This window comes from Cryptomeria japonica, chromosome 7 (genome assembly GCF_030272615.1).
Source record: "Cryptomeria japonica chromosome 7, Sugi_1.0, whole genome shotgun sequence".
Classification (NCBI taxonomy): Eukaryota; Viridiplantae; Streptophyta; class Pinopsida; order Cupressales; family Cupressaceae; genus Cryptomeria; species Cryptomeria japonica.
The window spans coordinates 810,948,526-811,092,704 of NC_081411.1; the positions used below are offsets into that span (position 1 = coordinate 810,948,526).

The 144,179-nt window shown below is 36.2% G+C and overlaps 1 protein-coding gene across 1 annotated transcript; it reads left to right on the forward strand.

Annotated features, from left to right (window-relative positions):
• The first annotated feature begins 21,568 nt into the window (after window positions 1-21,568).
• LOC131067573 (uncharacterized) lies at window positions 21,569-108,190 on the forward strand. The gene is made up of 2 exons (XM_059209001.1): window positions 21,569-21,631; window positions 107,284-108,190. Exons 1-2 carry the CDS (start codon window positions 21,569-21,571, stop codon window positions 107,911-107,913), a joined length of 693 nt encoding a protein of 230 aa, XP_059064984.1. The 3' UTR covers window positions 107,914-108,190.
• The last annotated feature ends 35,989 nt before the right edge of the window (window positions 108,191-144,179 follow it).

A 144,179-nucleotide genomic window follows, 5' to 3' on the forward strand; every position in this document is an offset into this window, starting at 1 on the left:
AGAGAGAGTTAAACAAATCCAAGTCCCAACTACACTTACCAAAGTAGAAACAACAACAGTTCAAATGTAGGGACAACTCCCCATGATCCAACAAGCTAAGACCAACTAGGAGAAAGCACTAAAATATCTCAATATTAGATACTATGGAATCCTACCCAATTGAGCATCATGTCTCAAGTACAGGACATCATTTTAAAAGGGAAGATGAGGTTTGTAGGTTAAGGACCAGAATTAGAGCTGACTTAAGGCTTCTAAAAATGGTCTATGATACACAAATGAACCATTGGCTGACTCTAGGAGATATAACAATTCATGAAAATTTTATATATGTACATTGTAAATCATATCCAAAATATATCTGAATGTAATTAATATATATACCATATGAGTAGTGAATGAGACCTACATTTTGGTTATCAAGTCATAATATAATGTAAGATTATCCTGGTTCCATTCTTATGTGTTATAAATGTTTCCTTCAATTATTGATGATGATGTATGGATGGTTTATTCTATTAGGTCCCTTTTATATATGTTGATTTCTCTTATTGTGTCCTCTAGGGTATAAATTGACTACATGAGATATCTTTGGGGTTTAGATCTCTAGATTGTAGTTTTCCCATTTTTCTTGCTAAAATTGGTCATATTGAAGAAAAAGACAAGTAGAAGACGATGCATGTATGAGATTCAATTTAATTTTCAATATTTAAGGATAAGACTTTGCAAAGGGGGTGGAATATAATGTGAGGGGGGATTGATGTTATACTTTATATTAGGAATTAAAAATTAAATGTGTTTGTGCATATGCTTTATAATATAATTTCACTAGTTTATTAGAATAGAAGTCTTTATCTCACATGTGTAAGGAAGTTGTGCTAGATAGTTTAATATTGTAAACAAGAGAATGAGATAAGATATGTGCATAATATTGTGTCTATTTGGGATCTCATATTAAATATAATGTAGAGTATCTTATTCCAAAGGGACCATTGTATTATGTCTCCATACATCATGGGTTTGATCTATTACTAAGTGTATTGGTTTATTTTACATTGTCATCTAAGGTCATAATACAATGGTTTTTGAAGAGGGGGAAGATGGAAAGAGTATATAATGATCAAATACAATGAAATAAGCAATAAAATATCAAAACCATCAAAATACCATTACACCTTATATATTCTCTTTCTCCTTCAGATTGAGCTTGATGAGGTTTAACTTGCACCCTTGTCTTCACCCTGATTGGATGTGCTCCTTTGTTTGATGTAGTTGGCTCTCCAAGGTTGTGCACAAGGTGTTGGATGATGAGATGGAATGGATGGGAAATTGGCTAAGTGATAGGTGAATATAAATTTTGCTAGAGTTTGGATACTTGGATGATTTTCCATTCTCAAATTGACAACATGAACTTGGATAACTTGGAGATGTGAAATGAAGGATTCGAGTCTCCCATTTATAGAAGAAGAGGGAAGGAAATGAAGGGCTAGGATTGATCCAAGATGTAGGGTCAAGATTTCATGTGAGCTCACACATGGCCCAAGGGGAGTTGACACAACAAGTGTGGAGTCCAAGAGATATGTCATAAAGGCATTTCTTGTCTCCACACTCCTCAAGGTTCATTGGGGAGGCTTCCCAATGCAACTAGGGAAGAGAAAAGAAATAAAATATTCCTTGAGTGATGAGGAGAAGGAATTAAAAATTCTGTATTAGAATGCTCATAGGGATTGGAGGAATAGAAAGGAATTAAACATTCCTTGGGTGAAGGGATACCTAGAGGAATGTGAGATATGAAAATCTCACACTCACCTAGGAAAATGGCATTTAAGGAAGGTGGGTGAGTGAGGGGACAAGGAGTTGACATTGTGGCTTATCATGAGGATTAGCCACTAGGAACTCATTAGAGGATAGATTAGAAGAATGATTAGCTGGGATCAGGGAAAGTGGGATTTGTAGGAGGATTGACTAGGAGAGAGAATGAGTGGATAAAATTGAAAATTAGAAGAATAATGATAAGTGAGAATAGGGGTGCTTCTAGAAGAATTAATTAGGTCAATGATGGATTTGGAAAAAGTGATTTGTAGGAATCACCTGGATTAATTAATTAATTGAGATTAAATAATTAAAGCAGGGATTTAGGAAGAATTGATTTTGGGGATTTTGGAAGAGTAAGAGTAAATTGATTTATTAAATAGATCAAATAATAGACTACAGTGACAATATTAATTAAATTCAATTAATATTGAGAAAGAATAGGGATTATTATAATTAATACATTTATTATGTGAGGCAATTAAATTAATTATTAAAAATAATTAATTTAAGTGTCTACATTTTGCCCCTCTTTTATGTAGCGGCAAAATTTGGTGATGGGTTAAAGATAGAAGAAGAATAATTCCTTGATGCAAAGCACAGGTGGTGCATGCCCTGTCGAGAATTTTTTCAGAATTTTTGGAAAAAATGACAGAAAATTTTTGAAAAGAAGGAGGAAGGAGAAGAAGTGATGAATGAATGAGAAAGAAATATATAGAGGATTGGGGAAATAGAGGAAGAGATAGAAGAAGGGAGAATACAAAGGGAGTGGTCCCAAAAGGGGCCCCATATAAGCCACATTGGACCCAATGGAGGGTCATTGTCACACATAAGAATTGGAGCATTTTAGAACCTAGAAGAAGAGAAGTAGAGATGGATCGCATTCTAATACATGAGCATCACACCAAGAGGGTTTGCCAGTATGAAAGATATCAAGGCTATGGACCATCGATACATATGAATAACCTCCTCTGTGATTTTGTAGATTTAGGCTAGAATTAGGGCTTAAAATAAACTCAAAAATCTAATAGAGCGGACACACTAATCGTCGTTTTAGTGCACGTGCCCCTAGGGTAGCATGAGCACTTGTGGGTAGAAGGGATCCCTAGGAGGTTTTAGGGCGAGGAAGCATGTTTTGCGCAATCACCTGTGCTAGGGTAAATTAGGGTAAGATTGGAGAGGGGAGAAAGGGTAATGCGGCGCGAGTGCCCGCACTAGAGTCAATTAGGGTTAAATTGGGGAAGGAAAAAGGGGAGCGCTCACTCTGATTAAGTTTGGGGACCCAAAGTCAAGGTCGGTTAGCGCGTAAGACTGTGGCATAGTGTGAGTGTCACGAGTTTGGTGTGAGTGCTAAGTAAATCAGCGTGAGCGCTAGAGGAGAAGAAAATGGGAAAATTTGGTACAGAAGATAGCTTGGGGGGGGGCATCATCAAAGCCTTGAGAATAGGATATGACCAAGAATATGAGATGATAAAGTGTTTTTCTTGGATGCAGGAAGATTTAGGACCCTTGTCATCGAGGGAGAATTGGTCGACGACCATGAGACTATATTGGCAGTTGTGGTCAGATGAGGTGAAGATCCTAGCTACTGTGGGATTGCATTTCGTTGGTAGGTGGCCAAGGATTAGAGCTCACACTGTGATGATGAGAGACTTAGTAGAGAGATGGGATAGTAGGTATAACACCTTTCATCTACCTACTAGAGAGGTGACAATTACTTTACTGGATGTATGGAGGATCTTGAAGATCCCCATTCGCGACATGATCCTAGAGTACTAGTTAGATGCAACATATTTCTACCTCTGAGAGATTTGTGAGTATGATGCACTGTCGATGCTCGAAAGGAGCCAGATACATTTGGGCAGGGTGATGGAGATCAAACATATCCTTTGTTTGGTGCTTGTGATTTATGGATTTCTGAGTGGATGGATCATGCCTGATCTAGGAGGACATAGGTTTCCCATTGGATGAAGCAGATGCGTATACTACATGATTTAGGATTGTGCCAAGTATTCTTGGGGAGGGGAGTTGTGATGCTGGCATAATTGTATCATGACATGCATCTTGTAGTATACCAGGAGTATGCTAGCCTATCTGCGTGGGCGACTCTTCTTCACATATGGGCTTGGGAGCATATTGCAATTACATGACCATTAGGTGTACAAGATAGGTGATCCCAACAACCATATATAGATAGGTATAGGGGCCTCTTATATTACACATGGATAGGTGTTATTTGGTTTTGGAGGTGCATTTTTGACGAGCTCATGGAGTTCACTTGGCGACCATTTTTGGACAGTGAGACATGGAGGGGGGGGTTGGTAGCTGCACTGGGCTAGAGTGGAGATGTGGCTATTCGATCGGTCGATTTAAATTATGGAGTATTATGCCCCTTATAGGGTAGGTGGACAGTTCAGCTTAGTATAGGATATAGTGGGGGACATACCCTTATATCCCTGGACAACATGAGAGGTGAGGAGTTGGGGCCCGACAGTGAGTCCATTGGAGGGGAGGACTAGCTTTTAGTCAGCACCATATTTGGTTTGGGATGAGTGGAGGGGAGAGAGAGAGGATCCAAGGAGTACTAGAGGTTACAGGAGCTGGTGTGAGGGACATTTTCCAGTGCGTTTGACCATTCCTAGAGTTTTGGATGGTGGTGAGCTATGACCGACAGTGGATGAGGTGGTCGACGGAGAGAAGGATGCATTGAGTAACAAGGTTTTGGCAAGAGCAGGGAGGGGTGGTGGCAGACAATAGAGGGTGGTTATGGTGGTATGGAGGAGAGAGCCTAGAGTGGGACATGGAAAAGAAGCATCACCAATGATAGGGGAGGCAGTTGAGGGAAGGGATGGTGATCCAGAGGAGGCCATACCTATGGACATTCCAGAGGCACAGGTATAGGGTGCAGGGCTAGAGGTTGGGGGAGGAAAGCCACAGGCTAATTTTGATAGACTCTAGCAAGAGATAGATGCCACCTTGATGAGGCTAAACTCACTCAAGGATGAGCTACAAATTTAGAGAGATAGGAGACAAAACATGGAGGCAGAGGCTGAGCGGTTGCAGCGTGAGGTGGGAGATTTGACAAAGAGCATCCAGACAACAAGGACAAAGGTGGATGATCTAAGGATAGATACTGAGGGGTTAGAGTAGATGCTCAAGGAGGCTAGGTTAGGGACCACCATTGGCACATTATAGGATTCACTTCGAGGATAGGATGAGGAGTTGGAGGGGTTGCGAGCCAGGTTGCACAGGGCAGAGGCAGATGCTACATGCCTGTGAGGGGAGAGGGATGCATCGCGATAGATGTTGGTCCCCGTAGGGCTTGGGCAGATGTATTTGGATATGATGTAGCAGAGGAAGAGAGAAGAGAGGGAAGGTCAAGAGGCGGCTTATTATAGAGGATTATACCAGAGAGTGGTACCTATGGAGCAGCGAGAAACCTGATACACTGAGAGTGTGCGATCTCATAGGACACACAACCATCAGCCCACATAGAACCAACAAACAGGTGGATTGGTGGGTTTTAGGACACCTAGGATAGGAGGGATAGGAGGAGCCAAGGGAGGAGGTGATGAGGAGGGGGTTGGGGAGACAGGTGGTGAGAGCTAGCTCCATTTTGTTTGATGATTATAGATGTATTATGCTAACCTATTTGTGATGCAGAATGGATGCTTATATATCTATGCTTATGATGCATTACTGACATGCTCATGGATGCATGATGGATGCATGTGCATGCGTGTATGATATGTTATGGATGCAGGATGAGTGATTATGTGAGTGCACATGTTTCTGAGATGTTTTGATGCATATATATGTTGTATATGAGTATGTTTAATGTATAATGGATAAGATGATGTGAGAAAATGAATATGAAATGTAATGATAAATGTGGATGCAAATGATTAATGATTTATGAAAAATGATAAATTAGTCTAAATGAGTAATAAATGCAATCTAATTGAGTGATGAATGTAATATAAATGGAAAATGAATGATAAATGCAATGCAACCTAAATGGATAATGCAATATAAATGATTAATGCTATGCAAATAATGCAATCTAAATGAATGAATAATGCAATGCAAATGGATGATTAATGCAAGATAAATGATGACTGTAATCTAAATGATGATTGTAATCTAAATGGATAATTCCATCTAATATGAATGGATAATGTAACCTAAATGGCATAACTTAAATGAATGATACATGCAAGATGAATGTAAATGAATGAGAAATGTAATAAATGCAATGCAATCTAAGTGGTTAATGCTTATTGAAATGATTAATGGATAATGTAATTTAAGTGAGTAATGCAATGTAACCTAAATGAGTAATGGAAAATGTTTTTGTGAATATGCCAATAATAATACTGTGACCTTAGATAGAAATAGAATAATAGGAAGAAAAAATGAAGACTCCACGACTTTACTAGATGAGGGGAATTAGGAATATATGGAATGATGGGGAGAGTTGTACACAAAAGATGTGGAGAGCCAACCTAGTTTAATATTTCCCTAGGTAACCCGCACAACTGATTATAGGAACTAGGATTCTATGAGAAACCCAAGGCATGGATTGACCCATAGACAAGAAAGAATTCTCTATACACAACTATTTAAGTGTTGAAGAACATTCATACAAAGTTATGGGTATGTGCAAGGAAAACCTCAAACACACCAATACCTCATGTATACAACAAGGTAAGTGTTGATAAACACTAGTACCAGGTCCCCGGTTCATACAAGAGAGATAAAAAACATGCCAGGCCATGAAAATATGCCCCAGTATGCACCTATTGTAAACATACCCAGATATGGAAGATCCAAGTAGTCGTAGGAGAAAAGGTGCAAGTCAAAAATGAAAAATATAAGAAATCAAACAAGTCACCCATACATGACTAACTAATGTTTCTCTCCAAGAGTAGGATTAGAATGAAGGCGGGCGAGGGAAGGATTCATCCCTAGGGCAAAGGATGGGGTGTGTATGATTGACTAGGCAATTGACCTATGGATGTAGGACTAACATCAAGACTTGATGAAGCTCACATGGAGGCACAAGCTCACAAAATGGGAGATAAAACCTCAGCTGGATGGGATAAAGCTCAGTTTGACGGGGTGATCCTTATTCATGTTTTGGGAAAAGACTAATAATCATATGAGTGACTATTTTTCCAGGAGTGTGGTAGGGAGTTTGGGTGAATGTTATGGTGGGAAGTCTAGATAGCAATGATTATGGATATCAAATGGGCCAATGGTGAGGGGGATTTGACCTGATAGACGACAGATCTATATTATTTACCTTGGCTCCTAGATGCAGGTTTTCACCAAGATACTTGCCCATAGTGCCACAAAGTGCTTTTCACTAATGGACGAATTGATTTTTCTTTACTTTTTTTTTTCCCAGAAGGTGCCTGGTTACCAGGTTTTCACCATAGTGACAATCTTTTTTCTCATTTGTTTTTTTGCATTTTTCTTTATTATTATTATTATTATTATTATTTTTATTATTTTTATTATTTTGATAGTTTATGACCTTCTGAGGACTAGGCATAGAATCTCTTTAGGTGCATGATGTTCATTGTATAATCCAAGGGATCTCCTTTAGGAGTAGCCAACTGATATGCCCTTGATCCATACTTTTCTGTGATCACATATGGTCCAAGCCAATTAGGCTCAATCTTTCCTTTCTTCTATCTTTCTTGAAGATTTCTCTAATTTTCCATGAGGACAAGATCACTAACTTAAAATTCCTGGGTTCTAACCTTCTTGTGGTAACTCAAGCGTAGGCGATTCTGATATACCCAAAGATGGTTTAAGGCCTTGAGGTGCCTTTCATCCAACAGTTCTAGCTCTTGTAGTTTGGCAACTCTATATTCCTCGTTTGGGAGGATATTTTGTAGTGACACCCTTAGGGAGGGGATCTTGATCTCAAGAGGGAGAATGACTTCCAAGCCAAAGACAAGGGAATATGGGGTGGTGCCTGTGGGGGTGCAGATGGAGGTGTAGTAAGCAAATAGAACAGGATGGAGTTGGAGGTGCCAATCATGACCAGCTTCATTGACTATCTTTTTGAGGATTTTGATTAAGGTTTTGTTAGAGGCCTTAGCTTGACCATTACCTTGCAGGTGATGTGGAGTGGAGAAGTGGTGTTGGATATGAAATTTCTGACAAAGATCTTTATCATCCCAATTTTTAAATGGTTTGCCATTATCTGTGATGATAAATTTGGGGATTGCATATCGACAGATCAAGTAGTTCAGAATGAATTTAGAGATATATTTACCAGTGGTGAAGGTAAGAGGTACGACCTCCACCCACTTGGTGAAATATTCGGTGGCAGTGATAATGAATTTATGACCATTGGAGGATGTAGGGTGGATTTTTTCAATGAGATCAAGCCCCCAATGTGAGAAGGGGAAGGGTGTAATGAACGACTCTAATTCTTGTGATGGAGTGTGGATCTTGTTGCCATGTTTCTGGTAAGGGATACATTTCTTCACATAATTGTATGCATCTACTTCCATTGTAGGGCAGTAGTATCCCGTTCGCAAGATCTTTTTAGCTAAAGTGAGCCCACTTGAGTGTGCCCCATATATACCTTCGTGCACTTCACATAATAACCATTAGACCTCTTGTTTGTCTAAACACCTTAGGAGGGAACCATTGAAATGCCTTCTGAACAAGGTGTCTCCAAGGATAGTGTAATGAACACATCGACGGATGAAGGTTTTTTGTTGGGTTTTGGTAAGGTGTGGGGGAATGGTGTTGTCTCTTAGGTAAGTGAAGGTCTCTTGATACCACGGGGATTCAGGACCAATGAGTATGCACACTATTTCAGACTCTGGTAAATCATATGTTGCTATGAAGAGTTACTTGACCAAGAACTCACACTTTTGACTATGTGCCGACATCTGAAGGAGGGAGCCAATAGTGGCCATTGCATTTGCATCTCTATTGTTTGTTTGTGGAATTTTATCAAACTTGATTGATGTGAAATTATTCTTGAGGTCTTCAACCATACTATGATAGGGAAGAAGCTTGTCATCTTTTGTTTGATATTCATCATTGACTTGTTTAATGATAAGTTGGGAATCACCATAGACATGTAATTCCAATATCTTCCATTGAATAGCCAGACGTAGTCCACTAATTAGTGCTTCATATTCTGCGATGTTGTTGGTGCATGAAAAGGCTATCTTGTATGATTTTGGGATGCAATCTCCTTGAGGTGTGATCAATGGTATTCTTGCCCCCGATCCGTTTTGGGTGCAAGAACCATCAAAGTACAACTGCCATGTTGAGGATGTGGTGATAGTCATTGTAGCGTCCTAAAATTGTGACACTTGCAATTTCGACTGCATTTCGGTCTTCACAATGGCGACGCAACACGCAACCTGAATGGAGACCCCGAAACCTGATTATGACACCAAAAACTGCATTTTTCAAGCACCCTGGCCTGAACCTCCTTGCACCCTACTGTCCCAGGAGGTGGGACCAGAGCGCCCAGTGCCCTGGTCCTTCAGGACCAGGGTGCTCAGCACCCTGGTCCCCCAGGACCATGGCGCCCAGTGCCCTGGTCCCTGGGCCTATTTTGGCCCCGGTCTCCTATGGGGACTTCGGGTCTTTTCATTTGCAAATTGGAAATTAACTTTCCTGGTCGGCCTAAGGTCGGGAAAATCAGTCTATTAACCCTAATTGGCAAGTATATAAACTACATTTTCCTCTCTCATTTGGGGTAGATGGAAAAAAGGCGAAAGCAAGATTCAAACATTCAAGCATTCAAGCATTCCTTCTAAGTCTCCATTCAAGGCTAAGTGTTGCATTCAAGACAAGGATTCAACCATTGAAGAGGAGATCACTTACTACATACTACAACATACAACAAACAACAACATCTATACCTTCGCACATAAGGATACAAACATCCTTACAACAAGGTATTAGTACTTGTTTTACATTACAGACATTTACATTTTACAGCAATTTCTCGTTTCTTGGTTAATTCCAAAACCGGGGTTTGACCTAAAGGCAAACCCCTAATCCCTAACCCCCCAATCGTCTTTGCTTTTCTGTGTGTAGGTTGTAGGTATGCGGCTGAAATTGAAGATCTGGAATCCTTGTGCAGAGACGAACAGATCTCCCTTCGTTTCGCGGATTTTTCGGAGGACCGTGGCGCCGGACGCCATCGTCCCGGCAACTTTTGCTCAAATTTGCAGGATAGCGCCGTATTGACATTTTACAGCTAATTCTAGGTCCGCAGCTTCATACTATATCCCTATCTCAGTTTATAAGCGAATCTATGTCACTTTCTATGCATTCCTAGCTTAATTCTTCTATCAACATTCTTTACAAAAGAGGGTAGCCTTGCTTTCTTAACCCTTGAAACTCATTTAGCATCCAATCTTGCATTGTGTGGGATTGGATCTTGTGGGTTTCAACCCCTCTTTTGAATGTAAAGTATCCCCCTTAAGTGAAAACCATCAACCCTAGCGACCTCCCTTCTCTCTCCTCGGAGTTGGAAGAGGGGAGAGCAACTAGGGTTCGATCGCGATTTTTCGCTTTACATTTTGGTGAACCCGACGTGAACATCCTTTCTGATTATTCATGGCTAGATCTGAAAATTGGATTCCTTGATTACATTTCCATGTTCGATCTTTTGCAAATTTTAGAGGTGATTGCATAAAAACCCTAAAATTTCTTTTTAGTAATTGAACTTGTGAAATATTTAATTGTTAATGCTTACTTCAGATCTGCCCTTCTATTACAAATTATCAGTCCATATTTGTGCTTTAATTTTGAAAATTAAGTGGTTAAGTGTCAAAACCCTAATTTTTGAAACCCTCTTGATTCAACCTTTGACCGACAATTTCACTGATCAAAACATTTCCAAATCAGCTGTAACTTTGGATTCCGCAATAAAATCACAATATCTTTCATCCCTAAAAATTTGGAAAAAAGTTGCAAGGACCGTGTGCACTCCGAGCGCCATCGTCCCCGACATTTTTTTCGAAATTTCGGGAGCAAGATCTTACTGTATTTTCCTACTAAAATCCAGAATTTTGGCTAATTTTATCAAATCTAACACTTTCAAAATTATAGTCAAAGTTGGTCTTGTGATTGCTTGGTTTAAGGCTTCTAATCATTCAAAAATCATTGAAATTGAAATTTTGTGTCAAAATTGTGTTCTTACTATCCTAAATCTGAAAAGTGTGTTTGCATTCATTCAAAATTTCAGTGCTTTATTCAAATTCTTGCAATTTGTGACTTTTGAAATTAAGTGCTTAATTACAACAACTTTAATTTCCGCTTTCAAAATTGAATTTTGCGTGAAATTGAGTCAATTTTTAAATTTCAAAACTTGCATTGCTTTTGGTATTCCCTCTAAAATCATAAAATTCAAAATTTCAGTTTCCCTCTCTTTTTCAAAATTCAAATTTTTGCATTTTTCGACAATCTTGGTAGGGTTCAATTTTGAGATTGCAACTTTAATTTGGCCTATCTACAGATCGTAAAATCACTCAATTTTTTCAGATTAGCTCTAAAATCATCATACCTTTCATCCTTGCAAATTTTGAAAAAAGTTGCCGGGACCGTGTGCACTCCGAGCGCCATGGTCCCTGACATTTTTTCTGAAATTTCGGGAGACTGTCGTGATTGCATTTAACAGCCTAAATCTAGAAGATTGGCTGATTTTACTGAAAATTGCTACCTCTAAATTCAAAATCTTTTCTCGCTTTCTAGTGCATGAGTTTTACAACAATAAGCCCTACTTACACTATTCCCGTTAGACGAAGCCGTAGAATTAAGTCTTTCCGAGGTTTAACTACCGAGGAGATGGAACCTAATTTGAGTAGTCTTTTTAACGAGGATATGGGTAATTCCTCTAATCCTCCTAATGATGAAGAAGCTCTCCATGAGGTTTCTGTAGAACAACTTTCGAAATTGGATAACCAATTTGATGATTTTCACCAATGGATGTCTCATGAATATCTCGATAGTCAAGCTCTTCCTTTAACTGAGGGTCTAAAACATATGCTTCAAAGTGATAAGAATGGAATTGATATTTTGCGTGGTATTGCACACATTGTGGATTCAAATGTGATGCCTATAAAGAGTTGTGCTGAAACTTTAGGTTATACACAACCTCCTACTCAAGTCAATCATTCTATTCCTTTGACAACTCCTATTGCTAGCATACCTACCTTTACATCAAACATAATGACTACTTCTATACAAGACATTCCCCCTGTGATCACCAGTCATGGGGGCAATCCTTCCTCTTCAATTAACCCTATTCCTTCATTCAATCTGACTTCTTCATTCATTCCTTCAATGAGTGTTCCTATTACATCTTCACAAATGAACATGACGCAAGGGGGCAATTCGTTTAAACATTCCATTCCTCCTTGTAGTGTTCCTCATGTCCAATCATCTCCTATGACTAATTATCATAGGGTCCCACCACCTTACTCTTTACCTTCTTTCAATAACATAACACCTCCATCTCAATCTAACACACCTAATATGAATTCTTTGACTGAAGCGACCATTAACAATCTTGCACAAACTGTCTCTTCTTTACAACAACAAATTGCCTCTATGAATCAATCTAAGTTTAGTGTGCCCACATTTGATGTTGCGAGCCCACTTTCTCTTGACATTGTTCGAGCTATCCCTCCTAAACATGTTGAAATCCCGCATTTGGAGCTTTATAACGGTAAAGGAGATCCTCTAACACATGTTAAGACGTTTCAAACAATATGTACTGATTTTGCTTATGACCAAAGGTTGCTTGCAAAACTGTTTACTAGAACATTAAGAGACAAAGCCCTACAATGGTATTGCTCGTTGCCTTCTTATTCTATTACTTCTTTCGAACAACTTGCAAATGCTTTCATTCAACAATTTCAAAACAATATAAGTCCTAAAGTTACTTTGATTGATTTAATGCATTGTAAACAAGGTGTTAAAGAAAAAGTGACTGATTTCATTGGTAGATATAAGCATTTGTATGCTCAAATTTCTTTTCCAGTGCCTGATAATGATATTCAAAGAATCTTTATTTCTAACTTACAAAAAGATTACTTCACCTTATTTTGATAACAAAGCTTTTTGTCATTTTCATCGTCAGCCTGGGCATGATACTGAAAAATGTTTTTCTTTAAAGGGTAAAATTCAAGATTTGATTGATAATAATACTATCTCTGTTTCTGGAGTGAATGATAAAGGCAACACATCTGTAGCTCCTCCTAACCAAAATCTTCAGATTTTTACTGATCCATTACCTTCTCATACCTCTAATGCGATTGAGGCTAATGATTCTTCTCTCTCATCTGATGGTCTTGTGTCTATGACTCCGAATGTGATTAACTTTGTAGAGCAGCAAGAAAATCCTAAAGAACCTTCCATCACATTTGATTCTAGTGAAACTATCAGGGCACCTGATGGTCCTTTATACATAGTTGCAAAAGTCAAGAATACACCTTGCCGTGGAGTGCTTGCTGATCCTTCGTGCATGGTTAATGTTATTACTGAAGAATTTCTCTTTACTTTGCAATTGAATCAAGTGATCTATGACAAAACAGATGTGATTGTGAAATTATTTGATGCATTTTCTTCTCCTGCTATTGGTTCTATTACATTGCTTATTGAGGTCCATAACAAATCTCTTGATGTGAACTTTGCTATTATTCCTTCATCCGAACAATTTTGTGTGAAGCTTGGCTATCCTTGGCTATCTTCCATGAAAGCTATCACTTCTCCTATTCACAAGTGTTTGAAATTTCCCCATAATGGTGAAGTTGTTACTGTTAATCATAGTCTCTTTAAACCAGCTGAAAGAACTTCTAGTGTTCCTATTGATTACTTTTGGCCTAAACAATTCCAATCTCTTCCTTCGCGAAGTGATCATCTTTTCAAATCTTATCAAAAGTGGAAAAAAGATATGATCCTATCTCTAAGTGAACCTAGAACACCTAAACTTGACATTCCTATCGTTCTTGAGAAGGAAGTTCTTCCTTTGAAAGATAAAACTAATGTCTTTCCTCAAGAAGATTCTCAACCCATCTCTATGGATGTGACTATGTCTATACCTAATAAACCTTCTAAAAGTAGACCTATACCTCCTCGTCATGATGGACTTGGTCTTCTTCCTAAACCAAAAATTCCTCCTTTATATGGAGCAGTTCCTCCTCCTTCCTTTTATAGAGAGAAGAGACCTTCTTCTTCTCCTATTATCTAGCCTAAGAGACCACAACCTAAACACCCAAGTGATAAGGATGAGAAAATTCCTCCTCCTCAATCTTCTCCACTTCCTACTAAGACTAGACGAAATCGTTCTGCACGTGAACGCCGACGAAAGAGTCATCTTAGGGCTCAAGGAACCGCTTCTCAAACTTTGCAATCTCCAAAAACACCTTCAACAAGCATTATTCCATTTTCTCCTTAGCCGGACATTGAGCCTAAATCTCCTAAACATAAGATGCATGATGGTCTTGATCCTGTGCGAGTTAAAGATCCTATTTTTATAAATCTTGATGATGATATAGATGAAAATGTTATTCATGATGAAAATGTTACTCTTCTTGCTTCTGATAGTGAATATGAACTTGTTGATGTTGATAACCATTTATCTAATGAATTTTCTAAAGCACTTATCCTAGCTCCTAGACAAGAACAACGTGGCTTGGAACATGAACATAGCCCTTGTTTGGATCTTGTGATAGCTCCATCTGTTGTGTTGGATGTTCCTCCTCTAGCGTGTTCCCTGCCTTCCCGAAACATTGATCAACAAGATCGGGGGGTAGATGATGTGCTAGACTAGTTTCATTAGCATAGCAGATTCTCTCCTCCTCTCTTTTGTTACTTCTTCTATATGTTATTCTCATTCTTCTATTTGTTGTCCTTAGTGTTGTCTACTTGAGGACGATGCAAAGCATTGAGATCTCTTTTGGTCTCTCTCATGTTGACTCAAAAGACACATGTGTTCCCTTCTTCTAGGTGACCTTCCTTGATTGGGGAATGAAGAACAATTATGCATACATACATATGATATATATACATGACTTATCATACAGCATACTGACCCCGAGGAAAGCGAAGTCACCTTGTGCTTTGTGTTTCGTATCTATTATCCTTGGGTTTATCTCACACTTGGGGGCTAAATCTTTGTGATAACGTGCTCCTTTCCTTTCTCATTTCTTATGTGTATCACTACGTTAAAACAATCACCCCCATTGAGGCGTGTGTGATCGCTTTAACGTAGGGGGGCATACACCCTGTCTATCTCTTAAGGATACTTGAAAATTTCTTGGCGAACTTAGCTTTTCCTTGAAAATTTTTGGTATTTCTTTTACATGACTCATAGTGAGGGAACTTTACTACTGACAGTCATGGTTCTCCCTCGTGATCTTCCCTTTTACTTTGTCAATCGAAGTCGTAAGATCCTTAGTCCACTGGGGGCTTGGTGTGTCTTGCCTCCTTGACGTGGTGGAAGTCTTTTAATGTTGTTTCCTTGTACTTTACCGGAAGTATGAGCATACATACTCCCGCTAAAGTGGGGGCTAAATGTAGCATCCTAAAATTGTGACACTTGCAATTTCGACTGCATTTCGGTCTTCACGATGGCGACGCAACACGCAACCTGAATGGAGACCCCGAAACCTGATTATGACACCAAAAACTGCATTTTTCAAGCACCCTGGCCTGAACCTCCTTGCACCCTGCTGTCCCGGGAGGTGGGACCAGAGCCCCCAGCGCCCTGTTCCTTCAGGACCAGGGTGCTCAGCGCCCTGGTCCCCCAGGACCATGGCACCCAGCGCCCTGGTCCCTGGGCCTATTTTGGGCCTAGTCTCCTATGGGGTCTCGAGTCTTTTTGTTTGCAAATTGGAAATTAACTTTCCTGGTCGGCCTAAGGTCGGGAAAATCAGTCTATTAACCCTAATTGGCAAGTATATAAACTACATTTTCCTCTCTCATTTGGGGTAGATGGAAAAAAGGCGAAAGCAAGATTCAAACATTCAAGCATTCAAGCATTCAAGCATTCCTTCTAAGTCTCCATTCAAGGCTAAGTGTTGCATTCAAGACAAGGATTCAACCATTGAAGAGGAGATCACTTACTACATACTACAACATACAACAAATAACAACATCTATACCTTCGCACATAAGGATACAAACAGCCTTACAACAAGGTATTAGTACTTGTTTTACATTACAGACATTTACATTTTATAGCAATTTCTCATTTCTTGGTTAATTCCAAAACTGGGGTTTGACCTAAAGGCAAACCCCTAATCCCTAACCCCCCAATCGTCTTCGCTTTTTTGTGTGTAGGTTGCAGGTACGCGGCTGAAATTGAAGATCTAGAATCCTTGTGCAGAGACGAATAGATCTCCCTTCGTTTCGCGGATTTTTCGGAGGACCGTGGCACTGGGCGCCATCGTCCTGGCAACTTTTGCTCAAATTTGCAGGACAGCACCATATCAACATTTTACAGCTAATTCCAGGTTCGCAGCTTCATACTATATCCCTATCTCAGTTTATAAGCGAATCTATGTCACTTTCTATGCATTCCTAGCTTAATTCTTCTATCAACATTCTTTACAAAAGAGGGTAGCCTTGCTTTCTTAACCCTTGAAACTCATTTAGCATCCAATCTTGCATTGTGTGGGATTGGATCTTGTGGGTTTCAACCCCTCTTTTGAATGTAAAGTATCCCCCTTAAGTGAAAACCATCAACCCTAGCGACCTCCCTTCTCTCTCCTCGGAGTTGGAAGAGGGGAGAGCAACTAGGGTTCGATCGCGATTTTCCGCTTTACAGTCATTATGAATTCATCTGGAAATTCGGTAAGGATAGGATGATCACCTGGAAGTGGAGTGTCGACTAGTTGGTCTACTATTACCTGTCCTTTGATTACTTTTCTGTCCATATATTCAATGTCAAATTCACTTAACAACATGACCCATTTAGCAGTTCTGCCAGTGAGATAAATTTTTGACAAGAGGTATTTGAGAGGGTCAATCTTAGCAATCAGTTTTGTTTTGTTGTTAAGCATGTAGTGCCAGAGCTTTTGCTTGCTAAAGACAAGTGCTAAGCATTCTCTTTCAATGTGGGTATAATTGAGCTCATACCCTACTAGTGTACGACTAATGTAGTATATGGCATGCTCCTTTCCCTGATCATCAATCTTTGCCAATAATGCCCCCAATGCCACTGCACTAGCAGATATGTACAAAAGAAGTGGCTTTCCTGGAATAGGAGACATGATAACTGGAGGTGATGCAAGATATTCCTTAATCTTCTCAAAATCCTTTTGACATAGGCAGTCCCATTTGAATTTGGTATCCTTGCATAATAAGTGAGTAAATGGGTGACATTTGTTTGCAAGTTGTGAGATGAAGCATCTGATAGATTGGAGCTATCCTTGGAGACTACACAACTATCTAAGGGCCTTCAGGGAAGACATTTCCATGATAGCTTTCACTTTTGTAGGATCAACCTCTATGCCTCTGTAGGAAATGATAAAACCTAGCAGTTTTCATGATGTGACACCAAAGATACAATTCTTAGGATTGAGGCATAGTTTATAATTTTCCAATCTTGCAAAAGTTTTCCTTAAGATAGGGATGTGCTCATGTTTTGTCTTTGATTTTCCTAGAAGATCATCCATATAGTGCTCCATGATTTTGTGCAAGAGGTCATGGAAAATTGTTGTCATGGCACATTGATATGTAGCTCCGATGTTCTTGAGACCAAAAGGCATGACTTGGTAACAAAAGTTGCCCCATGATGTTGTGAATGCTATTTTGTGTTGATCTTCCTGTGTGATCCTAATCTGATTGTATCTAGAAAATCCATCCATAAATGATAGCATCTCATGTCCCATTGTGAGGTCTAGAATCATTTCTATGTTGGGGAGGGAAATAATCCTTAGGGAAAGCTTTGTTTAAATCTCAGAAATCAGTACAAATGTGGATGCCCCTAACAAATTTGCCGACAGGTACAATGTTGGATACCCATTTAGGGTAGTCTATTGGTTTGATGAATTATGCATCCAACATCTTTTGAAGTTCTGTTTTGACTAGGAGTCTAATATGTGGATGCATCTTGCGTAACTTCTGCTTTACTGGTTTTGCATCTGAACGAACAACAAGATTGTGAACTACCAAATCGGGATCTTGGCCTGGCATGTCAGCATATGACCAGGCGAAATTAATCTTTGTTTCTATGAGAAAATTGATGAAGTCCTGTCTCTCTTGATCTGTGAGGGACTTGGCATTGAGAACATTCTTTGGAGTGTCTTGGGTGCCCATATTGATATTATCTGTTTCCTCTATCAGTAAAGTTGACCTGTCTTGGTGAGGAGGAACAATGGTAGGGAGGTCAACTCCCTCATCCTCAAGTGCTTGATCTAGGTTTTCACTTTTGGATACACCCTTTGTTTTTATGTTTTCTTCATTCAAAGGTGCCTCGAAGATTTTTTCACCTAGGGAATCATGGTTTTTCTTTTTATTATCTTTTTTGCGACTAAGGGCATTGACTTGACTACTAAAGTATCCTTTTTCATGTAACTGAATCCCACGAACTCTGTTGTAGTCTTCCAAATTGCGCATAGTCAGCAGAGTCATGAGAGCATTGTCATTGGTGTAGACGTCTACAAAAGGTTTTTCTCATTGGCCCTGGTCTATAAATTTAGGATGGACAAGTTGTAGCTCATGCAGAATGGGAGGGGTTATGAGAGTGATGGTGTTGACATGGGTGTCAAAGAAGATGTCATATTTGTATTCAAAAGACATTTTATGGAACTCTTCTTCATCAGAGTCTTTGACATCCAAAGAAGGACTTGAAGGGGCACCACTGGTAGTGATCTTAGGCAGTGGGGTATAACCCAAGCCCCCATTATTTGTATGAGATGGGATTTATTGGTACTTTTATTCCCTTCTCTCTGGCTCCTAGGCTATGTCCTTTGTAATCCATCTTCTCTACTATAGCTGATGCTTTTGGATACATTTTATTAGGTATTTTTTCTGGGTCTTCATCTTCTTCCTGGTACAACCATGAAGACACATGTGTCTCAAGATTCTCCTCATCAAGTTGGCCCCATTTCTGAAAGGTGGTATCTTTACATTGTATAACATGGTTTTGATCTTTTTTTATTTCTTTTAGCTTGCCAAATGACTTGGGAGACAAGGGGATATTTCTTATTAATAAGACATCCTCGAGTTTGTATTCTCTGCAACCATTATCCAGGATCTTTGTTTTGGGATTTTCTTGGGATGAGGGGGAGGTGACGTTTGATGCGTCAGATGGAGGAATTGGAGAGGGTCTATTTAATGCGAAATGATATGGATTCTTCCCCTCTAAAATTTTGCAATATTGGAAGGGTTGGGGATAACCTTTGATAGTAATCTCTCTACCATTGTAGGGGAACTTGAGGCATTGATGACAGGTGGAAGGAAAGTCTTGTAAGGAATGAATCCATGCCTGCAAACGAGGATGATATTATAGGGGAGATCAAGATCCATGACTTGGCAATAAGTCTCAATTGTAATAGGGCCCACTTGAAGAGGTAAGGTGATCATTCCATTAGAAACCTTTTCTGCATCATCATATGCTTTTATTGTGATTCTTCTATCTACTAGGTTCTTAGAAAGCCCCAATTGTTTTATTAATTTATATGTACATAGATTGAATCCAAATCTACCATCTATCAAGATACATTTAACCTTGTGCTTTTGGATAAGGGCTTCGATGTGCAAAGTTTTATTATGGTCTTCATCTGCAAGAGCAACATTGGAAGTGAACACAAGGTGTTGTTGGGCAGCAAGGTTTTCAATGAGAGCTTGAAATTGTGTAGCATTGATATTATCGGGAACACGAGACTCAAGGAGGGCTTGTTCCAAAATATCCTTGTGGATAGGGGAAGTCTTGAGAAGTTCTGGGATGGAGATCTGCACAAGGAACTTCCCAAGATGGTCAAGGAGGTCATATCGACGGGTGGAGGACATGGGGAGGGGGTTTGGTGGGGGAGGGGCTCCTCCTTGGATAGTTACTCTCCCATGAAGGGTAGTTACATTGCAGTAATTTTGAGAAGAGGGAGGTGTAGCTCCTTGAATGACTATCTGAGAGGGATTAGGCTGACTTTCTGGCTAGGATGGGGCAAGGCCACCTTGGATAGTAATCCTGGGTCTATTTTGGGGTGGGGGATGGTTAGATCCTTGTATAGTTATGACATTAACATGAGTTTCTACAGGCTTGATGCAACCTACTAAGGAGTCAAAACCTATTATGTGGTTGGTATAATCATAGTTCATAGCGTTAGGTGATGATCCTTTACCTTTATCATGTTTTGGGAAGGGTTCCTTGTACAATTTGAGCTTTTCATTATTGTTACCAGGTTTTGAAGTTGCTACCTCAATATCACCCCTATCAGTGAGATATTGTATGTAGATTTTTAGCTTATACACTTTCTTGTATCATGCCCATTGATACGATGATATTCACAATATTCATTCTTATTATACCACCTAGGTTTGGGTTGATTAGGATCAAATGGGTGAGTTATCAAAAAGACTACCGCACCTTCTTGGACAAGCTTCTGGAACACAACCTTAATGGGCTCGGCAAGAGAAGTGAAGTCTCTTGGAGTCCTCTTGTTAGATTGGGGTGGTCTCCCCTGAACTGAGACATTGTTATGAGGATTTTGAGATTGATTTTAATTATTTTGATTTTTGAATTGGTTATTGGTGGTGGCAGGATTTGGAGGAGCAGCCACAGTCTGGACTTGTTTTGCATCAGTCACACCATCATTGACTACGTTCTTGTTTTTGAACCAAAATTTTGGTTTATCATTATGTAAGAGGAAGAATTTTGACTTTATTTTTGATAATGTTTTAAGGTTCCTTCCTTTAACATGACACATTCAAGGGCTAGGCCCTTGTCAGTCAATTTTTGGAAAAAAATTATACATTGAGATGTCAAGGGTCTTGATAGTTTGGGCACCAGATTCTTTTGAAATAATATGATTTGGTGTTGTTCTGGCATTTCCCACTGGAGTTTCTTGATGAGATGTTGCCATCTTTGCAAGAAGTTAGTGAAAGTCTCTCCAGGCCTTTGTTTTGTGTTACAAAGGTCCATCATTGAAACATCATTAACAATCAAGTAGGCATAGTCAGCCACAAAATTTTCTACTACTTCTAGGAAGTGATAGAACCTCGAGGTAAGGAGTTGAACCATGCAAGAGAATCTCCTGTGAGACTCTTAGGGAAGAGCCTTCAAAGGTATAAGTCATTATAGGAGATTTCTTGACATAAGATGTGAAAATCGTGATCATGGTCTCGGGGGTCCCCTTTGCCTTCATACTTTGTGAACTTAGGCATCTCAAACCCTGATGGGTATGGTGCAATTGTCATAGATGGGTCATAAGGACAAGGACAAAATTCCTCAAACGAGTAGGGTTTTCTTTTGTTAGTCTCTTCCTTCATGTTTTTGATAATGTTTTTCATGTCCTAGATTTCCCTGATGATGTCTTGTTGTGGATTTTGGACATGATGGATTGTGTTTGCCTCTAGAATTGGATGATTCATGGAAGATGGGCCAACACCAATAACATACTGATATAATGAAGAAGTGGGGATGTGAGATGTGATGACTGATGTCATGGGGACTTGAGTGACAATTGGTTGCGACCCACAAATTGTTGTGAAAGGAGGAAGCAAAGCTCAAATGAAGTTAGCGACATTGTTGAGAGGAATGGAGGATTGTGGAATAGAAACATATGGTCAGGTAGAAGAAGATGGCATAGAAGCATGTTGGGTAATAGACAAGATTGGATTGGATATTGCCATAGATGCGAAGAAGCCAAAATGGAGACCATGGGGACAAATGTTGTAGGTGCTATTGATTGGGGTTGGATGATGGGCTGGGGTGTAATTGATTAAGGTTGAAGAACGGGTCTGATGATATGAGTAGGAGAAAGGTCTCCTTGTGGTTGTTGATCAAATATGGATCTATCAAAATCACAGGGAAGGTGAGATCCATTTTCAATAAGAGTCTTTAGAAGAGCACTAGGATTATGTCAGATAAATTTCTCCATCATTTATTGATTATAAGAGTCTTCTAGAAATGTTCTCACTTTCAGAGAGAGTTCACATTGATCAACCATATTAGGGTCCTCTTGTGGTTGATTTTGGGTGATGGGTTGCACACTTTGTGTAAGATCTTGTGTAGAGTCTTGATATAGGACACTAATGTTCGGCATGCCATATTATTGTTCGACCATCTTTTTCTTTTGGGATTGAGTTGTGACCATACAATAATAGCTTTATAAAGATTGATTAGAGGAAAAAGATTTGATGAAAGGATTTAGAAAAAAATTTGGATTTTGGATTTGATTGATTGATAGAGTCTTTGGATTAGGACACGGGTTTGATTAATATTACACCTTAGTCCTTGAATGAAGATTTTAGGTGGGGGATGTTGATGAAACCACAAGCAAGGTAAGAACCAAGTTGGGTAAGATTTAGACCTTAGAATAATGATCAAAGTATTTCTTCTACTAAGGATTGACTAATGATCCTAAGCAAAATAAAGATGTGAGATAAGAGTCTTGATATACTTAAAGGATGGGGCGAAGGTACTTGGTGATGATTCTTCTTCAAGAAGAAAAGCCAAATGATTGATTTATTAAAGATGAGGTCTAAATAAAACTTCACAATGCATAAAACCTTAACGTGAGGTTAATTGGATTAAAGGATGATTTATTGAAGATGGTTGATTGAGGATTGATTTGATTAAAGATGATTGATTGAAAATTGGTTCATGTGCTAAGTCCTTAGGAAAGATTGAGGGCGGTTGATCAAAGAGAGGTGGTAGTGATGATTATAATAAATTTTATGAATAGACTATTCTTGGCATGAACATGACTCAAAAGATGATCGGTTCGGGTGGCAAGTTGTATGAAGGGATGCGACCACCCTGATTCTAACTATAGTTGGTATTAAAAGACCAGCCTGAACCTTGATGGAGGGCACAAACTCTTAATTCATCACTAGCATCAAACTCATTTCCATGACCATGGATGTAATCATGGTAATGGTGCAAAAGGGTCCTATATTTAAGCAAGAGTTTGTGATTGGTGTACCAAAACTTCCAACATCTAATGAGTTGTTCTTGTGTGAGATTATTCTTCTTGATTGGTTGGTAGATTGAATTCTTGGGATGCATATACAATTTGGGCTTATAAAACATGAGGTGGGCGAAGTTCTGACGTAGTTTGGACTTGTTTGGAAGACTTGAGTTTTTTATGGCTTGGACTTGATTAATGTTGGTTCAATTTTTTTGTATGACTAGGACATGATTTGGGTATGAATTGAATATGACATGGAGATGATTAGGGGTTATGACTTGGAATAGACTTGATTTTGATGATAATGACTAGGATGTTGACTAATGGGTAAGTGCACAAAGATGGTGGTCAGAAAGGGGGGTATAAGTGGACATTTTTTTTCTTCTGAAATTAGGTGAACCTGAACTTGGAGGCAAAATTTGAAAGTCATCCATTCAATATATGAAGATAATTGGATAAGGTACTCAGAATCTAGTTTCCAAAATACTAATTTTTTTCAAAATTGGATAAGATAAAGGGGGTCAAATCCTTCATGCACGAAAAATAGACCTTGATTTTTTTCTGAAAAACATAACATAGTGTCTGACGTGCGCATCAAAAAAGTCAGTTAGATATAGTATTTTGACAAATCCTTTGGCAGAACGATAGTTAAGAGTGAGCAATAGAATATGTGTATTTTTTTGTACTTTTTTGTTGAGTATTTTTTTTAATGATGTTTTCCAATTGAGCACATCTTGGAAATTAGGTACATGTTCATGCGCAAAGCATAACTTGCACTAAACAAATTGAAAAATACATTTTTTTTTAAAATTGTAAAGAATAAAGTTCACTACAATAACATATAAAGTTTTAAAATTTGGATAAGTATATCAAAAGTTACTAAAAAAATGGCGCACCTATGTCTGTGAGAACTATGGAGACACTGGTAAAATAAATTCAATAATAATATGTTATTGTTCAAATTTTTAAAAAATTATATGTCTAGAAAGCTCAGAAGATGGGTGAAAATATGTTGGAAATTTTAGAAATACCCACTTGATGAAGTGTAAACCTGATGATGACAAAGTCGAGAAACCAAGTTGAGAAAATAAAACATGCCAAAAAGGAGGAAATGGAGGGAAATCAAACTTCCAAACCGTAGCATTATCATCCAGGCCTATTTCCAAGCCTAAATAGTCAAAATCGTGTACGGGGTACCTATGGTATAAAAAGTGCGTACGAGGTACTTATGGTGTAAGAAGTGCGTATGCTTAATCTTAACTATAAACAACACGTACACACTATGTTTACTATAAACAACACGCACACGCTATGTTTACTATAAACATGTACGTGCTACATTTGTTTAAATTTTGGGTGTGTGTATAATATTTATATATATGTATATAATAATATATAATGTATTAAGTATATATACACACATATAAGTGTATTGTATCCCCCTCTCAAGCGCATACAAGGTGCCTCTCTCTCTCTCTCTCTCTCTCTCTCTCTCCGTCTCCCTCTCTCCCCTTCTCCCTTTCTCCAAACCCCATCCCTCTCTCTCTCTCCCTCTCTTCCCTTCTCCCTTCCTCCATACCCCATCCCTCTCTCTCTTCTTCTCTCCCTCCTTCCCTCCATACCCCACTGCAACTGTGTCTGCACTTGTATAGAAGTAAGTGAATTTTATTCTTGTCTGCAACTTCCTCTTTGATTTTTATCATGTATGCTCTTCAAAGAAAATTGACTGATGGATTTGTTTGTATATATTGAATAGGAGGAAGAAGGGTCTGAAATTGAACCATGGGTGCATTACTGTGACAAAAAAGGAAACCTACAATAATATTCTTCTTGAATGTGTTTTTATTGAGAAGAGAAGATGTGGAAAATAGTGTCAACAAAGAAAAATGATGAGTTAGACTACCTGCAATATGTTTTTTAGAAAGGAAACAACTGGTAGGAAGAGAAAGAGGGAGAGTAACATAGATGATGTTATAGAGAATGATAGTGGTGGGTATGCGAGAGTTCCCATGCTATTACAAAATGCCTGTAACCTAAAGAAATTAAAGTTTGTTGTAAGCATGGCAATGGTGGTAAGTGATAATCATCACTTGTCAAAAGTCCTGGAGGGTTGCATACCCATGAAATAAATCAAGTTTGTAATTCCTATAGTCACAATCGAGATCAGTCCTATAACCTTGCAAATTTAATAGCATTATATGTGATAGAAAGGTAGTACTCTTAGGGTTAGGTCAAGCTCTTACACTTGATTTTTAGCAAAGCTTCGTTATTTGTTCGCTTGGAGTATCTCTTATGCTAACAATGGTCTAACTTAGCTATATCAAAACTAAACTATCGATGTTCAATTGTATGATGTTCTATTCATAACTTTAAATATTATATCATTTTATTAGCCCACCACATGGCCCCTTAGGTGTCATTAGAGGTCATATTGTTTCCTAATAGGTCATATGGTGTCCTATGACCCCTTAGGACACCATATTACCCCTTAAGACATCATACGATCCATAATGACACCATATGGTGTCCCAAGGGGTCATATGATGCCATATGACCCCTTAGGACACCATACGACCCATAACAACACCATATGGTGTCCTAAAGGGTCATATGGTGTTCTATGACCCCTTAGGACACTATTTGGTGTCTTTATAGGTCCTATGGTGTGCTAAGGGATCATATAGTGTCCTATGACCCCTTAGGACACCCTATAACCCCTTAGATGTTGTTAGGGGTCATATTGTGTTCTAAGGGTCATATGGTGTCCTATGACTGCTTACGACACCATATGGTGTCATTGTGTGTCTTATGGTTTTCTATGACCCCTGGGACACCTTATGACCCCTTAGGACATCATATGGTGTCCTAAGGAGTCATATGGTATCCAAAGACCCCTTAGGACTCCACATGGTGTCGTTATGGGTCATATGGTGTCCTAAAAGGTCATATAGTATTCTATGACCCCTTGGGACATCATTTGGTGTCATTATGGGTTATATGGTGTCCTAAGGGTTCATATGGTTTCCTATCACCCCTTAGGACTCCATATGACATCTTATGTGTCATTATGGGTCATACGGTGTCCTATTACCCCTTAAGACACATGCATGGATCCCTAGAATACCATATGACCCCTAAGAATACCATTTGACCCTAGAGAGGGAATGGGAGGGAGATACACCTAAGAGAGGAGGAGAGTGAGATAAAGAGATAAAGAATAAGAGGGAGAGACAAGAGATAAATGAGAGAAAGAGAGATGGAGAGAGAGAGAGAGAGAAGGGGGAGGGGAGAGAGATGGAGAGAGAGGGAAATAGAGGGAGAGATAGAGATAGAGAGTGACATAGAGAAGGGGACTCAAAGAGAGAGAGAGAGAGAGAGAGAGAGAGAGAGAGAGAGAGAGAGAGAGCGCTAAAAGGTGGAGGGTGGAAAGGTGAGAGATAGAGAGGGTCTAAGTGAGAGGGAGGAAGGGATGGAAGGATATTACAAGACTAGAGAGAGAGGTGTAGAGAGAGGGAGAGATTGCGATACATAGATAGATACTGAGAGGGAGAGATGACATAAATGAGAGAAAGAGAGATGGAGAGAGAGAGAGGGGGAGACAAAGATAGAGAAAGGGAAAGGGAGGGGGAGAGAGAGAGGGAAATATCCCCTTTCCTTCACATTTTCTCTACTACCAAAAGCGCGTACGAGGTACTGAACATATTAGTTCACTGCCATGCCATAACATTTTTGAGGAGTAGGAGCATGTACGCAGTACTTATTACTTGTAAGAACGTATGAGGTATTGAGCCTATTAGTTCGCTGCCCTGCCATAACATTTTTAAGGCTTAGGAGTGCATACACGCTACTTATTAGTTCAGAGTGGAAAAAAAATATCGTTAGGCTTGCCAAAATTTTATGGACTAACAACATGCACACAGTTATTTATATAGCATGTATGGGGTACTTAGACATAGTTTTATTTGCCCAAGAGCCTCAACGGTCTCAAAATAAGTTTTTGAGGTCATTGAAGGCCCCAGTGCAACTGTGTCTGCACTTCTATCACTATTTTATAGATAGAAGTAAGTGAATTTTTTGTTTTTGCATTATTTCAAATGATTGAATTGTTGTTCTTATTAGTTTTGTCAATACTATTGTGATTGTTTAAAGTTTTGATTCAAAAAAATAATGATAAGATGCATATTTATGGTTATTTGTTTGTTTATGAATTTTTGTTTACATATATATGTAATATGGTTCTATTTAGGACAACCGATATCAACCATGGGAAAGAGCAAGCGAGGAACGATGGAACAACGAGAGGCTGAAAAGGAAAGACAAAGGCAACGTATGAAGAAATTACGTGACATATGTTGGTATTTGGGTATGGTTTTGTCATTGACGTCAACACCTACTAAACCTTATCAACTCTGGCACTTTGGAGAATCAGCAACATTCACCGACAAGAAAATGACTCATGCGTAGTCACCGGTATCTGGTACACCGGCATGATATAATATTCACCGACACTTGGAATGGCATGGAGAACACTTGGTTATGTCAAAAACATTGTTTGGACACTTTGTGTTTAAAAATTGTTCATTGGCATATTTGTGATTGCATATTTGCTGTTACTGGCAAATAGGTCTAGGTTATACATTGACAGGTTTATCTTTTCCAGATCAGCACGATACACTATGGAGATATTTTATTATTGTTGTAAATACATCAAGATGACATGTTGAATCGGTTATTGCATCGGATATTATTTTAATTGTAAATTGATTTTATTGTAATATCCTTTAGAGCTGACCTACTAAAATTGGTCTTAGGTTATGGTATAAATGTAAGATCTTATTTGTAAGATCGGATGTGGAATGTGAAAAAGAATTGTGTGAAGGTATATGTGAGAATAAGTAGAGCTATACAGATAGACATCATTTGAAGGTTGAAGGAGGTTTTTGTGAAGACAATCAGAACTACACTGGTACTAAATCCAGCATAGAAAGATGCTGATTTGAGAAGTACATCCTTATTGGATTTAACCATCCAATTGTAGTCAGTGTGACTCCTATTTTGTGTTTGAGCAGTGAGCTCTAGGCGCTTGGCCTTTTTGCATGTGCAAACCCCATTTATATACACTTACTATCTACAGTAGTATCATCTGATTGTGGGTAAGGTTTCCCACTATTGTTTTTCCCCTTATAGGGTTTCCATGTACAAATATTGCTGTTATATGTTGTGGATGACTTTGTCCTTCTGTTTCATGCATTAATCCTTACCGGTATTGCAATTAACTAATAAAACTGTCTACCGGTATAATAGATTGGTTTATCGATATTAAGCATTAAGTTGGTTAAACTATTTTTGGTTTGAATTTATTTGACAACTGATTCACACACCACCCCCCCCCCCCCCCCCCCTCTCAGTTGTCTCTAGGACCTAACAACAAAAGAACAATGGGAGAAGAAGGTATGTCATCCTCAACATCTCAATTCGATTTACCAAATGAACATAATGCACCTAATGCAATTGAAGAAGAGACATTTGATTTACCGCATGAACCTAATGCAATTGAAGAAGATACCAAATTGAATAATCAATTAAATAATGAACATACACCTTCTCTATTTTATGAATTGAATGTATATAATGCACCGATGTTAACACCTCCTAGAATCATTCGTAGGAAACCAAAGTATCTAATTGACATTGATGAGAATATATTGAAGCCAATGCTTGATAAAATGAATGAACAAACTTGTTGGATAATGGTTAAAAGAATATGGCAAAACTATTTTGAAAACTTAAATCAAACCGTAAGATGTCAATTAATTATTCAAATGATTGAAAATTTGAATTTTAGAGAGACAATGAAAATTCTAGGCCTAAGATAACCTAAAAGTAACAGTGAAAGAACTATTGTGAGAAATCTATTTGATGCATATCAAGCTACTGGTTCAAAATCACATACTAAAGATTCTACTGCTACTCGACATTTCATTACATCAACCATAATGAGCAAGAAAATAAAAAAAGATCATTTGATAAGAAAAACAAGTAAGTCATTAAATGTTAGTAGAATAACATTAAGTAAAGCATTAAAGATGCGAGAAAAAATAGAGGAACCTAACAATAATTCTCTTTGGGCATTCTCGGCTAGAATACCATGCAAAGACAAGGTTGTTGTTGATGCACTAAGAACATTAATTGAAATTTTTGGCATGACAACACAAGAGTTTCGCCTAACCAAATAGATGTTGTTAGATGGAGAATCAGGTCTACAAATCGTGAGCCACATGCCAAACACTATTTGGATATGACTCAAACTAAATTTTATGAAAGATTCCTTGAAAAGTTTGAGATGCATGAGAGGAGCATGCCTAGCATAAACCTACACACGCAGATGCACTCGTGATGTTGGTTTGTGTACACGACGAACCAAATCAATTCTATCCAATCTTGCAACTTTTCATTTCATGCAACTGATGGTTTTTGCAGCAAGCAAAAAAATGCTACCAATTCAAAATGGCTCTGAGTTGTTAAAAACTAAGATAGGCCATTGTAGAGGAGCCTCACATGACCCCATAGGTTCAAACAAATTCATCATGTGTCCTGGATTAGAAGGAACAGTCTGTCAAAATTTGACAATTTTTTGGACTCAGGGCACTTGAGAGATCGTGTCGGTAAGGTTTGACTCTCGACGTTCCGACGCTATGGGATGCATGAGAGGAGCTTGCCTAGCATAAACTTGCCCACCTAGATGTGCTTGTAATGTCATTTTGTGCACATGACAACCAAAATTTGACCATTGCGAGAATGAGGATGCTCTCGCACCAGACACATATTGTTGTTTATATTCATATTGTTGAGTTTTATTGTTTATATTCATATTGTTGATTACATAGGAAAATATTTATTTAAATTTATAAAAGGGCAGCCACCAAATACAGTGAGTACACAATAATGAACTAAATACAAGGAGTTTTGTAGGGTTAATTCAACATTTTAGAAACTTTATCAAATCATATTCCACGATTGCAATGTATCTATTATAATTTTTTTTTGTTTATATTCTTATTGTTGATTACATAGGAAAATGATAAATTAACTTTATAAAAGGACAACCATGAAATATAATGAATATATATATATATTGTAGACACCTAAAATTGTCATGTCTAATTAAATAAATATTTTATTTATTTAATTATCTAAGCCTAATTCTTCTATTAATTAAATAAATCCTTATTTATTTAATTAATTCATTTATCCTCTTCTAGCCTTATTTCTCATTTAAATAAATACATTTATTTATTTAAATTATCCTTTTCCTAAATTAAATAAATATTTTATTTATTTAATTGTCCTACTTCTTCTATTAATTAAATAAATCTTTATTTATTTAATTAATTCATTAGCTTTTTCTACCCATGACACATGTCATTCATCCCTTAATTCATACACTACCTACCTCTTTCATTATTTTGGTATTTCTTATACCTACCCTCTAATCCTAGCCGACCTCTCTTTTTACACCTCTCAATCTTAACCCTCCATTTCATATTGTGTCTTCTATTTAAGGAGATGCTTTCTTCATTGTCAAACCCTAATGACTCATGCTAATGATCTTTTATGCAATTGACTACACTACGATCCTACTTGCAACCACATTCCGTTCTTTGTTGAGCTCTTGTGCATATAAAAATCTGAGAGCAAATATATCAAGCAAGATCAATGGAGATAGGAAGAATGGAGATCAAAACCCTATTGGACATGTGATGGTATAATCTTTGTGATTTTGAGTTATTTGCATTGTCTTAGGTTATCTTCATATGTTATGGTGGATCTTTGTTCATTGTTAGGCTAGGGTTTAGTGGTTGGATTCATTTTAGCCTTTCAATATTGTTATTATTGTTATCTTTTGCCCATGGTCTATCTTATAGCCTACCCTAGCCCTCGCCCTCATTTCCCGAGTCAGTATTCTTCTTCTTGTGACTTTGTCACTTTATTCGGTCAACCCATTCTATCCCGTCTTTCTTATCGAGAGATTGTCTGCAATCTTTTCAGACATTTTCATCCAATCTCTCGAGGGGGCATATCATTCCCATTCTGGGGCAACTCTGTATCAGTTCATCTTATCTTCTTTGAAACAACGCGACAAGCCGCATTGTCTCAAAGAGGGGCAAAATGTAGACACCTAAAATTGTCATGTCTAATTAAATAAATATTTTATTTATTTAATTATCTAAGCCTAATTCTTCTATTAATTAAATAAATCCTTATTTATTTAATTAATTCATTTATCCTCTTCTAGCCTTATTTCTCATTTAAATAAATACATTTATTTATTTAAATTATCCTTTTCCTAAATTAAATAAATATTTTATTTATTTAATTGTCCTACTTCTTCTATTAATTAAATAAATCTTTATTTATTTAATTAATTCATTAGCTTTTTCTACCCATGACACATGTCATTCATCTCTTAATTCATACACTACCTACCTCTTTCATTATTTTGGTATTTCTTATACCTACCCTCTAATCCTAGCCGACCTCTCTTTTTACACCTCTCAATCTTAACCCTCCATTTCATATTGCGTCTTCTATTTAAGGAGATGCTTTCTTCATTGTCAAACCCTAATGACTCATGCTAATGATCTTTTATGCAATTGACTACACTACGATCCTACTTGCAACCACATTCCGTTCTTTGTTGAGCTCTTGTGCATATAAAAATCTGAGAGCAAATATATCAAGCAAGATCAATGGAGATAGGAAGAATGGAGATCAAAACCCTATTGGACATGTGATGGTATAATCTTTGTGATTTTGAGTTATTTGCATTGTCTTAGGTTATCTTCATATGTTATGGTGGATCTTTGTTCATTGTTAGGCTAGGGTTTAGTGGTTGGATTCATTTTAGCCTTTCAATATTGTTATTATTGTTATCCATTTTCACCATGAACATATATATATATATATATATATATATATATATATATATATATATATATATATATATATATATATATATATATATATATATATATATATATATATATATATATATATATATATATATATATATATATATATATATATATATATATATATATATATATATATATATATATAAGTCTACCAAGTCAATACAAGTATTACACAAAATGTGGCATATTCCATGTCCAAATCGATATACAATAAAAATGTAAAATATATCTACATGTATTGGTCATTCTATGACCAAAACTAACACTATATGATCCTCAACTTGTGGTAGATCATCAGAATCAAACCTCTTCGATGCAGTATGTGGCTCTGTAGATGGCTACAAAACCACAATTCAAAAGCCAAGTTAGAATTCTTTTGTAGAAAATAGTTCACAATTAATAACATAACTATGCATTTAACTATAATTCCTTTTCAATTGAAATTTAGATTACCTCATCGACTGATCTAGGAGCTAATGTCTTCACTCTCCTCTCCTTGTCACTCTTAGGAGTTTTCTTGAAGACATACTTAAAAGGATCCACGTTATGCCCATATCGCGAAGGGGTCTATTGTAGATTAAATGTACAATTAATACAATGTAGTAACATTAATATATCAAAAACACTTAAAAGCTATAATAAAGAGAACAATGATGTACCCGTGCCTCAGATGCTTCTCTAATGGACTGAGGATGGCTCACCATCAATGGAGAAACTATCGCTATTACCTATTAAAAAAAATGATCAAAGATTAAATACAATTAATATAATGATAAGTATTGTAGGTTAAAAAGAATTAATGTAATATATCAAACAAAAGTGTACCAGATCCTGAGATGCTTCTCCAGTGCACGGAGGAAGGCTCACCATTGATGAAATAACTATGGATATTTCCTGTATGAAAAAATATAAGATTATAATATATCACAAGTTCACATGTACGTGTGCATATAGTTATGAAATCAAGAAAATAAAGTAGAGATACATACCTTTGCCCTCTCTTTATCCATGGGTGAATCAGGTGCATTCAACAAATCCACATAGCTCAATGGTTGTTGTACATGTAAAATAGGCAAAAAACACTAATCAATCTATAAACCCCAACTAATACTTGATTTCAACATTTTCAGACAATTGTACAATTAAAAATATGTTCAATTACCTTCTTCCCACATTTTGGCATCTTCGAGGAATTCTTTTTCTTAGGAAAAGGCCTAGATGCGGAGGGGTACCCTAAAATAACAAAATTAAGATGAGATATTAGTACAGATAATATATTAAACATAATTTAAAAAAAATAAAATGAAATGACTTTCATATTCCATGAAAACAATACATAAAAAGGGTTGCACAAAATATGATACCGTATAGCCTTGTAGGCCAAAATCGATCGCTGAGAGCATGATGTCATCAATTTGGGACATTTGGTCCCCTTCCAACACCTACAAATCGAAAATGGGACCAAGCATTAAAGATAGGTAGTATATCTTCTTATATTTTTGAATTCAAAGTGTACTATTTTATTTTAACATGTTACAAAACTTATACCTTAGGCATCAAAGTTGTAGCTGTTGTAATGAAAAATTGATGTATAAATAAAAATTAATTTATGTAATTACAAATTTAAAGTGACTAATAAATAAAATGCTATTAATTCACACCTGTGTCTATCGCTAATGGGCAAACACCATGTCCATCAACCTATCTGTCAGTGCAATATCCTCAGCCGTGCGGGCTTGACATCTACTCCCGTAAATCCTGCATGGATGAGATGTGGATCTATTTGTACTGACAACATCATCTATCCCCGAGCATATCCTCAAGAATTTGACACACATATGCTGAATGGGCTCTCTATTGCCACCTGGAGCAACTAATGGCTCATCATCCAGTATAATAGGGTTTGCTAATGACGTCCCATGCTGGATGATGGCACCAGTCAATGCTATGGCTGCCTAAAGAGTCTGTAGCTCCATCAACTCTTTCAACTTTACTGGGATAGCCTAATGCACCTTGGGTTTGGGTGCTAGGGGGAAATGACTCTCCGGGGCTACTCGCCTATGGGCTCTAGGTCTATCTTGGGTAGATCCGCCACCTCTACCATGGAACTCTCATGTCAAAATAGTTTGGCCACACATTGAGCACAAACTCATAGTATAATTTTCTCAAAAAATATAAAGGCATCTCATAATTATTACAAGGTGGATCATCAAAGACCATCCACTACCTTTGCCAAAAAAAATTCTTCATCTGCACATTAGTACACCAATGTATGGGAAACCTCTTTGCATTAAGAGGTAATGACCGACCAATTTTAGGATCAACAAAAAGGGCACATATTTGTTGTTTACTAATATTTTTGTTTTTCACTCCCTTGTATGATAACCCATCATCATAGTATTAACGTCACCTATCCCTAAAGTTTCCCCATTTTGTGATTTGTGTGGAAACAACTATGGCACCACTAGCTAGTGTTTCTAGATAAGTGGCAAGGGATTTATGATACTCAAGTTCAGATGTTTTCAATTTATCAATTAGTCTATTGATTTTAGACATATTTTACCCTAACCAATTAATTAATTACTCCCATGTTTCAGGTGTGCAGTCAAAAGGAGGAATTGGGGGTGTACCTTGTGGGTTTTCAAGAGGTGCATTTTGTTGTTCTTGTTTTCGATTATCAGAATCTAGTTTTTGAAACAAAAAATAAAAAAAACTTAATCAAAATTAATGAAATTAAATTAAAAATGTAAAACAAATTGAACAAATGGGAAAGAAAGACAAAAATTAACAAAAACTAACCTTGATCCATAGTGTCTGGAGGATCAATGAGGTACCCCGTTCGCAGTTTGGTGGAGAAAATGGGGAAGAAACGTGCCTGTCACGAGAAAATAAGACCCAATTTTTAATTTTTTTTTTTGACAGGTATTGCGTACGTGGTCCTTTAGGGCTTATTAGTGTGTATGCTCTCATTTTCTTAAAAGTAGTGCGTACTCACTCATTTTACTAAAGGTAGCATGTACATGCTCATTTTCCTAAAAGCAGCGCATAAACGTTCATTTTCTAGGCTCGGGAACAACAGACCTCAGTGTGTACGTGGTGATTTTAAATTTTATCTTCGCGTACACGCTGCTTGTTTTTCCATGTTTTTTTTGGTTGGTGTCAACTTTTCTGACCACCATCTTTGTGCACATACCCTAATTCTACTCTTGGTAAGAAGACAAAGCAAACACATTGGCTATTAATTCAAATAAGCACATCAAGCATATAAAGCTACCCTAGGATGTTGGCTAAGGAAAAAAACCTTTGCTTGCTGACTCAGGTACACACCCAATAGCTAATTAGAATACAACCACTGGGTCTCACGCAATGGATTCCCAACACCGTATTAGTCAACTGTAAACACTATGGGGCATGATATGGCAAGTCTCTTGGTGGAGTTACTATCTCCCTTGCACAAATATTATCCACCTTTCGAAGGTAAATGAGGTGGTCTCTAATGCTAGAGTTCTTAATAAGGATTTTCGTTCGAAGAATACTCCTTGTAGTCATGCAAGCCCGATTGAGGCCTATATCCCTACAAAGTACCAAGAAATATGTAATCACACAAGCATGATTGAGACCTAAAGGCCCTGCAAAATGCCCAATATGAGAGTGAAATCTCAAATAGCTCCATCCTCTAGAATTTTCATTCCAAGAGGCCTATTTATTATAGTGAGTTGGAATGCTTTGGTTTTAGTCGTACTCACTTGGGTCGTTCCCCTCTCACCAATGCCTGTGCGAATGTGCTAGGAAAATCGGGAGGGCAGGCCCGCTAAAGGTATGCACACATTCAAACTAGGAAATATTAGAGGGTTTGGATTTTTTATTGTCTAGATAGACAAGAGCATACTTTCCTACCTCCACACTTTTCCCAAACAAGATCAAACACTTTGTTCTTTTACCCCTAGTTAAATCTAAGTGCCTAGAAAAAGATTAAGCAAGCACAAGGTTTGGTTGAATTTCCTTAGGCAACCTGCAAAAAATCAGATTAGTAGTTTTGTTTTATGTCTTGGACAATCGAATAAACCTGAAAAAATCACAAAAATGTGATTAATAGAGTCAGGTCTGTAGAAACAGTGCTCGCGCTATTATACAGATACTTGCGTTGAAGTGCCTGCATAGGCGCAGAAATGCCTGCGTACGTGCTACAGAGGGGTAGACAATAAAAAAAGAAAAAATACAGAAATGTACATAAAATCTAAAACTGTCGAATATACCTTCGTGGTTGCGTTATTCTATTTTTGGTCGCACTGAAATACGTGCACTCACACTGAAACAAGTTAGTAAAGAAAACAAAACATAAATCCAAAAAATTAAAAATTTGAAAATAGGTGGGAATTATATCAGAGCGCTTGCGCTGAACCAATATTTCTAAAATGAAAATGGTGATTAGACAAAACTAACTAATTTTTTTTTTTGTTTTTTTAACTTTTTTCTGGTTTTGTGTGTTTTTTTACTACTAATTAAGGAATGAAACATAAAATATGCAAAAGCACCAATAAAAAAACAAGTATAAAAATGCCAATGTCAGATGCGTTGTTCTAGTAACACTTGCACTGTTCTGGGATCCTGCAAAAAGGGTGGGTTGATATTCAAATTTTATATCACCAACATTGAAGTGCGTGCAAACATGTCAAAGTAGAAAACACTCGTGTTGGTCCTATGGCAGTTCCGCTAATTTGTAGTCGCTTGCACTGTTCTGATACCTATGACCAAAAACTCATAAAAACTCCAAAAAATATTAAATTCTAGGGATGTGGGTCCCACCGGGCATGCCAAAATGAAGAGGGGGAAATATGGAAAGAAGATATAATGATCAAATACATTGAAATAAGCAAAAAAAAATCAAAAAATTAAAAGACCATTATACCTTATATCTTCTCCTTCTCCTTCGAATTGAGCTTGATGAGGTTGAACTTGAGCCCTTGTCTTCAACCTGATTGGATGTGCTCCTTTGTTTGATGTAGTTGGCTCTCCAAGATTGTGCACAAGGTATTGGATGATGAGATGGAATGGATGGGAAATTGGCTAAGTGATAGGCAAATGGAAATTTTGCTAGAGTTTGGATACTTGGATGATTTTCTAGGCTCAAATTGACAACATGAACTTGGATAACTTGTAGATGTGAAATGAGGGATTGGAGTCTCCAATTTATAGAAGAAGAGGGGAGGAAATGAAGGGATAGGATTGATCTGAGATGGAGGGTCAAGATTCTATGTGAGCCCCCACATGGCCCAAGGGGAGTTGACAAGACAGGTGTGGAGTCCAAGAGATATTCCATAAAGGCTTTTCTTGTCTCCACACTCCTCAAGGTTCATTGGGAAGGCTTCCCAATGAACCTAGGGAAGAGAAAAGGAATTAAATATTTCCAAGTGATGAGGAGAAGGAATTTAAAATTCCTTAAAAGAATGCTCATATGAATTGGAGGAATAGAAAGGAATTAAAAATTCCTTGGGTGAATGGATACCTAGAGGAATGTGAAAATCTCACATTCACTTAGGAAAAGGGCATTTAAGGAAGGTTGGTGAGTGAGGGGACAAGGAGTTGACTTTGTGGCTAATCATGAGGATTAGCCACTAGGAACTCATTAGAGGATAGATTAGAATAATGATTAGGTGGGATTAGGGCAAGTGGGATTTGTAGGAGGACTTGACTAGGAGAGAGAATGAGTGGAGGGAATTAAAAATTAGAAGAATAATGATAAGTGAGATTAGGGATGCTTCTAGAAGAATTAATTAGGTCAATGATGGATTAGAAAAAAGGTGATTTGTAGGAATCACATGGATTAATTAATTAATTGAGATTAATTAATTAAAGGGGGGATTTAGAAAGAATTGATATTGGGGATTTTGGAAGAATAAGAGTAAATTGATTTATTAAATAAATCAATTACTGGACTATAGTGACAATATTAATTAAATTCAATTAATATTGAGAAACAATAGGGATTATCATAATTAATAATTTAATTATATGAGGCAATTAAATTAATTAAATTAAAAAAATTAATTTAAGTGTCTACAATTTTTTAGCTAAGCATTTCCTAGAAAATCTATCTTAGATAAACGTATTAAATCTCATAAATATATTTTTTAAAATTAACTAATCTTAAGTAGACCAATTAAATCAGATTTCATAATTACTTGTGTATTCTCTTAACTTAGGTAGATGAGTTACGACGAGATTAGTGGATGACAATATTGATCAATGAGATGAACTTACTTACCCCTAGCTCCAATTATATGATAACTTAATAGAGAAATTAGGGCATGGAAAATAGGTTTAGTTGTATGAGGAGAGGTTTTGATACAAAAGATAGCAAAGTGAAGATGTATATTCCAAATCAATATTAAATGAAGAGGGTACACAATAATTTGAAGAGAAAAAGATATTTTCTTCATCTATACATAAGTGATAAGACAAACATGATGAATTAAACCCTTACACAGATCAATTACCTAGGTAATTTATCTACATATTGTTCAATAAGATAGCACCATCTATGCAGTTATAGTTACTAGCAAAAAATATTATGAGTGCATAGTGTTAGTGTAAATAGATTCATTATATAGCTAGTTAAAGATAATCACCTTTCTAGGATTTCCATATTCAAACCGAGATTAATTTTACTTAGTCTATTTCATAATTTTCTCTCACTTCATATGATTGAGACAAATGTCCTCACTTTGTGAAAAACCTAGTGCATTTACATTTGACACTTTCTCACACACTTTTAAAGTGATCTCACAAGTGTTGCACCTTTGGTGGGCTAAATAGAGTTTTACTCCTATCTTATCACCTCCTCAACCTTGCCTATATTTGCATGATTGATCATTATTTTAGACCCTTTAGATTATATGATAGGTTATCCTATTATGTTTGTCATTTCACTAATGGAAGTTGTATACACCTAAAAAATGGTAGGAAGATAATTAATTAAATAAACAATTATTTAATTAATCCCCCTTCCTAATTTAATTGAATTCATTAGGCAATTTGATTAAATTCTCCCTTTCATCTACATATTAATAAATCTAAGGAATTATTTAATAGGTTCATTTCAATAATTCCCTTTGATTGATTAATTAAAATCCTCCCCCCATCTTCAATCAATTCTTCTAATCCTCTAATTAAAACAAATCAATTTATGAGTTGTTGAGAACTAATTAGTCTTTTCCTATTATTTGAAATTTTAAATTCAAATTATCCACATGCCTCCTAACTCCTAACCATCCCTCTAACCTATCTCATTCCACCTAACCTTGGGTTTTCCTAACCCTATCCTATCTTGCACATTCTAACCTCCTTATCCTAACCTCCTCTGGTGTGGATATTTTCTTCTTGAGACACATGGCACTTTGGACAAATGTCTCCTCTCTTGGACACTTGCCCTTTTATGAGAAAAGCTCCTTGAAACTTCTCACCACAGAGATGGAAAGTGTCTCTTCCTCCAACCTCTTCTTCAACCTCCTCCAATTTCACCCCTGATATCTTCAGACTCAATCTTGACCATTGATTCCTGCCACCTCACCCCTCGCCTTGGAAATCCTATAAATATCCCCCATTTTGGAGCAATAAGGATCCCATCTCATATCAATTTATGCATGGTTACTATAGGCATATCCATTCTAGCATATCATTTGAGCATTGTTATTATAGGCAATTGCATCTTAAATCTAGTTTAATTTGATCATTTTTCTAGCATAATTGTTGAATCATGTAGCTTAATCAATCTCTTTTCTAGCTTAATTGCATCATCATCATAGCTTAATCATGCATATCATTAGCTTAATTAGTCTCTTGGATCAATCTACCATAATCAATCTCATCTTTGCATATCATTATCATTTTAAATCCTCCATTGAGGTGTAGTCAAGTCACTGGGATTGCTTATCGAGATCTGAGAGCAAATCCATACTCACATCTATTAGGAGGTGATAGGTCGCTTTGTCATGGTTCATCTTTGTTTTCTTATTATTTGCTAAGCATGCTTGTAATGATCTATTGAGTGTTTTGTGTTGTAGCTGCAAGTATCGCACATCACAGGCATGACATTTTGGTACCCACCATGGGGCCAAAAATCTCATTTTTGGCCTCTCAAGCATCATCAAATCTTCATTTCTAGCCGGGTTGGAATCAGAATATCATACGAGTCCCTTTTCAGTGTCGTATGAGCTACTTTGTGCACTGAAATGATAATTCTTCCTAACTTGTACAAGCTTTTAAGGAGACTAAATTTTCATACGAGCTCCATTTTGCACTCGTACTGTCCCAGAAGGATACTCGTAAGGTCAGGTAAATTGTGTCATACGAAATTCTGCTTCTATGTTTTCAAAGAAAATTGCATTTTAGGGTTTTCATGCTTCAACTTGATTATTATTAATGCTAACTGTGGTCTGTTTGTGAGTTTTTCGGTAGCCTAACGTGTTTTTGCAGGATGATTGTCGAAGATTACACTTGTCAAAGCTTCATTTCACCAAATCACATCATGACTACTAATGCATCTATTTTGCAGGTTGCCTAGGAGGACTCAACTAAACTCTATGTCTTCTTTAAATTTTCTAGGTACACTTATTTTTGCTAATGGAAATGAACAATCATGTTTTATGTGTTTTGATGATAGGCGAGTATGCTCTCACCTTTCTTAGGTGATCAGAAAGCTCGACTCATCCTTTTCTTTCATTAGTGCATATCTTTAGTGGGTCTACCCTCCCGAGGAGATAATAACTCTTAGGCATTAAGGCCGATGAGAGGGGAACGACCCAAGTGGGAATGGCTAACGCAAAGTACTCCAACCCACTATAAAATAAATGTTATTTGATGAAAATCAAGTCAACAACAGTGCTCAGGAATAGCTCTCCTCCATACCTTCGGGTATATCAAACCTTGGTTTTCAAGGTTGGGAGACCTCTTAATTGAGTATTATACCTTGAGTCGCCGAATGGATCACTTACTAGTTCCGGTTAAATTAGAAGCTACCTGATTAGCCTCCGAAAGGGTGATAATATTTGTGCAAGAGAGATAGTAACTCTCCCAAGACACTTGCCATATCGTGCCCCCATTAGCATTTGGAGTCCAATAATACGGCGTTGAGAATCCATTATGTGAGAATCAACAATCGTATTCTGATTACCTATTGGGTGTGTACCTAAGCTTGCAAGCAAAGGTTTTCTCTCTAAGCCAACTTCCTTAGGTAGCATAATGTGCTTGAGATCAATTATCATATCATGTGTTTGTTTTGTCTTCATCCCTAAAATAGAAAATCAAACATTTAAAACTAGAAAACATAAGCCAAACATCAAACTTCAATGATAAAAAATATAGCCAAACAACATTTTTTACCTCTATTATGTCTTGAGTCGTATGAGATTGTGTTTTGCCATATGAGCCTTCTTGTTTGTCGTATGTTCTAGAAAGTTTTGTCATATGGTTTAGAAAGTTTTGTCGTATGAGGTCTTTGGTTTATTGTTTTGCTCAGTAAGTTTTGTCGTACGAGTCCTCTATTTTATCATTTTTCTCAGTAAATGTTTTCTTACGAGGCCTCTGGTTTATCATTTTTCTCAGTGGGAATTGTCGTACAAGCTTCTGCATTGTCATATGAAATTCCTGATTTGTCACATGGGCTTGTATATATTGTTGTCTGAGGTTGCTTAAACTATCATACAAATTTATGTCTCTGTTGGTCCAAAATGATCTTCTTGCGCATCTTTTTTGGGTCTATCCTATTTGCTCGGTCAATTTGCAGTGATCATAAACACCTGTCATTTATCATTTTATGCTTGGATTGTCTTCTTGGTTCTCTTGGTCAAGTTATCATCTGTCAAATTAGATTCTAAAGCTAAACACCTCAATATTTTCAAGTACTCACCCTCAACAAGTTCAAGATCTAAACATCTCAAAGTGCATCATCACCCTCTTTGATAAACTGATCACCGAAAAAATAGTTTCTCATCAGGATCTATCATCCTTTATCATGAAACTACAACATTTGGTCAGGATAATCTTGTCCCAGACCGTAGGATATATCGTTCCTATTGGACTTGGTTTTTATCAAATCATCATCATTGCACTCCAAAACCGAAGATCGAAAAACTTGCAAACTTTTAAACACTTGAACCATCTTTTCATGTCATATCACTCTATCAAATTTACATTGATAGTTGATCACTTATCAAAACAACTTTTAGACAATTGAATCCTAGCACAATATCTAACACACGTGTATGCTCATTTTAACTAGAGCTCAGAGACGAAAGATCGTTGAGATGGAAATTGAAACATTGGAAATAACTGAAGAACATAGAACCATGGAACACGAAGATGAAATACAAGTTGAAGAAGAAATAATAGAACAACATGTGAGAGACATAAAAAAAGATCCCCAATTCGATAAATTTATGGATAAAATATTGGAGGGAGACAAAGAAAAATACTTCCTAATGTTAGCAAGAATTGGTGCTACACTCCCCCAAGATTTTGATTTGAACAAATTGACACAAAAGAAAAGTGACCCTCCTAGTAATGAACAATATGAAGATATTTTTGGTCTTAAAATGAATGACACATCAATTCCTAGTAACACTAGAACCAATGAAGAAACTTACATTCCCAAAAGAGATGAAGTAGACATTCTAAATACCGTTCAACCAAATGAAGCTACAAGAAGGACTAGAGACGACACAAGAAGAGATCCAGATCCTCCTAGAATACAAAATCACGGTTATGCAAGAACAAATCATGTTTAAAATCCTATCACAACTCTCACGCAACAACTACAAACAATGCAAACAAAAATTCAAGATATACAAAGAGGAAATGTTAGAAGATACTCACTTCAAGAAATTTGTCCTTATCCATTCGACATAAATATAAACATGATACCATTTCCTATAGGTGTTGAAACTCCTAGATATGAAAAATATGATGGAAGCACTGACCCTCAAGATCATATATGAGAATTTTGCACAATGAGTATGGAGTCTGCACATGAGGATACCTACTTAATGAGATTATTTCCAAAAAGCTTAACTGGACTAGCTATGGAATGGTTCTCCAAACTTCCACCTAGAATCAGATCTTTCTCAGAATTGGTGGCTAAGTTTGTTTCACAATACTCTTACAACATACAACATGAAGTAACAATTCTAGACCTATGTAATGCCAAACAAAAGAGTGGAGAACTTTTCATGACATTTTTACAATGATGGAGACGGTTAGCTTCACGATACCCTTGTATAGTGCCAGAGTATGAAAAAATGGACATATTCATCGACAACCTAAATTATCAAATGAGTTATCATCTAAAAATTCAAGGAAATCAAAGTTTCAGAAAGATGATTGATAATGGAATTAGAATGGAGGAGGCCATGATAAAGAAAGGTGAGTTGAAAATATACAAAGATGAAGTTCATCCTCCTGACAACACTAATTAAAACAATCACAATGATAAGCCAAAGTTTTGGAATAGAAATCATAATATCGTCAATGATGGAATAGTGGATAACAACAATGTGAAACCAAAGCAACCGGTTTTTTATTTATCCCATCACTCAGCAGCGGCTCAACAAAACAATCATCACCAAAAAGCCACTATCAAAAATTTCTTTCAAAGGCAATTCACAAAGATTGGTGAACCCCTTGGGTAAGCACTAAAGACACTTCTTGCAAACAAATTTATTACTTTACCAGAAGAAAGGAACTATGAACCTCAAGTAAAACCATCTTGGTGGAATGATAACCATTATTGTGATTTCGATCGAAACAAGGGACATCACACATATAATTGTTAGCGGTTGAAACATGTCATCCAAGATTTGATTGATAATAGAGTAATAACAATGGATGGACATACAACAAACAAATCTCATATAGCTTTTAAAACTATGGTTCCAAACTATGAGAAGGGTGAATCATCAACAACAAATAATGGTAAGGGTAAAGCGAAGGTAAACTACACTCATACATATGATAATGTGGTAAATGTGATTGTAGTTAAAGAAAAGAAAAATCAAGAACCCGCTCATGCTATCAAAAGAAGAAAAGATAAATTTGTTTTTCCGGGTCCTACAACAAACACATCATCCACTACCAAACAATACAATCTAGTGGATCAATTACGGAAAACACCCTCCCAAATATCCATCTTCAAACTTTTAGATATTTCACCTGCACACAAAGAAATTCTTGAGCGAGAATTAGTAGGTACAATAGTGTCTAAAGATCTGGATATAGATCAATTCCAAACCATGGTGGAACACCTCACAACTCCTCACTGCTTATCCTTCACTGAAGAAGACAACATGTCCCTACAACATCCCCATAATGCTCCCTTGCATATCGAAGTCATCATTCATAAGACGCGAGTTAAACACGTCCTAATAGATGGAGGAGCTGGTTTAAATATTTTCTCTTTGAGTCTAGTCCATGCTTTAGGTTATTCAGAAGATGCAGTTGATCCCCGAAAAAATATCACCATAAAAGCCTATGATGAAGAAGAGCGTTCTTCTAAAGGAATTGTGATGTTAACCATCAGAGTGGGAACTTTGCAAAAAGACATAGCAAGCCAAGTTCTAGACTTAGACTTACCATACAATATACTCTTAGGAGGGTCATGGATACATGAAATACAAGCTGTGCCATCAACATATCATCAATGCTTAAAGTTTCCCTACAATGGGTAGTAAATCACAATCTCAGCAGATTCAAATCAATTTCAATTTTGTAGTAATCTCAAACCAACTCAAGAAGTCATTGTTCCTCATAATAGAGAGGCATCATCTTCAAACACACAATCTAAAGAAAAATCATTTGCCTCAATTTTGTCAAGTATGGAAAAACAAATGCAGCTAAGAGATCGAGGGAATGGAGAATATTCAATATCACAATTACCACTTTCTCCTAAATCCTTTGCAAAACCATCAAACTCTAAACAACAACCAATTGTAAAATATCTTTCGATATTTGATGGAGCATTTGTTAGTGGTCAAACCTTATCAGAGGAAATAAAAGACAAAGATGTGCTATAGTGGCTATACAAGGATGAAGAAGTTTAACAAAAGATCAACAATGTCCGCATACCTACAAAAATGTACGGAAAAGGATTTAACATTCTCAGAAAGATGGGATACATTGGAATGGGTCCTATAGGGAAAAGAAAAGAAGGTATATCAGAACCTATCCAACCTTACACTCAACAAGCTACAGATAAAATAGGCTTAGGGTATGGACAATTCACTCTACCATAAGACACATCTTTTAGCCAACAACAAGAGGAATATGAAAACAGACAAGAACAACTGGCAATTGAAAGAGAAGAGACATCAGCTAAGCAGCAAACACAAGCAAACATGAAATGGGGAAAGAAGCAAGCTTCAAATCAACAGGAAAAACAAACTAAAATCACCTCTCAAGCAACATTAACTCTTAATCAAAATAAGCATGAACCTACTACTAATCAAGGAGAGCTCATAGAAAGGTTGACATAACTCAATCTTAGTCCCAAAGAGGTTGAATATGAAAGAAGAAAAGATATAACAAGAAAAGCTGAAGAAACAAATCAAATACTATATGAAAAAATCTGTAGATTGTAGGCTGCAAGTGATACAAATTTTAATGAATGGGAATGGGATTCCTATCACTTTGAAGAATCAGCTAAAGAAAATTTCTTTGAAGAAGATGTAGGAGTCTATGTAGTTCACACGTATGCAAGGAAAACGTTAGGAACTAGTTCACTTGAAACAAAATCACATTCAGATGACTTGGACTTAATCGAGGATGATCAGGAACTTCTTGTGCGAGGTCATTTTGATGAGGGTACCATTCTAGACATTGAAATACATATCAAAAACTTTGACATATCTATCATGACCCTGGATACCCTCGAAACATCCCAACCTGAGGACCCCCTACCTCTAATCCATGCCGAACTTATTGATTGGGAAAATGAAGGGCATACTCCCATTGATACCTTTCCAAATGACCATGCCATATCTATATATCTTAATACAATCTAACCCCCAACAACTCTCACCAGGAATTTCAGCAACGCATCTTCTAGGTGAGTGGGTGCCAAATCTCCTAGTCGCAAAAAGGAAAATAAAGAAAACAATATCAGGTCTAATGCTGAAAACCATTTCTTGGCAACATTAGATCAGTAAAAAGTAAAAAGAAAGGACACATCTAACAGTGAAAACCTCCTCGAGGTATCCGAAGATGGGAGATTTGGCACTTTACCTGCACACTATCAAGAAAGGTCATCTATTTTGATCAAACCAACAGAGGTAGTTAACATTGGGACAATGGAGCAACCAAAGATCCTGCATCCAACCACTTCTCTATTAGAAGAAGAAATGAAATAATGTATAGAATTTATGAAACAACAACAAATCAATTTCGCTTGGTCATATGCAGACATGCCAGGGTTGGATCTAGAGCTTATTATGCATCACTTGAATGTTAGTCCCCAAGATAAACTAGTCAAACAAATGTTAATGAAAATGCATCCACATATCGCTCTCCTCGTCAAAGAAGAACTAAATAAATTCTTGGATGTAGGATTCATCAGACCTGTAGCAAATCCTCAATGGGTATCCAACATCATTCCTATTTCAAAACCAGATAAAAGAATCAAAATATGCACAGACTTCAGAGATCTTAATAAAGCATGTCCAAAGGATGACTTTCCTTTGCCTAACATTAATATAATTCTAGATTTAACTGCTGGACACTCCATGTTTTCTCTAATGGATAGTTTCTCCAGATACAATCAACTTAAAATAACACCTGAAGATCAAGAAAAGATGGCTTTCACATGCCCGTGGGGTACTTTTTGCTGGAACGCCACGCCTTTTGGACTAAAGAATGTAGGTGCTACATATCAGAGAGCTATGACATCAATATTCCATGAAATGATGCATACATTCATGGAAGACTATGTCGATGACATCTTAGCAAAATCATACAACAGAGAAGACCATATAGGAATACTAGAAAATGTCTTTGATAGGTTAGAACAATATAAGCTACGACTCAATCCCAAGAAATGTGCCTTTGGTGTCACTTCAGGAAAGCTATTGGGATACATTGTTTCAGCTAGAGGTATCGAAGTAGATCCAGCTAAGGTAAAAGCAATCATGGAGATGGCATCTGCCAAGAATATAAGTCAACTGAGATTACTCCAAGGAAGACTCCAATCAATCAGAAGGTTTGTTTCTTAACTAGCAGATAAATGCCAACCATTTACTCATCTATCGCATAAAAATGTTCATTTTAAATGGGACCATCAATGTGAGGACGCGTTCAACAAGATCAAGACATATCTCATGCAACCACCTATCCTAATGTCAAAAATTCTAGGAAAGCCATTATTACTCTATGTATCGACCATCGAAGCATCATTAGGAGTTTTGCTTGCACAACAGGATAATGAAGAAAAATAACGAGGCATCTACTACATCAATAGAACATTAGTGGGATATGAGATCAACTATTCTCCAACAAAAAAAGCATTCTTGGAGGTAGTTTTTGCTTCTCAAAAATTAAGACACTATCTACTATCTCACTCCATCAAGTTGATAGCTAAAATTGATCCATTAAAGTATTTACTCTGCAAGGCAACATTAACAGGATGATTAGCAAAATGGATCATGATCCTGAGTGAGTTTGATATTGAGTATGTTGACAAAAAAGCTATAAAAGGACAAGTCATTGCAGATCAACTAGCCGAGGCACTAGTTTAGGATAATCATCCTTTACAGATTGAGTTTCCTGATGCTGATATCCTAACAGCCACAACAAAAACATGACAATAATACTTTGATGGTTCATATACACAATATGGATCAGGAGCAGTTATTCTATATATCACACTACAAGGTCAGACAATCCCAAAAGCATACAAATTAAGCTTTCCATGCACCAACAAAATAGAAGAGTATGAAGCTTTGGTAACAAGTATCAAAATGGCTATAGAATGGAACATTACACAACTTCAAGTGTTTGGGGACTCTCAGCTCATCATCAATCAAATCGATGACTATTATCAAACAAAGGACGAAAATTTGATGCCTTATAAAAAGATGGTTGATGATATCAAGAAATACTTTATAGAAATAAATTTCTAGCATATTCTAAGGAATGACAACAAAGAAGCAGATGCCATGGCTACACTTGCTTCTCTCCTTCAGACACAGGAAAATCAACAATTATGAATTCATGGTAGAAAAGTTGTTTTACCCTGGTCATAATTGTCTTGATTCCCAAACTATCTGTCACCTTGTTGGGCATGATTCCTCCCGCTACGGCAAAACTTACACATACTTGAAAGATAATATCCTCCCTCCTAGCTTATCAAAAAATCAAAAATGAAATTTTATTCGCCAATCCTTCCATTATACTCTCATCGCAGATACCCTATTTAAATGAGGTTTAGACTGTACTCTTTTAAGATGTCTTGAACAAGAAGAATCTGAGAAGGCCTTACATGAAGTCCATAATGGTATTTGTGGCACTCATTCAAGTGGTCTTACCCTTTCAAAAAAACTCATATGCTTGGGCTATTATTGGCCAACTGTGGAACGAGATTCTTTTTAGATAGCTAGAACATGCAAACAATGTCAGATCCATGGGAATTTGATTCATGCACCAGCACAAGAATGTTGGGAAAAATGGTGTCTCAACCTTGCATTTATGTGAGGTTACTATTTATAGTAAGTTTTTATTTGAGCACGAAATGGTGCGAAACTCTCCCTGAAGCTTCTGGTTGGCTAGATAAGCATTCCGGTAAAGTTGCGTCGCAAGGTCACAGCTAGTTTTGAAGATATTAAAGTTTTCGTCTTGGAGGGGTGCAATAAAATGTTTAAACTTAATTTTGGGCACTTTAGAGGCTCCGAAACGCCCTGAAAAGTTGCCGTAACCGGCAAAGCTGGTTACGAGGTGATAGAGCACTTCGCGAGCTTTCCAGCGCTTCAAACGGTTCGTCAATCGGACACCCGGTTCTCAAGTTATGGCCTCCGGAAGTTTGTACTCCTGAAATAGGAAAAATAATTTGTATCGGATACATAAATGAGCTATAAAAGGGAGCGACACGTGTTGATGTGTGCTTTAACATGTCATAGAAGGGAGATAAGGTCGGCTACACCTTATTGGGTGGTTTTAGCCCATGGTTTTGTAATACCGTTTGATGGTTTCTTGTATTGTATCTCCTATTTATGAGGTGTGTGAGATAGAGGTTGGGTGTAAGAGTCTTATGGCTATTGAGTTGCCTCTGAATCTCTGTTTAGTGCTACTCCTGCGAAGAGCTTGCTCTGCAAGTATTTTGTAATCTGTTTTTGATTGCTGAATAAAATATTGAGCTGCTTTTGGAGGGTGGGGTTTTTCTCCCGAAAGGGTTTTCCCCACGTAAATCACTATGTCGTGGTATGAATGCTATTATATCTATTTCTATTTTCTGTAACTGTTGTAATGATCTGAAAAAGTTTTGCATTACCCTCCTCTCAAGGTTAGTGTAGGAAGTTGTTTCCGCTACTTAACTTCCTTACAAGTGGTATCAGAGCCTGATCACCTTTGGTTTCAATTGTGGGCAGTTGGGTTTTTTGAACTAATCCAGATTTGAGTGGGAGCTTGTGCAGAAGACACTTTTTGATCTTGTTGCAGGAATATTCAGATGGCGAGTTCGTCAGGGAGAATAGAGGTGGAGAAATTTAATGGAAGTAATTTTGAGATGTGGAAGCTGAAGATGGAAGATCTGCTAATAGATCGAGATCTTTGGGATGCTGTTGATGCGAATGTCCAAAGGCCCTCAGATCCTACTGCGGCAGCTCAGTATGATGTTATGGACCGAAAAGCCAAGGGTCTAATCAGACTGTGCCTGGCAGACTCTGTTCTAATCAATGTCCATGAAGAGAACTCTGCAAAGAAGCTATGGACTAAGCTTGGTGAGATGTATCAAGTGAAATCTTTATTAAATCAAATTTTCTTAAGAAAGAAATTGTATTCCTTGAAGATGGAAGAGGGTGGACGAATTGCAGACCACCTAGAAGCATTCAATATGATTGTGGCTCAATTAGTATCCGTCGGTGTTAAGATGGATGAGGAGGAGAAATGTCAGATCTTGCTTTGTTCTTTGCCTGATTCGTGGGATTCTCTTGTTATGGCTATCGGTAGTACTTCTGTTGTTTTGAAATCTGAAGACGTGGTGGGTGCCCTACTCGGTGAAGAGATGCGAAGGAAGGTATCCATCAGTTCAAAGGAAGCCCTAACCGTTCGTGGAAGACCTAAGGAGAAAGGCAAGAAGAATGAGAAGCGCGGCAAGTCCAAATCCAAAGGGAGATCGAAATCTCCTGGAAAGTCCAAAGTCATTTGCTGGAATTGCGGTAAACCGGGTCATATCCGTAAGGACTGCAAAGAAGAAAAGAAGAAGAAAAAGAAAAAGTTTGATTCTGATTCTGAGTCCGACAAGGAAGATGGCGATGCATTTATTGCGGCTTTGGCGACTCATGCAGGTAATGATGCCTGGCTAATTGACTCAGGTGCATCTTTTCATATGACTTCCAATAGAGATTGGTTTTCTGAATATGAAGGATTTAATGGAGGTAAGGTGTACCTGGGTGATGATTCACATCTAGACATTGTTGGTCGAGGTAAAGTTAGAATCAGGTTTTCTGATGGTAGAATAAAAAGGATTAATGGTGTGTTGCATATCCCTGGATTAAAACGAAACCTGTTATCTGTGAGCAAACTAATAGATGCAGGTGTGCAGGTAGTCTTTTCTGAAGCAGGATGTAAGATGATTAAGGGTGCTATGGTAGTTGCTAGAGGTGTCAGGTTTGGCACTTTGTATAAGCTTGAAGCATACACTATTGAGTGTAATAGCACTTCTGTAAAAAGTAAATCTGCGGATACTTCACTGGAAGATTTGAAGGTTTCACCTTCAGCAGATGGAAATGGTTTTTGGGTACCTAAGGGTGCTCTTTCGTCTGAAGCAAAGTTACCTGCAGAGAAGACTATGTTATGGCACCAGAGACTTGGCCACATTGGAGAAAAGGGTCTAAGGACCTTGAAAAATAAAAACCTTGTTGAAGGTTTGAATGATTGTAATCTTGACTTTGATTTCTGTGAGCATTGCATTTATGGAAAACAAAACCGCGTTCAGTTTTACTCGAGTTCTCATAAAACTTGTGGTGTTTTGGATCTTATCCATTCTGATGTGTTTGGTCCAGTAGATGTCTCTTCGATTGGAAAATCCACATATTATGTTTCATTTATTGATGATTTTAGTAGAAGGACATGGGTATATTTTCTAAAGAGTAAATCTGAAGTTTTTAGTCGTTTTAAAGAATTTAAAGCAATGGTTGAGTTGCAGACTGGAAAGAAAATAAAATGTTTGAGAACTGATAATGGCGGTGAGTTTTGCTCTAATGATTTTGATAGATTCTGTAAAGACTGTGGAATTAACAGGCAGAAGACAACTCCGTATTCTCCATAGCAGAATGGAGTTGCAGAAAGAATGAACAGGACACTGATGGAAAAGGCTAGGAGTATGTTGAGTGGTGCTGGTCTCGAACAAAAGTTTTGGGCTGAAGCTGTTGCCACTGCTTGCTACCTGATTAACAGGTCTCCTACATCAGCTCTTGTTGACAAAACGCCTATGGAAGCATGGTCAGGTCACAAGCCTTCATTGAGACATCTTAGAGTTTTTGGTTGCGAGGCATATGCACATGTGCCAAAGGAGAAGCGAACAAAGTTGGAGAACAAGGCTGTGAAATGTATCTTCATCGGGTATAGTTATGGTGTGAAAGGATACAAGCTTTGGGACCCTGTTGCACAAAAGGTAATTCACAGTAGAAGTGTTATTTTTAGAGAAATTAAGTCTCCTTCTGTTACATTGCAGCCAGAACAGACTAAAAAAGAAGATGTGATTCAACTTCCTTCTACACCTGAAAGAGTTGAATCAAGACCCCTAGATAGGCAAGAATTTGAGGAGAGCTCATCTAGCTCTGAATCTTCAGAAGAGGAGGAAGAACCTCCAACTCAGCTTGTTCGAAGGTCTACAAGACATAGACAACCACCTGAAAGGTATTCACCTGATGATTGGAGATGTATTTTTGCTCTGAATACTAGTGTGGATGAACCAAAATCTGTAGAAGAGGCATTAGGTATGAATGATGCAGAATCCTGGAAGATTGCTATGGAGGAAGAAATGGCAGCGTTGAAAAAGAATGATACATGGGATCTTGTACCATTGCCTGAAGGACGAAAACCTGTTGGTTGTAAATGGGTGTTCAAGAAAAAGATTGGTTCAGATGGAAGCATTGAGAAGTATAAAGCAAGGTTGGTTGCAAAAGGCTACTCTCAGGTTGAGGGTGTTGATTACGGTGAGATATTTTCTCCTGTTGCAAAAATGACGTCCATTAGATTTTTGCTTTCTATTGCTACTGCTTATGATTTAGAGGTTGAGCAAATGGATGTGAAAACTGCTTTCCTTCATGGTGATTTGGAGGAAGATATTTATATGACACAGCCGGAGCACTATGTGGTGAAAGGCAAAAGTAATTTGGTCTGTAAATTGAAGAAATCTTTGTATGGCCTCAAACAAAGTCCTAGGATGTGGTACCAGAAATTTGATACATATGTGTTGAGTTTGGGATTTGAACGTTCTAAATCAGATCACTGTGTTTATTATAAATCTTATGGTGATCATTTCTTATTCATTGCATTGTATGTTGATGATATGTTATTCATTGGCAAAGGGAAAGGTATGATTTTAGAACTGAAGTCTCAGCTCGCTGCTAAATTTGAAATGAAAGATCTTGGTGCAACAAAGCACATTCTTGGGATGGAAATTAGAAGAGATAGGGCAAACAGAAAGCTATGGCTAGGCCAGAGTAAGTATGTGAATTCAGTGTTACAGAGGTTCAACATGCAGAATTGTAGACCATTGAGTGTTCCTTTTACAGTTGGAATGAAACTATCTGTTTCAGATTGTCCTACATCCCCATTAGAGATGGAAGACATGAGCAGAGTGCCTTACCAGAGTGCAGTTGGAAGCTTGATGTATGCTATGGTCTCTACTAGACCAGATATTGCCCAAGCAGTGGGAGTACTTTCTAGATATATGTCTAATCCTGGTAGAGTTCATTGGGATGCACTCAAAAGAGTCTTCAGATATTTGAAGGGTACTTTAGAGTATTCTTTGTGTTATCATGGTAATTCAGTTGGAGACATGACTTCCCTTGATATCCATGGTTATGTGGATTCAGATTGGGCATGTGATATTGATAGCAGAAGATCCACCAGTGCTTATGTGTTTACTTTGTTTGGTGGTGCAATTAGTTGGATGAGTAAGCGACAGGCTGTGGTTGCTTTATCCACTACTGAAGCAGAGTATATGGCAGCTACTCATGCTTATAAAGAGGCCATTTGGCTTAAGAGACTGTGTTCAGATATTGGAATAAAACAAGGTACAGTGACAATTTACTGTGACAGTCAGAGTGCAATTAGCCTAGCTAAGAACCCGACATTTCATGCCCGGACCAAACATATTGATGTTCAGTATCATTTTGTTAGAGATATGGTCGAAGATGGTAGGGTGAAGCTGGTTAAGGTGGACACTTTGATGAATGTTGCAGATGCTTTAACTAAGGCTGTGAGCACAGAGAAGTTCAGATGGTGTTCAGAGTCTATGGGCCTTATGGCCCCTAGCAATTGATTCATTGTGTTGACATTCCCTTCCGCTCATGCAAGGTGTTCGACAAGTGGGAGATTTGTTGGGAAAAATGGTGTCTCAACCTTGCATTTATGTGAGGTTACTATTTATAGTAAGTTTTTATTTGAGCACGAAATGGTGCGAAACTCTCCCTGAAGCTTCTGGTTGGCTAGATAAGCATTCCGGTAAAGTTGCGTCGCAAGGTCACAGCTAGTTTTGAAGATATTAAAGTTTTCGTCTTGGAGGGGTGCAATAAAATGTTTAAACTTAATTTTGGGCACTTTAGAGGCTCCGAAACGCCTTGAAAAGTTTCCGTAACCGGCAAAGCTGGTTACGAGGTGATAGAGCACTTCGCGAGCTTTCCGGCGCTTCAAACGGTTCGTCAATCGGACACCCGGTTCTCAAGTTATGGCCTCCGGAAGTTTGTACTCCTGAAATAGGAAAAATAATTTGTATCGGATACATAAATGAGCTATAAAAGGGAGCGACACGTGTTGATGTGTGCTTTAACATGTCATAGAAGGGAGATAAGGTCGGCTACACCTTATTGGGTGGTTTTAGCCCATGGTTTTGTAATACCGTTTGATGGTTTCTTGTATTGTATCTCCTATTTATGAGGTGTGTGAGATAGAGGTTGGGTGTAAGAGTCTTATGGCTATTGAGTTGCCTCTGAATCTCTGTTTAGTGCTACTCCTGCGAAGAGCTTGCTCTGCAAGTATTTTGTAATCTGTTTTTGATTGCTGAATAAAATATTGAGCTGCTTTTGGAGGGTGGGGTTTTTCTCCCGAAAGGGTTTTCCCCACGTAAATCACTGTGTTGTGGTATGAATGCTATTATATCTATTTCTATTTTCTGTAACTGTTGTAATGATCTGAAAATTTTTTGCATTACCCTCCTCTCAAGGTTAGTGTAGGAAGTTGTTTCCGCTACTTAACTTCCTTACAAAGAACTTCACACTTTGGCTACAAATTCATCCAAATTCATCCTTGTAGCTACAAAATATTTCACAAAATGGATTGAGGCAGTACCTCTCACAAATATCACAGGAAAACAAATTCCTGCATTTATCTTGAACTAAATCATCTATCGCTATGGAATACCCATGACCATTATCACTGATAATGGACAACCTTTCAAGAGTCAAGATGTACAAGAGCCATTTGAGAAATTCAAGATCCAACACAGATTTTCCACACACTACTATCCACAAGGGAATGGACAAGAAGAAGCATCAAACAAAAATATTTTAAAAATCCTCAAAAAGACAGTGAATGATGCTGGAAGAGATTGACATATGCAATTAAATCCTGCTCTATGGGCCTACTGTACCATTATCCGCACACCAATAGGTGCCACACCTTTATCTCTTGTTTATGGATTAGAAGCAATACTGCCAATAGAAGTAGAGATACCTTATCTATGAGTATCATTAAAAGGTCTTATTCTAGATGAAGAACAGTGAGTATCTAGACCGCAGGAGTTAGAATTGACCCATGAACGAAGACAAAATGCCTTTGATAATTTAAAGGTATATTAGCAAAGTATGTGCCAAAGTTATAATCATAGGGTAAAACCATGAGTCTTTCAAGTTGGGGAACTAGTACTAAAAGAAAATCCATGCAATCAAGCAGATCGAGAAAAGGAAGGAAAGGTCGAACCAAACTGGTTAGGTTCGTTTGTGATCACAACACTATTTGGGTCAGGAGAATACCAAATATCAACATAGGATAAAGGTCAGCTCAAAGAACCCATCAATAGCATGCATCTGAAGAAATCATATGTCTAAAAAGCAAAAAAATCCAAAAAAAGTGAAAAAGTAGAAAATCCAAAAAAAAAAAGTGAAAAAGCAAAAAATCCCCCCAAAAGTGAAAAAACAGAAAATCCCCCAAAAATCAAATATGAGAAAAAGTGTAATAAAAACAGATGGTGAAAACTAGGCAAACAGGCGCCATCTGTTAGCTAGCTCTTCCATATATTAGTTCATGCATCCTTCCGCTTGCATTCATTCAATGTTGTTCATATCCATAATAAAGCCTTGTCCATACGCATGCATCCTGGGTGGCTTCTCGCCATGGTTTGGATCATTGGGTATATCATAATGAATTTGTTTCTAGGCTTGGGGCAAAATCCTGCACCTAGCTGGGGGATTTTTTTTTTTATCATTTTGAGCTTAATCAAACAGGTAGAACAACAGTTAGACAACTCTTATCAATCAAAAACTAAGACACATCCAACATTGAACATGAGATCAAAATATCAACCATCAAACTATCACAAAATCAATATAAGCACATGGATGATATCTTTTGGATAATTATTTTAACATGATTATTCAATTTTTCTATCTTAATTTTTGCTATCATGATTTCTGAGTGACTCCAGGATGTCTTTGACTAGAGAAACAAGGAAGGAACATGATATTTTTCTTGTCTGTTGTCTGTAAATTAATCATTAATATGTGCAAATTTGTCTCGGGACATGATCATCGGAGTATCATTGAAGACATTTTTGATTTGTGTATTGAAATGATTAATACTACCTATTTTACACAAGCAACACTCAGGTCATCTTGGTTAAATTATACCTCGATGCTTGTGCTAACTTGCCATATCAAAATCCAAGAAAGTCATGCTGAGTTCATCATGCTTTAATTATACCATCGATGTTTGCACTTACTTTCCACATTTAAAAATCTTAATGATGACAAAATGCAATAACCCAGTGACTGATCCGGTCATCGCATTGCATTTCATTCTTGCATGGGTTCCCACATGCTCATTTTATCCAAGGTTAAATCTATCACAGGAATCATCAAGGTATCATTATAAGTGTATACACAATCAAACTGATGACTTATCTCTATCCAGATATTATTGACTCAATGAAAATCTTATACTATTTTCCCCTCAACAAAACTAACATAAGCTTACCTAAATTTCCTGCAACTTGATATCAACAAACTGTCAGTTCTTTACCCAATCAATATCATCAATTCTATCAATCGATCACATCTCATCTATTATATCATGTCTTATATAGGATGTATCTTTCCTAAAACCAGACGTTTTGATCATGTCTTATACAGGATATATCGTTCCTAAAACTAGACGCTTTGATCGTCTTTGTCTTATACAGGAGGTGTCATTCTTTAAACCAGACCGAATCTTGATCTTATCAATCTAATCAGTCAATCTTTATCAATAATCAAGAACCAGATCACCGTGATCGTAGAACTCACATTTTCATCAACCACAGTTGCAGAAATCAAATCATTTCTAATCGAGATATCATTTTTGCAAAAATACAAACACTCCAAAGGTCAATTATCTCAATTGATCTCCCAAGGGGGCATCATCGTATCAAAATTTATCAATCAATAGTTGGGGCATCCTATCGAACCAATATCATCATCAAAATGAGATTATCCTCTGAATCAATGTGTCATCACATCTTGCTTCAAAGAGGGGCAAAATGTATACACCTAAAAATGGTCTGAAGATAATTAATTAAATAAACAATTATTTAATTAATCCCCCTTCCTAATTTAATTGAATTCATTAGACAATTTGATTAAATTCTCCCTATCATCTACATATTAATAAATCTAAGGATTTATTTAATAGGTTCATTTCAATAATCCCCTTTGATTAATTAATTCAAATTAATTAATCCTCCCCCCATCTTCAATCAATTCTTCTAATCCTCTAATTAATTAAAACAAATCAATTTATGAGTTGTTGAGAATTAATGTCTTTTCTTATTCTTTGAATTTTTAAATTCAAATTGTCCACATGCCTCCTAACTCCTAACCATCCCTCTAACCTATCTCATTCCACCTAACCTTGGGTTTGCCTAACCCTATCCTATCTTGCACATTCTAACCTCTTTATCCTAACCTCCTATGGTGTGGATATTTTCTTCTTGAGACACATGGCACTTTGGCTACATTTCTCCTCTCTTGGACACTTGCCCTTTTATGAGAAAAGCTCCTTGACACTTGTCACCACAAAGATGACAAGTGTCTCTTCCTCCAACCTCTTCTTCAACCTCCTCCAATTTCACCCTTGATATCTTCAGACTCAATCTCGACCATTGATTCTTTCCACCTCACCCCTGGCCTTGGAAATCCTATAAATATCCCCCATTTTGGAGCAATAAGGATTCCATCTCATATCAATTTATGCATGGTTACTATAGGCATTTTCCATTCTAGCATATCATTTGAGCATTGTTATTATAGGCAATTGCATCTTAAATCTAGTTTAATTTGATCATTTTTCTAGCATAATTGTCGAATCATGTAGTTTAATCAATCTCTTTTCTCTCTTAATTGCATCATCATCATATCTTAATCATGCTTATCATTAGCTTAATTAGTCTCTTGGATCAATCTAGCATAATCAATCTCATCTTTTCATATCATTATCATTTCAAATCCTCCATCTAGGTGTAGTTAAGTAACTGGGATTGCTTATCCAGATCTGAGAGAAAATCCATACTCGCATCTCTTAGGAGGTGATAGGTCGCTTTGTCATGGTTCATCTTTGTTTTCTTGTGTTTGATAACCATGCTTGTAATGATCTATTGAGTGTTTTGTGTTGTAGCTATAGGTATCACACATCACAGGCATGATAGAAGTTAGTTTTATTCTTTCATATTCTTGGCTTTCTCCAACATGGTATTAGAGCCATGTATACGTGTTCCTTCCTATATCAATGTGATTCTTACGTAAATCCCTGTCAATAGAGTGCCATAGAGAAAAAAAGACAGCACCATCATGTTCAAAAGGTTTAGGAAATGAAAAAACACCTTTCATTTCATCATTTCATAATTTTTATTTTCTGCAAATTTTTTTCTTATAGGAAAAAGTTGTAAAACATTTTAGCAGAGGGCCAATTTTCCCTCTTCTCATCTACTATTTTGATTAGAATTGCAAAAAATTTGGCCTATTCAGCCTATTTGGATGCATTTTAGCTATGTTTTGCAAAGACTTTGGCAGTTTTTACTTATTCTTGCAAGCAATTTGTGGCCTTCATTAGCCTTCTAGCTGGTTTTGTTGCATTGATTGGAATATATTTCTTCTCCATTTTCTGGTGCCACAACCTCCACTACTAAATGCCCAAGCAAAAATTTTGGAAGATGTGTAGTATAATGGATATTGAGTCTCTTATGTCAAACATAGGATGTGCCCACTTCTAAATTTTGGAAGCACCATCAAAAACCTCCATATCTCACTTTTGACACCAATTTGTAATATGATTTGTAGACAACAAAAGGTTATAGCAATTTACATTGTATGCAATGGCCTTCATAATTTGCCTTGGTGCCTACATCTCCCTAATTCATTTTCTCTAGTTTATTGGATTTTAATACCTTATAATTAAATTTTCTTCTATGAAGAAGCTAAATGAACTATTATCCAACGTATTCCATGCAACCTTTATCTTTTTTGTCATTGTTTAAATTTTCTTTCTATCATTTATCAAATGAGAGTGTATGATACCATCTTGTAGATTTGATTATACGATTGAGGATATTCATCTTCTATTTGATGTGAGCTTCAATGAAGTTACATAATCATTGGATCTTTCTCTTGTCCTACCTACATTAGCTTCTAACCTGACAAATTTTGCAAATATTCACGAGTTTAATTTGACTCAATTATTATTTATAATAGTATTATATTCACATCAATTTAGATATCACCGTCTATCTATGGTCCTCATTCCTGAATCTTCTATGTTAGATGAAGCATCATATAAACATTTCTCACCTCACATCATTGTATTGGTGATTAGTGAGCTTTCATCATGGGAAATATTTTAGTCTATATTTCATGTGCATAATTCAGAGGCTTTTATAGTACTTTAGTTTCTTCCTAAGTGGAGAAATGTTTCTCATTGATTGTGGATCAACTTTAGCATCTAGTGTTGAGTATCCATCAACACTATATGCATAATACTGAGGAGAGGCTACATGGTTTTTCTTCTCCTATCAGGTTTGGGACATGAACAGTTTCCTCACATGAAATTTATTACTTCATACTTTTGGAGGGGGGGGGGATCACACGATCCCTTAATTATCTCCTATAGTAATAAAAATACTTTTGATTTTGTTATAATTAGTCCTTGGGGGTTCATCATGAGTCTTTCTATCACTTCTCTTATTCACAATTGTACATTTCATTCATAATTTCTCTTTTGAAGAGGATTTTCGTTCCCAACAGGTTTTCTCCTTTATCACCATATTATGATAGATTTGTACATTAGTACCTAATATGGTGTAGTAGTTGGGACTCATCATCTTGCATATATTACTCCCTAATTTACACTTAAGGGGGTGCATTAGTGTAAAAAAATTCATTATGTACTTAGTTAGCTAATCACCTTTCTAGGACTGACTTATTCACATCTAGCTTAATTTTGTTTAGGCTATTTCACGATTTTGTCTTACTACATAAGATTGAGACATGTGTTCCTACTTTGTGAGACACTTAGTGCATTTAAATTTGACACTTAGTCACACACTTGTCAAGTGAGTTCACAAGTGTTGTGCCTTTGGATGGATAGATGGAGTTTCACTCCTACCTTCTCATCTCCTTGAGTCCTTACCTAAATATATGAAAAGTTGATCATTGTTTATTTTACACTCTTTGTATTATATTATATATTAGCCTATTGTGTTTATTGTTTCACTAGTGGAATTTATTTTATTCATTTAGATTCTTGTATTTCTCCAAAGCATAGACAATTTAATCTGTTGGAATCCAAGAACATTGAGGAGGGGGGGGGGGGGGGGTGAATCAATGTTCTACCAGAATCTTCAATTTTAACCTTATTATAACATGCATTCACCAAACGATTTATCGGTACACATATAATTGAAATAGGTAAAGAAATCAATGCACCAATCACACAAATTAACACCATAAGATAGAGAATTTATACGTGGAAAACCTCAAAGAGGAAAAACTATAGTGGGAGTTGTGACCCACAATATCAATCCATTGGCCATATGAAAAGATATTACATAATATGGGGACCTACACATGTAGGAAGGCTTACAACCTAGAGCACACTATTCAACACAAAGGAGTCTCACTGAATACAGTCACATTGAATAAGAAAACATAAGATTGAACTCATCAATGCATCTGTTATGCCTGATAGAGTTCTGGTTTAAGCTCTGACTGTTCCGGTTCTGAAAAACCTTAAACCCCTACCAGAATAACCTCTTACATAAATGTCCTCATATACACATGATCTTTGCATTACTCACAACATCAACATTCCTTATTACAATCATTTCCATCATATCCTCACATATCCTAACATATCACAAAATGATCTAATCAACTGACCTATATACCCTTACAATCCTTCATGACTCATGTCGGCTTACATAAATATTATAAAATGATTACATAGCCGATAGCTAGATCTCCCAATGATGTTGGCCTCTAATGTCGGTACCCATAGAATCCTTTGTACTAGTGAAGATACCTACCGGTGTCAATGAAGTGTCTGTCGGTGAAGAACCAAACCAAGGAATGAAGCTGGAACATGTTTCCATCAATGAAAAAATATGAAACCAATCAAATGAGTGTCAATTGACAATAATCTCCCTCTTTGGGATTGATGGCAACACTCATGAAAAATGATAATGGTTTCCATCTGCTAGTTTCACCTTGAGACTTCTCCCCCTAAGCTGAATGTACAAATACTCCATATCTCCTGATGTCAAGAATATATTTTTCACCTATACCTCCCCCTTTGACATCAATGCCAAAAAAAAACCAAAAAATGAGATGAAGAATGAAATTTTGTACAAAGAATGTGTCCCAAAACACTTTACTGAAGCTAAATATACTTGAAAATTTCTGGATAGGCTTTCTCCAAAAGTTCTAGATAAGTGTCCCAAATGGATTTGAATGTGCCGGAAATAGATACAAGTCCATTAAGAATCTGAGCATAGGACTCTTTCTCCTTAAGCTCTGTCGGTGTGGGCTTACCAACCACATCAATGCATTCCTTCTTATGTACACTCAAGAAATCCAACTAGGTACTCACCAATCCTCTGAGCCCTTTAGCTCTCCTTATGATTTTTTCCATACTGGATAAATCTTTTCCAATGTCTGTAACATCTTCCAGAACCTCTTCTCAGGGCTTAAGCAATATTTTCATGAATTTTTCCTACCCCTAAGGCATCTGCCTTAGTTACTAGATGAGCTTCCTGCCGATGCAAGAGCAACTTCCTCTACTGATTGAGTAACTAGAGCACTTCCATCTACTAATTGATCATCTGACTTCCTGACCCATTTCTTGATATGATCTTGCAGGATTTCATTGACCTTTTCTGTCCCTTTATCATTTGATCTATCATTGTTAATCGGTGGATTTTTGCTTCTACAGAACTTAGCTATGTGTCCAATCTTGTTGCATGCAAAGGATGTAACATTGTTCTTTTGAATTTCTTTGCTATAACCAGCTTATAATTGCTTGACTTTCATTGATTAGCCATATGTCCAATTTTTCCACATGCATGCCACTTAACATTCATTCTGCAATGTTCTATCTTATGACCATACTTATTGCATTTAGAACATTGACCAAGAGTAGAATTATAGTTTTGATTTTCTTTATTTCTACATTGCCTAGCCATGTGACCAAATTTATTACAAATAAAGCATCTACCATTTGTAGTACCAAGGCTTTGACCTTGTTCAAATCCAAGTCCATTGGAATCTCCATTTTGTCTTTGTCTTTTCAATAATTCATCGAGCTGTACTGAACTAACCTTGAATTTGTCCTTGTACTCACTTGCTATAGTTAGATCATCTCTTAGAATTATCATTTGTGTTTCAAGTTCTTGTTCATTGCTTTGGGATTGCACTAATTCTATTCTCATCATATCATTTTCATGAGCCAACTGAATGCATTCTTCATATTTGTCTTTCAAAGATCTCTCAAGATTTTTCTTCATTCATCTCCGGTCTTTAATCTCCTTTGACATCCTCATAGTTAGGGCTTTCATTTCATTCCTCATGACTATATTCTCCTGTCTCAGCTTCTGACATTTTTCATTAAGGGCATCTTTCTCTTCACTATCCTGATTTTGTAGAAGTTCCTTCCTCCTAGCTTGAATAGATGACAACCTCTCTTGTAGGATAATAATGAATTCCTTGGCAGAATTCAATTCATCTGGTAACTTCAAGTTCCTCATCCTTTCAACATCATAATCTTCAAGTGCTACCTCAAGTTTCTTCTCCATACTCATAATCATGGATTCCGGATTCATGATCTCCCTCAAACTGTTAGACTTCCTTCGAGGCACAAGGCTCTAATACCAATTGTTGGAATCCAAGAACACTAAGAGGGGGGGTGGTCAATCAGTGTTCTGTCAAAATGTTCAATTTTAACCTTATTATAACATGCATTCGCCAAACGGTATACTGACACACATATAATTGAAAGAAGTAAAGCAAGCAATGAACCAATCACACAAATTAACACCATAACACAAAGAATTTATATGTGGAAAAATTCAAAGAGGAAAAAACACGGTGGGATTTGTGACCCACAGTATCAATCCACTAGCCATATGAAAAGATATTACATAATATGGGGGCTTGCACATGTAAGAAGGCTTACAGCCTAGAGCACACTGCTCAACACAAAGGAGTTTCACTGACTACAGTCACTTTGAATAAGAAAACATAAGACTGAACTCATTTAATGCATCTGCTATGCTTGATAGAGTTCTGATTTAAGCTTTGACTGTTCTGGTTCTGAAAACCCTAAACCCTAACTGGAATAACCTCTTACATAAATATTCTCATATACATGATTGTTCACATTACTCACAATATCAACATTCATTGTTACAATCATTTCCATCATATCCTCACATATCCTAACATATCACAAAATGATCTAATCAACTGACCTATATACCCTTACGATCCTTCATGACTCGTCGGCTTACATAAATACTACAAAATGATTATACATGTCAGCTCTATACGTAAATATCAAAATGAATTGCCGATAGCTGGATCTCCCAATGATGTCGACCTCCAATGCCGGTACCTATAGAATCCTTCCTACCGATGAAGATATTTGTCGGTGCCGGTGAAGTGTTTGTCGGTGAAGAACCAAACCAAGGAATGAAGCCGAAACATGTTGCCATCAATGAGAACATATGAAACCAATCAATTGAGTGTCAATTTCCAACATAGTCAAGTATATTTAATTGAAAATATACAAGGCCCTAATGTTTACAGTTTGGAAAATTAATTTCTTACAATAAATATATAAAATTCTGTTAATTAAACTTGAGCTAATTTTTGTATTTAATTTATTAAATAATTTAAATTAATTATTAAAAATTCATTTTTTAGTGTGCTAAATATTATGGTGTTGCTTATATTTTTACCTTAGAATCTATGAATTAACTATATTCTTTATTTGTTTAGTGAACTATCATAGGAAAATTAATCTTCGCACTTGTGAAAGTGAATTGACATATACAATGGAGCATGTACTCATGGAGTAGATCTAGGAGAAATATGATGACTAGAGTTTTCTTGCCTTTGTGTATTCAATGTGACTCTACAGAAATTGTATTTACAAACATTATTTTCTAATTTGGTAAGGGCAATTTTTTTGTCAATAATGCTCTTTTTTGGTATAGTATAATACCTTTATCTAAGAATGATTAAAAGTAGAAAACAACCATGTAGTATGTGTTGAAAGATAGTACATGTGAATAATGTAATTATAATGCTCAATTATGTCACTATGATTCTCTCATGACCATTATAGATGTATCTTAGATGCTCTTATGAATTAAGTTTATTCCTTAAATATGCTGCCCTACCATGTGATTTGAAACACTTCACACTTTAGTCAACCCCTAACAAGTAGTAAGGGAGGGGAAACAAGGGCCCAATTTAGGAAATTCAAAGTTAAAAGTTTATAGTTAAAATTTGTGCTAATAGAAATGGATTAGCTCAATTATTGATGTGCAACACTGATAAATTTAAATAATAGAGATGCAACATTAAATGATCTACATCTTAAAAAGAAATAACGATAAAGATAAAATATACCATCTCACATGCATAGTAACACATATTAATAAACAACCTAATCACCATAAATCGAACTAGATAAAATATTTTATGTAACTCTATTTCATTGAGGTTAACCAGGTGAGATAATTAGGTGAGATGAAAAGACTGATTACATAGGTAAGCACTTTACATGGCACTAGAGTTTGATTTTGCAATGATGTTCAAATTGTATTTCGTTTGTCACTTCTCACATGAAAGGGAAAGGGAAAATTGCATGTAGGAGCACACTTGTTGATGCATATTTACCTATCATTTCGCATTATCGTTCTGTAATATTCATATAATATTCCAATGTTGCATCACATTGTTTGCATTGTTCACATTGAACAAGAGCGTAGATGCCAAAATAATATTAAAGAATAGATGCCCACCCTTCAACTTAGGTGACAAGATGATAATCAAACAAATGATTCAATCCAATCGGGCTTCTTAATTTATATTTTGCTATATTATAATGCATGTCATCGTCCAACTATATTTTGAGACATGTGATAAGCACGAAGAAATTTCTGGCATCTAAGTTTTAGGAGTATTGATTAAGTTTTAGAAAAAAACAAGAAATTGAAATGTATCTTTTCATAGATGATTTACAATATATGAAATTATCTCCTGTTTCATGCAGAAAAACTCTGAAGTGACAGATATTTGTACAATACGTGTTGGTATTAAACAATCTGATCGATTAAACTGAGACCAAGAGCATTCTCGATTTCACAAATATCTCTTTGACTACTAACAAAAAGAATTCACAATAACATTGGTGCTCACTGTATCAAAACATAGAAGTTTTAGTCTAAATCAAGGCGTGGTTGAAGTAGATTTATTTTACAAAATTGACGGAAATAATTGATGTGGGAACCAGTTTTTTAGCTACATGAGATGAGATTAAGAAAGAATATTTATAGATGGCCCGGTCAAAAATATCAGGCAACTATGCTGCTGTCTTTTCCCATGATGATAGAACAGAAGTGCCTGCATACAGTTGGCTAGAAGTTGACAGGGTTTCACGCCTATCCTCCTTTTCAACCATCCACAGATAGTATGACGTCAATTATAGACTTGAGTTTCTGAAAATAATATCTTTAAAAGAAAAAGAAAACCTGACACGATAAGTCATTCGCTCATTCTGGTGGTAAGCAACTATTCTAAGTAATTTTAGCTGTTGCTTGGAGGATTTGTTCTCTTTGTTTCACACTCATTTTTGGTTCCCTCCTAAATGTAATGTCTTCATGTTTAATTTTTTATTATTGTGATGGTAAAATTTATGTCTTTTATTTTTTTCCTTTGTTTTGGAAAGATTTTGGTTCGTTTCTTCCTAACACAATGACTTTTAAATAATGTATTTTCAAATAATGTATTTTTACATAGAACCATTGATAATCTAAATTTAAGATAAAATTGAATGTGTTTTATAGACTTGTATTTAATGCAAAGTATTGAGTTTATAAGTTTCTCTATAATTAGATCGAAATCGACAAATATTTGTACAAGACGTATTGCTATTAAACAATCTGATCGATTAAACTGAGACCAAGAGCATGCTCGATTTCACAAATATAACAAAGACTTTTTGACAATAACCAAAAAAATTCTTAGAAAATTTTCCAATCTCGTGATTGATAATAACATTGGTGTTCACTGTATCAAAACATGGAATTCTCAGTCAAAATCAACGCGTGGGTGAAGTTGATTTATTTTCCAAAATTGACGGAAATAATTGATGTGGGAACCAGTTTTTTAGCTACATAAGATGAGATTAAGAAATAATATTTATAGATGGGCCAGTCAAAAATATCAGGCAACTATGTTGGTGTCTTTTCTCTTGATGATAGAACAGAAGGGCCTGCATACAGGTTGGCTGGAAGTTGACAGGGTTTCACGCCTATCCTCCTTTTCAACCATCCACAAATAGTATGACGTCAATTATAGACTTGAGTTCCAGAAATAATGTCTTCATTTCATTTGTTCTCTTTATTTCACACTCACTTTTGGTACTCTTTCAAACCTTAATGTCTTCATGTTTAATTTTTCATTTTGTAAAATTTATTTTTCTTTAATTTATTTTGTTTTTAAATTGATGTTCTGGATTTTATTACGAGTCTATTCTTTTGGTTAGTTTATTGATTGTTTATCAATTTTTTTGAATTGAACATCAATGATCTTGTATTTAAATATAAGTGTTAGGTCATTAGTTTTCTATCAAAAAGATTAAGGATCCTATCACTATTGTGATAGCGGAAATTTTATGTCTTGCACTTTTCCTCTTTATTTTGGAAACAGTTTGGTTTGTTTCTCCCTAATATTAGAGTATAAAACAATGTATTTCTACACATAACATCTCTTGTTTTCACCCTTTTATGATTTTATGATATTCCAAATCTATGATGAAATTGAATATGCTCGCTTGACCTATGTTTGATGCAAAGTGTTTAGTTAATGAATTTCTATATAATGTGATTTATTCTAATAATTAGTTGATTATAGGTAGTTATATGATTATACCATTTTCTAGTAGTACTATTGATGTATGTGTGCAAGCTTATATTCTCTGATAGGTAAAAGTACTAGGAAGGAGAAGTATGTCTTAGTGCTTAAGTGTTCTAAAATAATCTAATTATGTGAATAATCAAATAATAAATTAAATTAAATAAAAATAAATGAACTAGTAGCTTAATTTATTTAACTATATAAATATGATTATATTTACTTGGGTAAATGCACAAAGTTGCGTCCAATCCCACGGAAGTCTGCGGGTTGGGAAAAGAGACCGCTAGAAATGGGTGCCCGAGCCATTGAAAAATGGGCGCTCGAAGCTAAACGAGTTCGAGCGCCCGAAGCTAAACGGGCGCCCGTTTCTGGAATGTATTTTTTTAAAAAAAAACAAACCATTTTCCATCATTTTCACTGTTTGCAAAACAGGTAAATGTTTCAGAGGAGCACGGGTACCCATTTTTTTCATCCTAGTTGACCCCCCAGACCATTTTTTACCTCCTTCCAGGTACGTAGTTTTATTTATTTTATTATTTTTCATAAAAAATGTTAATTTATTGTTATTATTTTTCAATAAAAAAATGTTAACTTATTGTTATTATTTTTCATAAAAAAAATGTTAACTTATTGTTATTTTTTAATTTTAGTGTTTTAAAGTTTGAATTTTTTTTTTTATTTCATTTTATTTCATGTTTAAAATAGTTTTTAGTTTTTAAATATTGCTAAAAACATGAATAGTAAAAACTGTAGGAAAAAAACAAAAAACAAAAACGTAAACGAACAATAAACATTTGACACAAAAAACATACAATAAACCCTAAACAGAAAAAAAAACACTAAACCCTAGATAGAAAAAAATGAACAATAAACCCTAGAAAATAAACGAACAACAAACCCTAAAAAATTAACAAACAATAAACCCCCCTTCTCTCTCACACACACACGTACATGTTACCATCTCTGTCATTACGCCCTCTCTCTCTCTCTCAATCTCTCATTATCCCCTCTCTCTCTCTCTCACACACACATTACCCCCTCTCTCTATCTCTCACACACAGAGGCACACATTACCCCCCTCTCTCTCTTTCACACGTTACCCTCTCTCTATCATCACGTACTCTCTATCTCTCAAATTATCTATTCTCTCTCTAACTCGTTGTATCTCAAATTACCTACTCTCTCTCTCTCTCTCTCATGCATAAAAGTTTGAATGTTTAAATTTATATTTCTAAATGTTGTATTTAATGATAGGATTCTTTTGTAAAAGTTAGATGTTTAATTTATGTTTAAATTGAACTTTAAAATGATAATGAATATGAATGTGTTTTTTTGTGTGTGTGAAAAATAGGGTTCTTAAATTTGATAATACTCTATCACTATTAATCCTCACTACTTCCTAAGTTAGCCCAATCTCTAAAGATATACTATATATTTAAAAACATGATAACATGTCCTTTTTCTTATTTTTTCTCTTTGCTTTATCCTTTTATCTTCCTCTAATAACCAATGCCTCCTTTTTATAGTAAATACCCCCCTAATAAGAGAGATAAAATGAGAATACAAAACTCCCCATAAAGAAGTAGGTCACATGCTAATGATGAAAGATTGAAGAAAAAACATGATCCATTACTTGCAAACAACATTTTTTTTCCTTTAGGAAGAAATAAATACATTGGTGACTGGAAATGTCATTATAATAAGTTGGGTAAATACAAAATTCAAATCTAAATAGACTTTTGTCTCTAAAAACTTTGCGAATATTCACATGTTGGAACAAAATGATGATAAAGAATCTTGTGAGGATCGAAGTAGAATGAACGCCAAAGATAATATGATGGGTTGCCAATGATGGCATATCTATCAAGAAAGAGGATATCAATATCCTCACAATAATATTTAACATATGTATTCTAAACTGCCCAAACAAGGATAATATATTCAAAAGATATGAATCCCAAGTGGTCATGTTTAGAAGGTGATTAATGCCATGCTAGACTAAATCAATTGGGTTTATGGAATTGGTGACAATAATCTAAAATAATAAAAAATATTTAAGATGGATATTAGGTCTTGATAGGATGAGTACTTGAAGAATGAGACAAGCCTCTAAATTGTCAAAATATGCAAGACCTATGATATAATAAATTTCCTCTTAAGTATCACCATCGAAGGGTATGTGATCTTCATCTACAAAGGGAATGAAACAATCTACAATAGGATATTCTAGGAATGGAGAGATATGAGGGTCTCCATGGATCTCCTAAAGTCTATTCCAAAGTGTGTGGGGGAAATCAATATCCAATGCAATACACATAGAATCATTATCTTGATACTAGATCAAATCACTCCTACGTGGTCAATGATGTTACACCAAGATTATATAGTTTCTAGTGTTTCTAGTTTAGGTATGAGTCCATACATAAAAGGAAAATGATTACACAACCTAAAACTTATCAAGATATCATTTTACAAAAGAATCATAGTTATCCCTTTCTAATTTTACCACAAAAGGATGAATAGAGAAACCTATGATACCTCCTCAAATAAAAAATTAAAAGATCAATTAAATCAATACATATAAAACATATCAAACAAATTCATCTCATGTAAGACAGTCATTTTCAAGTGCCAAGATGTCCAAGTAAATGACTAGAATGTGAAATCACAAAAAATAAAATATAAAATACAAGGGAATATTCTAGAAAATAATTGTGTGATCTATGAAGATTTATGAACCACATTTTCAATGCCACATGAAGCATGAAAAATTATGCTCTCTATCAAAAGTTACGAGGCTTTAAATTTACATAGCTTAATTTAAGTTAAGAGGACAATAAATCACACTACTGGCAGATTTAATAAAAATAAGAATAAAATATAGATCAATATTGGAATCACATTTTGTGGGTTGCGACTTTGAACAAGAAAGTACCAATATAAAATTGAATATAAAAAAAATAGAGTTTTTTTTTGTTTTAACTCCTCCAAGAGTAGAGAACCTACTATTTATTCAAGCTTCAACTTAGTGTAGTACTACTAGTTGCGATCACTAAATCATCCCATGATTCTAGCAAAGAACACAACAAAGTAGTGCATGTATTGACAAGTTCATAGATATAACTTATGACTTTAATGAATTTAGTTAAAACCAAAAGAGAGTAGTTGAATCAAATCCTATCAAGTTGAAAATATAAAGTGGTAGCCTAATTGACAATAATGGTTAAATATTGAAAGGGTACTAAATTGTAATTCCATGGAAGTTACCTTCTTTGAAAAGATGAACTACACAACCATTAAACTATGATTAGAAGCCTCTCATGAAAAGATGGTCAACTATTATGGGTCCTAAAGTACAACTATCATAGGTATTGTAATCATCCATCTCTCTATAACAAACAAACAAATGCACCATGATGGCCCAAAATGCCAACTAAAAAAAAATCTTAATCGAGAATGAGCCCTCAGTGGAGTCTAGAGGAGATGATTATTCATTATCTAAATCAGTGGAATCATTTTATTCATTATCTATTCTCTCTCTCTCTCTCATGATTATTTTTAATATTTTGATGGAACTTATACTAATGCATCTTTAGATGTTAAAAAGTATTGTTTGAGTTGCATGGGAATTATGATGTTTTATTGTGTAGAATATTTCTTATACTTTGATTTAAGTGGATAATATTTCTTAAATGATGCTTATTATTAAAATAGACCCACCTATTAATAATATTATAGATCTATGTGAGTTTCCTTTTTTAATATTTAAGTTGGTAAATTGTATTTAATTATAAGTTTTTTTGGAAGGTGAAGTGTAAATTAAATAGTAATTGTAAATTTTCATGTTTGTATATATATGCAGATTATTTTCACAGAATGGATGAGTTTGAGATAGACGAGCTATTAGGTCTAGTGCCACCTCCACCTCTACCCCCTCCACCTCCACCTCCACCTCCACTCGATCAGTTGAGGCAGACCATTAGGATGAATATTGATTATTTGATTAGAGATATCCATACCATTAGACGTGAGCCTCATCCACCTCCGTAGTTGTTATGTCTTACAGATAGTATGTAAGGGATTGTACAGTCTATACAGGCTTTAGATAGCGAGTTGGATAGCTATCATAGTTGGTGGGAGGGATTGAATGCATTTTACGTTGATGGCCTAACATACAAACAAGTTAATGAATTAAAAATAACAAAAATGGATTTGAAACAATATTTTGTGAACGCTAAGACAGGTGAAGAGATAGATCCGAAGAAGCCATGGATCTCAATTCGATGGTGTAGGCACCCAAACATAGCTAGACACTTTTGGGAGTGGTGGTGGATGGTCTCGATGTATTTTTTGATGAAATTATGGGCTGAATTTGAATTGGGTAAAAAACCCAATTACTTTGATATTAGATCATTTCAGGGGGTCAGGAGAGGCATGCCGCAGGATAGGCCGGAAGCCAAATTGAGCGACAGGGTTAGAAACCATGTGCGTGATGATCCATTGGTTCCTCTTCCATCACCAATTGTTCCAGCACTTGCCCATCATCGAGCAGTGGGTTCTGCTCTTGGCTCATTGAGTGCCTTGTCAGGCAATTTGGTACAGTAGTTGTGTGACGTGAGGACTACCCCTAGCTTAGTACATGTTTTCACAAGTTGCGGGGATGTATGTACGACTCCATAGAGTGAGGCTGCCCCTAGAGGAGATGATGATTTTGATGATGCTGATGCTGCCCATGGTGGTTATGATGATGTCGAGGAGGCTGCACATGCTGATGCCATCTCTTCATATGTTGATCTCTTATTGGTAGACGATGATCAACCTACATAGGTACAAATTTATTTATATAATTTACAATGCAATATTAAATTCCTTATATATACACATATGAACCATAACATGAGTCAATTTTTTCTGAACATAGGATGGATCATACCATGTCATTGAGGAACCGACATCATGTTACCTCGATACCTAAAGATGTTGGTGCCCCATTTACGGTATGCACTTTCATCTAGATACATTGTACATATTGATATGTACATTTAAAATAAACAATAATTTTTTTAATGTAATGATGTGTATGATATGTTTTTTCAATTTTGCAGGCTACTTCGTGTAGCACCGAGGTGGGTAGTTCTTCATGTGACCCGTGGACCACTGAGGCTCAACCTCATATACCACTAGTATGTTTTTCATCCATTAATTTGAAGTGTTTATATGCTTACTAGTTTATGTACAACTTTGATTCATGTTCATTATTTTTTGCAATTGTAGGCTTTTGGATTGTTTGATGGTGCATCACATGTACGCCTTCTCCCATCAATTACTTTGCCTGCATCAAATGTATGCTTTTCTGTGATAAAATTGTAGTCTATATATATACTTTATAATTTATGTATATATACAAGTTTGATTCATGCTTTATATATGTTGTTCAGCTCGATACCACTCCCAGTATTGGTATGGCTATGGGATTGAGCCAGATGCAACCGTTGACACTGTCATTTGCAGTGATGATTAGAAAAATAATTTCTAATTTGTTTATACTATGTACCTGGCTTTTATAGGGATTATCAAAATTGATGTACAATGTTTTTTTTTGTAGGACTTGACTACAACCACTTTTCTTGCTCATGATAGTGGATCTCCACGTACCAGTGAGGGCATTGTAGAGCACGGTCATATGTAATTTATTTTAAATTTTTAGTATTTAATTACTTTATAAGTGAATTATGCAAGTAACTTCTTCTCATGTTAAATCTTCTTCTTGTGTAAAATCTTTTAATAATGTACAGGAGGGTGGAGACACTGATACTACACAGGAGGGTGGAGACATTGATATTTTACGCATAGGATGGTGCATCTCAGGACCATGTGCTGTAGGATGATTCATCTCAACCACCTTCACTTGGAGTGAAGAGGATTGCAAATGAGATGCACGCGAGTTCTTAGATTATATATTTTAGATCATGTCATGTTATTGTATTATGGACTTTTTATGATGACACTTGTTATGTTATTCTGGGACTTGTTATTATGTGATTATATATAGGACTTGTTGTTATGTGATTATATATAGGACTTTTTATTATGTCATTTCATTGCTATTATGATATCAGGTCGTGTTATGTGATTTGGCGCACTCTAGTGATTATATATGTGATGTTGTTTTGTTATTATGTTATTTAAACTTGTTTTAATGTCATTTCCTTATTATTTTTTTTCAAGACTTGTTATTATGTCATCAGGAATTGTTATGTGATTATATATAGGATTTTTTATTATGTCATTTCATTGCTATTATGATATCAAGTCTTGTTATGTGATTTCATGCCCTCTAGTGATTATATATATGTGATGTTGTTTTGTGATTTGGTGCCCTCTAGTGATTATATATGATCTATTTATGACTTTATATTTTAACATTGTGATTGATCATCTTATATTGCAACAATTTATAATTCAATAAAATAATTATCACAATTTACAATAACATCCTATTCTTAAAATAATAATAATATCAAGAACTTACAATTAATCTATAAAGAGATTACGATAAAATAAATATATCATAAGAAAATAGAATGATTGTAACACAATTACAATGTGCACAAAATAGCATTAAGAAGAAGATAACTAATACAATATTATATATGAAACCAAAATTGTATCAAATGTAGACAAATACAATTTTAAAGGGACAAAGAAAAACAATTATCATGCTTAAATATAAAAGAGTTCACACAAGTAACACAAACTTACATGCATATAAATTTGATTCAACCTAATGTACCATCTGCATCCTCTCTCTTTTGCAATGCATCTATGATTGCCTCATGCTCTTCTATTGAAAGTGTCCACAATACCTTATTAGAAGGTCTACCTTTGTATCTTTCTAATTTGATGTTTGTTGCCACCACCAAATGAAAATAGTGTATAATCTTCTTTTCTGATTGGTAGTTTTCATAAGCTGGTAAGCCATTCCTTCTTGTTAAGTATTTGCGTAGCCATGTGCCAACTACCAAAATAGACCCAACTAGATACTGAAAACCATCATCATCTACTTGATCACATATCAACTTTTTCTTAGGTTCTACACATCTAGCTAGCCAATACTCAACTTGCTCATCATTATCCTCAGGTGCAACAACAACATACACATGTCCTAGAAAACAAATTTAAGTACATGTAGAAATAAAACTTGTTAGAATTTATAACTCAAATACAATCATAAATTATATGACAATACATATAAATTATATAATTTAAAGTTATAAACAAGAAATTGAATTAAATTTCCAGTTTGTATGAGGTCTGAAATGATCATAATCTTCTTATGCAAATGCATGATCTGGGTCTTCATTTCTTCTAACATCTTGATATTGTGTCTCACTAGGTGTTAAGGACTTGTGTTGCCATTCTTCGACCCATTTCGTATTCTCGCATTCTTCCCATTCACCTGCAACACAAAATTGGCAAAAACATGCAAGCTCTCTAGTCCATATAGTCCAAGTGTTAGAATTAGAACTCTTAAATGAATGCCATCTAGCTGACCCATTGATTGTGTCATAATCATATCTTGGAAGGATATTCTCCTCTTTAAATAGCCAGAAGAAATGTCTAATTATAGAGTTCTGACTTGATCCTGTAGATAAAGTTGCACTACACCAATCCACAATTGCACTTGCATTTTTAAATTTAGCCTTTTCCTCAAATTTGAGTTGCTCTCTAGAAAGGGATCTCTTAACACATGCACTGACACCATGATGTTCTCCTTTCCCATGTCCAGCCTCAAAAAAACTCCACATGTGTTTGATATTAGTTTTCTTATGAATCCTACTCAACCAATAAAACATTCTAGCATTCTTGAATTGCCCTGTGCAATTATCAGACCATATTAGATGTTGTGTCATCTGAATTTCTCTCTCCCATAAATTCTAAAAAAAGGTCTTGAAGCAATACTGGACAAACTCAGATGAGTGTAATTTATTATCTCCCATATAGAAATGGTACTCTCAAAATTTTGTGATCCTCTTCTGTACTATCTATTGCATGCCTATAGACAATATGGACAAAAATCGATACTTGCACTAAATTGTAGTATTGTGATTGGACCTCATCTTGTGGTGCAAGCGTGTAGTTCTCTGCAAAGTCAACAACTAAAAGTATACTTCCAACAAGAAATGTATCCTTACATATTCGAAACTGACCATCAAGCCATCTAGCATTTTGAGTGTGTTTAACATATTTAGGTACAATGTTACTCTTAAATTCATTAATAAATGCATGAACACTAACTTTTTCAGTGATTAGATCACATCATCTTCCAACCTTTCCATCCTTCAGTGGATACTCAACAGTTTTAAATCTCTTAACATCAACTAATTGTTGTCCAAAATCATTTGAAATATTTTCATGCAAACATTCATCCAACAATGCAAGATTGCCACATATATCACATAAACCGGAAACACATGCATTGAAAAGAAAATTTTTCTCATTTAGTGGGTTGTAAAACAAACTTGATATAAACTCCTTTATAGTTTCAGGTGGTATATTTATACCACATTCTTGGAACATTCCATTAATATGCATGGTAACACGTATATATCGAAATACATCATAATGGTAGTGAAATTGAACATGAGTTTCGCAACAACATGTGACTCTTTCCTTGTTAATTCGAACATACCAAGGTTTACACTTTTCAAAAGACCTTTGACAAATGCTAATAGTCAACACCTTATCTTCCAAATTTTTTTTGTACAATTTAGTTTGAGTCATGTCCAATAGGTATTTTGGATGTGGATCATGAATTTTTGACCCAACTCTTAATTTAAGAACATCTCTAACATTAGGTGATACTCTCGTATTATCGTGCCAGAATTTTTTGATCAAATTTTTGACTTCACCAGTAAGTTTCATATCAGGCCTTGGTAGTCTACCACTAAAAGTCCACAATTTGTTTGCCAGATCACTTTCAAAATTAACTCTTCTTTTTATAGCTCTTGAAAAAGTTTTACGATGAATATTAAGATATCCACTTATGTTACTCATCATTCTTTTATTAGAAGTTGTTTGGCTTACTAAATCTGTTGTTATTGCCCGTCGTGCTACATTTTTATCTTTAGAACGACTTTTTTTTCCGATTGTATCAAAGATGCTAGCAACAGTCGATACAACTTGTTTTAAAGACCCGTCCTTCTTCTTGGGTTTGACATAAAAGCCTAACTTCTTCATCACTTTTCACATTTTAGTCATTTTAATTAGTTGTACCATTAATTGACATTGAAACCCAAATTTCTTATTATAAAAAAATGTCTAAACAATCTATTTGCATGTGTCCTAATCTGTCTCCATGAAACCAAGCCAAGAAGGTTGTCTAGTACATCACTTTTAATTTCAAAATTTTCATTCATTTGATTATGATTCAAACATGTTTCATTTTCAATTGGTGTTTCCATGTCTACATACACATTATTGGTTTTAGTTGCAGGTGGATTTTCAATTTCATTTGGAGTTACAAATTTGGTTTCAATTTTAGTTTCAAGTTGAGATCTAGTTTGATTTGGGGTTTCAATTTGGATTTCATTTTTAGTTTCAACTTGAGTTCTAATTTCATTTGGGGTTTGATTTTCAATTGGCGTTTAATTTAATAAGTAACCTGCTTCTACTAAATCACCAATTTCTTCATGAGAAAAAACATAGGGCTGTGAAGACACACATGTATCCAATAATGGATTAGAAGATGCACCTGAATTAAATGGTTCTATTGTGTTTCCTTTGTCAGCATTTATGGTCTCATTGATGTTCTCCTCTTCTAAAATGATTGTGGAACTTGAAGCTCCTTGTCTCATTCTTGATCTTCTCTCTCATTGATGTATTGCCTCCTTCTCCCTATTTGCTGCAATCTCCTCAGTTGTCAGAACCTTCCTTTGCCTCTTCCTATGTTGATTTTGATCCCATGGCTATAGCAAATTTTGAATTCAAATCGATCTTCTTACCAAATCGACAATAAGGCAAAAAAAGAGAATGATTAATCAACACATTCTCTTTGTAGATCATACCTATCAGGCAATGATTGAAAAATCATTCATTCATTGGGATTTGTGCTTATGGGCCAGATTCTGGCACAACAGATCTTTTCAGAAACAAGCACCCGTTATTTAATGAAATGGGTTCCTATTTTATAATCGAGTGCTCGTTTTACTTTCAATGGTACAAAGCGAAATGGGCGCCCTTTTTTGAATTTAGAAAACGGGCGCTCGTTTATTAAAATTAGGGGCGGGAAACAACCCTTCGCATTTTTTTTTACTTCGGGATAGGCTTGGTCCCACCAAGCCTATGCTTGGACCTCCAAAAAAATGACTAAGGTAAAATGATAGTAGATTTCTACCTTGGCCGAATTTTTTGAGAGCCTTTTTGATTGAATTTTTTGACGAAATGAAAACCCATTAGAGTTTTTCGGTGTCCTAATTTCAGAAATGTAAATTTCATAGTGATAAGATTATTTTTACTATTTTTGTATTACTTATTAATCAAAAGTGGAACCTAAACCTAAAATACCAAGGTTCACTAAAAATTTAATAACTTTTTTGTTTTTAAGGATTTTAGAAAAATAAATTATATGACATCGATCTATATACAATTCTTTTGAATATTACTTTTTTTTAAAAAAAATATGAAATTTTCATCAAATTATGGTGGCCATACACCTGATGTTTTGAAAATATACTTTATTGTTAGTTAAAAATTAATATAAAATAAACAAAAATATTCTCATCAATAGTTGGTGTCTTAGGTATCATTTCCCAGAAGGATTTGCAAAAATTCATTTATTTGCATCAAAAAAGGGTGGTCGTACACGTGTGGTATGGTCCTGAAATATGCCTACTAAAAATGGATTTATAGCATGTGGGTATTAAAATAAATTACATATTTGAAAAGTAGACTCCGAGCACTACATTTTCTATTACTAAAGTTTTTTGAGATTCAATCTCTAAGTGCATCAAATTTTGACATCAATTGACAGAAAATTTGAAAAATAGAGAAAACACTTCCACTTTTTGCCCAAAAGTGGGACTCAACTTCTTGCAGCCACCCATTTGATAATGAATTCTTTATGTTAACTAAAAAAATAGACAAGACACTAATTTTTTTGTAATGTATGTGTAGAGAAGGGGATTTTCTACCCTCAAGATGACGAGCTCTCAAAAAGAAAATAGCTCTCAACTACCTCAAACGACACATCTCAAGTGAACTAAAGATAACGTGCTTGAATGGAAAATTTGAACTCTACTAAACTACTAACTAAAATTGGAAAGTTGAATATCTTGAGTATACAAAATGCTAAATGATTGGATACATCATTGTGCTATCACTTATTACATTATCTCAATTAGAAATTTTGGTCTATGGAGATGAAATGGCTAATCACATGTTTATGATGGTCATATTGGAGAAAAGAAACATGGATTTGCTTCAATTTGGTTCTCAATCTTTAAAGATAAAAATTCCCAAAGGGGATGTAATATAATGTGTGTGGGGGTTTGATGTTATAATTTATTGGGAGGTAAAAATTAAATGTGGTTGTGCATATGTTTTGTAAATAATCCAAATAGTTTTTTACAATAAAATTATTTATCTCACATGTGTAAGGAAGTTGTAGTAGATTGTTTTATATTGTAGACAAGAGAGCCATATGAGATATGTGAATAATATTGTGTATTGGGGATGTCATATGTAATATAGTGGGGATCAACTTCTTCCAAACATAGCATTATATTATGATTTCCTAGATCAAGTATTTGAATTGTAACTAAATATATTGAGGTGTTATTATTTTTCATGCAAGTTCATAATATAATAATTTTAGCTAAAGATTGCTTAAGAAATTTGTCTTAGACAAAAACATAAAACCTTAGCAAAGTCTTTTAACTTCAACGATACTAAGTTGAATAATAAAATCACATTTCATAATTGGTTAAGTGTATTGTTTTAACTTAGGTGAAGGTGGTAAGATTACATTGGTAGACAATAATATTGGTTAATGAGATCAAAATAGCTATCCCTAGCTCCACTTATGTGATATCTTTATGGATAAATTAGGGAGTGGAAAATATGTGTAGCTCTACAAGGAGATGCCTTGATATGAAAGATAGGAAAAGTGAACATGTATAATCCATATGAATAGTAAATGAAGAGGGTAGACAAGAATCTAAAGAGATGTCATGAGAAGGCTTAAATATGTTCCTATTATCCAGAGACATGATGCTAAGAGAAGAAAAAATGAGAAATAAAACTATGTGCTTGATTTATAAATAAGTGATAAAATAAACATGATGAATTAAACTCTTGTAAATGCATACTATTTAGGTAATGTCATACCATAATATTCAATAAGATAACATCTCTTATGTACTTATAATTACTAGACAAAAATAGTATGAGTGGATAGATGATTTGCTCAATTATATTAATAAAAAAATATACAAGGCCCTAATGTTTAACATATTAGCGAACAAATTTCTAATAATGGGTGTAGCATCTTCCATTAATGAAAGTCGCACTAATTATTGCATTTAATGCATTTAGTATTGTAGACACCTAATAATAACAATTCCAGATTTGCCTCCATATGAGGCAAAGGTCATACCAAATTGGTGGAATGACGATGAATACTATGAATATCACAAAAGCAAAGGGAATAAAATAGGAAATTGTCATCGTTTGAAGAACATTATACAAGATCTTATTGATAGAGGAGATATTGAGATCGAGGGACACTCATCTAACCAAGAACATGAAATGTTTAAAGAACCATTCCAAAAATATGACAAGGGAAAAGCCAAAGCCACAGATGACTAGACCAACTATACTAGAGAATCCTATAACTATGATTCAACTGTCAATCACATTTCGATGGAAAATTATGTCTCTACCATTATCATCAAGGACAAAACGCCTGAAAATTCTACCCAAAGACCCAAGGTTGTCCTAAAAGACATTGGATCTTCTTCCAAACTTACCTCTGAATGTAATGTTACAACTCATCGAGGTAAATTCACTTTGCAAGGTGCTCCGGCTAAAAACATTGCTTCCTCAATAACCAAACTTGAGTATGACCTTGTAGAATAGTTAGGGAAGACACCCGCGCTTATCTCAATCTTTGAGCTCTTACGCATATCCTCCGTACATAAGGCCATTCTTGACAAAACTTTGAGAGACACTTATGTCCCCACTAATCTGAACGTGGACCAGTTTCAAGCCATGGTGGGATACCTTTCTGTTCCACATTCTCTTACATTCATTGAAGCTGACAACACCTCTGTAAGCCAACCACATAATGCACCTTTACATATTGAAGCTTCCTACACAAACATCAAATAAGATGAGTCCTGATAGATAGAGGAGCAAGTCTGAACATTTGTACATTGAACATAATAATACAATTGGGATATTCAGACAATGATGTGAACGCTATAAACAAAATTACCATCAAGGTATATGATGATGAAGAGCGCTTATCCAAGGGCATAGTCACTTTACCTCTCAGAGTTGGGCTAGTGATGAAGGATGTGGTTTGTCAAGTCCTTGATTTAGATCTTGCATACAACATACTTTTGGGACGTCCATGGATTCATGAAATGAGAGTCGTTCCTTCTACATATCATTGATGTATCAAGTTCCCACACGATGGAGTTAAAGTGACTATCAAAGCTGACCCAAATCCATTCATATTTTGCAATAATATGTGACCTAGATCAGAAATAACAATACCAGTCAATCAAGAGGTTGTTCCTTCCTCAGCATATATTGATCCAAAATCCTTGAAAGCTTCTACATCAAAGCAAGGAGAGATCAAAGAAAAGTTCAAGATTAAAGACATGAGATGTGGTGAGTATATCTTTCATGTTGATCAACTCCCACTATCTCCTAAGGTATTCAGTCAACACAAACAACCTACAAGCAATTTGCAATGCCAAGGAATTGGGTGTGAACCACCTAGTGTTGTGGCTATTAAGTCTGAATGTAAATCTCCCCTAGTGGTGCAAGCAACTCTTGAAATCAATATTCCTAAGAGTGATTCCAATGACGAATCCATTGAGCATATCGCCAGCCCTCTTTAGAACTCACATAGCTTTACCATATCATCCACTCATTCCATTTCCACTCTACTTCTAGACTTGGATCAACAAGAATCACAAAATCCCTTACTAATTGGGGATCAAAAATCAAGCTTTGAAAGGAAATATCCAAAAGTAAAAATTAAAGAAAAGTCCTTTAGTCTAAATCAAAATCAAAAGCTATTGGACTCTGCAAAAATCAAAGTCAAGGATAAAAATCATATGAAGAAAAAAGAACAAGAGTTGATCTTAGCTAATATCAAAATAACTGGGGGCAAAAGTTCTACAATTTCAAGTCAAAAAGAACACTTGTTGATCCCAAGTCTCCATCATGCTATCCTACTTTCACTTCTTTTTGCAATCATAAGCCTTCATAAGTCATCCACTTGTTCCATACATCCGTCCCCTTTTGGAGATACATCATGGACCTTTAATGGAACTTACTTGAGGGAATTTGTTATCAGGGATGCCCAAAATTCTTTAGGTGACACGCATATGGGCCTACGTAGTTCACACACTAGTAATTATATCTTAGTTCCTTTATCAAGGAAGACAGTCACTCGAGCTACACATCATTCAAACAAGGAATGTCACAGCTACAATCATAAGGTAAAGCCTCACACATTTGAGGTAGGTGACTTAGTTCTCAAAGAAAATCCTAAGAATCAGCAAGACAGAGAGAAGAAGGGCAAGTTCAAACCAAATTGGCTTGGTCCTTACATCATTATAGTAGCCTATGGATCTGATGCATATCAACTTTCAACTCCAGATGGTGAACCTTTGGAGGATCCTATCAATAGCATGCACCTTCACAGGTTTTACACATAGCTCTTTAGAATATCCTAATATCAAAAAATCAAAAAGATCAAAAAAAATAAATCATAAACATAAAAAACCGTTACTTGGTGAAAACTTGGCAAATAGGCACCTTGTGACACAATTTTTTTTTGAAAAATCTAAAGAAAAACATTTTCATCCAAAGGTGAAAACCACTTCGGTGGCACCCTAGGAAAGTACCATGGTGAAAACTGGGACATTGGCAACATGTGTAGAGACATTGCTCCTCCCTCCTTCAGGATTCACTTTCATCCTTCACTTTGCACACACTCATAGCCTATCCATCCATAATAAACTTACCCATTCCCATCATGGCTTGTTATTCATCTACCTAAGACTGGTTATCCATTCATAATAAACCTTCCTTTTCATCCCTTTCCATCCATAATAAATCTGCTCCTATCTGTGGCTAAGGAAAATCCTACATCTAGTGATGGGTGTGGAACTAGGAACATCACATGTTCTCAAGAGTACAATTTCTTCTAGTTTTCTTCAGTCTATCCGCACACAATCTGCAATAAAGCAACATTTGCATTGCAAATCCACAATAAAAGTTTTGTCTTCTTCGCAATAAAGTATTAGTTTCATGGATTCAGTCAGTTCCAGATGAGACACAATGGCAACAATGGGCTTCAACAAATCAAACTCTTTCAAACTGACTCAGACAACATTATGGTTCAGTGCTATCTATCCTTTTGTGAAAGTGAACATTGTGACCAGAATCAAATAAACTTATACAAGTGACAAGAGATACTAAACTTGAGGACTACAGTGGATGTTGGTGTCGGGTCTTGGTTTTCTTTTGATTTTTATCTTTTTGGTGACATGTCTTTTAGCTTTTCTGGGATGTCTCTGACTAGAGATTTTATCTCTAGGATATCTTTGACTAGAAAGGCGAGGAGGTGGTATCGTCACCTATTTTTGTTTGCTGTCTATGGATTGTCTCTTAGTAATTCTTTGACTTGTCCAAGGATATGAGGACACTATGAGTCTAGTATGAAGTGGGGCATTCCTTGTTTGCTACTGTCTTATCTCCATGCAACTAGGTACAATGACTTTTTGGGTCGAACATATACCTCGATTGTCATAACCTACTTGCCATAATAAAGCTCAATGATGATAACGCATAAGAAGCTCTTTCACTTTCATATCTTCTATCTTTCATCCCCCTTTCTTGATTGATCTCTATCATCCTTCCCAAGTCTGTGTAGCCTACTATCACATGACTGATTATAATGACACGTAAAAAATGTTTGCATTTCATGTAGTTTTCACCTGCATTATCACATGTTAGCATTTCATACATACATAAAAATATCACAATTGCATCACATCCTGCACACAACACGTATTAGCACATTTTACATTCTCATCATGTAAATAGTTATTTGCATTATCATATTCATCTGAATTTCATACATTCACATTTACATCATGCATAACATATAAAAACATACAAGAAAAAAAATATTGCATTTCATCATGTACATATTTGCATCCATATCATAAGCATCACATAAGAAACATGCAACATATAGAAACAAGCATCATATAGAAGTATCACATAGATACACATGCATGTAGCTGCTGCAAGGATGAATCATCTCATATATATATCAAAATCATAAGTGTCATGATACAATGATGTCAAAATCATATGGCTACAATCACCTGAAGGTGTCTACATCATCATATAAAATGGTTCAAAAACTGATACATAGGGAGCCCTCTAAAACTATGATGAACTCCCTCCCTCAAAGCTAGATGGCCTCAATGGAGTCTGACCCCTGGAAGTCCCTACCCCAGGATCATCTCTCCTACCCCCTCTATCTGGTGGTGGTGGAGGACCCATGACCTCACCGCTAGATGTCTGTCTCCTGTCTCTCCCTCTAGAGGTCGTCACAGTCCACGGTGGTCTCTAGAAGCTCCTATCCTGCTACTTTGGTGGCACCGCTCCATAGTATAGGTCTCTCCAATAGCTTATCTCCTCCCCTACCCACAGAACATAGGCGTATCCTACCCCTGTGTCCTTTGTTTCCTGCCTCCCTGCCCTCAGTGCTGTCTCAGCCTTTGTACAACATTGAATAGCCTGATCCCTCTCCCACTCAGTGTCCCTCAGCTGTCTCCTAAGTCTATCCGTATCCCTTACAGATCTACCTTGAGGATAGTAGCTCATCCTCCTCCTCTTCTCCCTCCTCCCTCTACTCCTGTGGCTGCTCCTATAAGTGTCTTGCCCTCATCTCCAGTCTTGGATCCTAAAACTCTTGTCTGAGTGCATCCATGTCTCCCTCTCGATTGTAAGGAACCAACTCCCCATCAATTGATATCCTCAGTATCCTATACACATCCTCCAAGGTGACTATCATCTCACCCATCGACAAATGAAACGTACAAGTCTCTGAGTGCCATCTCTCAGCGAGCACAATCAGCAATCCCATGTTCACCCGAAACACAGGCACATACAGAATATATCGTAGGCCCATAGCATCAATCGCTGCTCTGTCCTCGACCGTTAGCTCTGGTCGTAAAATCTGAGTTGATGGGAATCTCTCTCGTGACTCCAACATCGGTAGGTCCTCCTGTAGTCAAGCAAATCAACTGTGCCAATCCTAGTGGTACTCCCTGTTCATCACAAAGTTCTGCTTTTTATCCTAGTGGTACTCCCTATTCATCACAAAGTACTGCTTTCTATCCTTGTGGCATTCCTTGTTCATCACAAAGTGCTACTTTCTATCCTAGTAGCATTCCTTGTTTATCACAAAGTGCTTCTTTGATCCTATCTTTTAGGGCACCTACTTGAGTGTATCCTCTTGAGTAGCTTATCCAATTGACAACGTATGTTCTATCACAAAATTGTCAATTTCAGCCTAATCCAATTGGCAACGTATGTTCTATCATAGAATTGTCAATGTCTTTAGTACTCCCTGTTCATCACAAAGTGCCTCAATCTATCCTATCCTAGGGTCTCTACTTGAGTGTATCCTCTTGAGTAGCTTATCCAATCAACAACCTATGTTCTATCACAGAATCATCAATCTTAGCCCTATCTGCTACCCTAGTCTTCCCTAGAGGACCTACTTGAGTGTATCCTCTCAGCAGCTTATCCAATTGATAGTGTATGTTTAACCTTTTCTACCTATGACACGTGTCATTCATCTCTTAATTCATACACTACCTACCCTCTCATTATTTTATTATTTCCTCTACCTACCCTCTAATCCTAGCCGACCATTTATCTTTTACACCTCTTAATCTTATCCCTCCATTTCTTATATTGTCTTCTATATAAGGGGATTCTTCCTTCATTATCAACTCTAATCAATTCTAATCGATCTTTGAAGCCTCCTAGCCCTGACTACTCTATGCATTTGAACTTTCATATGTGATCAAGCCTACTTGCAACCACATTTCTGTTCTTTGTTGAGATATTGTGCACACATAAAATTTGAGAGCAAATATATCAAACAAGATCAATGGAGATAGGAAGAATGGAAATTCAAACCCTATTGGATATGTGATGGTATAATCCTTGTGATTTCATTTGATTTGCATTGTCTTAGGTAATCTTCATATGTTATGGTGGATCTTTGTTGTTGTTAGGCTAGGGTTTTGTGGTTGAATTCATTCAGTCTTTCAATATTATTGTTATCCACTTTCACCATAAACAAGTATTTTAAATAAAAAATAAAAAATCGATCTCCGAAAGTGCTAGATATTGGGGTGCTGCTTAGATTTTCGCCTTAGAATCCATAAACTAACCATATTCTTTCTTGGTTTGGTGAACTATCATAGAAAAAATAATATTTTCACTTGTAGAAATGAATTGATACATAGAATTGAACATGTACTCATGGCATAGAACTAGGAGAAATTCAACAAGAAGAATTTTCTTACCTTTTTAATGCAAATATAGAGAAATGGTGCTTACGGATACTATTCTCTAATTTGTTAAGGGTCATCTTTTCATAATGATACCCTTTCATGGTATAGTATAATAGCTTTAGAACAATGATTAAAGGTAACAAGCAATCATCTAGTTTGTGAAAAAATGTAATATATGTAAATTGTACAATTATTTAATGCTTGATTATGCTATTATGATTCTCTCATGACCATTATAGCTACATCTATGATATTTTGAATGAATTAAGTTTAGTTTTTGAATACACCACCCTACCATGTAGTTTGAAACACTTCACATTTTGGGTATTGAATTAAGTTTGAGAAAAAGACAACACAAAGAGTCTAAGAGAAGTTCAAGACATGTTTCTATTAATCAATCTGATCGATTTAAACAGAGAACAAGAGCATGTTCAATTTCACAAATATACCAAAAACTTTTTAATTACCAAATGAAAAAATAAAAGAAAAATTTCCATTCTCGTGATTGAAAAAAACATTAGATTTCACTGTATTGAACAGAAGTCTAAGTCAAAATCAAGGCGTGGGTGAAGTTCATTTTCTTTTCAAAAGTGACGGAAATAATTGATGGGGTAACCGAATTTTTAGCTTACATAAGATGAGATTAAGAAAAAATATTTATAGATGGCCCAGTCCAAAATATCAGGTAGCTAAATTGGTGTCTTTTCCCATTCTGTAGTGCTTTTGTTTCTGTGAAAATTTGTACGTCTCTATATGTACTTCTATGCCTATGTTCTACAAAACTACACATTTTCCTTGGAAAAGTTTTTTTTTTCCTCATAAATAACACCTTTGTTGCATATTAATATGCATCTATATATAATTTAGTGCTTATGCTTTAGCTTTAAGTTTGTAAGGTTTTGAGGTAGGGCTTTGAGCTAATTTGTTTGCTTGGTTCACTAACAAAGTGATGCAACTATTAATGCTTGTCAAATATTTGGTTGATGTAAAATGTTGATGGATTAATGAAAGTTTTATTGGTTCAAGATTTTTTTCCATTAATCTATGTATTAAATTTAGTTTAATTGGTTAATGAACTTGTTTCAAATGTGTGGAATCTTTTGTGGATGTATGCTCACTTCTTACACTTTGTTACTCAAATACAACTAGTTTTATGTGTATGGTCTCCACTTGTGCTTCATGCAAACTTGTGTAATTAAAAATACCTAGCTTAGTCTATCCCTATTAGGAGGTCTACTTGGGGATTTTGTAACCTCAAGATTGACCTCAACCATATTTTTTAGCTGGGTATATAAAGAAGGAGAATGAAACTTTGATGCAAGAGCATCACCGGTTCATAGCAATCTTGCATCAACCAAAAATCTTTTCCTTTCTGTTTTTCTTTTTGTTTGCAGTTTTTGCATTTCTTTCTATGTGTACCAATTTTGGCTCACCGGATCCTATGGAGTTGGATTCGACTTGAAGACTTGATCATCTTTCTTATTTCCAAACTGCATCGCATTTCGATCATTTTCTGGCAAGATATCGCTATCGGTTTCCTTGACAATTTCCTATTACCATTTGACAGTTTCTTGTTACTGGTTTCCTGGACCTATTTTGGTGATCTATTGTAACCCCTTCCAAAGCTTGCGAAGCCTTGGGTGTTGATTTTGATGTTTCTTGGTGTGTGGCCGACCTTTTCCCGCGATCTACACTTCATCCTTTGGATTTTTTGGAGGAATATATTGGCAGAGGCTGACCTTGTTAGTTTTACATGTCAGGTCTTGTTCTTTGGGTTTTGATCCCTTTTTGGGCCGACTCGATCCCCTTGGATCATATATATAATTGTAACTATGCATTAGAATGTATCTATCGAAGAATCAAGTAGCTAGACTGAGTGTAGAAGATAATCTTAAGGTTGAATATCCCAGTTGTGACCTATTCTATATTTTGAGCATGTTCTAGGAGGCCTGTGAGCCGGTTATGCGATAACCCAGTTGTTACCGGTTGGTTGTAATCAATTTTCATGTTATAATACAATTGGTTTTGCATTGCCTCCATCATATCTTTGTGTTTCCATTGTGTTACTCTTGTTGACCGGTCCGAATTGATCTTTTTGAGGTCCTTCCTAACCAGTGACTGCTTCAAGTGGTATTAGAATGAGTTTTCATTCTGGAGGTTGCGTGTTCTGTGATTTTTGTTGTAGGGTGGTAGACTGTGGATCCGACCTGTAGCTGTAGAGGACTAGCATAAATGATGGTGTGCAAAGGAGCTAGTAATGGTGGAGTGCATGGAAATGCAAACCCTGCTGTGATGAAAATGTTACGAGGGATAGCAACCCGGTTGGAAGCTGTGGAGACAACCCAGAGAAGAGGCTGACACATTGAAGATGTGAGTGAAGATGAAGGAGAATAAGCCTCAATAGAACAAGTAAACCCATCGACAGTTGATCCAGATGAAGAAAGGTTTTTGAGGGTTTTGAGTAGGGTGAATACTAAACCTCATTTTACCCCACCAGAATATGATGGAAAGTTGGATTCAGATGAATTGATGGATTGGATCTCAGAGATGGTGAAATATTTTGATTTTAAAAACATTTCAGAAGAAAGGAAGGTGAAATATGCCTATACCGGGTTGAAAGGTCATGCATCTCTTTGGTGGGAGCATTTGCAAGTTGATAGACAAAGAAGAGGTAAAGAGAAGATCAAGTCATGGGATCACATGATTGCTAAGTTGAAATGAAAATTTATGCCAACTGATTATCAAGTGAATCTATTCCAGAAGTTGTAGAATTTGAGACAGAAGGAATCTAGTATGAAGGAGTATACCAAAGCATTTTACAAGTTGAATATCAAATCCGAACATGTTGATGATGAAGTTGAACAAGTTGCAAGATATTTGAATGGATTGTAGGTGTCTATACAAGATGAACTTAGTTTGATCAAATTAGAGAGTGTTGAAGAGGCTTACCAGTATGCCCTTAAGGTAGAAGAGAAGCTAAACAAAAGACATGAGTAGAGGCAAAGAGGCAAAGGTGGAAGGTTTACCAAAGGAAGATTTCAAGGAGGAAGAGGATATATCGGAGGTAGAGGAACCTGTACAGATAAGAACAAGGACACTTGGAAGTAAGCAAAGAAAGTGTTTCATACTGGAAAGATGATAGAAATTTCTACCAAAGGAGAGAAACGGATGGCTACCAGAATGAGAATTTTGGAAAACAAGACAAGAGAACTTTAAGAGGAACTTGCTATAAGTATGGAGGAGATGGAAATAATTCTTTTGAGTGTAAGAAGATAGAGGATATGGGAAGAGAAGAAATGGTGTCTAGAAAACCCCACCGGATCAGACAATAAACCAGAAGATGGAGAACTATTGATGATGAGGAGAGCTCTGTGTCATACTGGGAGAGATGAAGAGCCCTTATAGAGGAAGAATTTGTTCAAGGCTAGATTTAAGGTATCTGATAAGTGTTGTAAAGTTTTTATTGATAGTGGTAGTTTAGATAATCTTGTTTTAGAAGAGATGGTGAATAAGTTGAATTTGAAGAGATTGAAACACCCTAAACCTTATCAGATAGCATGGATTCAAGATGAACATAATTTGTTAGTAAGTGAGCTATGTTTGGTGAAATTGAAAATTGGGAATTATCTGTTGGTATTTTGGTAATGTTTTGTCATTGATGTCAACACCTACTGAAACATTAGCACTTTGGAGATCCAACAACATTCACCGGCAAACAAGTAACTATTGCACAGTTACTGGTATATGGTTCACCGATAGGATATAATGATCACCGACACTTGGAATGATATGGAAGACACTTGGTAATGTCGAAGACATCGTGTGGACACTTTGTTTTGAAGAATTAATCATTGGTATATTCATATTTGCATATTTGATTTTACTGGCAAATAGGTCCAGGGTTATCTAGGGTTACACCGATAGGTTTATCTTTTCTAGATCAGCATGGCACGCTATGGAGATGATTTATTATTGTTGTAAATGCATTAAGCCAACATATTCAATCGGTTATTGCATCGGATATTATATTTTTTGTAAATTGTTTTTATTGTAATATCTTGTAGAGCTGACCTACTAAAATTTGTCTTAGGTTATGGTATAAATGTAAGATCTTATTTGTAAGATCGAATGTGGAATGCGAAGAAGAGTTGTGAGAAGGTATATGCGAGATTAAGCAAAGGTATACATGAAGACATCATTTGAAGGTGAAGCTAGGTTTATGTAGAAGCATATCAGCATTACACCGGTACTGAATCCAGCATATGAAGATGCTATTTTGTATAGTACATTCTTATTGGATTTAACCATCCAACTATAGTCAGTGTGACTCCCATTTTTTGATTGAGCAGTGAGCTCTAGGCTGTTGGCCTTTCTGCATGTGCAGACCCCATTTATGTACACTTACTATTTGCAGTAGTATCATCTGATTGTGGGTAAGGTTTTCCACTATTTTTTTTCCCCTTACAAGGTTTCCACGCACAAATATTGGTATTATGTGTTGCGGATGACTTTATGTTTATGTTTCATGCATTAATATTTACAGGTATAGCAATTTACTGTTAACACTATCTACCGGCATACTTAACTAGTTTACCAGTATTAAGCATTAAGTTGGTTATATGGTTTTTGGTTTGAATTTATTAGACAACTGATTCACCCCCCCCCCCCTCCCAGTTGTCTCCGGGACCTGACAATTGGTATCAGAGCTAAGTCCTCTTTTGTAGAAGTTTAACAACTTGAGGAGATCCAATGTCTACTAATTATTTCAGGAAGGATAGTCCTAAACATGATTGAACCAACTATGGGATATGAAAGATCAGGATGGAGACACATTTGAATTGCATTGGTAAAGACATCTGGGAAGTTACAAACAATGGTTATACTGCTGCTGTAGCTGGCCAGACTACTCCAACTACCTTAGCTAAAGATGAGGAGAATGATTGCAAAGTAAGAGAAGCACTTTTGAGCACATTATCGGATCAACAAATCATGGGATTATCAGATAGGTCTACTACTAAAGCTATTTGGGATCATTTGGAAGCACTAAATGAAGGAGATTCCACAGTCAAGATTGCAAAACTTGAAAGCTTCTGAGTAGGGTATGAACATCTTAAAATGGAAGAAGATGAAAGAATTTATGCTTTTATGGAAAGAGTAAATGAAATTGTTTTGGGTATTAAATGTTGTGGAGGAAACCTGAGTGAGGATGAAATTGTTCAAAAATCTTAAGAGGATTGCCACTGGCATATAAAGTGAAGGTTACTGCTATAAATGAGTTGAGAACAATGCCTAATACATCAGTAACTAGGGATACATTGATTGGAAAACTTTCAGCCTTTGAAATTGAGGAATTTGGTCCTGTTGCTACTATAAAGACAGATTTGGAATTTAAGGAATCAACATCATCTGCTCTATCATTTGACAAATCAGACTGGAAAGTCTTTTATGCAAGAGAACTTGAAGAAACTAGGAAGGAGAATGAAGAGCTTGAAGAACTTGAAGCACTATTTGCAAGGAAAATGCCAAACAGTTGAAGTAAGTATGAAGGTAAAGCACCCTTTAAATGTTTCAACTACAATAAAATTGGTCATATGGCTTCGAGATGCCCTAATAGACATGCTAAACTAAGAGAAGAAGCTAGAAGAACATACAAGCCTAATCCTGAATATCAGAGATACAGATTTAAGAAGAACAAAGACAAATCTTGTTACATTGCTGATGAAGGTGTGACTAATGATTCTGATGAGGATCTAGTAGACAATGGATGAGTTTTTGTTGCTATAATAGAAGATCAACCGACACCTACTGCTCAATCGGTAGAACAAGCCCTAGCAACTAAAGTTGAAGTAAAGGATGAATGGATCATTGACTCAGGATGCTCACATCATATGATAGGAGACAAAGGTAAATTCTTGAACTTTCAAGAATACAATGGAGGTTTAGTAAGATTTGGAGATGACAAAGCCTATCCAATCAAAGGTAAGGGTTCAATATCTCTTGATGGTAAGAATAACACTGACAATGTCTACTATGTTGAAGGATTAAAGCATAATATTTTAAGTGTTGGTCAATTAGTTGAGAAGGGATTTCAGTTACAATTTAAAAATGGAAAATGCAAAATCATGAATAGAACTAGTTTGGAAATTTCAACCGGTAATCAGACTAGAGGTAATATCTTTCATTTGAATAATAGTTAAAAAGCATGCTTGATTGCACATATAGATGAAAGTTGGTTATGGCATAAGAGACTATGTCATGTAAACTTTGATTGCATGGTAAAAATCAGTACTTCTAAGGCAGTTAGAGATCTACCTAAAATTGTGAAACCTTAGAATACAATTTGTAGGGAATGTCAATTTGGAAAACAAGTTAGAGTTAGTTTCAAACGTATTCCAGAAAAATCCAATAATGCTCTTGATTTGATTCACACTGATTTATGTGTTCCAGCTAGAACTAAAAGCTTACAAGGTAATAGATATTTCATGCTAATTATTGATGACTATTCTAGAATGTGTTGGGTTACTTTTCTCAAAGAAAAATCAGAAGCACTTGGAAAGTTCAAACTATTCAAAGAAATGGTTGAAAGTGAAACCGGTAAGAAAATCAAATGTTTAACATCAGATAAAGAGGAGAATTCACATCTAAGGACTTTAATACATTCTGTGAAGTGAATGGAATCAGAAGACAATTATCAGCACCTCGGACACCATAGCAGAATGGAGTTGTTGAAAGGAAAAATATAACTATCTTGGATGCAGCAAGAAGTATGTTATCTGAAGAAAATCTACCACATGTGTATTGGAGAGAAGCAATTAGCACTGCTATCTATACATTCAACAAAGTTCACATCAAAGGTGAAACCGGTAAGACCCCTCATGAACTATGGTTTGGTAATACTCCTACTCTTAAGTATTTCAGAATTTTTGGAAGTAAATGTTATATTAGAAGAGATGAGTATATTGGCAAATTTGATCCTCGAAGAGATGAAGGAATATGTCTTGGTTATTCATCTAAGAGCAAGGCATATAGATGTTTTAATAAGAGATTGCAGAAAATTATTGAGAGTACAAATGTAAAGATTGATGAACAATTCAGAGGAACTTCAAGGTATATAGACTTTGAACCAGCAATAGAAATTGTGACAAATGAACCTACACTAAATCCACCGGTACAGAATGAAGATCCAGTTACCCCGGTACCATCAGAGGATTCCACAGTAATTGAAGAACAACAACAAACTAAGACACCCCGGTATGTAAGATTGAATCATTCTGAAGATCAGATAATTGGAAACAAATTTAAAGGAGTTATGACAAGAGGAAGATTGGCAAATGAAGAGGTATGTCTTATTTCTCAAATTCAACCATCATCTATCAATGAGGCATGTGAAGTTAAATTTTGGATTAAAGCTATGGAAGAAGAATTAGGACAAATTGAGAAAAATAATACTTGGACATTAGTTCCCCGACCTAAATATAAAAATGTAATTGGAACCAAATGGGTATTTAGAAACAAACTTAATGAAGATGGTAAGGTTGTCAGAAATAAAGCAAGACTAGTGTGTAAGGGATATTATCAGAAAGAAGGAGTTGATTACAACGAAACATTTGCACCGATAGTTAGAATTGAGGTAGTCGGATTATTCTTGGCTTTTGCAGCTCACAAGGACAACAAAGTTTATCAAATGGATATTAAATGTGCAGTTTTGAATGGAGATCTTGAATAGGAAGTATATATTGAACAACCTGATGGATTTTCTTTGACAGATGAAAATGATATGGTTTGCAGGTTAAGAAAAGATCTGTATGGATTAAAACAAGCCCCAAGAGCTTGGTATGCAAGGTTGGATAAGTATCTTTTAAAGATTGGTTTTTGTAAAGGAAATGCAGACAATAATTTATATTACAAAATAACTAATGATGAAATCTTGATTATAGAAGTATTCATTGATGATATAATCTTTGGAGGAGAAGATGGATTATGTAAGGAATTTTCTATTAAAATGTAGCAAGAATTTGAAATGTCTATGATTGGAGAAATAAAATTCTTTTTAGGATTGCAGATTTCATAGACTGATAAAGGTATATTTTTGAGTCAATCCAAGTACTTGAAAGAATTACTAAAGAAATTTGGGATGGAGAACTCTAAACCGGTAAGCACACCTATGACTACAAAAGACAAATTATCTCAAAGGGATGAATCTACACCTGTTAATCCAACTAGATATAAATCTATGATAGGAGGTTTACTGTATTTGACACAAACGAGGCCTGATATTATGAATGCAGTATGTATTGTTTCTATATTTCAAAGTAATCCTAGGGAAAATCATGAATCAACAGTAAAAAGGATTTTTCGGTACTTACAAGGCACAACAAATCTTAGATTATGGTATCCTAGAGATGAAAATTTTGATCTATGTGCATACACAGATGTAAATTGGGTAGGAGATGTGGATGATAGAAAAAGAACCACTGGAGGAGCATTCTTTCTTGGAAAGAGATTAGTTTCTTGGTTGAGTAAGAAATAGAGTTGTACATCTTTATCAACAGTAGAATCAATATATGTTGCAGCAGCAACTAACTGTACACAGGTACTATGGCGTAAGCAAATGTTGAAAGACAAAGGTAAAATGCAAAGAACCTATTACTATATATTGTGATAACACTGCAGCAATTGATATATCTAAGAATTCGGTATTACATTCCAGAACAAAACATGTTTCTATCAAACTGAATTTTCTAAAGGAAAAAGTTGAAGAAAAGGAGATAAAATTGGTTTATGTGAATACTAAAGAACAACTTGCAGATATTTTCACAAAACCTTTGCCTAAGGAGACTTTTGAATATCTCAGAGATCAGCTTGGAGTCATACCACCACTGGTAGAGACATAGACAATTGATGATTGTCATCAACCAGCAGAATTGAAAGACAAATCTTTTACTGCGGTCTTTGATGAGGAAGCTACTTCTTAGGGGGAGTAGTTGGTATATTGAATTGATTGGTATTTTGTATATGAACTTGATTTTTGTAACTTTGGCATTTGATGTCAAAGGGGGAGAGATATCTATGGAAAAACACATTATCTTTTGAGGAGAGATTGGTATTGAAAATAAATTTTTGGATAAACACATGTTGTTCCCAAGGGGAGAAATTGTTGTTTAAAGAAGACTGTTGGTTTTTGAGGCATTTCTATTTTGACACTTTGATGGTTTTTCCATCTTGTGTTGCCATCAATGCCAAACGGGGAGATTGTTGGTATTTTGGTATGGCTTTGTCATTGATGTCAACACCTACTGAAACATTAGCACTTTGGAGATCCAACAACATTCACCGGCAAACAAGTAACTATTGCACAGTTACTGGTATATGGTTCACTGGCAGGATATAATCATCACCGACACTTGGAATGATATGGAAGACACTTGGTAATGTTGAAGACATTGTGTGGACACTTTGTTTTGAAGAATTAATCATTGGTATATTCATATTTGCATATTTTCTTTTATCGGTAAATAGGTCCAGGGTTATCTAGGGTTACACCGGCAGGTTTATCTTTTCCAGATCAGCATGGCATGCTATGGAGATGATTTATTATTGTTGCAAATGCATTAAGCCAACATATTCAATCGGTTATTGCATCAGATATTATATTTTTTGCAAAATGATTTTATTGTAATATCTTGTAGAGCTGACCTACTAAAATTGGTCTTAGGTTATGGTATAAATGTAAGATCGAATGTGGAATGAGAAGAAGAGTTGTGAGAAGGTATATGCGAGATTAAGTAGAGGTATACATGAAGACATCATTTGAAGGTGAAACTAGGTTTTTGTAGAAGCATATCAACATTATACCGATACTGAATCTAGGATATGAAGATGCTATTTTGTACAATACATTCTTATTGGATTTAACCATCCAACTGTAGTCAGTGTGACTCCCATTTTGTGATTGAGTAATGAGCTCTAGGCTATTGGCCTTTCTGCATGTACAGACCCCATTTATGTACACTTACTATCTGTTGTAGTATCATCTGATTGTGGGTAATATGTTTCCCACCGTGGTTTTTCCCCTTACAGGATTTCCACGTACAAATATTGGTGTTATGTGTTGTGGATGACTTTATGTTTATGTTTCATGCATTAATCTTTACCGGTATAGCAATTTACTATTAACACTATCTACCGGCATACTTAACTGGTTTACCGATATTAAGCATTAAGTTGGTTAAATGGTTTTTGGTTTGAATTTATTAGACAAATGATTCACCCCCACCCCCCCCTCTCAGTTGTCTATCCTCCAAAGCTGTGAACCACCAATGAAGGATCAACAAGATAAGAACATTTCTTTGCAAAACCCTAGGCAAAACTGTGAAATCTAGACCACTTCCAGAAAATTGTAGGTTTCTCCCTTGTCCTGGTGAATTAAGGCCTCAAACTTGATTCATATGAAAAGTTATTGTCCACTCTAACATATCCCACTAGTTTCCTAATTCCAAAATGATTGTAGAGTATGGTACCTTGATTAGAACTGCAAAATTTTTGGAAATTCTCAAAATTCTATTGCTTCAATGATGCCAAAAATGTTTACAAAACTTTCTCTCCTCCCAATGATGATTGGGAATGAAATTTTATACCTTACTCAATGGCTATCAACCATGTTTTTAATTGAGGTGACCATTGGAAGGAAGTTTCTATTTGCAACCAAAAGTTGTCATTAAAAGTTGTCAAGTTTGAGCAACTTTTGACACATGTTAAATCCACCTACCTAGAGTGGTTTCAACATGTCTTATGTCTTTCTAGGACATATCAAGCACATAAACACCTAAAATACTAAAATACTCAAATAACTACCCCTAGTCCCATATGCCCATGGTGGCTTATCTATTTGCCAAATCCATGACATTGGGTGACAAGGTGGGGTTTATTACAAAAATCAAACAAACAAGACTACCCTATTATATAGATTGAAAGGTCACATTCCCATGTATGAACTTTAGGCCTTTATTTCTCTTATCATCTTATTCATGAGGTTCTCCTGCACCAGCACCGGATCACACCGATAGAAAATTTAGAACTGAATAGACAAGTGAAGGAGCTGTTGAAGAATTGTTTGATTAGGGAAAGTTTGAGCCCTTGTGCAGTACCAAAAATATTAGCACCTAAGAAGAATTGAGAGTGGAGAATGTGTATTGATTCTAGAGTAATAAACAAGATCATAGTGAAATACCAGTTTCCTTTTCCTAGGATGAATGATATAATGGACTATTTGAGTGGAGCCAAATGCTTTACAAAGATAGATTTGAAGAGTGGATATCATCAGATTAGGATCAGAGAGGGAGATGAGTGGAAGACAACATTCAAGACAAATGAAGGACCGTATGAATGGTTGGTGATGCCTTTTGGGTTATCTACTGCACCAAGTACTTTCATGAGGCTAATGAATGAGGTATTAAAGAAATTCTTGGGTAAATTTGTTAAATTGTGTATTTAGATGATATTCTAATTTTTAGCAAGACAACAAAGGAGCATTTGTTGCATTTGAGACAAGTTTTGCAGAGATTGAGAGAAGAAAAGTTGCTGATAAATATTCAGAAGTGTACTTTCATGAAGGATGAGTTAGTCTATTTGGGATTTGTGATATCTGAGGATGGTTTGAAGATGGACCCTGAGAAAGTAAAAGCAATTTTTGATTGGCCTACATTAGAAAGAATTGGAGAGGTAAGATCATTTAATGGATTGGGTAGTTTTTACTAGAAGTTCATCAAAAATTTTACTTCAGTTTGTAACCCTATGACTGAGACCACAAGGGGAGATCAGAAGTAATTCAAGTGGACCACCGGAGCAAACAAAAGTTTTGAACTATTGAAGTAGAAAGTGACTGAGCAGTCCGTGTTAGCTTTACTGGATTTCAGTAAAGTATTTCAAGTGGATTGTGATGCAAGTGGAACAACAATAGGAGCAACCTTGAGTCAGGAAGGGAGAACAGTAGCTTATTTCATTGAGAAATTTAATGATATCCGTATGAGATATTCAGTGTATGATCAAGAGTTTTATGCCATAGTTCAAGCCTTGAAGAAATGGAGACATTACTTGTTGCCTAAGGAGTTTGTGTTGTATACAGATCATCAAGCTTTGTAGTATTTGAATAGTCAGATTAAGCTGAATCAGAAACATATGAGATAGGTAGAATTATTCAAGATTTACACCTTTGTGTTGAAGCATAGAAGTAGAAAATATTATAAATTTGTTGATGGATTGAGTAGGAGAAGGAATTTGCTGACAGAGATGAGAGTGACAGTATTAGGATTTGAAGAATTGAAGACTTTGTATGATGATGACCTGGATTTTGCAGAACCTTGGCAAGCATGTAGAGAACCGGTTATGGTAGATAGAAGCAAGTGGTTGGATTACTTCATTCAGGATGAGATGTTATTCAGAGGAGTTCAGTTGTGCATACCTAATATTTCTATGAGGGATAATTTGATAAAGGAGAAACACAATGGAGTAATAGCTAGACATTTGGGTATTGACAAAACAATAGCATTGGTGAGTGAGCAGTACTTTTTGCCCCAGATTCATAAGAATGTTAAGAGATATGTGCAAATTTGTAGAGTTTGCCAAGTTACAAAGGGTAGTAGTCAGAATGTAGGATTGTATAAACCTTTGACAATACCAGTAAGACCTTATGAGGATATAAGAATGGATTTTATACTTGGATTGCCTAAAACACTGAGAGGGAATGATTCTATATTTGTGGTAGTGGATAGATTCTCGAAGATGGCTCATTTCATACCTTATAAGAAGACATCAGATGCATTACATGTAGCAGACCTATTTTTCAAGGAGGTAGTGAGATTGCATGGATTATCTAAGAGCATTGTTTCTATTAGAGACACTAAGTTTGTTGGCTATTTTTGGAGAATAATTTGGAAGAAGATGAAGACAAATTTGAAGTTCAGTTCTAGTTTTCATCCATAGATTGATGGACAAACAAAAGTAGTTAATCGGAGCTTGGGAAATTTGTTGAGATGTTTAGTTGGAGATAAAACCAGAAGTTGGGATTTGATTATTGCACAAGGAGGGTTTGCCTACAACAATTCAGTAAATAGGAGTACCGAAAGAACACCTTTTGAGATTGTTACTGGAGTGCATCCTAGAGGTATATTAGAATTAAGAGATATTATCAGTGAAGACCAAAGAAGTTTAGAAGAAGAAGAATTTGCAAATCACATGACAGCTTTGCATATTCAGGTTAAGAAATACTTGCAGGACATGAACCTCAAGTATAAAGAGAAGGAAAATGAGAAGAGGAGACATAAGGAATTTTAAGTTGGCGATGAAGTGATGGTATATCAGAGAAAAGAGAGATTCTCGGTTGGAACTTATAACAAATAGCAGATGAAAATGTTTGGACCTTATAGGGTTTTTAGGAAGTTCAGTACCGGAAATGTATATGAAGTGGAGTTATTGGATAGTATGAGTATTTCACCTGTGTTTAACATTGCACATCTTCATGAGTATCATGAACCAAAATTCAGTAAGGATAATATTGTAGATTAGGAGAAATAGTTGCCCCTAAAGGAACCCGATCAGATTGAAGATATTTTGGATAGTAGGATTGGGCAAAGTACCCAAAGAAATAAATATAAAGAGTATCTTGTGAAGTGGAAGGACAGACCAGTTGAAGATTCATCTTGGATTTCTTAGGCAGAGGTGGACTGCCTTGGTTTTTCTTTGACCCCAGCAAAGTGAGAGACTCAATTTTTCAATAACCCCAAATGTCTGATGCAGAAGAAACCCCAATTCATAGCAATATTGCATCAAACAAAAATATTTTCCTTTTTGTTTTTCTTTTTGTTTGTAGTTTCAATATTTCTTTCTGTGTGTACGAGTTTTGGCTCACTGGATCCTATGGAGTTGGATTCTACTTAAAGACTTGATCATCTTTCTTATTTCCAAATCGCATCGCATTTGGATCATTTTTTGGCAAGGTATCGGTATCAGTTTCCTTGACAACTTCTTGTTACTGGTTGACAGTTTCTTTTTACCAATTGCTTGGACATATTTTGGTGATCTACCAGAACCCCTTCTGAAGCTTGTGGAGCCTTGTCCATTGATTTTGATGTTCCTTGGCATGTGGCCGACCTTTTCCCATGATCTACACTTCATCCTTTGGATTTTCCAGAGGAATCTCTTGGCGGAGGCTGATCTTTTTGGTTTTACATGTTAGGTCTTGTTCTTTGGGTTTTGATCCCTTTTTGGGATGACCGAATCCCCTTGGATCATATATATAATTGTAATTGTGAATTAGAATGTATCAACCAAAGAATCAAGTAGCTCGACTGAGCGTAGAAGATAGATCTTAAGATTGAAGGTCCCGGTTGTGACCTATTTTGTATTTTGAGCATGTTCTAGCAGGCCTATGAGCTGGTTATGTTGTAACCCGGTTGTTACCGGTTGGTTGTAATCAATTTTCATGTTATAATACAATTTGTTCTGCATTGCCTCCATCATATCTTTATGTTTCTGTTGTGTTACTCTTGCTGACTAGTCTAGATTGATCTCTTTGAAGTCCCTCCTGACTGGTGTCTTCTTCAAACTTTATCTCAAAGTGTGACTAGCATCATTCAAGGGCAAGGTGCAGGACCTCTATCCACTAAGACTAGCTAGTGATGAGAGTAGGGGAGATCTTGTAATCTCAAGCTCTTACAAATGAGTTCATTATTCATGGATACCACCAAGAACCTTGTTTTATAATCCTTTAAGAGAATCGACCATTATTTCAAGTGGTGCATATCCATTTTAGAGCTACTTCATACCTCCCCCATGCATAAAGACATCTTGCAAAAATTTGTGTAAGAGTGCAATTTTCCTACTAACATTAAAGAAAATTGATTTCAAGCCATGATAAATCATTATCTTCATCCCAATCTCTTATGTTTACCTCACAAGATCAACTTTTTGACCCATCTCACAACTTAGCCTTTCATAAAAAGCCTCCATTCATAAAAGTAAAGTTAAATACATCATTGGCAATTGTGTAGCTAGAATTAACATTTGTAACTTGAATCTTGTAAAAAAATTAGAATACTCTAATTATGTTGTATATCCTAAGAGTAAGGTTATTATTTAATCCTCTCATGAATCCAAGTTTGACTTTAAACGTACCATTAATCTACCCATTCAAGTTGGACCCATCATTATGGAAATTACCTGCCAAATCTTAGACCTTGATCTCCCATATAACATTTTCCTTGGCTATCCATGGATTCATATTATGAAAACCATCCCATCTACTTAAAACCACTACATCAAGTTCCCTTATAATGTTGTTACTATCCTTGTTAATCACCAATCATTCAAATATTGTAAGATATTAGAAAAAAATCCTTCATAACAATACCCTACTAATATTGAAGCATCTTCTTTCATCATTTTTATCCTACCACATTAAAATATCCATCCGCTTCATCCATTTCTCTCATATTTCTAGAGATTATGGCTTAGATCATAGGATGTGGTAAGTATTCCCTATATGTTGATCAATTTCCACTATCCCCTAAGACAGTCAATCAAGTTAAATATTTGGTTCCACCCTCTAAAGCTACAATAAGTGTACCTACCCCTTTCTATCATTAGGGAATTATGATAAATAAGCTATTGAAGAGGATACCTCATCATGGCTTTACAGGGAAGAAGATGAAGAACACATGTGAAAGGTACAAATGAGATGTTGTCCCAAAGTTCATGATATCAATAAACATATGGGCTGTCAAAGAAAAGGTCATTTTTTACATGAAACATGAATGGTAGAGCTCTTATAAAAAATAGATAATCCACAATGTCAAGGGCTTGGGTATGAACCACATAATGTTGTGTCTACTAAGTCTAGATTCAAATCTCTTATAGTTGTGTAAGTAGCTTTTGATATTAATAGTACTGATAGGGGCATCTACAAAGAATCTATGAAATACATCATTGACCTTTTTAATGATTCCCATACCTTTACCATATGCTCCACTCCTTCCACTTCCACCCATTTCATAGACTTAGGTCAAAAAGAAACTAAAATTCCCTATCAAATGAAGATAGAAAATCAAGCTTCCAAGTGAAAAATCTAAAAGTAAGAATGAGAGAAAAATCCTCTAGTCAAAATCAAAATCAAAGTCTATGGAACTCTACAAAAATAAAGCCAAAGATACAAATATTATGAATAAAATTAAAAAATTGACTTCCTTTAATACAAAAATAATTTGGGGCATATATACAAACTCTAAAAATTATAAGTCAAAAAATAAACATATTGATCTTAAGTCTCTATCTCATTATCCCACTTTCACTTCTTTCCTTGTAAAATTATATCTCACATTCATCCATTCCATACATCCATTTTCCTTGGTGACTTATCATTCTAATAGACCATCAATGAAACTTACTCGAAGTGCTTTGATTCCAAAGTTACCAAATCTTCTTTAGATGACACATATACCAGCTTATGTAGTTCATACATTTGTAATTATACCAAGTAGTTTCCTCATTAGGAAGGACAACAAATGAACTAGATTTGTTGGAACATACAATGTACCATTCAAAAAAGAATCATTCACCACATGCTACTTGGATCTCAACATCATTTGAGGTATATTCCACTTGTTGAAAATAAAATAAAATAAAGGAACATAAAAGTAATAAAGATACATAGTTCATCCTATGGTGAAAACCAATTTGATGGTGCCTCAAGGATAAGTACCATAGTGAAAACCTGATTTTAGACACCATGTGAAGTAATTATTTTTTGTGATATGTTATGATTTACATCCATCCTTGTATTTTGTATAAAATCCATTTCAAGCATTCAACCATAATAAATTTTCATCCATTCATCTATCCATCCATAATAAAGCTCCGATAATGGTTCTAATTGACCATTACTTAATTTCATCCATTAATTCCATTCCCCTACCAATCCATCATGTCACCATGTTCTTCTTATCTACCTTCCACAACTTGTGTTGGATATAGGGGCTACAACTATGTTATGTTAGTAATTATATCTCATTCTTTCTTAGTCTTCCACATATTGGTCTTCAACCATCAACTAAGTCCCCATCCTTCCACTTCATCTTATTCCATAATTAAAAAACGCATTATCCCACCACAACTTTCCATTTCATCTCCATCTCGCTCACCATGCATAATAAAAATTTGGGTTCCTTAGAATTTACCTTAAATAAAACAAACATATTATGCAAACATTGTACGTTCCTAACATCAAGCTTAAACCTAGCTAGTTAAATAATACAATACAATTGTATCCTTTGCCAATCTCTTGGTTATCTATAACATCACTATCCTTGCCTAGGAACTGACTAACTTTCACAAGCTGGAATCAATGTCCTTACCAAATCGACATTTATTTAGGACTATCCAACCAATAGTGAGCCCATCATTATTCATCATCCTCTCTTTGGAAAAAGATATCATGCCTACAAGGCATGATTTTCAACAAGTCTTTGTTTTTTTAATATTTTACTTTACCTTTTTGACCTATGATTATACCTTCTTGAGGCCATCTTGATCTTTTCATATATTGGTGTGTTTTGATTGGTGTATAATTGTTTATCATATTTATCTTAAATATAATTATTTTATGATAAATTAAAATTAATTTTTATTTGTAATTATATAAAAAAGATAAAAAAATTAAAATAATTTTTTTGACTTAATGAAAATTAATCCTTAAAAAATAAGATGATGATGAGTAGAATAAACTAAAAAACAAGATAGAATATCCTAATAAAAGAAAATAACATTAAAGTATATTCTTTTCAATAGAAGATAGTAATAAAAGAGAGATTTTAAATTAAAAATATAATTATTCTACAATAAAAAAAATATAATAAGATCAATAATAAAAAAATTAATAAGACAAATAATTATAAATTAAATTAATTCTAATAACTCTTAATTACTATAAGAAATTTCATAAAAAAGACAAATAATTAAATAGATTCTAAAGTTGAAAAATTAATTCTTAAAAGAAGAAGAAGAGCTACTAATTATTTCTTTTTTAATAATTTTTTTATTTTTATTTTTAAAACTTAAAAAATAGAATATCCTAATAAAAGAAGAAAATATTAAAAGATATTCTAATCAAACAAAGAAAATAGTAAAAGATAGATTGTTCTTTTTATCTACATTCTTTTTCTAATTAATAATGTAAAAATACATATTTTTAAATTTTTGAGTATAAATTTTTTTTTCAATTAATATAAATATAAGCATATGATTGAGATTATTTCAATTGTCTTGCATCCTTCTCTTCAATTTTAAACCATTGCTTTTAAAAAGTAGGTTGCATATTTTATATAAGAAATGCCTTCAACATGATAAAAAATAAAATCTTAGATAATTAAAAAAGATAGATAATACTAATATGAAATTAAATGCAATAAGTCCCCTTTTAACTTGCTAATAAAGTTAATCTTCCGTTCTACATCATTAGGTTTGATTTTTTTAACTAGATATAAAGTAGAATCAACATCATTGCACATGACTAAATCTATTAGGAGCCCTAAAGCACGTAGCTCATAGTATTTTACCAACTGACACTACCACGACTAATGAATAAGATTTTTGTTTTTACAAATCCTAAGAGTAGAGATGTTCATGCTTAATATAGCAAATCATAATAAAGGGTTTACCATAAGTGGTCAGGGTTCTTTTGGAGTTTGGCTCCTTCAAATAAGTTCTTTATAATGATATTATAGGTTTGAGTTTTAGTATAACTGATGATAATAATGGTATGTTTCTTATTTTGTTCAAATTTTAATGAATTAAATCTGAATATAATCTTTGATCAAATAGAAATTCTTTTATTTTGAGCTCTAAATCAAACAAATCTTATATTCATAATTCAATAATTACAAAACTATCTAGATCTGATATAAAATCCTCACATGCCAAAAAGAAATAATTCTAATATACCGTCCCCTACTTTTTAGCCACAAAATACATATTTATAATTACAACATAGCATTATTAATTTTATTTGTTTCAACTCATCTGCACTACTCTATTTATAGTTTATATTCTTCAAATTATACTTTTACACCTCATCTCAACTAAAAATAAATATATAACTTACATTTAGTAAGAAAAATATTCCATCAACCATTAAAGTTGAAGACATTGATTGGACTTTGTTTTAAGTTCGTTGAATTGAGATTTCTGTGCCAGGCTGTGCTACAGTTCGTATACCATAAAATGTGATAAACAGTATATGAGCGTGCGCATATTAAGATGCTTCACTTGCTGATTTTTGTTTTATATGGCCACCATCGTCCTCTGCCCATTTCTCCATAAATATTATTGAGAACAATGATTCTTGGGTCCCCATTAGGTTCAGCTTTATTTGATAGAAACATTTGATCTAGAGCTTTAGGTCGACTATTTGGATCCGGGTCCTCTCAAGATATACTCTAGCAGTGGTTGCAATCGGATACAGTAGTGAAACAATTGAGCGTTTGATTTGTCCTAGACTAGATTCAATATTACAATTTAACATTGGTTAACTAAAAAGCAAAAGAAGCGCAATATTTTGGAGACATTGGTTAACATCTGATTGTAAGAGATCGACAATCCACGCCAAAACCAGCCAACCCTGTATCGTTTGGTCCACGTCTCATTCTCTGTCTAGTCTACTATGTCACTAAATACGAATAACGTCGGCCATTCACTAGAATAGGGCACCTGGAGTGATACCATGAATGACATAAAAGCTGTAGTTATCCAAGATAACTTCAGTTGTCCTATTGTATCCACAACACTATTTTTTAGAAGTCATTTCAATGGTTAAGTTAAAACTGAAATTTTAAAAAATTTCACTCTCTAATCTTAATCATTAAATTATCATATCATTTTTCTTTTTCTAAATTATTTTATGTCAAATTCGGAATTGTTTAGCTATTCTATATGGGTGCACAAGTCATTGATTGAAATCTCATCAGTTAAGAGTGTAGGCTTGAGGGTTGTCCTTTTGATATCGAGGCTTTGCATTCAGCAAGATGTGATCTCTGGTGAGCTCATTGAGAACCATTCAATTTCACCAATCATTAAGCTACCGTCTCTATCTATCTGGCTTATTTTCAATGGATAAGTTAAACTTAAACGTAAAATTTTTCTATATGTACTTAGATGCTCAATCATCAAACTACAAACTTTCTCTATCTTTTTATGGAGAGTTTTTATATCAAACTCAGAATTGTTTAGTTATCCAATGTGGGACCATGACACATAGGTTGAAACCTCTTTGTCTAAGAATGAAGGATAGAGGAATATCCATTCCAACAAAATCGGCAGGACACAATCATGACTCAATCTCTTATGATGTTGGACCTTACACTCATCTAGACCTTATCCTTGTTGTGATCATTCAGAACCATTCAACTTCACCAATCATTAAATTACCAAGAACCTATTCAACTTCACGAATCATTAAATTACCAAGAACCTATTCAGCTTCACCAATCATTAAATTACCAGCTCAATCTACCACTTTCTAGAATCTATGCCGCTTATTTCTCTAATATCATAGATGGATTGATAAAAACAATAAGAATTTTTTTTTAGGTGACTGAGGCTAATAGGTACCGCTTGTGCTTAAGAATAATAGCATCTTTTTTGAGGATAAACTAGGCAGCCATGGAGCCTCCTTAGTGGAAACAATCATGTGACTAAACAGAGGTTTGAATATACCCCAATTATTGATGAGCCCCACAGGGGCCGACAATCCAGAGGCGTCATATACCAATAATTTGTACCTCGACAGCTCACAAAAAGCCCAGTTGCCCAATTTGCAAGGGCCCATTCTCAAGAAGACCGGAATTAGAATAAGGAGGAAAACAGACAGCTTCTTATGGGCCCATCGTTAAGTTCCACCACAACTTGAGAGCTGTCAAACACTACCATTGAAACAGCAAAGCATTTCCTGGTTACTGAGGTAGTCCATCTAAGCCCACTATAAATATCGCCTCCTCCATTCTCATTTCTCCACGCCCATTTCTTTCATAGTATTATAGTTCTTATATCATTTTCTGTTTAACTTTGTTGTTATCCTCTCTGTTAGAACTGGCTACACTCATTTCTTTCATAGTATCATAGTTCTTATTACATTTTTCTGTTCAACTTCGTTGTCATCGTCTCTGTTAGAACTGGCTACACCCATTTCTTTCATAGTATCATAGTTCTTATTACATTTTTCCGTTCAACTCTGTTGCTATCCTCTCTGTTAGAACTGGCTAGGCGTAACTATAATTCCATTACAACCCTGGAGGAAGAGGAGAACAGGCGTGTGGTTGAGCAACTTTATGTTGCACTGGGAAGTGGGGATAGCGAGACGGTGGGGAGGATATTGGCGGCGGACTTGGAGTGGTGGTTCCACGGCCCGCCATCCTGTGATCACATGATGCGCTTGCTCACCGGTGCTTCAGGTCACAAGCACTTTTCCTTCAACCCTAAATCCATAACGGCTGCGGGGAACAAAGTGTTTGTTGAAGGGCATGAGAATGAATCGGCATATTGGGTGCACGTATGGACTTTGAAAGATAACATTGTCACACAGCTCCGCGAGTTCTTTAACACTTCTCTCGTTGCCAGGGAATTCACTCCTCATTCTTCTTCTTTGCCGCGTAGGGAGATGGTCGCTTGTAATTTGCTTGTGTGGGAGAGTGAGATTCCCATATCTCAGGGAAATTCCATGCCTGGTCTTGTGCTTGCCATTTGAATATGTCCCCTCCAATGCCCTCATATTTCCCCTTCTTTGTATATGGTTTTCTTTTTATTGGACTGTTATCTGTGAAATACAGGGAGATATAAGCCAAACTCTGTGCTAATGGTTGCTATAAGTGAAGCAGCTTTTAGCCATTCCTCAGTCGTTATATAGAATCTAGGACATAAAATTGACAAATTATGAATGAACTTTCAAAAGTTATTTGCAATCAGGACTTGTACTTATTTACCTAATATTGAAGTGTGTATATCAACACTGTTCAAAGTGATAAGTAGAGAGTGCTTCTTTGTAAAATTGTGTAATAGCTGTGAATTTTGATGTTAGAAAGTGATATAAGTTTATCATATAGCACTTAACTTATAACATTAGATTCTGAAAATACTGTCTGTTACTGTGGAAACTCCTTGATTACTTAATACTACTATGTAATATATTAGGAAATGAGATTCCTCATTTACGTATAATTATAACATGTCACTTTCAGCTGGATAGTAGGGAACAGCTGACATCTGTTTTATATGCCAGGGATCAAAGGTAATATTAGTTTTTAAGTAATCTTTCAAATATTGGTGGGACAAAATATAAGCTAATATTCAGTGAGATATAAGATAATTTAATGTGAGGGATGATATTTCTGTGATAATGATTGACAGTGTTTGTGGATTACAGAAACTGTATACTTGAAATGTTGATATTATAATTTATTATATAATTATATAATTTTTTATTTTAGTAATAAATCAAGGAGTTTAAAATAGTAATATTAAAAATATTTTCGGTTTGTAAATCAACGGATGATAATCTGTTTTTAAATTCTTGTTCATGTCAAGTCTCTAATTTATATTATAGCTTAAACTTTGCAATGATAAGGAGCATAGTTAGATGAGAGTGCTTTTTTATTAAGAGTCAAATAAGTTTTGAGGGGACCCGAAACCCCTACAATAGGTTTTGAAGGGACTTGATGTTGATAGCAGGGCAACAACAATGTAGAAAAACTGAGGTGAGGGGTGGGGGAGGGGAGGTGAATCAGTTTTCACCAAACTCAATCAAATTAATCTTAACTTTAGATCTGATTAAGAACATCAATAGCAAAGATAAACACCACATCAACAACACACATAACACATGGATTTTTGACTTGGAAAACCCGGTTAAGGGAAAAACCACAGTGGGAACCTACCCACAATATGATGATACTCTGCAGTACTATGTGTAAATATTACAATGGGGAATGCACATGCATTCAAGCACACTGCCTAGAGCTCATTGCTAAAAAACAAGGAGGTCTACAACCTTGAGGAAGACTCACTGCCTTACAAAGATCAGACAAAAATCCGGATTACATGAACTAAAAGAATAGCATCTCCAAATGCTTGATTAGAGTTCTGGTTAAGCACATTGTTTGCACAACAAATCTTCTCTTCTCTTCCACACTTCTGAATGATAGATTCTCTTGTTTGATCATACAGTACACTCATACAATCGCACACTCTCGCAAACACACAACTTATGTGATTACAATGCTTATTTATACAAGTCATCAACCTTAACCTTAATGTTGACTCAACACATAAGACCTAATTACAAAATTACATTACACGATACATAAATCCATAACCATACCAATACAATGTTGGAAAGGACATAGCATGGACCCAAATGAAATCCTTGAACATGATACACTATCATATAATTACTAAGATCATCCACAACACGCTACACCATCAAATATATCACATAACACAAAGAATATCACCGGAACAATAAAATATTCAATAACGCACACCACGATCAACGTGGACCATCAAAACGCATAGCACACGATCAAATAACATCCACAAGCAATGTGAATTCCACCGTAATCACCACAATAACTCGAATAAGAAGATTCAACTTTATTACATCATTAGAGCTCAAGAACACCTACTGACAAATTGAAAGACATGCTTACGAAGTTCCAAATCATGAACCATTCGATCAAAGGACACACATGAATGTCCCAAACACTCTCCAAAATCCACAACTCAAGATATAATCAGTCTGGAGCAATATGGATCAAATACCATAATTCTACAGCACAAAACACTAAAATACCAGTCCACATACGAGACCTCATAACTCGACTAGATCAACTCATAGCATCATGAAACTCATACTGAATCAACTAGAGATAAGTATCTTGAAACCCAATAAACCATATCAACACATCTACAACAAATCACCAAAATAACTCTTTGCAACAAACCAATTCTTTGCAACACAAGAATATGTTAAGATCAATGACAAGAACACATCCCAACAAATCTAATATCCAACAATCTCTTCCTTTGGCATTGATGGTAACATATGAATGTGAAAAACAATCAATGCAAAGAAAGAAATCAACAAGGTCGATAATCTTCCCCACTAGAGCAACAACACCCACTCATCAATCTGAATAACATAATAAGACAATGAAGTCCACCGGATCGAGCAACTCAATGCATCTAGTTCCCAGTAGGAGAGGCAATCACCCCAAAATTCTCTCCTAGATATACAAATGTTTCTATAGCAAAAGACTTAGTGAAGATATCTGCAGTCTGTTCCTTTTAAGAGACATACTCCAATCTGACTTCCTTATCACTAACTTTCTCTCTCAGATAATGAAACTTGATTGATATGTGCTTTGTCTTAGAATGCAATACTGGATTCTTAGAAATATTGATAGCACTAGAATTATCACAATATATGACAATAGGCTTATTATAAACAACTCTAATATCCTTCAACATCTACTTCATCCAAATAGCATGAGTACAGTTGCTAGAAGCAACAATGTATTAAGCTTCTACAGTAGATAAAGAAATAGCATCTTGTTTCTTACTTGCCCAAGAAACCAACTTCTTTCCCAAAAAGAATGCTCCACCGACAGTACTCTTTTGGTCATCAACATCACTTGCCCAATCAACATCGGTATAAGCATTTAAAGTGAAATCATCATTCTTTGGATACCATAGACCATAATCAACCATTCCCTTCAAATATTTGAATATCCTCTTCACAACAATAACATGACTTTCCTTAGGATCAACCTAGAATCTTGCAACAAGACATACAACATTCATAATGTCAGGTCTAGTTTGAGTCAAATAAATTACTCCACCAATCATAGATCTATACAAGGTTTGGCTAGCCTTCAGAGATTCATCATATTTTGTCATCTTATATCTAGTCACCATAGGAGTTCCAACATGTTTGGAATCATCTAACACAAACTTTTTTAGCAATTCCTTCACATACTTAGATTGAGATATGAAAATGCCTTTGTCAATCTCGGTAATTTGCAATCCCCAAAAAAATTCCGTCTCACCTATCATAGACATCTCAAATTCTTTTTGCATATCATCAGCAAATTTATTACTCAAATCATCATCTCCTCCAAAAATAATATCATCAACAAAGCCTTCAACAATCAAAATGTTATCATTATCAATTTTGAAGTGCAAATTACTATCAATAATACCTTTACAGAATCCCAATTTCATCAAATATCTATTCAATCTAGCATACCAGGCTCTAGGGGCTTGTTACAGTCCATACAATGTTTACTTCAATTTGCATACTGTGTCTTCTTCATTAGTAAATGAAAATCCATCTGATTGCTCAATGTAGACTTCCTCTTTCAATTCACCATTAAAAAAGGCTAACTTCACTTCCATTTGATATACCTTGAATTTTTTATGAGAATCATATGCAAGAAATAATCTAACAACTTCAATTCTAGCTCAGAGCAAAAGCTTCCTCAAAATGAATACCTTCCATTTGTGAATATCCCTTACATACCAATCTTGCTTTATTTCTAACAACTTGTCCATCTTCATTCAACTTATTTCAAAACACCCATTTAGTACCAGTTACATTCTTGTCTTTAGGTCTCAGAATAAGTTCCCATGTTTTGTTCTTCTCAATCCGATCTAACTCTTCTTCCACAACTTTTACCCAATTCTCATCTTTACAAGATTCAACAACATCTTTCAGGTCAATCTTAGAAATAAAACATGTCTCTTCAGCAACAATCCTTCTCCTAGTCATCACTCCTTTATTCTTATCACCAATAATCTAGTTTTCTGAATGATTTAATCTTACATACCTTAGGGTATTCTTATTATTCTAATTTTTAGGCTCTTGAACTTCTTCACCTACAACAACATTAGTATTTACTATTTCTATCTCTACCAGATCACTCTGCTTCATGCTCAAACTGTGCACTTGGTTTGTAGTAATATCCTAATAATTAGACTCATATTCACATGCTCTGATTTACTTCTCATGATTCTCATCTACCTTCACATTTGCACTTTCCACTATCTTAGTCTCTTGTTGTAACACTGGTAGGCTTTTCTCTTAGTAGAATATCCCAAAAAGATTCCTTCATCACATCTTGTATGAAATTTACCTATATCCTCATCTCTTTTGATATAACATTTGCTTTCAAAGATTCATAAATATCCAACTGTAGGAATATGACCAAGTCATAGTTCATTAGGAGTCTTATCAGAATCACCTTTTATATGCACCTGGTTGAATGTGTATACAACAATGCTAACAACTTCTCTGCAGTAGATATGCAAAATATTTCCTTCAATCAACATAGTTCTAGCAACATCCAAAACTGTTATGTTCTTCCTTTCAACAAAAAGAATTAAACTCATCGGAGGTGAGTTATCCTCCTCTATCAGACCTTAGATACTTCAGCTTCAATACGGTCTCTGTCTCCACTCTAGCTTATATTTTGAACTTCTCTAGTGCTTCAAATTTCTCCCTTAGAAAAGTGACCCATATCATTCTAGAATAGTCATCAATCAGCAACATAAAGTATTTGTCTCCCTGTAGGTTTCTCACTTTACAAGGTCCACATAAATCAGTATGCACAAGATCTAGCAACCCATTAGATGTATACAGTTTTCTCTTGAATGAAATTCTTGTTTTCTTTCCCAATTGACATTCTTTACATACCAGATTAGTAGGCTTCACAATCTTAGACAAATCTCTAATAGTTTGAGTAAAACTCATCTTAATCATGCAGTCAAAGTTAACATGACACATTCTCCTATGCCAAAACCAACTCTCATCAATCTGAACAATCAAACAACTTTTCTCACCAGCATTAAGATGAAAGATATTACCTTTAGTCTTAGAACCCGATGCAATCTCTATACTGGAGCTATTCAAAATCTTACATTTCCCATTCTTAAAATTCAAATCACATCCCTTATCCACCATCTAGCCAACACTCAAAATATTATGCTTCAAATCTTTAACATATTTAACATCATTAGTATTATACTTACCATAAAGAGAAATAGAACCTCTACCATGGATTACACAAGATTTGTTGTCTCCAAATCTCACTATACTACCATCATACTTCTCGATATTCACAAATTTACCTTTATCACCTGTCATATGATTTGGACAACCACTATCAATCACCCACTCATCTTTCTCATCAATATTAGTAGCCAAATCTTTCTCTTCAACAATACAACTTGTAGAATCAGTAGATATCGGATCATCTTCCTTGATAGCAATGAACACAAGTTCATCTTCTGAATTCTCTTTCATAGACTCCTCATCAGTCACAGCTTCATCAACGACATAATAACACTTTTTCTGATATCTGTACTTCCGGTTAGGCTTGTAAGGCTTATCATATTTGACACTTTCTCAGCTCTTTTAGGACACCTAGAAGAAAAATGATCAATCTTATTGCATGGAAAACATTTCAAAGGTAGCTTCCCTTAATACTTACTGACTCCCTTAAGCAATCTTCTAGCAATAAGTGCTTCAAGCTCTTCTAGCTCTCTTTGTTGTTCTTCCATCTCTCTCATTTCTCTTTCATATTTGGAAACCCTAGTTGAACTTTCTCCTAGATCATACTTCTGCTTCCCAGATACAGTAGCTTTAAATGCAATCTCAGTCTTTCCATATGATTCTCCAAGTTCGCTCAATTCAAAAGTAACAAACTTACCAACTAGCATATCTCTTGTCACAGTTGTCATAGTCCAGATCTCATCAATAGAAACAACTTTATGTTTATAAGCAGAGGAAAAGATCTGAATAATTTATCCACAATCCCATCTTCTTCAAGGATTCCACCGACACATTTGAGGTTTAGAACAAGATCATTCACTTTAGCCATAAAGGATAAAATATTCTCATTTTTTTCCCATCTTCAGCATCTCATACTTTCCTTTCAAGCTCTGCAACTTAGCAACTTTCACACATTTATCTCCTTCATACAAGGTTTCAAGCTTCACCAACATCTCATGTGAAGTTTATAATCCCATCACATTAGTCATCTCTACATTAGTCAGGGCACTCAACAATGCTTCCTTAGCTCTTATATTACTTTCAATATCCTTGATCTTAGCTATGGTAATAAGACCATTCAGAGGAACAATGTATGCATTCTTTGTGACCTTCCAATAATCTTCTCCAAGGCAATTTAAGTGCACTTACATCTGGTGCTTCCATATAGAGTAATTAGTTCCATCAAATCTCAGACTTTCCTTCTTGAAAACAACAATTTTCATTTCGGATCTCTCCAAGTGGTCAACCTCCTTCTAGAGGATCTAGCTCTGATACCAATTGTTGATAACAAGGCAAAAACAATGCAAGAAAACTAAGAGGGGGTGGGTGAATCAATTTTCACCAAACTCAACCAAATTAACCTTAAATTTAGATATGATTAAGAACAACAATAGCAAAGATAAACACCACATCAACAACACACATAACACATGGATTTTTGATGTGGAAAACTCAGTTAAGAGAAAAACCATGGTGGGAACCTACCAACAATATGATGATACTTTGCAGTAGTATGTGTGTATGGTGAAAAGTGAATAGTGAAAAAAAACAATATTGAAAGACTACCAAGGATTCAACCAAAAAACCCTACCCTAACAATTAAAGCAATCCACCATACACAAATGAAGATACCTAAGACCATGAAAATCAAAAAATAAATCAAAATATACCATTCACATGTCTAGTAGGGTTTCAATCTCTATTGATCTTGTTTGATATATTTGCTCTCAAATTTTATGTGTGCACAAGAGCTCAACAAAGAACAAAAATGTGGTTGATAGATTTCTCGCAAGAAGACTTGATTGCATTGTTAGGGCTGATAATGAAGAAAGCATCCTCTTATATACAAGACACTGTAAGAAATGAAGGGATAAGATTAAGAGGAGTAAAGATTAATGGCCAACTAGGATTAAAGGGTAGGTAGAGGAAATAACTAAATGATAAAGGGGGTAGGTAAGAGAATAATTAAGAGATGAATGACATGTGTCATAGGTAGAAAAGGATAATGAATTAATTAAATAAATAAAGCTTTATTTAATTAATAGAAGAAGTGATATTTATTTAATTTAGGAAAATGATAATTTAAATAAATAAAATTATTTATTTAAATGAGGAAAGGCTTAGAAAAGGATTAATGAATTAATTAAATAAATAAATATTTATTTATTTAATAGAAGACATAGGATAAAATAAATAAATAAATAAAAATATTTATTTAATTAGACATGACAATTTTAGGTGTCTACATTTTGCCCATCTTTGAGACAATGCAGCTAGTCGCATTGGCTCAAAGAAGATAAGATAAACTGATACAAAGTTGCTCCAAGATGGGAATGATATGCCCCCTTGAGAGATTGGATGAAAATGACTAAAAGGATTGTAGACAATCTGTCGATAAGAAAGAAAGGCTAGAAATGACTGACAAGATAGGGTGACAAGGTTACGCAGGAAAAAGAAACTGACTCAAGAAGAAACAAGGGTTAGGTATCCTATAAGATAGGGCCATAAGGAAAACAACTTCATTTGCATCCACACACCTAAGAGATCAAAGTGTAGAGAGAGATCTTAGAGCAGTTAGTGACGATGGATAGAGTTCACAGGTTCGATCGAGTCCAGTGATATTAGAGACTAGACGACATGGGTGAGCCGGTAAGTACCTCAAAGCTACTTTGTATGTTTTTACATTTATTGTTGTCATTAATGCATTTTAGAGTAGATAAATAAAAAATGCAAAATAAGTGTTTTCACTAAAAACGCATCTAGGTTGGTGTCAGACACGTCTGTGATGGATAATCATGTTTAGGTCAGGTTTGCTCACGTTTGTGAATGTAATCACGTCTCTATTAAGTACTAACGCGTCTATGTATGGAAAACATGTTTGTGTCATGATGACATGTTCGTGTAGGGCATTGGCATGTCTGTGTTGTTTAGGTGTATCTAGGGCAAGAAATCATGTTTAGGTTGATAAAAACCATGTCTACGTTGTAAAAATGTGTTTGTATCTAAGGGGGCACAAGTCGATAGTTCTGCGATGAACATATGCTATCGGTTGGATAAGCTGCTGAGAGGATACACTCAGGTAGGTGCCACAAATAAGACAAAAATGAGAGATACGCTAGAAGTGATAATTTTGTGATGAACATACGTTGCCAATTGGATAAGCTGCTGAGAGGATTCACTCAAGTAGGGACTCTAGATATAATCAAGTCAAATCTGATGAACATATACACTAAGATGTAGTGCCATGTGATAGACATAATCACTAGGATAAGAGTAGAGCTATGTGATAGACATGAGTACCACTAGGATTGACATGATTGGTTTGATTGGATGCAGGAGTACTTTCCCTAGATAAAGTCACGAGAGAGATTCCCTGTGACATAGAGGTTGTGACCAGAGTTGACCTATGAGGAGCGAGTAGCTGTCGAGGGTATGGGATTGAGAAATATCATGTATCTGCATGAGATTCAGGTGAACAGGGGACTACTGACTGTTCTAGCAAAGAGATGGCACTCAGAGACTTGTTCATTTCATTTGTCGATTGGTGAGATGTCAGTCACATTAGAGGATGTCTACAGGATTCTGAGGATACCGATCCATGGCGAGCTGGTGCCGTATGACAGAGAGGGAGACATGGATGAACTGAGATGAGTCTTTGGAGACCTGGCGATGGAGATGAGATTAGGTCATGTCAGCTGGGACATCAGCTAGCTACTGGACGCAAACTGCTGGTAGTAGTCAGAGGGGTGATTAGTGGCTACCTATGTCCAAATAGGGTGACACAGGCTATGACTATTCGCTGGGGGTAGAATCTGGAGACATTGCTGACACAACATACTAGATATGCATGGGGTCCATGTATAGTTGCATATTTGTATCATGAGCTTCATCAATTTGTGTATCTCAGTGGTTGTGGGGTTACTTTATTGTAGGTGTGGTGTTATGAGCATATTGTAGTGACGAGACCAGTGCACTTTAGAGGGAGAGGACATGGATAGTCCTTTGCACACTTGTACAACATGATCACTTCCCAGCCATGAATTGGGAAGGTGGACTATTAGAGATGGGAGATAGATGACATATATAGTGTCATATAGAAACCCTATTTGGATTGCGAGGATTGGGAGGAGGATGCCACAAAGCTACCATATGTGTGTTCAAGAGTAGATACTTGATCGAGTGGACATCTTATATCTTGGATAGGCATTTGATTGACAGGGTATGTAGATAGTTTGGATGACAGCAGAGGATTCCTCAGGGTTCAAGGGAGTTCGCGCGAACAGTGCGGGATCAGGCTCACTAAGGGACATTTTTGTCTTATGATGTTGTAGTGATACTGTTTGAGAAGATGGTTTTGATGACTTGGGATCTACTGAGGGATGTTGTTGATGGAGGCACAAATATAGAGTATAATGAATATTTTGCAGCACATCCAATACCTAGGTTGACAGATCCAGATGAGCCTATGGTGACACATGATGATGAGGAGGAGGACGATGATGACATGGGTGGTGGGAGACAGAGGAGGTAGAGGAGAGGAAAAACAAGGAGGGTGGTGAGGGGTAGATGTGGACATAGGGATGCTAGGGAGAGTGATCCTAGAGAGAGGGTTGAGGAGAGATAGGAGCAATAGGCAGGGAGACCACCGAGACCACCGAGGGGTAGAGGAGGATAGGTATTACAGGTTGGTGAATATGGGGATAAGTACCAAGGAGAGATGCACTAGGACATGCACATGGATAGGCTGGACTAGAGAGAGGTGCCCAAGGTGGAGATGATGAGGAGGATGAGTTGCTAGCACTGCGAGAGATTGCAGAAGGACAGGCTGACGAGATCAAGGATCTCAAGAGAGACGTCACTTGATTGAGGCGACAATTAGTAGATATGTAGAGGGAGAGGGACCAGGCCATCCAATGATACACTAAGGCTGAGGAGGCACTGAGGGCAAGCAGGAGAGCATCCAAGGATACAGGGGCTGACTATGCATATGTCCTATGGGTAGGGGATGAGATAGCCTACTCGAGAGACCTATACTATGCAGTTGTTCCTCTAGAGCTAAGGGATAGGAGTTGCAGGAGAGCCTCCAAGACTACTACCATAGGGGGAGGGGATAGAAGATAGGCATCCAGTGACAGAGTTATGGGTCCACCTGCACCACCAAGAGGAGGAGGTAGAGGGGGTGATACTGGAGTAGGGACTTCGAGAGCTCAAATTCCTTCGAGGCTAGCTGGCTCCAAGGGAGGCTCTTCATCATAGCTCTCTTGGATCCTATTTTGTATCAATTTTTGTATAATGATGTAGACACATTTGGGTGATTTTTGTAGCCCTATATGATATTGAAATCATTGTATCATGACACATATTATTTTGATATATATTATATATATGAGATGATCCATCCTTACGGTAGCTATATGCATGTGCTCCTATGTGTTTCATATATATATTGATGATGATGTAGTTTATGTATGCATGTTCCTATAATGATTCTATGATGCTTATGATGATCATTATGATGGTTATGATCTTATATGATGATCTTATGTTATGAATGCAAATATGTATATGATGATATGCAATATGTTTTTGTTCTAATATGTTTTTATAATGAGAATGCAAATGTGGATGTACTATATGGTTATGATTAGATGCATGATGAAATGTATGATAATGATATGATATGATTATTTATAGGATGCAAATGTATAATGTGTATATGATATATTAATTAGTGGTGTGAGAAGGATGTGATGCAACTATGATATCTATATGCATGTATGAAATGAGATATGCTAACATGTGATGATACAGGTGTAAACTACATGAAATGTCGATAGTTCTGGCGTGTCATTATACTCAGTCATGTGATAGTAGGCTATACAGACACAGGAAAGGACGATGGAGGTCAATTAAGAAAGGGGGATGACAAATAGGTTATGACAATCTAGATATAGGTTCGACCTAGAAAGTCATTGTAAACAATGTCCCAGTTCACACTAGATCAGTTAGTTGCAAACAAGGAATGCCCCAGTTCACACTAGACTCACAATGTCCTCATATCCTTGGGCAACTCATAGCATTACTAAGAGACAATCCACAGACAACAAAGTAATAGGTGAATATATCCCATCCTCACCTTTCTAGGCAAAGACATCCTAGAGATAGAATCTCTAGTTAGAGCCATCTTGGAAAAGATAAAAGACATGTCACCAAAAGATAAAATAAAAAGAAAACCAAGACTTGACACCAACACACAATGAAATATTCAAGTTATTTGTGTTTCTTGCCACATATGTTAACATGTTTGATTTGGTCACAATGTTGTCATCTTGAGAAAGGACATATTATACTAAAAAACCATGTTGTTTCTAGAGTCTACTGAAAGATTTGATTTGTTGAAAGCCCACTGTTGATTGTGTCTCATCTGAAACTAACTCAATCCATGAAACTGATACTTTATTCCGAAGAAGAATGAAACTTTATTGTGGATTGGCAATGAAAATGATCTTTTGTTGTGGACTGTGTGCGAAAAGAAGGAGGAATGAAAAGACGATGCTCCTTGAAACATGTGATGCTTAGGGTACCCCTTCCATCACTAGATTTAGGATTTTTGCCCCAGTTATAGATTGGGCCCGATTTATTATGGAAGGAAAGGGGTCAAAGAGAGGATTTATTATGAATGGCTAACCAATCTTAGGTAAATCAATAATAAGCCTTGATGGGAATGGGTAAGTTTATTATGGATGGATAGGCTGTGAGTGTGTGCAAGGTGAAAGGATGAGATTGAATCTCGAAGGAGGGAGGAGAAATGTCTCTACACATAGTGCCAGTAACCCGGTTTTCACCATGGTACTTGCCTAGGGTGCCACCAAAGTAGTTTTCACCGCTGGACGAATTTATTTCTCTTTAATTTTTTCTATTTTTTCATTTTTTGTGTCACAAGGTGCCTGTTTGCCAGGTTTTCACCAAGTAACATTTTTTTTATTTTTCTGATTTTTTTGTATTTTTGTATTTTTTTTTATATTAGGATATTCTAAAGAGTTATGTGTAAAACCTGCGAAGGTGCATGCTATTAATCGGATCTTCCAAAGGTTCTGCATCTAGTGTTGGGAGCTAGTATGCACTTGATCCATAAACTACTGTGATGACAAAAAGGACCAAGCCAATTGGGCTCAAATTTTTGTTTCTTTTCTCGGTCTTGTTGATTTCTAGGATTCTCTCTCAATACTAAGTCACCCACCTCAAATGTGTGAGGCTTTACCTTGTGATTGTAGCTATGACTCATTCTTTGTCGATAATCCTTAAGATGATTAAATTTTTTTTTTCATCGTTCATCCAATAGTTCTAGTTCCTCTAAGCAAAAGACCTTGTAGTATTCGTCACTGATTATATCATGTAAAGAGACTTGTAAAGATGGTAACTCAACCTCAATAGGCAAGATAACTTCAACACCATAGACAAGTGAATAAGGGGTAGCTCCTATAGGTGTGCAATAAGCCTAGTGCAGGGTTAAGTTGGATGTGTCATTTTCGGCCAACATCATCGATTGACTTTTTGAGGATTTTGAGAATGGTTTTATTAGATGCCTCAGTTGGACCATTACCTTGGGGATAGTATGGAGTGGAGAAGTGGTGGTTAATATGGAACTGATCACAAAGTTCATGAACATCCTGAATCTTGAAGGATGTCCACTTTTCAGTGATGATAGGAAGAGGGACACCATAGCGACAGATAATGTAGCTAAGGATGAATGTATAAATATGTTTTCTAGTGACTTGGGTGAGAGGAACGACTTCAATCCATTTTGTGAAATATTTTGTAGTTCTGATAATCAATTTATGACCATTGGAAGGAGGGTGAATCTTTCCTATGAGATCAATTCCGCACTGACAAAAATACTAAGGAGTCATGATTGGTTGAAGTTTTTGAGCTGACACATGAATAAGGTCTCCATGAATCTGACATTGTTTACATTTCTTGAAAACCTGATATGAATATTTTTCCATTTTGGGCCAGTAGTATCGAGTCTTGATGAGTTTCTTGGCTAAGGTCGGACCATGAGAATGGGCACCACATATACCTTCATGAACATCTCATAATACAATCTAAGCTTCGTCCCTTTCTAAACATCTAAGAAGAGTGCCATCTAGACCTCGACAGTAAAGGGTATCGACTAAAATGATATAGCGGGAAGATTGGTGGATGAATGTATGATGATGATTGTTGGATAGGTTAGGAGGAAGGGTATGGTTGTGAAGGTATGTAAAAATGATACTGTACCAAGGGGAATCGGGACCAACGACACATATCATCTCGGTAGGAGTGATCTCATACGAGGGGACCTAAAGGTTGTGTACCAAGAACTCATAGCAGGTTTCATTCTGTGGTAGATAAATCAATGAAGCAATTGTAGCCATGGCATCTATAGCTTGATTATTTTATCTTGGGATCTTCTCAAAGATTATCTATGTGAAGTATTGTTTGAAATCCTCTACCATTTTCTTATAAGGCAATAATTTTTCATCTTTTGTTTGGTAGTCATCATTTGCTTGACGAATTACAAGTTGAGAGTGGTGCAGGAGCACCTCATCAACAAGATATTCATGACCCTAAGGATGAAGACTAGGATCATTAGGGTGTCTTAAGAGTGTCTTGTGTTTCATGTATGCAAATAAACCCCACTATGTAAGCCCATGTCACCAATTAGGCAATTTGAGAAGCCAATTGGAATAATGTGGTAAAAAGGGGTAATAGATGGTCGAGATTTGTGTTTGATAGGATTTAGACATTTTTTATGTGTGTTTGGTTGGTCCATGTATGTGGATCCCAACCTTAGAGAGTATGACAACTTTTTGTAAATCGGTTGGGGGAAGCCTTTCAACGGCTCCAACCTACTCCAAATTTGGTGGGAAATCATTGGAGAGTTGTATAAGCCTCGTTGGAATGACTCCCAAGGTTGTTGATGTTGGAGTTGGAGTTTGAGAATCAATAATACACAAAATACTACAATTTTCCCAGAAATTTTGTGTTTGTAGGAGTTGTACGTGTCTGTACGAATTGATTGGAACCCCACCATCCATGGAGTAGATAGGTAAATGAAATAGATTTCTTTTGGTGGTGGTTTGAGGTCTTAACTATTATGGAGTAGGGATAACCCCCCATTCTTCTGACTGTAAGCCAGAAAATGAGGGTTTGGAGAGGGTTTTGAACAAAAATGGCCTTATCTTGCACTCCAGTCCATTAGAAGACCCTTCCTTTGGAGGGATGAAAGATAAGCCTCTTTAATTTAGTATTTTCATGGTTTGGAGTAGGGGAAACTTTGTTGTGTGGAGAAAAGAGCAAGATTAGGTAGGCATCCCTATGTGACTACCTAGGACAAGTTTTAGGACAGTTATCATAAGTTGTCATGGCGGTGGATTCTAGGCATGTAACCCTATATTTAGAGGTATCTAACTACCCCCCACATTCTCATAGAGTTGAGTTTCCATTTGGTGTACTAGTAAAGGTATTTTGTTTGGAAAATAGGGCTAATTGCCCCTTTTAGGTCTCTTAGCCTCTAAAGGGAGCAGACCTTGTAATTGTAGTTCTGACCAATCCATTTTGGGGATTAGTATAAATTCCAAAAGGGTGTATGAAATTATGATTTTTCTATATGTTTATCTTGAGTATTTTGAAGATAAGATCCATTCTATCATCAAATAGGGCTACAAGCTGAGGGGGTAGGTTTACAAAGGAGGTATAAGGAATTGGTGCCCTAAACGAAAACCAGTATTTGAAAGAGTCCTTAGATGACATGTGTTGGCTAAATTCAAAATCCCAAGGATTAGAGGTCACCAGTAAAGCATGTTTGAGGAGTTGAAGCCTTTTACTCATCTTGAGTAGGCCTAAGCTTAGTGAATGTGTGTAGTTTCATCCAAGGTGTAGAGTCCTTTGCAGGACCCTTGTGTGTAGTTAGGGGGTCACTAGCCTAACCTTGTTTGGGCTTGTCATTAGGAGTTTGGGTAGGCCTTTGCATAAAGTGGTATCAGAGAAAAGGAGTTTCCTTTGGAAGAGAAGGAGAAGACAAGATGTCGGAAGAAGAAGGATCCCATGAGGCACATTCAAGAATGACCAATGCAGAATTGGATGTCTTGGTGAAGAAGTAGATGGTAGTGAGTAGATTAGTCAGGGTTGAGAATCAGTCATTGAGAAATGAGATGGACCGTTTGAAGGATAGACTAGAGAGGGGAGAGAGAGACTCTGGAGAAGAAGGGGATGAAGAGGAGATCCCTATGTAGGAAGAGCTAGAGGTACCTGCAGACAAGAAACCCCCGATGAGTGTCCTCAAGTCCATGGAGAGAAGAACGATGGATGTGAAGATGGACCTACTAGTATTTGCAGGCAAGATGGAGCTTGATACAGTGATGGAGTGGATAGACTCGGACAATTTTTTTGAAAGTGAAGACATACCAACCACCAAATGGTGAATATGGCCCAATCCAAAATGAAAGGGGCTGCACTAACCTAGTGGAATTTCATCCAAGATGAGAGGGTGAAAGAGGGAAAGAGAAGAGTAGCTACATGGAAGAAGATGATGGCTTTGGTGAAAGAATCCTATGTCCCAATGGATTACAATATCCAATTGCATAGGAGGAGACATAATTTGAAACAAAAGGAGATGGACGTGAGTTCCTATACCAAGGAGTTCATGAATTTGTGTGTGAGGACTAAGGTGAAAGAGAGTGAAGATGAGAAGGTAGCAAGGTATCTCAATGAATTTGAAATTTACAATCCAATAAGACTTGAATCTCCACACCATAGAGACAGTCTAAAAGTGTTTTCAATTGGCACTCAAGGTGGAGGAGAAGTTGAAGAGAAGGCAGGATCAAAATGGCAGAGGTAAAGGGAGACAACAGATAGGAGGAAGATGCCCTTTCAGAGGTAGAGGAAATTGTTTTGGATACCAGGGAGACTCTAACCAAGAAGGCAATAGAGGAGAGAGCAGTTACAACCAAGGAGGGGGTTACAATCTAAGAGGAAGCTTTAGGGGTAGGAGACCACCCTCTAGAGGAAGATCCCAAGGCAGAGGACTTCCTAGATGTTACAACTACAATCAAGAAGGGCACATTCCTGATAGCTATGGCTATCCTGAAAGAGGAGAGGTTGTTGGAAAATGCACACTCCGATGAGATATTGTAGGTGATTGAAGGTTTTTGTCAATGATGGCAACCTTACAATCCTATGACACCGGCAAGGCAATTTACCAACACTACCAAGGTTAGACTCTACACCGGCACATAGACCACCAGTACTGGTAGTGAAAGGAAGCATACCGGCATAGAAGCTGACATGAATTGTGTTTATAATATATTTTGTTAATTATTGTAAAATCATTGTAAGCTGACTTGGCAAGTTGTAAAATGACTCATATATATAAGAGTTCATTGTAGAACATTGTAAAACAATAATAGAAATAGATGGAAGGAAATATATAAGCAAAATAAGGCAGACCTATTATGTGAATTATAGGTTAAGGGTTTATGTATGAAGCAGAGCTATAAACCGGTACTGAATCTAGCATAGTAGATTCTATTTTGAAGCAGTACAAGACATTGGATTTATATAATCCATTTTATAAGTTAGTGAGACTTCCCATTTTGTAATTGAGCAGTGAGCTCTAGGCACTTGGCCTTCCTGCATGTGCAGGCCCCTATTGTAGCAGTAATATTCTCTTATTGGCCAGTAACTGAATATTGTGGGTCACAAATCCCACCAAGGTTTTTCCCACACTGGGTTTCCTCGTTAAACTACTATGTTATGGTGTATTTTTCATGTGGTTGCTATTATTTCTGTTTATTGCATTACTTTCTATTTACTGGTATACAATATTGATATGCTCTACATGTTTTAAGTTAAGAAAATCTTATAACTAGTTAGATACTAATTCACCCCCCCCTCTCAATATCTTTGGGAATCCTAACAATTGGTATCAGAGCTTGGTCCTCTATTTTCAGAAGCCTAACAGCTTGAGGAAGATCTTGACACCAGTAGAGATGGAAAACTTGATGAAGCAATTAGAAGTAGCTCTCTCAGACTATGATGCAGAAAAGTTGAAAAATATCAAACTTGAAGATGACCTAAAGGTTGAACAGGATATTATTCAAGCACTTCAAGAAAATCTTACCATTGCAAGAAATAAGAGAAGAGAACTTTGTGAAAAGATGCAAAATGAGAATGATGAAAAGGAAACTCTTAGTGATCTAATGAATATGCTGAAACAAGAAAACATGACAACAAAGAATGAGATGCTGGATATGACTATGAGATTTTGTAAAGAAATTGAAGATAGGAAGAAGAATGAAGAAGATTTGACTAGAAGACTAAGTGATGCTGCAAATGAAAATACAAGACTTAGTTATGAAAATGATATGTTCAAGACAGATCTGATGCATGCACAAAATATCTCAAATGAACTCATGAGACAGAAAGGTATCTTGGAAAGAGAACTGGATACTGCAAATCAGCACAAAGAAAAATTCAAGAAAAGCTCAGAAGAACTTGGTGACTTGTTGAAGAATCAGAAACCTAATGGTGACACTAATGGTCTTGGCTTTGAAGCTGGTGAAAGCTCCGGTACTGCAAACACACAGGATCAAGACAAACCGGTAAGATAACCTACTGCTTATAAATTTAATGGCAAATTCTTTAACTGTAACAAGTATGGTCATAGAGGAAATCAATGTAGATTTAGAAATTATCAAAATACTAATACACCCACCAGTCAATGTTCAAAATGCAACAAAGTTGGTCATAATTCAGAAAATTGTAGAATGAATGTAAGATGTTATGTTTGTAGAAGATTTGGACACTTATCTAATCAATGTAGAACACAAACCCGCATAGGTTATGGAAACGCTATTCAGAAAAATAATGTGACTTGTTATGCCTATAACAAGATTAAACATATTGCAAAATTTTGTAGGAGCAAGTCCTCACCGGTAAATAACAAAGGTCCTAGTTTGAAAGGTAAAGAAAAGGTTGAAGAAGTAAAGCAGGAATTCTCAAAACAATGGATCAAGAAATCAAATCTAAATGGTGATAGGAACACTCCTCCACTGGCAAAACAGAGTAACACTCCACCGGCAGAACAGAGTAACACTCCACCGATAGGAGACTCTTCATCTAACTGAAGAAAATTCTTTGAGGGTTTGGCAATCAAATGTGAAACATGCTATAATTCCCTCGGTTAATGGTAAGAAGTTGAAATTACTTCTAGACCAGAAGATAAATTAAGTAATTACTTAACCGACAAGCATTAAATGTGGTGGTTGGCCAAAATAACATTATAAATCAGTGTTTTGGCTCCAATTTCATTTCACCAAGCATTCAAACGTTTGAAGAGAGCGGAAATTCCTAAGCAAAGGCATTTCGAGCAAAGAAGTGAAGCAATTCAGCAAGCAATCTTTCCTAAGGTAGATAAAGGTATTTATAATCATGGCTTCTTCATCTGTTCTTGAATTCATAGCAAACCCTACTATAGTCAAAGTGATTAAACACCCTAGACCCGTATTTCAATTAGTTCCCAAAATTGCTAAGAAGGATGATAATGTTGGTGCATTTTCTCAAATCCCCAAAGGAGTAGTTTTTGCTGAAGACCCTAGAATGTACATACATTGTCACATAGAAGAATTAGGTGATGAGGAAATCAAGAACATGTATAAATCAGTAATTTGTGACGATTCTAGTAATGTTAAACCTGAACACAAGATAGTGGAAACCCTAGGTTTCACTGAAATTCTCAGTATTCCAGATTTCCCTAAGGATGTTATAAGGATAGTTCTAAGCAAGGTTCATGGTGAATTCTTTTGGTTGGACTTAGTTCAAAAATTTACAAAAGAGGCAGTAAAAGCTGTGACAGGGTTACCTTCCACTGGTAACAGGCCTGATAAAACAAAGAAGGTCTCAAATGACCTAGTGATTAACCTAACAGGTGCAACATCTGATAAGAGATCTTTAAGAGTAAATGATGTAACCGACATCAATGTCAAATTCATTAGCATGATTTTAGGCTACAAAACCACACATGCAAGCAAGTTAAATTCAGTCTCTGGCCTATGCATAAAGAGTGCCTATGATATGATTAATGATAATGCAAAAATAGATGTGTGTGAATGGTTGAAAGATGAACTTATTGACAATCTTGGAAAGGTAAAGAAAGACAAAAAGGGGACATTTAGATTTGGAAACCTACTTGTCTGTTTAATGCTACACATAACAAAACAAGTGCTCGGTATCGAAAATAAAAATCTTGGTTTTGATATACCGGTAGGAAAACAATTGTTTGATTTACTAAATAACATGGGTGAAAACAGAGAAAATAATATAAATGAGTACTTTCAGGCATTGAAGGCCCAGATGAAAACTAGAGTCAGATTATCACAAACAGTTGTAAATAAGTATAAGGATGAAATATGCTTTGTTATTAAGAAGGATGAGATTTGGATGGAGGCAATTACCCCAAGAACCATTTGGGTTACTGAAATGGGTTATGAAACTGATGACCACATAATTGAAACATATGCAAAAGCCCTCCTGGAAGCACCCAAGGAACCTAAAGAAGAGGTATTTGGTAGTGCTGAGACTATTGAAAATCAAATCCAATCAAAGAAAAGGGTAAAGAAGGTGGAAGCAAGAGTTAGAAGAGGATCTAGTCAAGCTAAATCTATCAAAGAAGATGTACTTAAACAAACTGGTATTACTAAAGATAAGTTAGAAGCACTACAGCTAGAAACTCACCTTTCACCAGTTGCAGCTTCTTTAGAAAGTGATATGCCAGCTACATTTAAAAGAGTTCTGAGAAAAAGGGAACCTTCACCGGTATCTACACCTTCTCATAGAAGAACTAGACAGAAAAAATAGATACTAAGGCCCCTGGCTATAAAAGTAACTCCAAAGAAGAAGTTAACACCCAAGAAGAAGACTTAACAAACCATTGCTCCAATTGACAAACTTCTAGATGAAATAACAGAGGATGGAAAGCTGAAAAACATCAATAAATTATATGATTCATTATCAGCTGATGACAAAGAAAAAGTTAAAAATAGTGTAATTCTACACTTGGACATTTACAAGAAATTTTTAATGCAAGTTGTAGATGAATTACCGATAGAACTATTTAAAAGACTTGAAGCTAGAAGGCAAGTTGTTGTAGAGCTTGATAAGAAAATAAGTTGAAAAACTACTTGTTGTTTATCCAGTCAACTCACCAAATGAGATAGATAAACCGATCTCAGAGGCTAATTGGTCAGTATTTTCAACTGCACACTGACATGTAGCACTTATGGTTGGTAGAGTGAATGAGGTTGCAGAGGAAACAACTAATGCATGGGACATATTCCTTTTATAAAAGGAAAAGTAGGAAGAATATCGAAATCCTAAACCCATCAAAGTATATCAAAGTATATCAAAAGGATAAGGATAAGGGAAAAGGTAAGGTTGGTGGACCACCTAGCATAAAAATAATAGATAACTTATCCCCACCGCCTCTTGATACTCCATTGGTAGTTACCACTTGTAAAGCGGAAAAATCAAACCCTAGTCGTTCTCCCCTCCCCAACTCCGAGCAGAGAGAAGGGAGAGTCACTAGGGTTGATGGTTTTCACTTAGGGGAGACTTTACATTCAAAAGAGGGGTTGAAACCCACAAGATCCAATCCCACGCAATGCAAGATTGGATTCTATATGAGTTTCAAGGGTTGTGATAGCAAGGATACCCTCTTTTGTAAAGAATGTAGATAGAAAGATTGAACTAGGAATGCATAGAAAGTGAGAAAGATTCGCTTATAAACTGGGTTAGGGATATGATATGAAGCTGCGGACCTGGAATTAGCAGTAAAATGTCGAGACGGTGCTGTCCTGCAAATTTGAGCAAAAGTTGACGGGACGATGGCGCCCGGCGTGCACACGGTCCTCCGAAAAATCCGCGAAACGAAGGGGGATCTGTTCGTCTCTGCACAAGGATTCCAGATCTTCAATTTCAGCCGCGTACCTGCAACCTACACACAGAAAAGCGAAGACGATTGGGGGGTTAGGGATGAGGGGTTTGCCTTTAGGTCAAACCCCGGTTTTGGAATTAACCAAGAAATGAGAAATGCTGTAAATGTAATGTAAAACAAGTACTAATACCTTGTTGTAAGGATGTTTGTATCCTTATATGCGAAGGTATAGATGTTGTTGTATGTTGTATGTTGTATGTTGTATGTTGTAATATGTGTTCTCCTCTTCAATGGTTGAATCCTTGTCTTGAATGCAACACTTAGCCTTGAATGGAGACTTAGAATGATCAATTGCTTGAAGGAATGCTTGAATGCTTGAATGCTTGAATGTTTGAATAGAGTTTCCACGTCTTGTACACATATGTCCTTCCCCTTTTTGACCTCCTCAAATGGGAGAGGAAATGTAGTTTATATACTTGCCAATTAGGGTTAAAAGACTGATTTTCCCGACCTTAGGCCGACCAGGAAATGTTATTTTCCAATTTGCAAACAAAAAGGCCCGAAGTCCCATAGGAGACCGGGCCCAAAATAGGGCCAGGGACCAGGGCGCTGGGCGCTCTGGTCCCACCTCCCGGGACAGCAGGGTGCAAGGAGGGATCAGGCAGGGTGCTGGAAAAATGCAGTTTTTGATGTCATGAGCAAGTTTCGGGGTCTCCATTCAGGTTCAGTGTTGCGTCGCCAACGTGAAGATCCAAATGCGATTTAAATTGCAAGTGTCGCAATTTTAGGACGCTACATTTAGCCCCCACTTTAGCGGGAGTATAAGCGTATGCTCATACTTCCGGTAAAGTACAAGGAAACAATATTGAAAAACTTTCACCACGTCAAGGAGGCAAGATACACCAAGCCCCTAGTGGACTAAGGATCTTACGACTTCGATTGACAAAGTAAAAGGGAAGATCACGAGGGAGAACCATGACTGTCAGTAGTAAGGTTCCCTCACTACGAGTCATGCAAGAAAGATATCAAAAATTTTCAAGGCAAAGCTAAATTTGTCAAGAAATTTTCAAGTATCTTGAAAAGATATGAACGGGATGTATGCCCCCCTACGTTAAAGTGATCGCACATGCCTCACCGGGGGTGATTGCTTTAAGGTAGTGATACATATAAGAATGAGAAAGGAGCACGTTATCACAAGGATTTAGCCCCCAAGTGTGAGATAAGCCCAAGGATAATAGACACAAAACACAAAGCACAAGGTGACTTCGCTTTCCTCGGGGTCAGTATGCTGTATGATAATTCATGTATATCATATGTATGTATGCATAATTGTTCTTCATTCCCCAATCAAGGAAGGTCACCTAGAAGAAGGGAACACATGTGTCTTTTGAGTCAACATGAGAGAGACCAAAAGAGATCTCAATGTTTTGCATCGTCCTCAAGTAGACAACACTAAGGACAACAAATAGAAGAATGAGAATAACATATAGAAGAAGTAACAAAAGAGAGGGGGAGAGAATCTGCTATGCTAATGAAACTAGTCTAGCACGTCATCTACCCCCCGATCTTGCTGATCAATGTTTCGGGAAGGTAGGGAACACGCTAGAGGAGGAACATCCAACACAGCAGATGGAGCTATCACAAGATCCAAACAAGGGTATGTTCATATCCCAAGCCACGGTGTTCTTGTCTAGGAGCTAGGATAAGTGCTTTAGAAAATTCATTAGATAAATGGTTATCAATATCAACAAGTTCATATTCACTATCAGAATGAACGGGAGAAATAGCATTTTCATCATGAATAACATTTTCATCTAAATCATCATCAAGATTTATAAAACTAGGATCTTTAACTCGCACAGGATCAAGACCATCATGCATCTTATGTTTAGGAGATTTGGGCTCAATCGTCGGCTGAGGAGAAAATGGAATAATGCTTGTTGAAGGTGTTTTTGGGGATTGCAAAGTTTGAGAGGCAACTGCCTGAGCTCTAAGACGACGCTTTCGTCGGCGTTCACGTGCAGAACGATTTCGTCTAGTCTTAGTAGGAAGTTGAGAAGATTGAGGAGGAATGTTCTCATCCTTATCACTTGGGTGTTTAGGTTGTGGTCTCTTAGGTTGAATAATAGGAGAAGAGGAAGGTCTCTTCTCTCCATAAGAGGAAGGAGGAGGAACTGCTCCATATAAGGGAGGAATATTTGGTTTAGGAAGGAGACCAAGTCCATCATGACGAGGAGGTATAGGTCTACTCTTAGGAGGTTTATTAGATATAGGCATAGTCACATCCATAGGAATGGGTTGGGAATTGTCTTGAGGAAAGACATTGGTTTTATCTTTCAAAGGAAGAACTTCCTTCTCAAGAATGATAGGAATGTCAAGTTTGGGTGTTCTAGGTTCACTTAGAGATAGGATCATATCTTTTTTCCACTTTTGATAAGATTTGAAAAGATGATCACTTCGCGGTGGAAGAGATTGGAATTGTTTAGGCCAAAAATAATCTATAGGAACACTAGAAGTTCTTTCAGCTGGTTTAAAGAGACTATGATTGACAGTAACAACTTCACCATTATGGGGAAATTTCAGACACTTGTGAATAGGAGAAGCAATAGCTTTCATGGAAGATAGCCAAGGATAGCCAAGCTCCACACGAAATTGTTCAGATGATGGAATAATAGCAAAGTCCACATCAAGGGATTTGTTATGAACTTCAATAGGTAATGTAATAGAACCAATTGCAGGAGAAGAAAATGCATCAAATAGTTTCACAACCACATCTGTTTTGTCATAGATCACTTGATTCAATTGCAAAGTAAAAAGAAACTCTTCAGTAATGACATTAACCATGCAAGAAGGATCAATAAGCACTCCACGGCAGTGTGTATTTTTTACTTTTCCAACTATATATAAAGGACCATCAGGTGCCCTGATAGTTTCACTGGAATCAAATGTGATGGAAGGTTCTTTAGGGATTTTCTGCTGCTCTACAAAGTTAATCACATTCGGAGTCATAGACACAAGATCATCAGGTGAGACAGAGGAATCAGTAGTATCAATTGCATTAGAGGTATGAGAAGGCAATGGATCAGTAAAAATATGAAGATTTTGGTTAGGAGAAGCTATAGATGTGTTGCCTTTATCATTCACACCAGAAATAGAGATAGTATTATTATCAATCAAATCTTGAATTTTACCCTTTAAAGAAAAACATTTTTCAGTATCATGCCCAAGTTGACGATGAAATTGACAAAAAGATTTGTTATCAAAATAGGGCGAATTAATCTTTGCAGGATCAATTTGCCTTATAGGAGGAAGAGTAAGCACATTTTGTTCCAATAACTTATTCATAATACTATGCCATGATTCATTCAAAGGAGTAAACTTTCTTTCTCTCTTGAAAAACTTAGAAATAGGAGACACACCTGATGCTGCATTCACATTGTTGTTGATGATGTTTTCATTGAATTTAATGGACTCTCTGTTCGGTTTAAACTTCCCAAATGGTTGTTGACTACTATCACCCTTATCACTCGGAGCCATAGGATGTGATTGTTCCATTTGACTCACAGTCAGTTGATAATTGTGAAGAGTTGCGCACAACTGTTGGAAAGAAGTAAACTCAGAAAACAAGAGTTTTTCTCTAATGTCTTTTTGTAAATTAGAAATAAAGATTCTTTGAATATCATTGCCAGGCACTGGAAAAGAAATTTGAGCATACAAATGCTTATATCTACCAATGAAATCAGTCACTTTTTCTTTAACACCTTGTTTACAATGCATTAAATCAATCAAAGTAACTTTAGGACTTATATTGTTTTGAAATTGTTGAATGAAAGCATTTGCAAGTTGTTCGAAAGAAGTAATAGAATAGGAAGGCAACGAGAAATACCATTGTAGGGCTTTGTCTCTTAATGTTCTAGTAAATAGTTTTGCAAGCAACCTTTGGTCATAAGCAAAATCAGTACATATTGTTTGAAAGGTCTTAACATGTGTTAAAGGATCACCCTTACCATTATAAAGCTCCAAATGCAGAATTTCAACATGTTTAGGGGGAATAGCTCGGACAATGTCAAGAGAAAGTGGGCTCGCAACATCAAATGTGGGCACACTAAACTTAGATTGATTCATAGAGGCAATTTGTTGCTGTAAAGAAGAGACAGTTTGTGCAAGATTATTAATGGTCGCTTCAGTCGAAGAGTTCATATTAGACATGTTAGATTGTGATGGAGGTGTTATGTTATTGAAAGAAGGTAGAGAGTAAGGTGGTGGGACACTATGATAGTTAGTCATAGGAGATGATTGGACAGGAGGAACACTACAAGGAGGAATGGAATGATTAAACGAATTGCCCCCTTGCGTCATGTTCATTTGTGGAGATATAATAGGGACACTCATTGAAGGAATGAATGAAGAAGTCGGATTGAATGAAGGAAGAGGGTTGATTGAAGAAGAAGGATTGCCCCCATGACTGGTGATCATAGGAGGAATGTCTTGTGTTGAAGTAGTCATTATGTTTGATGTAAAAGTAGGTATACTAGCAACAGGAGTCATCAAAGGAATAGAATGATTGTCTTGAGTAGGAGGTTGTGTATAACCTAAGGTTTCAACACAACTCTTCATAGGCATCACATTTGAATCCACAATGTGTGCAATACCATGCAAAATATCAATTCCATTCTTATCACTTTGAAGCATACGTTTTAGACCCTCAATTAAAGGAAGAGCTTGACTATCAGGGTATTCTTGAGACATCCATTGTCGAAAATCGTCAAATTGGTTATCCAATTTTGAAAGTTGTTCTACAGAAACCTCATGGAGAGGTTCTTCATCATTAAGAGGATTAGAGGAATTACCCATGTCCTCGTTAAAAAGACCATTCAAATTAGGTTCCATCTCCTCAGTAATTAAACCTTGGAAGGACTTAATTCTAAGGCTTCGTCTAATGGGAATAGGGTAAGTAGGGCTTATTGTTGTAAAACTCATGCACTAAAGAGAGAGAGAAGATTTTGAATTTTAGAGGTAGCAAATTTCAGTAAAACCAGCCAATCTTCCAGATTTAGGCTGTTAAATACAATCAGGACAATCTCCCGAAATTTCAGAAAAAATGTCCGGGACCGTGGCACTCGGAGTGCACATGGTCCTCGCAACTTTTTTCGAAATTTGCAGGGAAGAAAGTTATTATGATTTTATTGCGGAATCCAAAGTTACAGCTGATTTGGAGATGTTTTGATCAGTGAAATTGTTGGACAAAGGTTGAATCAAGAGGGTTTCAAAAATTAGGGTTTTGACACTTAACCACTTAATTTTCAAAATTAAAGCACAAATATGAATTGATAATTTGTAATAGAAGGGCAGATCTGAAACAAGCATAAACATTTCACAAGTTTAATTACTTAAAAAGAAAATTTAGGGTTTTTATGCAATTAACCTCTAAAATTTTGCAAAAGATCAAACATGGAAATGTAACCAAGGAATCCAATTTTCAGATCTAACTATGAATAATCAGAAAGGATGTTCACGTCGGGTTCACCAAAATGTAAAGCGGAAAAATCAAACCCTAGTCGTTCTCCGCTCCCCAACTCCGAGGAGAGAGAAGGGAGAGTCACTAGGGTTGATGGTTTTCACTTAGGGGAGACTTTACATTCAAAAGAGGGGTTGAAACCCACAAGATCCAATCCCACGCAATGCAAGATTGGATTCTATATGAGTTTCAAGGGTTGTGATAGCAAGGATACCCTCTTTTGTAAAGAATGTAGATAGAAAGATTGAACTAGGAATGCATAGAAAGTGAGAAAGATTCGCTTATAAACTGAGTTAGGGATATGATATGAAGCTGCGGACTTGGAATTAGTAGTAAAATGTCGAGATGGTGCTGTCCTACAAATTTGAGCAAAAGTTGACGGGACGATGGCGCCCGGCGTGCACATGGTCCTCCGAAAAATCCGCGAAATGAAGGGGGATCTGTTCGTCTCTGTACAAGGATTCCAGATCTTCAATTTCAGCCGCGTACCTACAACCTACACACAGAAAAGCGAAGACGATTGGGGGGTTAGGGATGAGGGGTTTGCCTTTAGGTCAAACCTCGGTTTTGGAATTAACCAAGAAATGAGAAATGCTATAAATGTAATGTAAAACAAGTACTAATACCTTGTTGTAAGGATGTTTGTATCCTTATATGCAAAGGTATAGATGTTGTTGTATGTTGTATGTTGTATGTTGTATGTTGTAATATGTGATCTCCTCTTCAATGGTTGAATCCTTGTCTTGAATGCAACAGTTAGCCTTGAATGGAGACTTAGAATGATCAATTGCTTGAAGGAATGCTTGAATGTTTGAATAGAGTTTCCACATCTTGTACACATATGTCCTTCCCCTTTTTGACCTCCTCAAATGGGAGAGGAAATGTAGTTTATATACTTGCCAATTAGGGTTAAAAGACTGATTTTTCCGACCTGAGGCCGACCAGGAAATGTTATTTTCCAATTTGCAAACAAAAAGGCCCGAAGTCCCATAGGAGATTGGGCCCAAAATAGGGCCAGGGACCAGGGCGCTAGGCGCTCTGGTCCCACCTCCCAGGACAGCAGGGTGCAAGGAGGGATCAGGCAGGGTGCTGGAAAAATGCAGTTTTTGATGTCATGAGCAAGTTTCGGGTCTCCATTCAGGTTCAGTGCTGCGTCACCAACGTGAAGACCCAAATACGGTCGAAATTGCAAGTGTCGCAATTTTAGGACGCTACACCACTAACAATCAACCAGCTAGTGAGAGTATGGACATACCACAAGAGGACACAAATCTCAATTCTGAGGTGTTATATACAATTGACATTGGCACACAAAAGGTCATTATTGTGGTAGATAAGGATACAACTGAGAAAACAGATATGGCTAGTGAGCCACCAGTTACAAATGGTACTGAAGGTAAACTGACAGATGATAACACAGAGCAACACGGTCCATCACAGCAACAGGTTCACACAAAGATAGTGCCACCGGCAATAGCTGAGCAATCCAAACCTTTGCTTAAAGAAATGGAAACACAAACTGCCCTACCAAAGGTCACTACAAGCAAGGAAATTGCTCCCACTAGTGGGATACAGAGTGTTGGCTCTTCAAATGTAGAATTCAAATCAACTAATGTAACATAAGTTCTTTTGGATTCCATTAAGAAGATAACATATTGTAGCTCACAAGCATACAAGGAAATAGATGATACCATTCCAGTTTTGAAAATGATACCACCTAAATGTAATATAGATAATAAAGATTCTTTGAGTCAACTTGATACTTTGTCTAAGTATATTACTGACAACACTATGACAGTTGAGCAAATAAAAGAGGAAGCATTCAAGGAGAGATTAGAAAAGGAAAAACACAAATTCTTTGAGGAAGAAATAAAGAAGTGTACAAGGCAATTTGACACACTTTTACCAGAACTATGCAGAACATTGAAGGAATTTAAAACTTTGTATAGGGATACATGTAAAACTAACTTTTTGACAGTTGATATAGACAAGAAGATCAGAAAGATAGAGGAGGAAATAAATCAACTAGCTGATAATTTCATTAACTCATCTGATTCATTATTAGTTTTTGAGCAGAAAATAACAGGTTTTGAGGAAGAACTACTAAAATTGGAAAGAGAGAAGGAAAGAATAAAAGGAAAGGCTAAAGATCTAAAATGGAGACTTAGTCCAAAATTGGACTACCTCGCCTCCTTAAGAAAAGAAATATCTGATGCTTTGATTCAAGGACAGAAAACACCGGTAGAGAAAATGCAACACCTCACCGATACAGTTCAGAGGATTGAGGCTGCAATAAAAGACAACAAAAAGTTCATTGAGAGCCTGAATCTAGTTTTGGTAGATCTTTTTCAGATTGTAACCAACCAGTTACAAGGATGAAACATGAAACCACACTCATTGACACTTTGACAACCTTTGTCATTGATGCCAAAGGGGGAGTAGTGGAATGAGAAAAATAACTAGCAAATGACTCATCAGCTCAAGGGGAGCATATATTCTTTTGGTACACAAATTTTTGATAAGACAATTTCGGTAGACTCTTTTGGATAATAATTTTTGGATTTTTCTCATGAGTGTTGCCATCAATGCCAAAGGGGGAGATTGTTGGCAAATGCACACTCCAATGAGATATTGTAGGTGATTGAAGGTTTTTGTCATTGATGGTAACCTTACAATCCTATGACATCGGCAAGGAAATTTACCGACACTAGCAAGGTCAGACTCTACACTGGCACATAGACCACCGACACCGACAGTGAAAGGAACCATACCGACACAGAAGCTGACAAGAATTTTCTTTATAATATATTTTGTTAATTATTGTAAAATCATTGTAAGACGACTTGGCAAGTTGTAAAATGACTCATATATATAAGAGTTCATTGTAGAACATTTTAAAAAAATAATAGAAATAGATGGAAGGAAATATATAGGTGAAATAAGGCAGACCTATTATGTGAATTATAGTTTAAGGGTTTATGTATGAAGCAGAGCTATAAACTGGTACTAAATTTGGCATAGTAGATGCTATTTTGAAGTAGTACAAGACATTGGATTTATATAATCCATTTTGTAAGTCAGTGAGACTTCCCATTTTGTAATTGAGCAGTGAGCTCTAGGCACTTGGCCTTCTTGCATGTGCAGGCCCCTATTTTAGCAGTAATATTATCTTATTGGCCAGTAAGTGAATATTGTGGGTCACAAATCCCATCGAGGTTTTTCCCAAACCAGGTTTCCTCGTTAAACTACTATGTTATGGTGTTTTTTTCATGTGGTTGTTGTTATCTCTGCTTATTGCATTACTTTCTGTTTATTGGTATATAGTATTGATATGCTCTACATGTTTTAAGTTAAGAAAATCTTATAACTGGTTAGATACTGATTCACCCCCCTCCCCTCTCAATATCTTTGGGAATCCTAACAAATGCTCTAATGATGAGGAGAGAAGTAACCACCATGAAGGTACCTGATAAGGAGCCTACACAAAGGAAATCTCTTTTCAAAACCACTTGCAAAGAAGGGAGAAAGGTATGCAAGGTTTTGATAGACTCCAGATCCACTAAAAAATTTTGTATCACTTGAAATGGTAGAAAAGCTTAAGCTTAGGAAGCTTCCTCACCCTTACCCCTATAAGGTCTCATGGGTCACCCAAAGTCAACAAGCAGTGGTGGAAGAATAGGCTTGGGTGGAATTTCAGATTGGATTTTACAAGGATAGATTGCTATTTGACATAGCAAAAATGGATGCAAGCCATCTCTTGTTTGGGAGACCATGCCAGTATGACTTGAAATCTCATCATGATGGGTTGAGAAATACCTACTCAATCACCAAAGATGGGAAGGTGATATAACTCTTACCTCTGATAGAGGAAGAGATGGAATCAAAAGGGAAGGATACAAGAGTGGTGATAGTAGAAGTTAAACAATTTATGAAGGATATTGCAGAGAAAGGTGCAGGTTGCTATGCCCTCATGCCTAGTCCCAAGGTGACAAGGAAAGAGTAGTTTGCAGAAGAGAAAGAAAGAGGACCAAAACACATAGACCCGACAGTCAGACAATTACTTGATAAGCATCAATGCATCATCACATATGGAATTCCAAGGTCACTACCACTGGTAAGGGACATTAGTCATTGCATAGATCTGATCCCTAAATCTACATTGCCAAACAAAGTAGTCTACAAGCTCACCCCAGACCAAAATGTAGTAATGGCAAGGCATATTGAAGAGTTTCTTGAATCAGGACTGATTGTCAAAAGTCTAAGCCCATGTGTAGTACTGGAAGTCATTGTACCCAAGAAAGAAGGCACTTGGTGGCTTTGTATAGACCTAAGAGCCATCAACAAGATAACCATAAGGTATAGGTTCCCAATCCCTAGAATAGAGGATTTACTTGATTTCTTATGGAGTGCCAAGTATTTTACAAAAATGTATCTAAAAAGTGGCTACCATCAGATTAGAATAAGGATAGGGGATGAATGGAAGACAACTTTTAAAACTAATGAAGGGTTGTATGAATGGAAAGTCATGCCATTTGGGTTGTCCAATGCCCCTAGTACTTTTATGAGGTTAATGAATGAAGTTTTGGTGGAATTCATAGGAAAATTTGTCATAGTATATCTAGATGATATCTTGATCTTCAATCACACAAGGGAAGAGAACCTCAAACACATAGATATGGTTCTCAAGAGGTTACATGAAGAGAAACTAATGATCAATTTGGATAAGTGTCTGTTCATGTAGGAGGAGATCATCTACTTGGGTTTTGTGATCACACAAGGTGAGTTGAAAATGGACCAAGAGAAGGTAAGTGCTATAGTGTCTTGGCTAACTATGAATGATGTCTGAAGTTTCCATGGGTTAGCAAATTTTTATAGGAAGTTCATAAGAGGATTTAGTCATGTTTGTGCACCCATTCTTGACACCATAAAGGAAGGATAAAAGTACAGGTTCAGTTGGACCAAAGAGGCAGATGATTCATTTGAGACATTGAAGAAGAAGGTTGCAAAACAACCAGTCCTTTCCCTACCAGACTTCAATAAGATATTTTAGGTGAAATGTGATGCAAGCCACATGGCTATTGGAGTAGTTCTCAGTCAGGAAGGAAGGCCTATTTCTTTTTTTAGTGAAAAGATAAATGATGCAAAGAAAAGATACTCATCTTATGAATTGGAGATGTATTCTCTAGTACAATCTTTGAAGAAGTAAAGGCACTATTTATTGCCTAAGGAGTTTACAGTCTTTACTTATAATTAGACACTCAGTTTTGTAAATAGCCAAGAGAAGCTAAAACACCGACATATGAAGTGGGTAAAGACCCTGCAAGCCTTCACATTCACCCTCAAACACAAGAAGGGAGTCAAGAACAAAGTTGCAGATGCTTTGAGAAGGAGGGTCTTAACTGTCAACCAAATTAAGATGGAGAGTCTTGGTATTGATTCCTTGAAGAGTATGTATGATGTTGATGAAGACTTTGGAGATATCTATAAGGTATGTGAAAATTTTGGTGATCGGTATCATATTGAGTTTTCTGAGTTTCTGATACAAGATGAATTGTTGTTCAAAGGAGTGCAGTTGTGTATTCCTAAGTGTTCCATGAGGTTGAATATTATTAGGGAGAAGAATTATGGAGCTATGGCAGGCAATTTTGGCCTTGACAAGACCCTAGACCTTGTGAAGAGACATTAATTCTAGCCTAAATTGTAGGCAGATGTAAGAAAGTTTGTGGAGACATGTGTCATATGTCAGAAAGCCAAGGGGAAGTCTACAAATGCAGGTTTGTATCAGCCCTTACCCATTCCTTCTAGGCCATGGAAGAGCATAAGTATGGACTTTTTGTTGGGTCTGCCTAGAATAAGGAGAGGATTTGATAGTGTCTTTGTAGTAGTGGACAAGTTTAGTAAAATGGCTCATTTCTTGCCATGTAAGACTTCTTGCAATGCATCATATGTTGCAGACCTATTCTTCAAAGAGATAGTCCAGATACATGGATTACCCCTAAACATTATTTCAGACAGAGATGTGAAGTTCATAGGTCACTTTTGGAGGACTCTTTGGAAGAAGTTGGGGACTAACCTAGCTTTCTCACCAGCCTACCATCCTCAAATGGATGGGCAGCCTGAAGTTGTCAATAGGTCATTGGGAAACCTGTTAAGGTGTTTGACAAGGCAACATAGAGAGAAGTGGGATAACATTTTGTCATAGGCATAATTCACATATGATGACACCATAAATAGGAGTACTAGTAAATCTCCTTTCCAGATTGTTTATGGCATCCACCCAAGGGAAGTGTTGGAGTTAAGAGATTTACCCAAAGAAGAATCCACTAGTGCAGATGGTGAAGCTTTTGCATTAGCCATCAAAGAGGTGCATGACCAAGCCAAGTCTCATCTCCAACACTCTACAGTGAAGTATAAGGCTCATGTTGATAAGAAGAAGAGAGATGTACAGTTTAATGTTGGGTATTTGGAATGGGTACATTTGAAGAAGGAGAGACTCCCAAAAGGCAAATACACCAAACTCATGAAGAGGAAGATTGGACCATGTCAGATATTGAAGAAGTGTGGACAAAATGCCTATGAGATCCAACTTCCTCCTAATCTTGTATTATCACCCATTTTTAATGTGTGTGATCTTACACTATTCAAAGGTGATGGAAATGATGAAGAAGAACCAATGCAGGTTGCAGCAGACAATGACATTCCAAGGCAGGAATCACCCAAGTTGAGCAAAGTGTTAGAACCTAGGGTCACAAAGAAGACAAGGAACAAGGAGTACATTGAGTACTTGGTGGCTTGGCAGGACAAACTAGACTCTGATGCAGTTTGGATGACAAGTGAGCAAATATCTAATCATGGTGCAAATGTACAAACTCTGATCTCAAGTGGGCTTGAGATCTCTTCTCCTAGGGAGTATGGTGTAGGAGCAGCTCATCAACAAGATATTCATGACCCTAAGGATGAATACTAGGATCATTAGGGTGTCTTAATAATTTCTTGTGTTTCATCTATGCAAATAAACCCCACCATGTAAGCACATGTCACCAATTAGGCAATTTGAGAAGCCAATTGGGACAATGTGGTAAAAAGGGGTAATAGATGGTCTAGATTTGTGTTTGATAGGTTTTAGACATGTTTTATGTGTGTTTGGTTGGTCCACATATGTGGATCCCAACCTTACAGAGTATGACAACTTTTTGTGCAAAATTGTAAAATGCAACTTTTGAGTGCAAAAGTGTAACTTTTTGTGAATCAGTTGGGGGAAGCCTTTCAATGGCTCCAGTCTACTCCAAATTTGGTGGGAAACCATTGGAGAGTTGTATAAGCCTTTGGGAATGATTCCAAGGGTTTCTGATGTTGAAGTTGGAGTTTGAGAATCAATAATACACAAAATACTACAATTTTCCCAAAAATTATGTGTTTGCAGGAGTTGTACGTGTCTATACAAATTGATTGGAACCGCACCATCCATGGAGTAGATAGGGAAATGAAATATATTTCTTTTTGTGGTGGTTTGAGGTCTTAACTATTTTGGAGTAGAGAGAACCCCCCATTCTTCTGACTGTAACCCAAAAACTGAGGGTTTTGAACAAAAATGGCTTTATCTTGCACTCCAGTCCATTAGAATACCTTTCCTTCGGAGGGATGAAAGATAAGCCTCTATAATTTAGTGTTTTCATGGTTTGTATTAGGGAAAACTTTGTTGTGTGGAGAAAAGAGCAAGATTAGTTAGGCATCTCTATGTGACTACCTAGGACAAGTTTTAGGACAGTCATCATAAGTTGTCATAGTGGTGGATTCCATGAATGTAACCCTAGAGTTAGAGGTTTCTAACTACCCCCCACATGACCATAGAGTTTATTTTCCATTTGGTGTACCGCTAAAGGTAGTTGCTTTGGAAAATAGGGCTAATTGCCCCTATTAGGTCTCTTAGCCTCTAAAGGGATAAGACCTTGTAATTGCAGTCTTGACCAACCCATTTTGGGGACTAGTATAAATTCCAAAAGGGTGTCTAAAATGATTATTTTTCTTAATGGGCGTGTGGAAAATTTTGAAGATAAGATCCATTCTATCGTCAAATAGGGCTATAAGCCAAGGGGGTAGGTTTACAAAGGAGGTATAAGGAATTGGTGCCCTAAACCAAAACCAGTGTTCTAAGGAGTCCTTAGATGACTTGTGTTGGCTAAATTCAAAATCCCAAGGAGTAGAGGTCACCAGTAAAGCATGTTTAAGGAGTTGAAGCCTTTTACTCATCTTGAGTAGGCCTAAGCTTAGTGAATGTGTGTGTAGTTTCATCCAAGGTGTAGAGGCCTTCCTTGTAGGACCCTTGTGTGTAGGTAGGGGTTCACTAGCCTAACCTTGTTTAGGCTTGTAATTAGGAGTTTGGGTAGGCCTTTGAATCAGAGAGTCACGCAAAACATGATTTTTTTGGATCTTCCATAGAAGTTAATGCCTAATTTCTGCTATGTTATTAGTCCAAGGAAATGATAATCGATAGGATTTAGGAATGGACTCCTTTTTAGGTGTGATAAAGAGGATGCCAACTCTTGCACAATTCTATGTGTATGAACCATCAAAGTATAATTTCCAAGGCTTTGTGTGTGTCACCGTCAGAATGGATTCATCTGGAAACTTTGAAGCCATAGGAGTATCATCAACCATGGGTGCATTTGCCAATTGATCTACAATAGCTTGTCCTTTAATTGCTTTTTTGTCCACATATTTGATGTTGAATTCACTTAGGATCATAACCCATTTAGCTAATCTTTCAGTGAGTGTTGCCTTATTGAGAAGTTATTTTATTGGATTTATCCTTGCAATGAGCTGGGTTTTATAAGTTAGCATGCAATGTCATAATTTCTGCGAGGCAAAACCACAACAAGACATGCACGCTCAATTGGTGTGTAGTTAAGTTCATAGCCAACCAAAGTGTGACTAATGTAATATACTGCTCTTTCTTTGCCTTAATTGTCCTGTTGTGCGAAGAGTGCCCCCAGTGCTATTTTTGTAGTTGATATGTAAAGTAACAAGGGTTTTCCTAGAATTGGCAACATCAAAACTGGTGGATTTAAGAGATAATATTTGAGTGTCTAAAAAGCCTGCTGACATCAATTATCATCCCATTTTAATTTGATGTTTTTGTGTAGTAAATTTTGAAAAGGATGACATTTATCTGCAAGTTGAGCTATGAATCTTCGTATAGACTAAAGTCTTCCCAGTAGAGACTGAAGTTGATTGATATTCTTTGGAGGTGGAATTTTTAATATATCTCTAACTTTTGATGGATCCGCCTTAATTCCTCTTTTTGAGACAATGTATCCAAGGAGTTTTCTTGAGGTTACTCCAAAGACACACTTCTTAGGATTAAATCTTACTTTGTATTTGTCTAGCCGATCGAAAACTACTGAAAGAATTTTTCCA

Bases quoted from the DNA above. Each gene is read 5' to 3' on its own strand.
- LOC131067573 (XM_059209001.1), top strand. From the start codon at position 21,569: ATGGAGGATTGTGGAATAGAAACATATGGTCAGGTAGAAGAAGATGGC. The intron at 21,632-107,283 runs GTAATAGACAAG...TTTCTTTCATAG, and splicing joins ATGGCATAGAAGCATGTTGG to TATCATAGTTCTTATTACAT.